General features: G+C 41.4%; 2 protein-coding genes and 4 long non-coding RNA genes across 9 annotated transcripts; 3 read left to right on the top strand and 3 right to left on the bottom strand.

The window, feature by feature from the left end:
• Positions 1–37,968: 37,968 nt before the first annotated feature.
• Positions 37,969–66,340, bottom strand: fbxo15 (F-box protein 15). 2 transcript variants are annotated; one of them, XM_042068619.1, is made up of 10 exons: positions 66,049–66,340; positions 65,879–65,953; positions 65,293–65,397; positions 64,756–64,992; positions 61,289–61,492; positions 59,979–60,108; positions 58,525–58,607; positions 57,596–57,741; positions 56,463–56,587; positions 37,969–38,163 (listed from the first exon to the last, which is right to left on the bottom strand). In XM_042068619.1, exons 1-10 carry the CDS (start codon positions 66,075–66,077, stop codon positions 38,110–38,112), a joined length of 1,188 nt encoding a protein of 395 aa, XP_041924553.1. In that variant the 5' UTR covers positions 66,078–66,340; the 3' UTR covers positions 37,969–38,109. The 2 variants fall into 2 exon arrangements, with proteins under 2 accessions (XP_041924553.1, XP_041924552.1); XM_042068618.1 differs by lacking the exon at positions 37,969–38,163 and adding an exon at positions 49,028–49,583 and having other exon boundaries at positions 66,049–66,337.
• Positions 66,341–68,288: 1,948 nt separating this feature from the next.
• Positions 68,289–71,216, top strand: cbln2b (cerebellin 2b precursor). The gene is made up of 4 exons (XM_042068620.1): positions 68,289–68,592; positions 68,966–69,493; positions 70,008–70,127; positions 70,240–71,216. Exons 2-4 carry the CDS (start codon positions 69,206–69,208, stop codon positions 70,435–70,437), a joined length of 606 nt encoding a protein of 201 aa, XP_041924554.1. The 5' UTR covers positions 68,289–68,592; positions 68,966–69,205; the 3' UTR covers positions 70,438–71,216.
• Positions 71,217–78,454: 7,238 nt separating this feature from the next.
• LOC121688353 lies at positions 78,455–80,837 on the bottom strand. 2 transcript variants are annotated; one of them, XR_006024562.1, is made up of 3 exons: positions 80,730–80,837; positions 78,995–79,161; positions 78,455–78,823 (listed from the first exon to the last, which is right to left on the bottom strand). It is a non-coding gene; the product is annotated as an uncharacterized LOC121688353 (long non-coding RNA). The 2 variants fall into 2 exon arrangements; XR_006024563.1 differs by having other exon boundaries at positions 78,455–78,715.
• Positions 80,838–110,596: 29,759 nt separating this feature from the next.
• On the bottom strand, positions 110,597–112,550 carry LOC121688388. The gene is made up of 2 exons (XR_006024572.1): positions 112,060–112,550; positions 110,597–110,876 (listed from the first exon to the last, which is right to left on the bottom strand). It is a non-coding gene; the product is annotated as an uncharacterized LOC121688388 (long non-coding RNA).
• Positions 112,551–129,684: 17,134 nt separating this feature from the next.
• LOC121688553 lies at positions 129,685–131,225 on the top strand. Its single transcript, XR_006024626.1, has 4 exons — positions 129,685–129,788; positions 129,879–129,937; positions 130,019–130,092; positions 130,224–131,225. It is a non-coding gene; the product is annotated as an uncharacterized LOC121688553 (long non-coding RNA).
• A 5,464-nt stretch (positions 131,226–136,689) lies between these two features.
• On the top strand, positions 136,690–137,769 carry LOC121688600. Of its 2 annotated transcripts, XR_006024638.1 has the most exons (4): positions 136,690–136,776; positions 136,853–136,927; positions 137,008–137,070; positions 137,657–137,769. It is a non-coding gene; the product is annotated as an uncharacterized LOC121688600 (long non-coding RNA). The 2 variants fall into 2 exon arrangements; XR_006024637.1 differs by having other exon boundaries at positions 137,008–137,760.
• The last annotated feature ends 6,410 nt before the right edge of the window (positions 137,770–144,179 follow it).

The following is a 144,179-nucleotide window of genomic DNA, read 5'->3' as shown; positions in this document are numbered from 1 at the left end:
TTGGGGGGGGGGGGGATGGGCATTGCAGGGATTTTAAAGGTTACAACTTGATCAATAGCACTCATGTCTGCAAAAAGTCAGCTTTTCCCTCTGTGAATCCATCCTAGATGAGTCACCATGCTGTTTCAGACATTGGAGCTTGTAGTTTGAGAGAGGGAGAAAAAATCCATTCTCATGTAGTGCAGGTTTTCAATCTAAATTATCTTTTCAGATTCCTCTCATCAATTTTTCATCAGGGTTGAGGTACATACATGTATCAGAACCATGCATGTACATGAACCGCCGTTCAAACGTTTGGACTCCAAACGTGTGTATATGTTTGTGTGTGTGTATGTGTTTGTATGTTTGCGTGGGGGGTAATGAAGTGTGTGTGAGGTGTGTTTGGGGAGGGGTGGTGTGTGGGTATGGTGTGTGTTTGGGGGATATGGTGTAATGTGTGTGAGTGTGTGTGTGTGTGTGTGTGTGTGTGTGGGGGGGGGGGGGGGGTATAATTGTGTGTAATTGTGTGCCAAATGAAACTTCCAGCAAATTTGGCCAGGTGAAAACATACCAAATTTCAAAATTGTAGCTTCTTCCAGAAATGTGGCAATTGCAGAGTAAATTTTGTAGCGTGCATGCAGCAAACAGTGTATTGGCCCTCAAAACAAGAATCAGGATTATGGAACGACTAATAGGCCTCTTGTTTCTTTTCTCTTTTTGAGCAGGAGTGGGGGGGGGGGGGGGGGGGGGTTGGTTAAGCCTGTATTTTAGCCTTCTCATTCACTTTAATATTTTAAATATCCCCTGTATTTCAACCTTTCAACACAACTGCCCCAGTAGAGTGGTTGACGCCTTTTGGGTGATGGGCATTGGTACTACAACTTTGTAAGAGGTTCACTGCATTATCTATTTGAGACTAAAAATTCACAAAAAATGAAATCATCAGATTAGTCATCAGTGTATATGAGCGCCTGAAAGTAAAATCATTTTGCTTGCTTGTTTTTTTTTGCCATGCTTCAAATTAGGGATGTCCAGATACCATTTTTTTTTTCAAACCGATACGAGTATTTACATTTGTGTACTTGCCGATACCGATATTTCTACCACAAAATAAGTAGCATAAAATTGCAATACATTTCCTAAACTAAATAATAATGAGTATCAAATAAAACATATAATTGCAGGCTATTTCAAACAAAATAAAAATACAATAAAAAACAATTCTGTCTAAAACAAGCCTCCACACTGGCACTGTGTCCATATCTTAATTAAAGACATTATTAACTAGATTATTTTGCACTGTCTCTCAGTAAAATCTGTCAGGACAACAAAACATGATCCCATGTGACCCTACTGTTAGTTCTAGAGACCTTTGTGTTGACAGAGTAGACACAACGACATGACTGACTTCCAACACACAGCAACGGCTGCGCTCACTCAAGGTGATTTATTGAATACACCAATCACATTACAGGTACACACCCACATTAACAGTCACAGGTGTCAGTGTTCAATCAATTCAATCAACTCAGGATAACGTCAAATAAACATCAATAAACAAAACAAAAACAAAACAAAACATACAAGTTGAGAGCACACATTTAACACTTTGTAAAATTGGTGTGGCTCCTTTAAGAATTTAGAGTGAGCGGCCACCTAGCCAGAGAGGGAAAGAGAGAAGATGCTTCTGCCATGATTGCTGCCAAAACAGAGTTAGTGAACAAGACTTATGCATTGTCTAAACTATTGGCCATTAAATAAAGTGGTGATTTTTCGCACATTTGCATCTGCCTGTTGCTCATGACTTCGGATACAGTAGAAGTGAATTGGGCACTGACTTTGGTCTTGGAGCATATAATTATAAATGATCTGACTAACGTGACGATCTAGGGGGGTTTTCCAAGTACGTGGTTTAATGATAAACCTAGGTAAGTTAACTCAGAGTAAGTGGTAAACCTCCTACAACAAGAGCCCTATGGTATTGTTTTGTTAGGAGAATGAAGCCATACAGCTCTTCTATTAGGAGGTTTACCACCTACTCTGAGTTAACTAACCCAGCTTTTGTCACTTACCACGTACTTGGAATACCCCCCTGGACTGAAATACAGGCAGGGAAGGTAACATTTCTCAGTGTAAATGACCAAAATGTGTGATAACAAAACACTATGCAAACAAATCACATTTATCTACTGAAACGGAAACCCCACAGAGTTTGTTTTATATGCTAGACTACTTATTCCCAACTAGCACAAAGTACAGGGGGGTATTCCAGAAAGCAGGTTTACTGGCTTAACTGGGTATGTTAACCCAGAGTTAGCGGTAAACCTGGGATTTCAGTTCCAGAACGCTCAAATATGATCAGGCTATGTAAGTAACTATGGTAACATAGGCTCTGAACTTAAACTGGTAGGGGGTAGGTTTTGTTCAGGTTATGTTCAATTTTGTTTTATTATTTTAGTGCATGTTCAACCAGGCCGCTATTTTTACACTTGTCACACAATGGTGTTTCATTTTGACGAAGGTCCGATTGACAAAGACGCACAAAATCATGTAATATTCATCCGTGCAATTCACTGTGAGAGGGCGGTAAGACCACGACATCACATGATAGCCTATCCATTGATTTCCAAACGAGTTTTTCAAGAACGCTAGAGTTTTTCAGCTGAATCCTAAATATAGGCTACTTGAAAAGCATTCTCCATCCCTACATTACTCATGGTGGATTAGAATAGAATAAAATAAATATTTAATGTAGGCTAGTTAGCCTACACCACAGTGGACATTTGTCTTTGGCTCACCAGACAGATGGACAAACAACATCTCAGACACATTGAAGATATATATAATATATATAATATGAAAAACGGCTCTGCTGTCTGTAACAGAAGCCTTAAAAGAAGCCAGGGCGACCGCTCGGTCATCAGTACTCATTCTGCTTGACTTATCGGCTGCCTTTGACACGGTTAATCACCGTATCCTTCTCTCTATACTCGCTGACATGGGAATCTCCGGTTCTGCTCTCTCCTGGTTTGAATCCTACCTCACAGGACGCTCGTTTAACGTATCTTGGCTTGGTCAGCTATCTGCACCTCACCATCTCACCACAGGGGTCCCCCAGGGCTCAGTGCTGGGCCCCCTCCTCTTTGCTATCTACACCACCTCCTTGGGACAGATTATCCATTCGCACGGCTTCTCATACCACTGCTATGCAGACGACACACAGCTCTATCTGTCCTTTCCACCTGATGACCCCCTGGTTTCAGCACGGATCTCGGATTGCCTTTCAGACATAGCTACATGGATGAAGGCACACCACCTCCAGCTGAACCTCTCAAAGACTGAACTGCTGGTCATCCCAGCTAAACCTACCATACACCACGACATCAACATCAAATCTGACTCCCTGTCTGTTTCACCGACCAGGACTGCAAGAAATCTAGGAGTTGTTCTCGACAACCAACTAAACTTCTCAGATCATGTTGCCTCAGTCGCCCGGTCATGCCGTTTCGCACTCTACAACATATGGAAAATCAGGACTTACTTGACTCAAGATGCTACCCAACTTCTGGTTCAGGCAATAGTCATCTCACGACTCGACTACTGCAATGCCCTCCTGACAGGTCTCCCAGCCTGCGCAGTGAAACCACTTCAGATGATCCTGAACGCGGCGGCGCGCCTGGTCTACAACCAACCCAAAAGGGCACATGTTACCCCGCTGCTCATCCAGCTACACTGGCTACCTATGGCGGCCCGCATCAAATTCAAGTCTCTAACGCGTGCCTACAAAGTAGTCTCCGGTTCTGCTCCCACCTACTTGAATGCCCTCATACAGACTTACACTACCTCCAGACCGCTGCGCTCCTCTGACGAACGACGTCTAGCTCTACCACCGGTACGCTCAAGCCAATCCAAACTTTTCTCATCTGTTGTTCCTCGTTGGTGGAACACACTGCCAGTTCCTACAAGGGCAGGGACATCCTTCTCCACTTTCAAAAAACTCCTGAAGACCCAGCTCTTTAGAGAACATCTACTCTCATAGCAACACTTACAACAAGTCTTACTGATCCTAGCACTCACCAGCCGTTTTAAACTGACAAGTAACTGTTAAAAACAGCACTCACCGACGCACTTATTCTTACTGTACTCTAATGTTTTTTAAACTGTCCTAAAATTGTGAGAATTGTTCTAAAACTTACTGTTTACCATGTTGTTAGTCGCTTTGGTTAAAAAAGCGTCAGCCAAATGTAATGTAATGTAATGTAATGTAATATAATTAAATTATATAATTTAATATAATTATATAATTAATAATAACTATAATTAAAACAAGAACAGTACAAAAAAAGGAAAACATATAGACAATTAATAAATAAGTTTAAATATAGACTACATAACAGCTCAGCCAGGTATGCATGTTGACACCAAGTTTGGTTAAGAATGCTGATGGCATTTGGGATAAAATGTTTTTTTAATAGGCTACACACGCTCTCCAACTGGGCGTTTTTGTAGTGTTGGAGACGCAGAGCATATCGGCAAGCTGTCGGTCGGTGCGTAAAGTTTGCATTGCGCTAAAGCAGTTCCTGCGCAACTTCATTAGTTTTCCTGGACACAAACCCAAGAGGATCATTAAAACACTTTAATTCTCATTTCCCGCCGGCGGGACGGTTATCCCCCTCCCCCCCTCCCCCCAACATTCTAAATCAATTGTATGCACCATATTGCTATGTAGCATAGTAATGTTATACACCATTTCAAAGCTTTGGCTCTTGGGAATCCAAAAATGACAACTTTTTTCATGTACAATCTGTATAGTGCTTTACATTTTCAGATTAATCTGATCCAAAATGCCCCCCTCCCCCTCCTCCGCTTTTGGTGCTACCCTGACTTACTGTATGGCTGCAGTGTAGCTGCAGCACCATAATGCAACATATTGGGTACTGAAATATTCACAAGAATCCATAGAAATCGAATCTTCATGTTGTATTATCCAATATTAGTTGTACAGATGTATAGTTTATCTTATACACACTCATTGAACCAACAAAGTAAATGCAAAAATATAGACATATTCCATGTAATTATTCCATATTTTGTGTAGTCAGTCTATATCAGAACACCTGACATACAGTACAATCTAAATAGTCCACAAGAAACCTCAAAATGTTACCTTTCATTTGAGACCAGGATTATGCTTCTACACAAAGGGGTTCATGTGCAGTAAGCATTTGAGAATCAGTATGCATTTTGGATAACAAAAAGTCCTATGGGGAGTTTCCATAGGCATTTTACAAAATGCATGAGCATACCTTGGCAAATAATGGTCTAAAGCACTCATATTTTCATTCATATATTGATCTACTTTTGCACACAGCCTCACAAGACCTGGTGCTAGGGCTCAGTTGTGTTTCTAAGGGATATCAAAACTATATATAAAACTATATTCTAGCCTCTGTAACTCTGTATGAGTACATCACACAGTTATTTTGACTGTTTCCTACGAAAACTACAGGTTTTCAGCTTTCTATAGAGGTCCAACATTTGATGGTAGGCCCCAAAAGAGGTGGGAACAATGCAAGGGCGTAGGTTTGGTCTCACCTTTGGTGGGGACACATCCACAACTCCTGTTGTCACGATACCAACATTATTGTTTCAATACCAATAGCAAGTGAAGAATCTTGATTTCAATACTATTGCGATTTAATATTTGATTTGGTTTGTATGATTTGTGAGATCATTCACATCAGTGGCAATCCTTGATTGACCCTCCACACACACACAGAGAGAGAGAGAGAGAGAGAAAGTGATGGTTGTCATAGGTTTCTTTTTCATATTTTGGAATTCATATAAACTATAAACTTATATTGTTGTAGTACTTATATAAACTTATATTGTAGTGCTTTGACACTCTCTGTGCGTGTAGCGTGCATGTCAGATAAATCCCCTTCCCCCTCCCCCTCTGTTTTTCAGCAAATCATATGACGTTTCTTGTAGCCTACTGTTGTGCTGGCTGTCGGTCGGAATGATCAGCAGCACAAATGAGTTTGCTAAAATATTGGTGGGGACAATTTTGTCATCTTAAAATATTGATTAGGAATAGTCCTTAGCGTCCCACCCTAAAACTACGCCCATGGAACAATGCCCTTGTAAATAGGCACAGTGCAATTAGGCAAAAACTTGACATTTGTATCGAGATCTATGTGTTACAGGCTTGTGCACAATTCAGAATTGAATTGAGAATGACTCCTAAATTCCCATTCAGTTTTGAATTTGAATTGAATTTGAATTAAGGTCAAAAACAGGATGTAGAATTACAATTCGAGCATTGAATTAAAGAAAGTAGAATTGAAATTCAATGAAATTCAAAGAAATTCATATACATAATTTAAGGGTAGTGTTTAACAATGAAGATGTGAGGGAAATTTCCCGTGAGGGTAATTTGGTCTCTGCATTTATCCCAATCCTTGAATTAGCACACTCAGCACACAGTGAACACACAGTGAGGTGAAGCACACACTAATCCCGGCGCAGTGAGCTGCCTGTATAACAACAGCGGCGCTCGGGGAGCAGTGAGGGGTTAGGTGCCTTGCTCAAGGGCACTTCAGCCGTGCCTACTGGTCAGGGTTCAAACCAGCAACCCTCCAGTTACAAGTCCGAAGCGTTAACCAGTAGGACACAGCTGCAACTTAGCAGAGAGAGAGTACCTGTACAGTATGTATGGTTTCCAGCTACAGATCTGTCTGTCTATAACTATCAGCACTAGTTCTACTCACAGGTTTGGTCTGTTTTGGATAGTCATTGATGGGGTGATGTATAAATATAAATCACATATCAATTACACAACAACATAGCCTTTAGTGTCACTGTCACTTTGTTATTGTAACTTAAGATTGAATTTCAGGAAAGATTAATATGTGATCCCTTTAACAATATGTAGGCCGCGTCTGTGGTATTCTGGAAATGCATTTTTGTCATATCAGTTAGCTGAACTGTGACATTAGTTAGGACAACTTCAATACACCTTTTGTGTTTAATAAACATACAGTATACTTTACTTGTAATTGTAATGACCAAGTTAGTTGAAATAGCAATTCTGTGTACTGTACTGTAAGTGCACTACACTCGTCAGGGAATCACTCGAGAGAGAAAGGCGAACAGGGAATTAGTTGCAAGGACCAGGCCTTTATTTGCACAGGGTTGACTAGGGTAGATCCACACAGAAGTCGTAGCAGTAGACCAGAGTTCAGAATCAAAGTCACAAAAGAATACAAAAATCCAAACGCACAGAAGATAATGTAGCAAAAAGCTCAGAGGAATCCCAAAGTACAAATAAAATGTCAAAACTCTCGAATAAACAAAGTGCAACAGAAATACAAAGTAACAACTCAATGATGAAAAACCTGAGAGCACTCAACTTAAATAGGGAGTAGTATCCACCAGAATCCAAGGAAAACTGAGAAACTTTCAAAATTGTCCAAGAAACCACAGGAAAAGGTTCACCAAGGAAAGGACTTGAGAAACCGCAGGAGCAGAGAAACTAGGAGCCACTTTCGACGACGCCCGGTGACCAACTGTGGCAGAGGGGATGTTTATATGGGAGTCCGCACAGGTGTGCCCAATTAGTACTCTGGGGAGTGAGAACGAGGAAGTGGAGGTTCATTAGGAACAGGGGGCGTGGTCACCGAGCAGCCAGGCAAGGACGTGACAACACTAAGTGAGCATTTGTTTGCAGAACTTGACATTACAGACAAATCTGGAATGGGAATTGCAAAGACAATCAGTTTGCATGCTTTTCTTAACAGGTTAACTAAGATTATAAACTAATTTTACAGTGTAGCACAAACTTCAGCAATTAAAGTATAGTTTACTTGATTGTTTACATTTCTACCTCAAAATGAAGTAACACTCGTTTTACGTAAGTAATCTCAACAAGAGACAAAACCTGAATTCTACTTACTAGAACATTTTAAGTAAGTAAAACTATTATGTTTTACAGTGTGGAAATATAATTTGTTACTGTTTTAAGTTGTGTGTTATCATATCTGCTATGCTATCATACCTGACATATACTGTGAGACTTCATTGTTAAACACTACCCTTAAATTATGTATATGAATTTCTTTGAATTTCATTGAATTTCAATTCTACTTCCTTTTATTCAAATTCGAATTGTAATTCTACATCCTGTTTTTGACCTTAATTCAAATTCAATTCAAATTCAAGAATTGAATGGGAATTTAGGAGTCATTCTCAATTAAATTCTGAATTGTGCAAAAGCCTGAGCCACAGGTTCAGACAACCCAGAGGTTAAGTTTTATCACAGTGTTTGTTAAAGCTCCTTTCTGGAATACCCCCAGAGCTACACCAAAGATTGTTGGCTACACTAGCGACGCACAACAACAACAACTGTAGGCTACACTCACTCATGCATAGTTTAGGTGAGCTATAGTTAAAACAGAAAACCATACCTGCATGGGTATTAGCTGCATTCAACGCAGATACATGAATCTAGCTTGTTGTATGTTCTTCAAGTGAGAGTGAAAGAGTGAAATACACTTCGCGAGTAGGCTTCATAAAAGTGTAGAGGCTACAGTACACTAATTTAGGGGAAACGTATGGGTGGGTGGTATCGGGGAATTTTCATGAGTAGGAGTAGGCCTACTAGTATATGGGCCCAGTATCGGCCTGATCCCCGATGCCAGTATCGGTATTCGGTATCAGGCCATCATTACCTCAAATCATGTGAAATTGCAGAATGGATGGTAGTTTTTTTGTTTGTAGGCTATATAACACAGCCCTTTCAGCAGGTGTAAAAAAAATGGAAATCAGGATGATTGAGCCCATGAGAGAGCTGTTCACATACATTAAAAATTGAAAATGAAAGTTTTTACCACACATCTTAAAACCTTCATGGCCATTCTGTGCTAACAAAAGACTCCAAATCAATGTCCTTTACTGTAGTGTTGCATATGGGGACAGTCACAGTGTAATTTAGACTGCCACTCTGCAGTCTTTGACATTAGGGTTAAATCACCCGTTTGATTGAGGATGGCCTAATTGGAAACGACTCCAATAATGTCTTTTGAAATTACAATTAGCAGCTGAGAGGGCTTTAGCACACTGGGCAGACTACTAGGAAGAGAGAAAGACCAACAGAGCGAGAGAGTGAGAGAGAGAGAGGGAGGAAAGGGTGAGTGGAAGAGCAAGAAGACGAGGTGGAAGAGCATGATGAAGATAAAAGAAGAAAAGAGAGAGAGAGAGAGAGAATAAAAATAACTACTGTAGGCTACCTGAACAAAGTTTTACTGAAAGCTGAAAGCATAAGCACTTGAGCAGTAAGTGAAGGCAGAGAACAAGTGGAAGAGACAGAAGAAGAGCTTATCTAACAGTAATGGCAAGCCAACCAGAAAGCACCTGAGCAGTTATAAGAGGATGAGGAAGAGAAAAAGGCTATGACAAAAAAGACGAGCAAAATGACAAAGAAGACGAGGAGTATGAATTAGGGCTGGGCGATATGGCTGAAAACTGTATCACGATATAAGTAGCCTATTTCATATCAGTCGATATCGATAATTATTGATTTTTTAAAAATCTATTTCAGACAAGGACCAGAAGGGAAAAAAGTTCAATTTAAACACTTTTATTTTAAACCTAACCTTTCTTCTGATTTTAATCACCTCAGTTATCAATCAAAGCAAACAGAGAAAAGAAATAGCAACACAATCATGAAAAACACTCAAATAAATACATGTGCACAATACATAGGCTAAGTCTGACTGAAAAGCAGCACTGGTTGAAGCCTGGAAATATTGTAAACAAAGTAGCTTTGCTAGTTAATCATAGTCTACTGGTTAGACTGTTCAGTTTCCCCACGTGTGTTTAAGTTTCAAATTAATACTTTTTCTCCTTGGGACAGGCCCGTTTGAGTCTTGGTAAATACTTTTCCATTTGCATCAGGATTGAGATGATTAGAACTTAGCAGTCAATTTGAATGCAACAGTTTTGAACAAATTCGTGCAGCGTGCTAATGATGCTAACCGGATTTAATAGCAATTTAGCCAGTCATCTCGCACGATTGTGAATGTTTGGATTACATGTGCATGCTGAGGAGGAATGCGCCTGTTGAGAGGGAGAGAGAGAGAGAGAGAGAGAGAGCGAGCACGGGACAAGGACTCAGAGTCTGTTGAGGTAGGTACTTCTATCGCCTACTAACTCTGGTAGAGTTGCACTAGCTACAATGCAAGATATATTTAGCCTATTTATTTATGCATAACGTAAAGCGGGAGGTGTGTGATTTTAATTATCGAATGTTCTATCGAACGTATTTTTTTATTGATATCGATTGCATGTCTATTGCGATACATAGGCTATTGCTATCGTTTTATCGCCCAGCCCAAGTATGAATACAAGGAAGATGATGAAGAAGATGGAAATATGATGTGGAAAAGGAAAAAGGAATAGAAGAAGCAGAAGAAGAATAAGAACTACAGTAGGCCTACTATCTAGCCCAGCTGAAAGCTATTGATCGGTTGAGCATGGGTGGTAAAAAACAGACATCTGCAGATCTCCAGACATACAGTGAACCAGCCTCTCCCTCTCCCCCTGGCTAACTAACCAGCATGATTGACAGGCCAGAGTTCAGGGCTGTAAAAAAAACAGAATACAGTGTGTGTGTGTGTGTGTGTATGTGTGTAGCCGTGTGTGTGTGTGTAGTTCGCCTGGGTGTGAGAGTGTGTATAAGAGTGTGCGTTTATGTGTGTCTCTCTGTGTGTGAGGGTGGAGCTTGCATTACTGAATACAGACTTCTCCTCCTTTTAACTACCCCTCTGTAACAGTGAGGCTAGAGCTGTCAATCAGAGTCTGGACATCTCTTTGCCTGCAGGGAACAAGCGTGTGCTGTACGTGGTCAGCTTGAAATATGCATTACTCTCTCTCCTTCCATCTATCTCTCCCTCACTCCCTCCCTCTCTCCCTCCATCTCTCTCTCTCTCTCTCTCTCTCCCTCCATCTCTCTCTCACTCCCTCCCTCCTCACGACAAACAAACAGGCCTTTGAATGAGTGCCGTGTGGACATCACCAGGCCTGACCTTTGCAGAGATCCTATCTCTCTGGCGTTCGCGGAGCCAACGAGTGTCCAGCAGCGCTGGGAATTTGAGGGGGATAACAAGCTGTCGTGTGCTAGTGTCATGTCTTCCCCGTGCCCATGGCTCTCCCAGGACACGAGTAATTGGCATGGTACTTACAGGGGACTGCGTGCGAAGACCACGTGCATCTCCTGCCAGTTGACACTGATTGATCTGACATCTCACAAGATCAATCCCGCACCACCTAAAAACGAACACTGTTTAATGATGAGCCATGGAACAGGCAGAGAGTAGGGTATGAGACTAAAAAATTTAATATTTTGCAAATATACATCAGTACTTTACAATATAATGAATACAGTATAGCATACTTTCCTTTATCCAAGCCCTCTTAATTGCAGCCCATAATAGGAAAGTGTGTTAGTAGAAGTATTCTGCATTATGTGGCAAGTAGGCTGTTTAGAATTAATGTAGTGTATTATAATATACGGTAGAAACCGTTTCTTACATCATACTTGTGTTATAGTTGCAAAACATGATGATTCTCTGAAAGAAGGCATGTTATAAAAAGAAAGTTAACGAATGCTTCTATAACTATATGTACCGCAGAGCGGTACAAAATATGACCGCCACCCAGTCCAGCACATTTTTTCCACAAAAAGAAATCACGCTGAAAGGCCTATATGATTCTGTACTGAACTGTCTCACTAAATTGCATTATCCACACTCAATTCTCACTGGTATCTGCTAGACAACAAGTACCAAAACATGATTAGTTCATAGATTTCACATGTAAAATTAATTTTATACAACCCCACCTCCATCTTGCCTGTTCATAATTCGGAGAAATTCTTGATTGTTTGTGTTATGTTTATGTTATGTGTGTGGGTGTGCGTGCTTGTGTGTTTGCCTGCGTATGTGTTTGTGCATGTGCATGCATGCGTACATGTCTACTGTGTGAGTATGTGTCATACGTATGATTACTGTGAATGTATGTGTGTGCGTGTGTATCTGTTTATGCACATGTGTGCACATGGAATGGGTTAACATGACCCCTGGAGGCAAACATACGGAAAAAAATGGTCATCCTAGGCCCTACAGTTCTCAAGATATTCACAGAGAACTGTGTCTGCCCTGCCCTCCTTTCGGGGGGTCCGGTCCAGCAGGGGGGCTACAGATCAAAATGAAAAATGACGGTTCCATGCTATCCATGTGGGGGTACATGCCCACCAAGAGGGTGTCATAATGATCCTACACTTCCAATTTCGTGCAGTTTTGACTATGTTAGGTCACAGATACCTTCAATTACAACACCTCATTTTTACTTTTTTGTGTTTAACTAGGTGGCGCTATACATGAAATGAGTGGTTATGGAATGGGTTGACATGGCCCCTTGAGATCAACATGCAAAAAAAATGGTCCTCCTAAACCCTACGGTTTTCGAGATATTCACAGAAAACTGTGTCTGCCCTACCCTCCTTTCGGGGGAGTCCAGTCCAGCGGGGGGGCTACAGATCAAAATGAAAAATGACGGTTCCATGCTATCCATGTGGGGGTACATGCCCACCACGTTTTGTGTACCCCGGTCTTTCAAAAAAAAAAAAAAAAAAAAAAAAAACATATGACTAAACCTATATGACCGCTTCGCTGCGCGGCAGTCATAAATAGTAGGGCTGTCAAAATAACTGATTAATTTCGATTAATTAATTTGAGAAAAAAATAACTGATTAAAAAAATTAGTGCAGATTAATCGATTCCGTATGACCTTTGACCCCGAGCCGTTCTAGTCAGTAAAAATTAGACTGTAAAATGAAGGAGAGAGAAGAAAACATGCTGCCTGGATCATTGATTGGAACATTTACTTTTAAAAAACAGCCTGTTGATAAAAATAAAGTGTTGAAAATAAAGTCCTTTGCAATGTCTGCAAGTGTTGACATTGAGGGGAGTGTTCATTTATTTTCATTGTGTCCCCTAGGTTATATCTGTGGCCTGAAATGCCTTTTATGTGAAAAAAAAAAAACTTCTTCCCGAAGCACTTTTGAATTTATTTCCTCAGCATATTAGGTCATATCATAGATTATTATGGCCATTATTTGAACAGTGAAAATAATAATAAAAGAGTTTTTGAACTTTAATGTCACTAATGCTGATTATTCAATGATTCATTTGAATTTAAATATTTAAAATACTTTCACAGCAAAAATTATATATGCGATTAATTTAGATTAATTAATCACAGAGTATGTAATGAATTAGATTAACTTTTTTAATCGATTGACAGCCCTAATAAATAGCTTTAAGTTACTGTTAGAAACCCTTCAGAAAGGTGCCATATAACCATGCATTCCTGAGCTTGACAAATGGCAATTCTATTTACAGTAGGTTTCCCCCTCTAATCATGGCCAATAGAAAACAATCCCCAACCTTCATCATCAGTATGGTCCATCCTTTATCTTCCTCCTCCCTGACACTTCCAATCAGAGCCCCCATGTTCTGATGCACTTGTTGTTGCGCTTTTGAGGAACGCCTGTTCTATCTGACACTTTCCATTAAAGTGCCATCTGAGCACCGGCTCACTCAGCAGGCTGTGGCATGGGAAGACAAATTAAACCAACGTCCCTTATTTATTTATTTATTTGATTGTTTTTTTTTTTTTTTAAAGAAATTGTCTGCCACTTGCATGTGCATTTCATCATTTTACTCTTTTTTCCTTCTGGTTTGTCATGTATGGCAGAGGGCATGAGTGTGTGTCTCTGTGTGTGTGTCTCTGTGAGTGTGTGTCTGTGAGAGTGTGTGTGTGTGTGTGTGAGAGAGAGAGAGAGAGAGAGAGAGAGAGAGTGTGTGTCTCTGTGTGTGTGTCTCTGTGAGTGTGTGTCTCTGTGTGTGTGTGTGTGTGTGTGTGTGTGTGAGAGAGAGAGAGAGAGAGAGAGAGTGAGTGTGTGTGCATATTGCATGGAAGTGTTTAAGGGGTTATGTGTGCCTACTAAAGGTTTGTCTATGAGACCATGCTGCCTTAAGTGACAGAGTACTTTTGTGTGTGCATGAGGGTACAGTATGTGTGTGGAATGGATGTGTTTTAATGCATCTTGTGAGTGAGTGCTTTGCTTTGTGCTGACAACACACATTAATCACCTTGCATGCGTGTTTTGCTTTGGGTTGATAGGGTGGCATTCCAATCAATCAGAGGTGAGAATATGATTCCTGAACAAAATTTCACACTTACAAGAAACCAATTACAATAACAAGCCTTTCATTCTCCTGAGACTGCAGGAGGTCAACATCCTCCAAGCAACCACACACAACTGAGACGTGGCTCGTACCAACAACAACGTCACTATGCTATGTAGGCCTATGAAGTCAAAACACACAAAAACATAAAAATGTATTTACAAACATGACAACAACAATTCAGTGTAGAAAATGCAATAATATATAAAGGCATGTGCTACAAAAGCACAAAGTAAACTCATAAAGACCTCATGAAGAATTATTCTCCTTTGTTCGTTTGGCAAATGGCTCAGGCATTGCAGTGCCTGGAGAAGAAGCTAAGTTAACGCTTTACTACCCATGTAATAATAAATGGCTTCATGTGGCAAATTAATTGCCTTCACCGTATAAAAGAATCATGTCTACGCGCTAGCTAGCTAATTCTGAGAAGAAATGGATTTGTTGTTTGTGGGGAAGCTGTGTATGTAGGGGTGTGTGAGTGTGACCTGCGTACCAAAGAGCCTCACATTCAGCTGCACATTTCCAGTTTACACTCCAGAGAGAGTGAAAGGAAGAGTGAGAGTGGGAGGGGGGCAGGGAAACAGAGAGACGGGGAGAGGGGAGAGAGACAAGGAGGAGATAGTATACAGGAAGAGGGAGAGAGAAGGAGGAAGAGAGGGGAGGAAGAAAAAGAGAAAGAAAGATTGAGAAAGAACGAAAGAGGGAGATAACGATGGAAGGAAAAATAATGACAGAGTGAGTGAGATGGAGAGAGAAAGAAAGAGGAAAATAAAAAGAGTGAAAGAGGGAGAAAAGAGTGAGAGAAAGAGAGGGGGTAGCGCTGGCAAGAGAGAAAGATGAAAAGAAGTAGGGAGGGAAAGACAGACACAGGGAGGGAGACAAGGATGAAGAGAGTAAGAGGAAAAAATAAGTGAAAGTAAGATAAAGAAGGAGTGAAACTGTGAGAGAAAGAGAGAATGAGAAGTTGGACAAGAGAGAGAAAGAGAATCCTCCCGTCGTCCTCCCCACCTGGCGAGAGTGTCCTGTGTCCCCCTGTGATCCCCGCTCTCCTGGTCCGCACACCTGCGTCTGCTGGTCTCATTAGAGGAGCACTGGGGTGTCCCAGTCCAGGCATGGTGTCTGTCCACTCCTCCCACCCACACCGCCACTGCCTGGGGGAGAGCCAAAGAAACAGAGTCCCTGGCACAGTGTCCACTCCTCCCAGGCATGGTGCTCACTGCTTCCTTTTAAGCTGGAGACGGAAAATGTCTGGTTGCTAATGTTACGGTCTAATTGACCTTCACCAGAGCATTACAACATAAAGTAGAACTTTGGAAGATAGGGCCTTAGTTTAAATCATGGGCAAAGAGCAAAGTCATTCATTCAATTCAATTCAAGTTTATTTATATAGCACATTTCATATGGCATACACAGACTAAATGCGCTTTTTAGAAAAACATTATCAAATAGACATTAAAACACATTGATAGTAATAAAATAAAAATAAAAAAGTAAAATGGTAATAGAAATAAAAGTTTTTGATAAAAGTAATAAAAATGAAAGTCGCCACACCAACTTGGAAAGACCTTAAATTTTAACCAAAAGCTGAGGCAAATAAATATGTTTTCAGTCTGTTTTTAAAAGAATTCACTGATTGAGAAGATCTCAGTTCAGAAGGTAGGGAGTTCTAGAGTGTAGGGGCAAAGTGACTAAAAGCACCATGAGCGGAACTAGTATTTATTCTCGGGATTAAGAGGAGACCTTTGCTTGAGGACCGTAGGCATCTGGCTGGAGTATATGCAGTTAACATATCAGAGATATATGATAATTTAAAAACAATAAGAAGTATTTTTAAATCAATTCTTTGTTTTACTGGGAGCCAGTGTAGTGATTTTAGTACTGGCGATATGTGATTATATCTTCTAGTTCCAGATAGTACTCTGGCAGCTGCATTTTGAATTAGCTGGAGTTTGTATAGTGTTTGCTTTGTTAGTCCAGCAAAAAGAGCATTACAGTAGTCTAATCGACTTGAGATGAAAGCATGTACTAATTTTTCTGAGTCATGTTGAGAAAGGAGGCATCTAACCGAAATGACTCTAAGGTAGTAAAAGGCAGTCTTTGAGATGCTTGAGATATGCTTCTGGAAGTTGAGTTCAGCATCTAAAGTTACCTCTAGATTTCTGACATCCTCACAAGAATTTACTGACAGGGAGGTTAACAGAGGATGAAACTTTTGTCTCAGGGCCGACTAATAAGATCTCAGTCTTATTGTCGTTGAGTTTTAAAAAGTTCTGGACCATCCAAGTTTTAATATCCGAGATACATTGGGTAAGATAATTTAAAGGGCTAAGATCATCTGAGGAAATAGAAATGTATAATTGTGTATCATCAGCATATGAGTGATAGGAGATGTTGTACTGCTGAATGATAGACCCAAGTGGAATATATATATATATATATATATATATATATATATAAAAATTAAAGAACAGAGGACCAAGAATTGATCCCTGAGGTACCCCATATAAAATATTAATGATATTGGAAGAAATGTTTTCAATAGAGACAGAGAATGTCCTCTCATTTAGATAGGATGCGATCCAATTAAGAACTGCACCTTTAAGACCAACCAAATGTTCAAGACGATGTAAAAGGATAACATGATCAACAGTATCAAACGCTGCACTGAGGTTTAAGAGGACTAGAACTGAAACTTGGTGATTGTCTGTGGCGATTTTAAGATCATTAACAACTCTGACGAGAGCTGTTTCTGTGCTGTGGTTCGCCTTAAAATCTGACTGATAGATGTCGAAAAGATTGTTTAGAGACAGAATCCTGAGAAGTTGTTTATATGCAACCTTCTCAAGTATTTTGCCTAAAAATGGTAAGTTTGAGATTGGCCTATACTGTAGCTTTCACAGACAGAAGGATCAAGGTTAGTTTTTTTCAGTAGTGGGGTAACAATAGCATGCTTTAGACTGCTGGGGAAGATTCCAGACTGTAGTGAGGCTTTAACAATACCTAGGATGTCAGCAGCCATGCAGCTGAAGACCTTTTTAAAAAGCGTAGTTGGTACGGGGTCAAGAGCACAAGTAGCTGAACTAAGTTGTTGTACAGTTTCTTCCAGCTCACTCAGGTATATAGGAGTAAAACTGCACAGAGTGCCAGTGGGCCTTAATTCACTGGGAGATGTATTGCTAAAATCAACAGATGTTATATCATCCCTAATAGTCATCTAACTAAAGCTAATTTAACTAGATGTACCGCAGAGCGGTACAAAATATGACCGCTGCCCAGTCCAGCACATTTTTTCCACAAAAATAAATCACGCTGAAAGGCCTATATGATTCTAACTGTCTCAAATTGCATTATCCACACTCAATTCTCACTGGTATCTGCTAGACAACAAGTACCAAAACATGATTAGTTCATAGATTTCACATGTAAAATTCCCACCCCTATCTTGCCTGTTCATAATTCTGAGAAATTCTTGAATTGTGTGCATGTGTGCGTGTACACGTTTATGTTTATGTGTATGTGTGTGGGTGTGTGTGTGTGTGTGTGTGCGTGCTTGTGTGTTTGCCTGCGTATGTGTGTTTGTGCATGTGCATGCATGCGTACATATGTCTATGTCATATGTGTGAGTATGTGTCATACGTATGATTACTGTGAATGTATGTGTGTGCGTGTGTATCTGTTTATGCACATGTGTGCACATGGAATGGGTTAACATGACCCCTGGAGGCAAACATACATAAAAAATTGGTCATCCTAGGCCCTACGGTTCTCAAGATATTCACAGAAAACTGTGTCTGCCCTACCCTCCTTTCGGGGGGTCCAGTCCAGCGGGGGGGCTACAGATCAAAACGAAAAACGATGGTTCCATGCTATCCATGTGGGGTTACATGCCCAACAAGTTTCGTGTACCCCGGTCTTTCAGTGTCCCGGGAATCCTTGTTGGTGTACGGTCACTAAATGTACAGATAAATTATTTTATTGTAAGGCCCCCCATGAACGAAAGTTCACAAAACTTGGCATGGATTCGGAGGGTGTCATAATGATCCTTCACTTTCAATTTCGTGCAGTTTTGACCATGTCAGCCAGAGATATTGTGATGAAAACACCTAATGTTTTGCTTTTTAATTTTTAACTAGGTGGCGCTATACATGAAATAAGTGGTAATGGGATGGGTTGACATGCCCCCTTAAGACCAACATACAAAAAAAAGGTGGACCTCCTAGGCCCTACGGTTCTCGAGATATTCACAGAAAACTGTCTCCGGCCACCTACAGGCCAGTTAGTGTATAGTAACATAAATTAATTTATTGTGTGGCCCCCCATGAACGGAATTCCACGAAACTTGGCGTGCATTCAGAGGGTGTCATAATGATCCTACACTTCCAATTTCGTGCAGTTAGGTCACAGATACCTGCGATTACAACACCTCATTTTTACTTTTTTGTGTTTAACTAGGTGGCGCTATACATGAAATGAGTGGTTATGGAATGGGTTGACATGGCCCCTTGAGATCAACATAAAAAACAAAACAAAAATGGTCCTCCTAAACCTTACGGTTCTCGAGATATTCACAGAAAACTGTGTCTGCCCTACCCTCCTTTCGGGGGGTGCAGTCCAGCGGGGGGGCTACAGATCAAAACGAAAAATGATGGTTCCATGCTATCCATATGGGGTTACATGCCCACCAAGTTTCGTCTACCCCGGTCTTTCAGTGTCCCGGGAATCCTTGACGGAAATTTGGACATGCGAAAAAGAAAAAAAAGAAAAAGAAAAAAAAAAAACCTGACTAAACTTCGCTGCGCGGCGGTCATAATAATGAGGCAAAATCAATTGTCTAATTCAAAACCATGGGCAAGAACACAACATTGATAGATCAGTTCAGTGTTCCCACATGCCATAGCTGCAATTCATGAAGAACTTTACTTGTTGATAGAATTTATTCTGCGCTCACCTTTTAAATTACAGTCCATGGTGTGACAAAAAAATAATTTCTTCACACTTCATTTTCTTGACAAAATATGGTCTAGAAGTGAAGATAAATCTCCATGGATGAGTGTTCGAGGGTACAAATGAGGCATACTGTAGGCCAATGGGCCTGCTTCTAACTCACACTCAAAACAACACACATAATACACCTAATCACAGTCGTAACCACCTGTTTGTGTGTGTGTGTTCGCTGCACGTCTACTGGCAGTATATGGGGTAGGGTTTTTTACACAGTTGCCATTGCAACTTCAAGTGTGTGTGTCTATTTGTGTGTGCGCGTGTATATGCATGGACAATTTTCACACCATGTGCAGTCATTATGACTGACAGACAAACTAGCACCCCCTGCTATCAAAATGCCAGGGTTCATAAAGCAACGTGCCTAACACTTCCAAGCTCTCTCACTCACTACTTACCCAGCTCACAGCCGCGCGGAAAAGCAGTGATTTTCCCCAATGCTGAAGAGGCAAATGTGTGCTGGGAGATGAATGCAGCAGGAGAGGGTGGGAAAAGGGAAAAAAAATGTGTATTGATTGGAGCCATCTTGAGAGACCCTTCCTCTGAGAATTATTGAGCGGGGCAATTGGAGAGGATCGGGAATAGCCGTTAAAGGCCAGGACTGGGTCGTATAAGAGCGGCTCTCTGCCCTACAGCACGGTGGCCAATGGAGAGATGTCGAGGCTTGCGCGGGCATGGTGGATTAGAATATACGCGTGACAGAGGAGGCCCTATACGGAGGTTAAATGACTGTGGAGAAATAATTAGATGGAAGCCGGATTGACGCAGGCCGCTGCGATTTATTTTCTTTCTACCTGCCAAGCAAAGCTGAGTATTAGGGTTAATGCCTGTTCAATGGGCCCTTTTCTTCAGACTGACGGAGAGAAAGAGGGAGGGAGGGATAGACAGAAGGAGAGTAAAATGAAAGAGAGAGAAAGAGGAAGTGAGACATAAATGAAAGGAAGAATGAAACAGTGGGTAGGTATATGAGAGAGTAGCAGAGGGGGATATAGTAGAAGAGAGGATAAAGAAAGGGAAAGAGAGAGGGAGAGGTAGAGATAGAGGGAGAGAGAGAGGAAGGAGAGATAGCAGGTCTGTTCACTCTTGCTAGCTTGATACATAATTCATAGGAGGAGTGTCAGTAGTACCGATGGTGACAATAGGTTTGTTTCCCGCAAACAAAACCTCTCTGACAGAGTAAATAATCAGCCGCATTTGCCGGGACGCCAAGGTTAATGGAATGGATCCCCCCTTAGCCCCAAACTCACAAACTGTCCCGAGACCTTGTGTCCTCCCGCTCCAGCATCGCCACGGCAATTGTGTGACAAGTAGGCTGCACTCCTCTCCTGCAGGCTGAGCTGTCTTGGGTCTGCCATTTTTAATGTTGTGTGGGAGCACATAATGACTTTGCAATTACCTATCTGGCCTGGTGAGCACTTGCATACCTGGGAGAGAAACCAAAATAGATCTGACCAAGAGGTGCTGGCCATTTGCCACCTTAACAGGCAGGTGGCAAATCTGATTTGTTTTCAATTTAAAACAAACATGTATCTGGAATGGTATTAAAACAACTCCAAAATACAGACACAAGCAGAATGGTATTAAAAAGTGTAGTCACATTGAGGATAAATCTTTTTCACAAGAGCACTGGTCTGTCTTGTGTGTTCACCAGTGACCAACAGATATATTAGTATGTATAGCATGGTTCAATGTTGTTTTCCTGAAGGTGAAGGTATGGCCTCTCTGGAGCCTTCAGGACTCTCGGCACGATAATGACCTAATGATTGCCAAATCCAAAATCCGTCTCCCATGCAGAAGGGGAATGACCTTTTGAATTCTGGTTCGATCGAACTTTTGATCCCGTAAGATCTCTCTCAAGTACAGTACACGGCTCCACTGCCCTCATGCAGAAAATGCCTGATCAAGTGAATCCTTTTAGTCTTGCTCAGCAAATACCACCGACAAATGATGAGAGTGCTTCCAATCATTCATTCATTACTGATCATTAGACCATTATTGGGAAAACATTGCATAGTGTCATACAAAACATCAAAACAATGGTCAAGATCTTTTTGTGTTATAATCATTTTAATGTTATTAAATGTATTAACTAAATGCTCCAAAAATATAGCCAGTCCACACATTTCTGCTTCCTTGTTTGTTCTGCATTAGTTGGTTGCTACATGCAGGTAGGTTATTGTAACATCCTAACAGAGGGGTGCTTCAAACAAAGTGAAGTGCTTGAAAGCTTTGAGCAATAAAGCCTTTAAATATGTGTAACACATTTTTGTCTGCATCCGCTTTAATGTTTACAGCGTCAGGGTCTGTCTGTGATGCCTCAAAGTGGATGAGCCTGGGTCAAAAAAAAAAAAAAAAAATCTCAAAAGTTATTTCCTGCATTAAAGGCTGTATCAGCGATTTCAGGCCCAAACATAAATGATCACATTCATCTAATCTTTCCTAACGATCCGCTAGCTGCCTGCCCCATAAGCAGGCCGTCAAAAAGACGTGTCTCTGTAGCCAACCTAGGCTCCGAGATCTGTACACAACAACAATTGCTACCAACAAGGGTTGGCACCCCCTCAAAAGCAAAATAAAGTGTTTTAACCAATAACCGACGAGATGCGCGTTTAGGAGAGTTTTAATTGCACAGGACGGAGGGGGAGGGAGTAGCGAGCTAGCTCTATGTTTTGTTTAAACATCAGTAGAAGTGACGTATCCCTGCTATCGCTGATACAACCTTTAAGTTGTGGTACTGGGTATTAGTTTATTTTGCTTGTTTGTAGTGCTTGGCATTTGTTTATGTTTTTCTGTTTGCTTTGCAACTTTTGAGCACTTTCATTGTGTCAAGATGTGTAAAGAATAACCAGCCAACGTGATACTAGATTAATCTGCATACAACACATTGTGCTGTAATTCACACCACAAAACAGACAGCAAAAATTACACTACGACAATAATACATATCTCAGAAAATGTAATACTTCCAAACACTATTTAGCCATTAGTTATTTTGGCAGATATAAGTGAGAAGCCAATAGAGATTTCTCAGCCATGTAGGTTAGGTATGTCTGGATGAGAACAAAGTACCATAGTATGGTAACTGGGTTGCAGCTGAATGCTGTGATCAAAATTAATTCCGAGAGTCGTTCTCATCCAATTTCAAGGATTAATCACCAGATATATGACTGCGATAACGCTGGGCAGAAGCCTTGAAATGAATGCCTGTGCAGTCGGAATACAAAGCTTTCAACCCTTCCAGGATTTCACACTGGAAGATTATATAGGATCATTATTCAGTTATTACTCATTAAGCTCAGGCAGAGCAAACACTTGTGTAAATATGGGGGACAGATATTTCTCTGCCACTGACAACGGAAGGTTTTGGGAGCTTTGCCTGTCTTAAAGTTAATGCATTATTGGGAAGCATCTGAGGTAATTAATACTGTTAATATGCAAAACATGTTTTCCTGTAGCAGAAGCTTTCCTTGCTATCACTTTTTTTTTGGAAATTTTGCATGTTAGCCAAGTCTTGAGGAGCTTCATTGGACCGATTCTGGTTTTTGTTCTATTTCAGTCAAGTTAATAAGAGGACTTTAATGGTTCTCTTAGCATGAAAATTTCCAACAAAAAAGTGTGTCTATCTCACATTGTGTGTGTGTGTGTGCAGGAGACCAAAGAACAAGAGCAGATTATGACGTGTTTAAGTACTGCAGTTGGTTGCTGAAAATACTTCCTCTTGGTCAGCAAAGATTGTCTATTTTAAAAGAATCTATAAGGCCAAAAAGTGAATGGTGTGTTATAAGATTAAACCACTTAGCATCTGAACTTTCAGTGAACTATAAGCACACTTATGAAAATGAACTTCTGCTCAGAAGATAATTGTAGCAATGTGTCAATGTATGGAACATGAACTATCTTAGTATCATCTTCTTATCAGTAGACTTACAACAACACATTGCATTTATATAGCACTTTTCTCCACACTAAAAGCGCTTCACAGTGAAGGAGGAACCTCCACCACCAATGTGTGGCACCCACCTGGCTCTGACAGCACATAGTAAACAAAAAAAAGAAAAATGTAAACTTATGCTTTGTTTTATTTATTATGTATTACCATATAATAACACATATTAGAAAACAACTAATAGATCATTTTAGAAATCAAATAACATATCTTATATTCCGTGGTTTATGGTGCCAATGCTCCAACATATCATAAATAAATAAATAAATAAATAAAGTTTCATACAGAAAGTTGTGACATTTCAGCACTCATTTTTAGAATCGCCTAATGAGTTGGAAATTAGCTGTTGGCAGCATGTACTCCCATTTAGATGGCCCAGTTTTTTAACCCATCCCAAAGACTTCAGGTTTGGCCCTGAGAAGGACAAACCCACCTTGTTAGGGAGCAACTTCTCTTAATGGATGTTCACTTTTTTGAGGACTTTGGTCACACCGGTTTCCTGGTCACTTCAAGTCCTTTTCTAGGAATTAACATACACTATCACCTTTGGATTATGAAACATAGTGCTTTAAGTTTCTAATTGTGTTGGATGAAATGAGTTAACCTGCAATTACAGTTGGCTGTAGAATCAGCCAGATCTGTGGCACATCTGTTCCATATTGCAGCCATTCAAATTGCTTCCGGTTGTGTTCTTGTTTTCATGGCATACTTTACTCTGGCAACCCAAGTGCACATTGAACATGTTTCAATGTGAGCAGGGACCCCATTACCTACCGACATGCCACACTTGTCCCAAAAATAGTGCGGCTGATTTATCTAGAAGTTTCCACTGGTGATATTGCAAGCTGTCAAATTAAAATGGATAGACTATCTAATGGTGTGTCAGGGAAAAAAACGCTGACTTGTTTAAATACTCGACAGAATTGGCTCTCCAGAGGGATTCTGGGAAACACCTGTTAAAACCGTCAGCCATCTTGTCAATTACTTCTAGAATATCCATCTCTGTGGAGAGATTTGGGAACAGTTATTTCCGCCCACTTCTGTTTGTCTTAAATAATCAAACAACATTTTTGTATTTTGAAATGACAGACACAAACAAACACAAACACGACAGCACAACATGACAGATTAAGAATGGCTATACGCAGCGCATGTTTGAAGCTCTAACTGAAGACATGACATTGAAGCCTTTGAAGCTGGATTTCATGTACAAGCATCTGTCTTTAGTAATTTCAGTGTACATGTAGGCTTGAAAAGCCGCCTGTAGCAGGTGCTTTCTCTGCTGTTGCTCTTTGTATTAGAGACATTGACATGGCTTGAATCCTCCTCAGGAACTGCTTGGAAAGATAGGGGCAAAGAGACTGCGGGACATGGTTTTTCAATGTACAGCAAAGGCATGTTTAATGGTGCGATCTCAGTTATAGTGCTTGGAAATTGTGCACTGTAACTAGTAAGGATATGACCGAGAGTCCTTGAATATGATCTTGTACACTTTTCATTAAATTCAGAAAAACTGTCCTCATGGTCCTATAGCTTTCTCTCCTGCATGTCCACTCTTAGAACTCTAGTTTTAACACACAGTAGTTCTGGCTCTGTAAATGTGAATCAAATTGGCTCAGACCAAGGCACACACTATTCCAGCAGATTAAAGTTGCAGTTTTGATCATATTCACTGAAACCGACACTATGCTCCGACAGAACAACATAAAAACCGAACTTTTACCTCCACCTAGAGCCTGCTATTTGTTTTGCAAAAATCCACAGCTCCCAGTTCTTCTGGTCCAATCAGAGCAGGGCTGTGTGAGATCTGACTGTCAATCACAGTCTGGTGCGCACTGACGAGCACGAACTCGATGAGAGGGTGCTCGGTGGTAGTTGGGGAGGGGCATAAGAGTTGTAAACATTCAACATTTTGGCTAAGTCCCCTCAATCTGTCAGACTTGCCAACTGCAGCTTTAAGGTTTGCTCAAGCTCCCACATTGGTTCCGAAGCACAGAAGGGAGGGGTAAAGGTCACTTCGTCTCTTCCCCTCCACTCCTACTCTCCACTACCTCCACTGTGGGATGCTGCTGCAGACTTTCCACCTGATCCACTTGCAAAAACTCTGAGCTTCAGCTTCCCAGAGACTCTGGTGTATTTGCATTTAACATATGAGAAAGAGTTGAATGAAAACCTGTGTGTGTTGTACATGCATAAATCCTTAGTAGGGATTTGCTCGACATAATGTCCCGTTTCTACCCCTCATGTATAATGTATATTTGCCGTGTATGTATGCTAATGCATTCTCCTGATGTCTGTATGTGACTTCATCTGCCGGTGTCTGACTCTCTCTTCTTCTTCCTCCTCTCCTCCCTCTCTCTCTTCCTGGCCCCACAGCCCCTCTCTATCTCTAGCTGCAAGCACATGGGTCTCCTTTATGAGCTGGGATCTCAGAATTTCCCCACCCATAGTCATCAGAAGTTCAGGCTCAGAGTTCTGTAAACCATCAAACCTGTACACTATTTTGATTGTTACTGGCACTCTATAAATACATTTGAATTGAGCTAAATTGAATTGGATTGCCTGCAAATCAACAACCTGTCATCAAAATCGATGAATACACCTTTAAGTCAATACATGACATGTCTGTGTTTCATTCACAATATAGATGGAGGTGGGGTGACACTTGAAGGGTGGTGCTGAGACATTGTCGAGCACCATCATACTGCAAGCACATACAACAAACAACAACAACCACAAGCTGTGCTATCACTCAAGTCTTTCTCATATTTTAAGCTCATTTATGCAAATTCGACTATTAAAAGTTTATGCGTTATTTCTACCCATTGTGTTTTGCCTATTGAACATAATCAAGGGAAGAGTTGTGAACAGCTGTGGGTTCAAAGGGGCAGCTTTAATGGAAACGTGTAAAATGAGCTCAACAAATACGATTTAATGCTAATAAACCCGTTTCCATATACTTGAGTCACATTATACCAAAGGGCGAATGGGAAGTTAATCCACCCCCTCAAGCGAATTAATTTCTTATTCGACTTGGAGGATTTCATACATTTCCACTCAAGATTCCCTCTTCAAAATCCACATTTCAAAAATTGCCACATGCAGTTACACTATCATGACATGTGGGCCTCAGCATGACTGGTCCTGGCACCTATGTCAGCCCCCACAAACTGGACAGCTAATGCCCAGCCAGGACAAAAACACCACAGCATGGTAAAGACTGAGGCCCCTATTTTCCACCCTGGCGCATGGTAGAAAACCCATTTTACACCGGGCGCAAACTGTATTATGGTTTTTTACACGTCTCATTTTTAAACAATGCGCCAGGAGGTGTGGCGATGAACAACCTAGGGAGTGGTCCGGGGCGTTGTCTAAAAATCGATATCTACACTACCTTAAACGCATTGTGCCACTGACCAAGAGAAACCTGGTCAGAAGTCCATGGCGAGTTGTTTATATGTTATTTTAAGAGCGCATTGTCAACAGTCATATTGGCGGGTGCACAACACCATCCTGCTATCATCCCCCAAACACACCCATGACTGATTAAGAAACCTAGGAACGCCTTCCGCCCGACGTTTGCTAACGAAAACACTCCCAATGTGACTGTACATCCTAATAAATTTGAATAAGCTTTTAACTAGTGACCATGCGCTTTAGACTGTCATGATAGGGCCCTGAGACTCACTGAGCAATTGAATATTAGCGAATAATGTATTCTGACCTGTTCAATGAGACTGACTTACAGAACTCTATCTTGGGTACCCCTGTCTAGAGTACCTTCAAGTGCATTTCAAACAAAGGAATTAAACCATACCAAGAAAAAATGCACAAAAGGATTGTAAAATAAAACTGATACCATGAAACTGACACCAGAATGACTTTGGAAAATAGTTAGTGTCATTTTTTGTCATTCAAATTCACATTTATTTATGTATTTGTTTTTTGGAATCAATAGTGTATTCACCAATTATGTTACCAAATTCATATTTCACAATGTACTGGTTTGTGGAATTGTTGGAATAGATAGGAATGGTTTGTGTTCTCTCCCCACTGGGCACCTCCCCAGGGCTGTATAGGCATGACGGTAAGTATTACTTACTGACATTCATAGTTCTTGTTCTTAATTAATGAATTCTTAATTAATGCAGAGTCACTGAGTCTCCTGTGAACCTAGGTCTCGCAGATCACCTGAACAGTGAGATTCCAATCTTCTGTTGAAAAGGCTTAGCAGTGGTTGAGTTTTGGGATTTTAGCATGGAATCTAATGAGGAAAGTGGCTAATGCTGTCTGTAACCCCTATTATGTGAAACCACTCTGCTCCATACCAGCCGTGGCCTACTGGTTAGTGCTTCGGACTTGTAACCGAAGGGTTGCCGGTTCAAACCCTGACCAGTAGGAACGGCTGAAGTGCCCTTGTCATCAGATAATTTGTTTCATTGTGATACATGTGACCCAAGCTAACGCTAGTTGGCCGTCAGGTTTTTGTCAATGGGGAAACTACTAAGATTACTCCCTTTCCAAGAAAATCTGTGTGCACAAGCCAGTCAGTCAGCAGTGTCAGACATGATGCCATGTGTTACCTGGTTTTATATTAGCGTAATAAAGTGCAGATCTGCACGGGCGAGCGGTGTGATGTATAGCCCATTAAATAGTTATAGGCCTTGCCATTTACACATAATTGCATAAATGTTCTCACACTTCCACTGCATGCCACAGAAGCAGAGTAATGTGTGCTTTTATTGTACTCTGGTGGACATTGGTCACTGTCTGTGGTCAGTGCATGCATCAGGCATCTGTGATCCAGGCATCAGAGAATCAACCTTAATTCACTAGCCAGTGCATTTCCTGAGACAGAAACTAATAGCTCAATTCTTAGGAGCATACCCTTTGAGGCCACTGCATATTTTAAAGCTTCTGCTGGATGCTGGAAACTGCTTATGAAAATATTCATGTTGATATTAAAGAGTTTAATATAACTTTCTGATGTGAGACAGGGCACTGTCAGTCAAACAAGGATAATTGGAAACCACCGTCTAGAGTTTATGAGAAAAAAAAGCTCTATATTCATGCAGGACTGGTTATGACTGTGACAGCCTGTGTCAGCAGACCATGGGTCAGAACCTGTGGAGGCCAAATGTATTCACTTCCGTCAAGGTTAGACTGTTTGTCTGAGAGAAATCAAAAAGAGAGACAGCCAATGGGTACTGAAACTGACTCTCGACTGAGGCAATTTTCTGCTCCTTGGTGCCGAGTCCATGGAAATGCTACTGTCACACAGAAAGTTGCTCGCATGTGAAAACATTGTGTTGCCATACCAATATTCACAGATAACAGCAACTGTGTTTCATTCTCTCCTCTGTAAATTTACCATGCAGGTCTTTCAGCACTCCCACTCCCCTCCCCCCGTCAACACCAAGAAAGAAGAGGAATACACACACGTAAGGCATATGTCGATTTCAAAGGATAATCTTGTACCTGCAGCACATGTTAACTTAATGTTTGGTACCAAAAGCTTACTGCTTATTCAGAACAAGACTTCATACAAGACACCAATGTATTACATTGCAGAGCTAAATGCATTTATAATGTTCATTCACAGCTTCACCCCATAATGGAGGTAATGCATTTAGCACAGTACAGCTCAGTCTGTGGCCTACAAAGGAAACATGGGGAAAGTGTCCGGGCTAAATCTTATTAATAATTTGGCTTAAGGGGAGAGAGAAGAAGAAGAAACTTCGAGAGGGAATATATTCCACATTTCAAAGAGTAACCCTTTTATGGATTCAATTAATACCCTTCGCCTAAAATAATGGGCCGCGTGCTGTGGGAGATAACAGAAACATTTGTGCGGGACCATGTAAAACCACTACAAAAGTGAGATTACATAATCCTTGACCAAACGTAGGGCTATGCACAGACATTTGCGGAAGCAGGTGTTCTAAAGTAAAAAAGGGCATAACCAACAGTCTCATATATTTAATGAATTAATTTAATGTTTCAAGGAGGCGTACGAGCTAGTCTGTCACACCATTAATAATAACCCACAATCTTTGAAGATGTTGACCAAGCTTATCTTTTGTCCTTTCACATCAGAGCATTGCTGTAGCTACATCTACAATAGGCTGACATCCAAATACAGTATGATTTTCATTAATGAGTCACTACTAGATTGATTGTTGTGCTCTACAAAGGAAAGGGACATCTCTGGTATGATTATATAGAAATGTGTTAACATTATTTAAATGTATTTATTTAATAAATTAACATTTATTATTGTAAGCTGTCTGATATCAAAACAAGTGGGACTCACTTGTTTGCACTGATGAAGCCAAGACGGGTTTGCTTCTTGTTAAGCTTAATGGTGGGATATTAGTGGGGTACTTGGCCCATTGCAGGCTTCATCAAAATGTTTTAATAATTGCTTCACAGAAGTGGTTAAGAGTGCAGAGACTTAGGATGAAGTGTTGTTATGGTTACCTGCCTGTCACCAGTGTAGGCGGATCAGGGAGACATAAAGTACAGTAGAGGGTGTGGAGGGTTCTGGATTTACATCAGTTAACTGCTGTTTTTGCAGCTGAATGGAAGTTGGCAGGCGTGGTTACAGCATACTTGTATTAACTGATAATTGAGGCCATGAACTAAAATGGTTAAAAATACTCATACCAGTCAAACGTTTTGGGTCACTTAAAAATGTTCATTCCACTCCATTATAGACAGAATACCAGCTGAGATAAGTTGCATTGTTTTTTTTAATCAGGGCAGCAGTTTTCAGATTACATTATGTGCAAAAGGGTTCTCCAATGTTTTTTCAGTTAGCCTTTTAAAATGATATCAAATTAGTAAACAGAATGTGCCTTTGGAACATTGGATGAATGGTTGCTGATAATGGGCAATGTAGATATTATATTAAAGATCAGCCATTTCTTTCTACAACAGTCGAGAACCCTTCATTTGGCATTTTATGTACACATTATGAGTGGAATGGAGGAATGGAAATTTCTAAGTGACCCCAAACTTTTGACCGGTAGTGTATATATAAAATTAGAAACAGAAAAACATACTTACAAGTCAAAGGGAACAGGATCCCTGCTGTGTGAATTCTCCCATCCCTGAAACGTAAGGGAGGGGGAAAAGCTAACATTGAAATTCACATAGAATTCAGATCACATTTTTGGCTGTAATCCCGATCTCAACTGTTAGTAATTTATAACAGCGCTCAATAGCCCTCTCTACTGTTTCCAATTTGTAGGGTGTTAGACTGTTATTATCTACATATCACACTACACAAAATAATGAATTGTTCAGTGCAGTATTAGCTAGTCTTTTCTCTCATGCTACAGTACTTTCAATTATGCAATATGCTGCACATACACATTGTCATATGTAATTTTATCGACTTGAACAGTGAGAGGGTCTGCGTCAATATGCAGCCTCAGGTTTGGAGTTCATGGGATTCTCAAGGTCACCTGTAGGCTATGTGGAGTTTTCTGTGTTAAAGTGTAACATGCATTTCCCAATGAGAGCCAACCTTATCTTTGTACCCCCCCCCCCCCGGCAACACACACTCACACACACACTCACTCCACCCCCAAATAAACAAAAATAAAACATCACCATAAGGCTCGCTTATACTTTCTTTCTCTCAACACCTTAAATTTAAGTGAGATTGCACCCACGTGTCTGGGAATTTGTGTGGACTGGAGTCCTCTACAAGCCGTACACAATCAAGCTCAAACTCATTATCATAGATCAAACTCACTGCGGCATTTTTGACGAGAGCCTCTCGATGCATGAGGGGGCCGCAGTCTGGTGATTCACGACCTGACAAATCTTTTGTGCACCGGCGACTCCGCAATGTCTCAACGCATATTTCTTCATGTCTGCTGAGCTGATATCTTTGTTTACCTCCACGCTGACAAAGTGCAGCAATATCTTAATAGTTAAACCTTATCTGTGTGGAAACCCATGCCGGACTATCAATATGCTTCACAGGTGTTGTGTTGTAGACTGAAGTTGATTTATGTCAGCACATTTCAAAGCAAACTGCTGATTGTTTCCAATGCGTATAGCCTATAAGAAAACATACTTTGTGAATAATAACTGGAACAACAGAGCAAAAAAACTATCTTTTTTCAAGGAAAACATTCAAATAAGGATGTTATAGGATGTTCTGTATGGCTCCATGACCATCTACAATAGAATAAAAACCATGCACGGCATTTGTCTCAGAGAAGCTACTAGCATCATATGTAGGCTTATCGTTCATAAAGCAATATAAGATTGCAGCCGACACAAATACTGTTTTTTGAAAGCTGCAGCATGGTTATGTTCACCATCATGCTCTGTGTAAAGTGACTATTATTGCACTACAATGGAGAATTGACTGGCTGCTGTGTTTTGGAAAGGCCTCACTAAGGTCCTCTGAGAGAGGATCGAGGGCAAATGGTCTCAAATAATGCTGAAGGGCTACAACAATGGCAGTAATAACCAGTGTCAGTGTGCTGTAACAACACTGAGATAAAACTAAAGGGGAAAGTTGCCCTTTTGGGACACTTTTCTGCGTTGTTCATGCTAAACGCAAGCGACTCCTTCCCTAATCCTCACTAAGCAGAATTTAGTCGCTTAATTAAAATAAACATAGAAAAGAAATCATCTCTATAAGCTCCGTGTTCTGAAGCCCATTAAAGACATTTTACCTTGTCCTGACACGATGTTAGCGTAGTCTATGATGCGTGGAATCAATTTGCAGCAGAAGGCTACAGCAGAGGGAAAAAGACACTCGTCAGCATCGGCCAGACAAGGGCTGCAGAGCATGGGCTCAGAATCGCACATGGGAGATGGGGAACTAGGCTACAGCCTTGCGGCGCCGACCCAACCCGACGTGCCAACTGGTGACTTCAGGACAGAATAGTTCATTTTGAGAAGGCCTTCAGCTGAGTAGGTGAGAATGAAACCCAATCAGTGCATTGATCACCATGGCAAATGCAGCGCATACAGTACATCACCATGTCAAATAAAACGGCCGTGGTGACTCGAGTGGGCAGATAACATGGTTGCATGCGGGACACTGAATAGCCACTAACTCTGACAGTTATTAAAAGGGATCTGGGCAGCATCGGCTGCGCAGGAGCGCTTGATAAATGGTGCTTGATTGCGCCAATCATTTGATGGCCTCTCCTAGGCTACATCCACAGTTGCAACACAGGCAGTGAATGAGACAGAGTAGAGAAACTGTTTACTTGCACTGTGCACAGTTTAATATTAAATTAGGATTAAATGACAAAACAGAGACACTAATGACATTCTTATCATCCCTGCAAAGGCAAGTGAGTTATACTGCAGCAAGAAGTCTATGAGGTGTGCAGATTTTCACAATGACTCAATCTAAATTAACACTAGACAGCCCTATTAAGACATGCATTTCTTAATTCCCTGTTCTTATCAACCTTTCTGCAAAGAGGTCCATGGGGCAATATGATGATAAGGTCACACTGGTAGGAAATGGCAATACGGAGGCAATGTGCCTATGAAATAATCTCTGCAGGGAAACATGCAAAAAATGCATAATGACATCTTGAAAAGTTTTGGGCTTCTCTTGGCAAGGGACCAGGGAGAATGGCATAAAAAAAAGTCCTCAGTAGTCCTAAAGATGACATGGCTTTGATATCTGGGACAGGTCGCACCTTAATCTGATATGAAAACAAAGCCTGTCAAAACAACTGATAGTGGCAGTCCCCAGATTCTCTGCAGCAAAGATTTCTTGAAAAAAAAAAAAAGAATGTCAAAAAGCTGCACACAAAAAAAGTCCTCAACGTAGAGAAGGCTGGATTTGAGACACCTGTTTTAGATTTATTCAGTGAATGGAAAGCTCCGCTCACAGAGGTCAGTCCTCTTCTTTCCATTCACCTCCCTCCTCCACCTACTCTTTCATTCATTCATGCAGCATCCAAGGCCCCTGTAGTCGTATGAAAGGACGGCCAATACTGGCAATATATGGCAACAGTGAAGCAATCAGACACGCGCAAACACACACACACACACACACACACACACACACACAAGGACACACATACACTGCCACGTCTAATTAGTTTAAATAATGCATTTACATCATCATTACTCTGCAGCAGATGTAATGGAATATTTAGTGTATATCCAATGAATTGGGCGGTAAATCTTAATGGATTTAGGCTGACATTTGACAAGCTTGAGCCAAGCACACAGCCTCTGTGGTGAAGGAGATTGAGCACAGTCTGACAGAATCCTTTCAAAGTATGCATTCCTCTGCCAGGCTACCAACAGCGTTTTCTTTAGTGTAAAGTCATTGGTATGGACGCACTAAGTGTGCACTGCAGTGAAGTTGTGGACTGTGGAGCAGTATGACCTCTCCAGCATGCTCCAATAGGGGAAATTAATGACAACGCGAGAGAGATTTGACCTCACTCGGTCGTAACGGAGCCAGCGGCAGCCTCTGCCGTTACATGCGTTTCTGTCCCCCGCTCGCCAGATGTTGCTGAGTGTGAAATTGAGGCTTTGAATAATACCCTTTGTCTTCATTACCGCCTGTCACTCTTGATTTAGACTCAGAACAAATGGCCCTCAGTCTCCACCTCGGACTGGCACTTAACATCACTCACGTGAGCCATGAATAGACCTCTTTCTCCGAATCCACCGGCACTGCTATAATGTCTCATAGTGGTGTAATTATGCACCAAAGGGGAGCTCACTGGAAAAGCCTTTCAGTAATTTGTGAGGTCCACTTCTTCAGAGGTTATTTAACAAAATCTCCAATATAATGATACAACATAACTAAAAATCACACTGGACAGAATATTAAATATATATTTATATACAGTATATATACGAAAAAGCAACTATATTGACTCTGTGTGCGGATTTACTTTGGCACCAAAAGAGAATGCAGCAGAACACAAGTCACATTCAGTGCCAGTGTTGGAGCAAACCCATTTTCAAGGCCCCTTGGCATTGCTGTTGGCAAGCGTGGCGACTTGGCATATTAAGGAATGCTTCTCGCTGTCTCTAGGCCCCGTCGTCAGGACAGGTATGTGCACTTTGATTACGAAGCCCCACACTTGGGACAGATGGGACAGGCATTGCATTGATTTCTGCGATCACTTTGGGGTAATTATGCAGAGATAAAGCTGAATAGGCTCCGGCGGGACCTCCTTGAAATGCTTTCAGTTGTGCTGCCGTATGATCGCAATTCCCCCGGCGAGGAGAGTGCTCTGCAACACTGCGCACACCGCCACTGGAGAGGAAAGGAGGAGGACAAAAACATGGTGAGTCAGAAGGCTCTGCGCGTTATTAAATATGTGCGTATAGGGGGAACGCCTTGGAATGCAAAGGAGTCAGAGTTACATTCCGCCGCATCGATACCTTGCAAAGTTTTAGGTTGTGTCTTTGGCAAGAGGCCAGAGGGTACGGAGACAAACCCCCTCGTGGCCCAAAAGACGGTGTTGGCTTTTCGACTATGAAAACAAAGCCTGTAAGAGCAGCTGATACCAGCCATCCCTGAATACTCAGACGAAAAGGGAAAAATATCAACATAAAAACAAACAGGCAGCACAAATACACTAACACAACTAAAATGGCTTCATGTGTGATTTCTTGTAAAAAAAAATCAAAATAGGTGTCTCCTTGTGTGTGTGATTGTCCTGAAATGGTCTGGTTCAACGCAGTAGACTGACGCGTGTGTGTGTGTGTGTGTGCGTGTGCGTGTGTGTGCATTTGTGTGTGTGTGCTCCCTCTACTCCTTTTTAGTTTAAGGGGAATCAATCAATACGCTTGGAGGGACGTGGGATTGCCGCATTGTGAGTGTCGTGTGGGAACGGCTTCCGAGGCGCATGCGGCAGCAGCAGCTGTGGCGGTGGTGTCGGTGGAGCGTCGGCACTGAGGAGGAAGAAAGCCGTCGTGCTACGCTGAACCTGTCACGGCGAGCCTGATGAGGTCTGTCTTGCTGACAACAGCCCAGATTACCTTTGGTCAACCTTCAGTGTGCTTACTGAGATGTCACCAGAGGCAATTTGCTGTTACCAGCCATAAAGGTGACAGCGAAGCTTGGGGATGAACACACCAGAGACTGCATCTTCCTTGCTCTACCAGCAGATGTTGTATAATATACAAACAGCAACAAACAAACACTTCGAGAGAATAGCGTGTTTATTCCTAGTTATAAGGTATCAGTACTTATGTATACTTCCATTGGCATTTACACGCCAATGACTGTTCATTGGAAACTCGCATGCTGGTAAATTGTATATTTTTCCTTCAAAGTACTTGGATGAAAGCATTTTGTGAATATACAATGCAATATATAACTGCAAATCAGCAGAACTTCTTGCAGTTAACAACCTTGCTGTAATTGAGTTAACACCCAATTAGATTGCATGGCAGTACTCCTTGGGGAACATGCATCTGAACATATGGAAGCAGACAAACTATATGTGACGTTCAATCACATTGGGGGCGAGTGTGCAAGTTGCAGTATGTGTAGCAGCACCAAAAAAAGACCAGAGAGGCTTTCTGCTATAGAGAGACACGTTTAGTAAAGACTCAAAAGCGATTCTGAGATGTGGATGCATTAGTAGCTGCCTTACTCTCTATGATGTCCAGCAGAAACTTGAGAGCTGATCTACTGGACTCAGAGACTGAGCAGATTTGCGCTCTGTTCCCCCTGTCTTGTTTGAGCCGTAAATGGCTGTGAAATGCACACGGATGCTGGATGTCGTCCTGCTGTTCCTCTACATCTTTCATGTTCCCCTACAAGCCTGTCCGTGTCCGTGAGACTCTTAAGGCCTGATTTGCATACGCTCCGAGGCTGCCATGCATATTTTAGTCATACTTGTGTTCTCTCTCTGTAGTTTATCATCTACAAAACACATTTTTAAATGTCTGCTGTCCAACCAGTCGATGTGTACAAGTCAAATGATGCAGAAGACATACATCAGTAAGGTAATGTCAACACCCGAGGCATTCATTAATTGTTGGTAATATATAAGAATATGGATGAACCTGATTGGTGCCATTTTGGATGCTTCTATACATCTGCCTCTCAAGGAGAGAGAGTGTGTGTGTGTGAATGTGTGGAATAAATTGCATTACCAGACTTTTGGCTGCTGTGCGTAGGTTCCACATGGCTGGGAGCGATGGCAGTGCAGCACTTATCCTCGAGAGTTTTGTTAGAAGGTCGTCGCTGTCCAAGCTTCGCATCACAGCTGGGCATGGGTCAGCCTGAGGGGGGGAAAGGGGTCGTGGGCGGGTTGGGTGTGCCTCTGATGCACTGAGGAAGATTATGTTTACCCATTAATTAACACACAAAATTAGTGCTGGTCACTGTTAGTCTCCATCTCTCTCCGCTTCGCCCAGGTCAGGGCTGCATAGGGGTTGCATGTTTGTTACCATATATATTATGGTTTGGCACTCTGTGTAATATAGTTTCACTATTATTAATTTCACATTTGTTTTGATTGCACTATATACAATATGTTGCATATATACAGATTAACACATCTGTCGGACCATCTAGCAAACTCAAGATATCAGTGTGTTACTGGTTTTCATATGTCGACTTAAACACTGTCCAATGATAATCATAGTGTTGGACATTACCATTAAGCAAATAGTTGGATATGAAAATGGTGTACTGTTGCATTAATTCATTAATGCTTTGTGGTGAGAACACGTACACATTATATCATGCTCTACAGGGGCGCAGCTACCCATTTTTTGAAGGGTATGCAACAACAATATTGCCCGCCCCCCCCCCCCCCCAAAAAAAAAAAAAAAACACAAACAACTAAAGCAAAACAAAAGGCCAATAATTTACACTATTACTGTGCATTAGTATGTATTGAATATGTTTTTAAAGAAATGCTGCCAATTTTATGTTTAACTTGATGTTATACTGGATATACTGATAAATGAAGTATTGATAAATGGTGCATTGTCACTTTAAGAGAGTCTAAACGGTTCTCATAACGTCCTTTTGTCAGCAGGCTGATAGGCCTACTCTAGCCTTGTTTGTTTGCACCACATTGACAACACAACACAATATTAAGTTATTACAAGGAGCCTTAAGTGTTAGGATATGGAAACATGTAATGAGTTGCTGCTAGCGTGACATTTCTGTTTGCAGTTGGCCATTAAAAGTGCAGTATGAGAATGGTAGCCACCTAACTATCTGAATGGAATAGGCTATGTTTCAATCGGCATTATGCTTAACAAACGCTAGTTAGTCTGTTAACATTCATATTTGCAAGCCTCCAAGCACAGACGTCATCACTTTAAATCCTACCTGTTGCCTTTCACCGTCCACTTATTTAACTGCTGTTGCATCCCTTGACATGCCATCTCCTTTTCCCTCTTTCTTTTTCTATTTTTAGCCGCCAACAGCTTTTTTTGCTGTATCCATCTTTTTCCATAGACGGCAACTCAGTACTCGTAGGCCTATCTGCTCGTTCAGCGCTCACGGCGCCCCGACTCCCTCTTCTATGTCAACATTCTATGATGGAATCTTATGAGATATAGGCGCTTACTCTAGCCTGTTAGTCCTCTAAAATGTTATAGAACATTGAGAAAATGTTGAAATGATTTAGACACGGACAGCAGTAGCTACATATAGAAAATACCAAATATATTATTTTATTTTTTTTACCATCGCTTTGGCGCCTCCATGGTGCTGCACCCCTATGCGCCGCATATATACCCACTTTTTGCGCCACTGATGCTCTATGATATCATGCTATCTGGAACAACACCAATAACACTGGAGGGCATTTGGCGCAACAGTGGTGAAGGTGAACCTGAAATGATGCAGTTGGTCCATCAGTCGGAGTTTTTCTATGGACCATGCTAAACCTTTCCACCAATCTGCATGGAAATTGGGCCTGTATTTTTTGAGTAATCCTGCACACAGACAGAAGGACAGACAAATCACACGAAAAAACACTAAATGCCAAGATGTTAGCATGACTTCAGTGACTACTGTGCAATGGTGCATGGATCCCGCATGCCTTGTAGGCAGACAGCCCCCAATATTATAATAAAATGGTTGCTTTATTTTGTCTTTCAGCTGTCAACCAGTATATTCTTTCACAAATCACATGTTTGCCAGCAGCACACAAATCTACTGAAATTATTTTTCTCTTCAGAAGGGGATAGTTGTAGTGCCCTTAGGCCATAAATAGCCTACCAGCTGGATAAGAGCTAGGCAGTCCCAAAAGACCTTTAAAGTCGTCTGTTTGTCCACTGAGTGGCTGGGAGAATGAAGAGCAGCGGACAGGTAAAGTCTGGACAGCACAGTGCGAGAGTGGGTGAGATGCAGCTGACCTGGCACAATCCTCCCCACTGACGTTGATGAATGTTGCCCAGCGAGTGGCGGCTGATATTCCCTAATGAGACGCATTTTGTACTTAGCTGCACCAAGGTTGGGGCACTGAGAGAAGAGACAGAGAGAGAGGGGGGAAATGAGAAGAAAGAAGAAACAAACTGCACAAGGCCACAGTGGAGAAAGAGAAAGAAAGACACACGCACACACAGAGAGGATGGAAATCTGACCTCCAGAGCACAGCAGCAGACCAAGTCAGAAAAAAGGAGGAGGAGGAAGAGGCCTTGGTTACCTTGGGAGATGTGTTAAGTGGTCACTACATTTGATTCCATTATTAGTCTACCCACACCTTCCATACACCCATCCACACACACACACACAATATATTGTCTAAACTTTCCAAACAGCTGTTTTATGGATTAGCAGCATTTTATGAAATCAAAGGTTTCTTGGGATAGATCATCTCCAAACAAGCTCCTGTGGCATGATCACTCTGAGTCAGAGACTTTCTAATGGGAGAGACAGCACTCTCTAGAAATGCATGGGGTTAGTTTGTAACGCCAGTTGTCTACACTTATTACACGGCTCTTCACATGACAAGTAGAGCGCTCCATTGGCTTGAATGGGATTTCCCAAAGTTGTACGGTAAAATATATTCATGTAATTACCGCTGCAAACATATAATTACCGCTGTCAATGGCAACGAGTTTTGTGCTTCTGATACGTCTTTCATATCACTACGCAAGAACTGGAACTTCATTCAAAAGTGAAAGCAGACGGTTGATCAGCGGTGTTCTAAAGAATGTTTGATTCAAATTCAGCGTGTGTTGATGCGAACTATTTGTGTCTCAGCAAATGCCACGATGAACGGTAACAAATAGGCTAGGCTATGTAGGCTAAAGTCATACTGTGGGGAGTTTATTATTTCGTTTTGGCAAGTAGCCGTGTAATAAGCGGGATAATGTATGGAACGCTGGTCATTACTGGGAAAATAAGTCCCTTCAGGGCGGAACAAGACCCCTCCGCTGCGCGTCGGGGTCCGGTTCGCCTTGTCGGGACTTATTTTCCCAGTAATGACCGGCGTTCTATACATTATCCCTTACATATCCCACCCCTTCCGCAGCAAAACGTCGACATATGAATACATTGAGCCAAGCATGTGTTGTGTTGTGAATACATTGAGCCAATCATGTGTTGTGATCTCGCCGCTGGAGCAAGTTGGTGCTGTGAAGCCTTGCGCACACCCATTTCTGCCGAAATAGATGCCCGATAAGTGCCCAAAAAGCGTTGCAATATGGCCGCTCAGTGGAGGGACTTGCCTGAAAGGACTTTGTCTGAGTTGGCAAATCTATAGTATAAGATAAGTGCACTTTGTTTTTATATTGAGGTTTTTATTTATTTGATGTTCTGGTTATACATGATTAAAACCTGGGATGTAAAATGTAGTCAATTATTAATTTTCCCATTATGCTCAGATATGGCCTTCAAAACACCAACTAATCCGACTCCTGCATAGACACACAAAGCTGAGGGAATCAGATGGTCCTTCAATGCCTTCTTGTGGCCATTCCTCATATCATTCCCTCCGTGGGTTCCTGCACTATAAACCAGGATGCCCCTTAATGCAGAGTGCTTTTCTGCCATATATGTCATGTACTGTTCTACAGTATGTAGTATGTTCGTGTCATGTATTGTTTTGTGTAGTAGACACTGTTTAGTATACTTAAGGTATTCTGTGTGCACCTGTTTAACTAGTGCAATTCAATGAAGAATGATAATATTCCATGTACTAGTATACTAGTGTGTCATGTATTTTCAGTGAAGCACATCCAAGCTCACTTTGAGTTTGCGCTCAACACACAAACTACACACAATCACACTATTACTCTCTCTATAGAGAAGGATTCATGACAGATTCATTCAGCAGTTACATATTGCTTGCAGGTACGGCTCATAGACTTGCAGGTTAAAAGAAAATGACCCCTCAAGTGGCATAACTAGCAGTCATTCATCATGTGTGCACAAAAGCCACACAATCAGCAGGTGTGCAGAAAGGACAGTGGCCTGGGCCTACAGTATGCATATGCTTGAATCAATCTGTATCATTAGTGGGATATCCTCCTCATCACACACACACACACACACACACACACACACACACACACACACACACACACACACACACACACACACACACTGCATGCCATTTGATGGTCGGAAAATGAGTTCCTTCGCAGATAGCCACCATTGCTTGACCGCCGGCGTGAAATGCCAGTGCCTCAGTTAAGTGCTTCACGCTCTACATTCTTTCAAACAGTGGAAAAAATAACATGAATCAAAATACAATGATAAATCACCAGATGCCTGCAATCAGGAAAATAGTCTCTCTCTCTCTCTCTCTCTCTCTATCTCTCTCACACGCACACTTTTCGTTGGTATCTGTATGTTCATGAGTGTTTTAAAAAATGCAATTAAAAATGCATTTGAGTTTTCTGATTGATTCACTAGCTATGCTGCCAGTGGCTCTGGAGAAAAGCACACTAACTAACTAACTAAAACAGAATGGGGGATGGTGAAATACACCATTAAACCTCAGTCTACTGGTTTACTGAGAATTTAATAACACCACTGGTCGATGAGAATCAGGGTCAATATTAAAACGTTGTTGGAATGTATTGCGCCAAAGTGCATTCAACCTCCCCATCCCCCATTTCCTCCTCCTCCTCACCATCATCATCTGTAAGGTGCGGAGAGTGCTGATGGTTAGTGCAGGTCAGACTTTGAGTCAGAGTTAGAGGCTGACAGCACAGCAAAAAAAATCACTGCAGAGAAAGGAAAAGGCATCAGTTCAAAAAGAAGGAAGCTGAAAAGCACCGTTATTACCTAGTCTCCCACTGGTCAAAGCACCACATAAAGCTTCAACAGAAAAATGTATTCATCTTTAATGTTGATCAGAAAGCTGGTGTCTAGGGGTCATGATATGGACTACTGGCTGGATGCATAGAAGGATAAAAGCTGGTAGTGAACTAAGAGAGGTTGACGAATGTTCAAAAGATGTTAAAGGGAAAAAAACAGAAAAGCGGCTTCAGCATCATGCCCCCTCTTCTTCCTGCTTCCTGTTTGCACTCATGCATTTCAGATCTCAGTTCACATTACTCTCACGCACTTACGTTTGTCCTCTTTAATTCTGGTTATGGCCATTGAGCCAGGCCATAACATTTGTTATGGCATTTCTCCTTATGACTGGGGTAACTATTAGAGCGACATATGCCAATGTAAGTATGGCTCTATTGTGTATTGCAGAGTCACATTATGGACATAAGCAATTGCCATGACAACACTGTCAATGTGTTTCAGCGGGGATATACTGGACGCACAACTGAAATGTGCCGTTAGCGGAGCGCAACAATTAGCTTCCACCATAATCAATGAAACTGGCAACATCAGACATGAGTGTGCAGCGCATATTTTGGAAAAATGAATGTTAGACCTTATTTTTATTCTGCCAAAGCAACGCATCAGTCCCTCAGTGTAGCCTGGCTGTTTCAAAAGGGGACAAAGATAGATGGCAGCATTCTCATTAGTTTTCATCATTAACCTCAGACCCTGCAGTGAGTCATGTTTTTTGTTTCATATCACCGGACAGTGTCTCTTTGATTTAGGCCAGCTAATGTATCAAAGCTAGGAGGTGCCAAGCTGTCAGGTTAGTGCTATGATGGGTGCACGCAAGTGGAAATTTGACCAGACTGTCGTAATTTCAGTCAACTTTGATGTGAGTCACAGCTGACCAGTGCAGGTGGCCCAGCGGCTGATATTCTTTCCTTTTTATCTATTTATTTTGTGTCTTTGCTAAAATGTCACAAGTGTTCAATTCCATTGTCATTAAAAAATACCAGTTGCTGGATTTGCATGTGATGGTAAATACACCGAGTTTAAAAATATAGTCAAGGGATATTGGCCACGATAACTCTTGAAAATAAAACCACACAGCCCATGGCTAGAAATTATGAGCCCCTTGACATATTCCAACCTCTATAGAGTTTAAATCTGAACTAATCTTTACTTCTATACGGCCTGACCTGTCAGAGAACTGCTCTAAAGCCCTCTCAATATATTACCCTTCTCTCTTTTTCAAAACACACACACACGCACACACTTGCCATACCTCTGTGGAAATCACAAGCATCCCTGTAGTGCAACTCCAAAAGATCTGAAAACCTGTAATAGATTTCCTTGAGCTGCTGGACCCACCAGGAGGCCCGGCGAGGCTAAACTGCATTTCCCACTCCTCAAACACAGCACTGACACCACTGTATATCCTCTCTTATTTATCGAGTCCATGAATCAGTCAGGGGATGTGTGTAAAATAGAGCATTATGTTTTAGGAGGAGAGTGATGCAGAGGATCAGAGCTCGAGAGGTGCCAAATATTTTATTGCCCTAAGCATAAGTAAACAGTGGCGTGTTCCAGGCCGTAATGCTTCGCAAGGAAATGCGACATGAGATAAAGAAACAAGCACTACTTGCTGCTCTGTGTGTGTGTGTGTGTGTGTGTGTGTATGGCACAGCCAAACCCACTCCAGATATTATTCCTCGTAAATCCCACAGCAGCCACACTTCACATATAATGAGGCTTGTTTGCACAGGGTGTCTGAGCTGCCGCTTCCTTCAAGTCTCTCTCTCTCCATGTCTTTCACTATCTCTCTCTCTCTTTCTCCCCCTCTCTCTCTCCTCCTCTCTCTCTGTACTCCTGCAGATCAATGGATCTCGCCTAGGGCACAGGCCTTTACGCTAAAAACAATTGCTCGGTGAGTTCTCCTCGATGAGAATTCCCCCAGCAGCCACAGCTCTCTCGCTCTCTCTCATTCTCCCCTTCACCAAAATAAATCAGCGGTGCAATCCTCAAAATCAAAAGAGCGCATCATTACCTCCATGAGCTGCCGGCATTTGTTGCCTGTTGACCATGTGTCCTCACATCTCCCATGTCGGCTTTCCAATTTTAAACATGCAGTTGACACTCACACACTCTCTCACATACACACACATTTATACAGAAACACAAACACAATGCCATCATTGTGCTGTCAAAAGCAAAGTATGCCGAAGTATGCTCTCTCTCTCTCTCTCTCTCTCTCTCTCTCTCTCACACACACACACACACACACACACACACACACACACACACACATCAAATAGAATTAACCAGTCTCTTTATTTCTAAGCACAATTCAATCAGAACAACAGGTTCTGCTGTTTTAAAAGGTTTAAAAGAAAAGGACCTAACAACACACACACGCTCCCACCTAAGAGTCGATCAGGAAATTGATTAGTGCATGCTTAGGAAAGGGCTCTGATGTGTTAGACTCGGGGGAACCGTTTAGTATGCAGCACCTGCTGTGCGTACTGACTCCGGCACGTTTGTTCTGGTGTGCTGGCTTATCAGCGCGCCACGCACTGGAGCACACCAGCGACCAGCTAAAGGATTTCGCCAAAGGCCTGGAGCGCACAGTGGTGGTGGTGGTGGAGGCAGGGACATTTACAAGCGACGCGCCCAGGTTTACAAACACACAAGTGTGTGTCTGTGAATGAGTGATTGTATGCAAGGCACTGACTTAGCAAAGCAGCCCATTTACCATTGATGTACAAATGAAAGAAGGTAGCAACCTAGTCAGTGAGCATGCAGCAGATGGGGGTAAGTGGAGGTTGTAGATTGAATTGGTCGGAGATGCCATATGGTGAAAGACCCCAAAACTGATGGGACTATACAATCCAACAGGACAGTATGCTGAAAGAATTGACCCAGTAGAAATGAGCTCAAATAACCTCAGTAGTGTCAAGGTTTCAACCAATAACCGACGAAATGCGTGTTTAGGGGAGTTTTATTTGCACGGGAGGGAGGGGAAGGGAGTAGCGAGCTAGCATTCTGTTTTGTTTGAACATCAACAGAAGTGACGTATCTATCGCTGATACAACCTTTAAGATAGACATGCCAGCACCATACGTAATATACCAGCAACGAGCCCAGCAGCCATAGGTTGGGATACTTCCTGAAATTTAATGAGATTTCGCCTCGTCGTGTGGTCTGATGAGCTCTTTCAAGTTTGGAGTAAAAATCAGAGCCCTTGCTGAGCATAATAAGCCTATTACAATACAGTCTCCCAGGAGGCTCCACAACAGCCTGATCTTCCCCGAGCAGCGGGACTGGGATTTGGGGAGTCGGGGGGGTAGATGGGCTGACTCTCCAGACTTGGGTTCAATGAAGAGGCCTTCAGGCGCTCTCTTAGGCTACCCGTCGCGCCACTTTCCGCCTGTCAGCCGACCCCAGACGTTTGTACGGGCATGCCCTCTGTCTGCACCAACGTCCAGTCAGAGGAGAAATGGATCGCTTCAGTGCTTCTGACGCTTACACTCCCGAGCACGTTGCGGTACTTGGCACGCTCGGAAGCCGGCTTTTAGCGCCATAGAGATTAACCTGTGACAATTAGCCGTGGGCTTGTCTCGGCCCGACTGAGGTCACCTCCCGGCCCCTCCTTCTGCAAATGGATGGCACAACACGCAGCAGGGCGACAGACGGCAAAGGCCTCACCCTCATTACCACGCCTGCGGAATCGGCAATAGCAGACATTTAATTGCTGGAACAAGGTCCAGATGGAGTGGATGGATAACTCTTAATTAGTCCGCTGAGGTACAACAGTTTCAAGTTTCTGCAGAATGTCAGACAGCCTGGCCTCTGCCATTGTCACTAATACAGATGTCTAAAGCTACAGGAAGTAGTTTTCAGTGAAAAAGGTAGTGAGCTACAGGAAAAGCTTGCCAATAGAGGCTTACCAGCAAGCTAATTGTCTTCTGTTGATATAGTTGATGCAATGTCCTGAGGTAAAAGCTTTTACTATTCTCAAGGGTAGTCTGTACTGCACCACGGAACATCAAGCCTGGCTTGGGTGCTTTGGGGATGGGGGTCAGGTGTGTTACCATTAAGACTTGTTTATAAAAACATGCTGATGCTTTATTGTGTGGTCTCATGAAATACAAGCTTTCTGAAAAATATCATGAGGGGCTCTTTCTCCTCCATACATAAATAATTGAAAACAGTGATCTTTGACAATTGCCACTCAACAAAGTTTCTAGATTATTTGTAATATAAAAATAAGAAATAAGTCCATAGTCCATAGTACAAGTGGTTGACTCAACATTACCAAAGAATTCCTGTCAAACTATGAATTATAAACAAATAACTGAACTTCTATGAACATTATTATAGCTTGCATGGTAAATCTTTAAAAAGACCTGCAGTGAGTGCATTATATATAATTCTCAAGCTGGATGGAGGCCAAATTTTTTTCTGCATTAAACACTTCTGGTCTTGTGTCTGTGTTTCTTCATAGCAAGTGTGTGTGTGTGTGTGTGCGTGACTCTACACCATCATCTGCGTCACTCTGTGTGTGTGTTTGTGAGTCATACAGTAAAACTTTATCGCTTCTGAGCAAAAGAAATCTGTGGAAAACAGTGGTGCCTTTTTTCTGCTTCCTTTCCATTTCTCCAGTTTGAATGATGGCTGTAGGTATAACACTACTCAGCTGAGTGCTTGCACCAAGAACATGTTAGGAAAATGCACGGAGGCTGTGTGAAGACCAGTTCTTGGGACAACTGATGTGTTTACTACCTGTGAGAGCGCGACCGAGCATAAACAATACTTTAAGAGGCTGATTAGGCTCGAAGCCAGCTGGTCACTCACAAGGGAGGACATTTGCATCAGCAAGCTAAAAACAGAAGCAATTTCCATCCTAAACGAGTCTATAGAGAACCCACCAAAAAAGGACCCCCGTAATTGAACCTCTTACTGTTAACAATTTACACTGAATGGGGGAAAATATTACACAAAACTCTTGAGATAAAGCTTGCTTGGATACACATTATTCTAGATGTTTCTATATGTGTATAAAAGCATAGCAAATGCCAGTGCTTTGCCACACATAGTGCTACTTGACAAGCTATAGCGCTGCCACATGGAGATAGAGAAAAAGGATATCAGAGCACCATAGCAACCAAACCCTTCTCTGGCAATTAGGCTCCATACAGACCTGTGGCTGCAAGGGTGCTGCACATAAAGGTTGGATGTTATAGTCTCACATTGTGTGCTTTGCTTTGACGATCGAACACTCATTGGTTTACTTAGTCTATTTCCGATCAGATCAGTTTTGGATTAAATGGGAAGGAAGAACAGAATTGACAGATGCCTTCCCACTCCAAATTTGGTTCAGCTTAAGAACACAAACCATGCCACCTAGTGGAGAAGAACAAGCAAAACAACCTACATTCTAGTCAAATCCAGCCAAGAGAGTGGAGGCAAGACTGAATTCACAAGAAAATTACATTGTTTGAAATATTTATGGCTTTAATATGTTGATAGCACCTAGCTGTCCTCTTCAGATCCAAGCCCTTTGTCAAGGACACGCCATCAATAGTAAACAACAGCAGTCTGCATCCACAGAGGTCCTAGCCTGCATTGAGTCATGCAGCCATTACCATCAGCTACGAGCGAGTCCACACACACAGCTCCCTCGTCATTAACCTGACCCAGTGACTTTGAAGCAGATAAGTGGTCTTAAGAGGCCATCAGGACTGCAAGGCCCCCAAGGCCGCTTGATCGGTCATAAATGTCTGCTGTGAGGAATTGTCTGTGCATTGTTTTTGAGGGCTGTTCAGCGTGTTAGGAGTCTAGTGAGGCAATGTAGCGGGATGAAGCTTTTGTTAGAGGATTAGAAAAGTAAAAGCCCTTGGTGTGTTTTGGTCCAATTCATTTCCTAAGATTGCTTATTTCATATCACTCTTGGGCTTTGGAAGTCGACATTAGCAAAGCCAACAGTGTAGTGCCAGTGAGACGGTTCATCAACCATAAGGTCTTTGGAAACGCTACAATACGGAAAGCAGTAATTTACCCTGCTGAATTTGAAAGTTTTACTCCTGAAAATTGGATATGGCCAGATGCACTCTCATAATCACCCCTGGAGGCCCCATCTCAAGCCCTCTCATCTCTGAACAACCTGTTAGGAAGCACAGCCGTACATGGAGCATTTGTGCACTTCAGCCTGGGAACAACACAGCAGTAGATTATTAGGTGTGTGAAGGACGGTGACTTGAGTGACTGGTGTATTGAATTCCGAGGCAACATATGGCGCTTTTCACCTTCAAGAGTTTTCTCTCTCTCAGTAATCTACCACAGAAGCCGCCCCAACAGGCTTGGTATAAGCTAAGGCTTGAGCCTAAAATGACATGAGAACAACCACACTCAAGGTATTCAACCATTCAGTTTCTTTTAGTGACTGACTAGGAGCTCTGTGATGTACATTTTACAACAAAGCAAAATAAATAAATAAATAAATTGCATGCACAGTATTGTATGGGCTCAGGTGTGCAAAATGCTACCACAAGTATTTCCCCTCACCCTTATGAACACACATACACACACACACGCATACTCCCCCATCACAGCAGATTTGATCCAGTGTTTTATAAAAAAGTGATAGTGTTTTATAAAAAAAGTGTTGAAAATAGCATTTCCTGCATAGTCAGCTTGACCTTGGGAGGAGAAAAGACAGCTGGGAAATACATTAAGGCATTATCCGGCGTCTTGTTTCAGCTTGCCCATCAACGGAACTGCCACAAGCGGCTTGTTCCAGCAAACGATCTGAGCCAAATGCTCTTTTAACTATGAATCAGTGTCACGGTGTCACCATTCAAGCCCATTTTCATTTGGAAGGAGTCGGATATCTGCTGCTACTGTATGTCACAGTCTCCACCATTAGACCCATGTTATGGAGTACTGAAAGCTTTACAAAGTGTAACTACATCCTTAAATGTGTTTTTAAGCTGTCAACCTCATAGGACTGAACTGTGACGAAACACACAAATGCAGGTGTCAAGTAGAGGTTCACACACAGTGGGAAACCCTACAGTTTGGGCCTTCAGGGAGCAGGAGCAGGAGCCCCCCCCCCACACCAAGCTTAATTCAAGCCACACTAGCTATCCTTTTATACTTTTTGTGGGTTGGTAAAACAAGTGTGAGCTTTTGTTGTTGTTGGGATTCATATCCTTAACTTTTGTGAATTATTATTTTTTATTTATTTTTGCTTATGAACTACTATAAGTAAAACATAAATTCTCCAGAAAACATTTCCATTCTTGTTCTGGGTCCTGGACTGTAGTAGTGGCTAGCCTAGTGTCCACCGAGCATAGGGAGATCGTATGATGATCAAACTAGAAAACTAGCCTACCTGAACACACACACAGATCAAATCCCCAAATTATACGGACTCACTTGTGAATGTTGACCGTGTACTGTATGTGCAAGTTTTAAGTAGGGAGACCTGTGGGTCTCCAGCTTTTTACAACCACCATCCATACAGATAACCAGCCTACTGAAGAATAGAACAGAACTGCAAAAGAGATTAACTATTGCTTTAATCCACAGAAACAAATTGTCATTGCTTTAAGCCAACATAAATTAGTAAGATGCATTGAAGCCTTGTCCAATTGAATATTTACAAATTAAATGAAACACTGCCTATTATCTCCTAGAAGCAACATGTTTTAGTCATTACAAATTTAACACTAACATTATGCAAGCAATTCCAACGCACCATACACAGAAAAAAACTGTTAACCACCAATAGAAAACTATTCTTTCATAATCCAATACATGCAAACAAAACTTAAACATGCTATTCTTAGTACCTCTTACCGAAGTACCTATTGATTTTCGTAACAGGTAGGTAAATATTAAACATCACCAGGAAGTACTGGCCCAACTCTTCCATCCAGATGAGGTCCAAGGAGATTTTGCCCTCCGGGCTCCTGTAGCGGATAACATAGGACTCGCCCCTATAGTCGTAGTCCCTGGAGTCCAACCCTCTGGACAGCATGATGGGGACCGGAGAGCATATGCACCAGAAGGGAGTCTGAGACTCGTCCAGCACCGTGACACTCATCACACAGCAATGCTACCCACAAACACGCACAGACAAACACACATGTACACATGTTCAGACAGAAACAGACAGGCAGGCAGACAGACAGACAGACAGACAACACATACACACACAATCACACAAAAAGGGTTAAAGGTGCCATGTGTAATGTCTGCCGAAAAATTATTTCATACTCCACATTTCATAAAAAATGGAGGCAGTATACCTCCAGAAAGTAAGATGGTCTACCCTAGAGTAACAACCGGGAAACGTGTCTTGCAGTTTGGCTGGCGGTTATGTTGCCCGCATACTGCCTCCCATGGCCGAAACTGGTATTATGACACCTGTCGGGCTGTGGCTAGTAATTTAGCATGCTAATTCAGGTTGATATATCTGCAGCACTATACCTTGTCATTTTTTTAATGACATCATCGCCCTTATTTCTTCTCATTCTTTTGATGCGTGTAGCTCATTTTTTGGATATTTTTACCTCAATTCTTACACATGGCACCTTTAAAACAGGGCTTTGTTAAGTACTGTGTGCCGAAAGTAAATTGGCAAATTTACACATTTGTTTATGATTCCAAAACATATAGCAATTAAAAGATGTGGCAACTAGTATCCCACAATATTAATTGCCACTTGACACTAACAACTAAGACCAAAATGACCAGATGTACAGTATGTGAGGTACAGAACTTTCACTAGTTCGCCCAGCAGAATGCTTGATTTTGAGCACTGATAATGAGCGTGTTTGGCTAAGTAGCTGTCCATGGTCCTGAAACGTCTGTAGCGGAGACAGTGAGGGGAATGGAGAGGAGGTGGGATACTTTGCTGGACTGTAGTACGTGTGGACAGGTAAAAAGGGTTTAAAGAAAGCCAAGGTCCATGGGTTTGTCTCAAACGCAGTTTAAAGCAGCACTAAAGAACATTTGCTATCGGAGTCCCTCTACAGTTGAGAAGCGCAATAATAAATGGATTAAATGTGTGTCTATGCAACAAACAATAAATATAACTCTGATACAATATAGAGGGGATGCACCAACAGCAGCCTATAGAAAGAGAACTTTGAATTCCTGTAAGTAGCAGCTCTTTTCCATTTCGATTTCAGATTCACCTCAAACACATTGCCAAACTTAGAGGTCTAATGTCAAAACATGATCTAGAAAAACATATTCATGCATTCATCTCCAGTAAGGTTGATTACTGCAATGGGCTTTTCACAGGCCTTCCTAAAAAGACTATCAAACAGCTTCAGATGGTACAAAATGCAGCGGCTAGGGTTCTCACGGAAACTAAAATAACTGACCACATTACTCCAACACTTAAAGGTGCTGTGGGTAACACTTTACGGTAAGGGTACATGAATTATCATGAATTCATGTATGAATTAATTCATGATTTATGCATTACTTCATTCCTTTATATCTTGTCTTGTGAATCATCAGGAATTGACATGAGTTCATATTCTCTCATTCCTGACCTCATACATGAACAACACATTATCTAGGCTAATGCATATGCCGGAGGCTGTTTGGGTCTTAGGCTGCCTACCGTTTGAGCAGAACGAAAATAGAACCGTTTCAACTATTTGTAATAATATGAGCATCTAAATAGACAGAGGCAGCTCGCTCAAAGGCTGATGCTTAGCCTATATGTTTCGTATTAAAAGTCGAAACGTATATGAAGAGTCTTAGGACAAAAGTTACAAACATTACAAATGTTTCCCATTACCAATGTCTCGGAGACAGCTAGGCAGGCTACTTTTAGGTTTTTGCACCAGGTGAAACATATTCATAAACTACAGGCGCAGATGCCGCCGTGCCATCGTCTTAACATGAGCATGGCAACAACTGATTTAGCTACAGCTTGGCAGAGGGGGTAATCCGTGCGTCGAAGTTAGATGCCAAGGGTTCTAACCATGCCTCCACATTTGACGAGTTCAATTTGACACTTGACCATCATTGAACTTTCTCACCCAATAAAAGCTTACTATATATTGCTACTGTAAGACTGCCAATGCAATCACTTTAGACCAACCTTCTTAGTGTAGGCTAGGTATTGAAATTACATAGAACACTGTCCACTCCTCACTCAACAGGTGCTTCTGTGGAAACTGTGTTCGCATGTCCATAGAGAGAGGAAATGTAGTGTGCTGCCGGGAAATACAACCAGTGCTAACACTTTATACAATTCCATACAGATGTACAAATACATCTGTACTTACCAAAGTTTAAGTATGGCCTATCTATCTAGTGGGAATCCGATTAAAAATTAACAGCATCTCGTGCATTTCTTTCAGTAATGAAAAGTTACACTCCTGAATCAGAAAAATAAGCCTTTTTATCTTTTTTAATAATAATAATAATAATAAGTTTATTTTATATAAACTTAGCACAAAAAGTAACGAAATTTGTGTTTGGTAGATTATTTCTTTGTGGTAACAATTATTGTTGGCAATACATCTTATACCGTTGGAAAGCCTGTTTAGTTCCCTTTCAAATGGTGCCCCATTTGTAAGGAACATGCACTTGTGGGATGAGCAGCAGAGCTGAGTATGAGGGCTTGCGCCCATGAAAAATTTGCCAAATCTTCAAATGAGAAAATTTGGACTCTCTTGGAAAATATATGTTCATTTTGAATTTGATGCCAACAACATGTCTCAAAAAAAGTTGGGACAGGGAATGTTTATCACTGTGCTGCTTCACTTCATCACTTCATTTAACAACATTCTGTAAACATTTAGGAACTGTGGAGACCACAGGGTTTCCCGCAGCACTTTGCAGTCAAGGCCTTGGCAAAACAAGCCTGCTGCCTTAACTACGTTGTCAAAAAAAGTGTTACTTTGTCCTGTTTTCTCCCTTTCATTCCAAACCGTGACCAACGCCAATCTCCCTTCTCCGCAGAACGCATTAAAAAATAAGAAGAAACGTGTCATGAATCGAAAAATAATCAGATTTTATAATCTTTACATGTGATATGCCTCCGAAACAGAGCTACTGAGCGGTGCAAATGTCTCGCTCCTCGTTCTCAAGAATCAGTCAAATCGCGAACAGCCACAGCTCCGTTTAATTGTCAGGTGTGATGAAATGCGTTCATATTCCACTTTTTATGTCAGTGGTCCCCAAACTTTTTCTACCGAGGGCCAGCTTACTATGCCTGGCTGTAAGAGAGGGCCAGAGACTCGGAGTATATCAGTAACCATAAATAGCTTAGTGCTGTGAACAACAGCAGTCTACCTTAGTTGAATATTCCATTACATTTAATCTATAGGCTATTGCAATTTAATAGCATTGTTAGCTGTGTTTATATTGCCATCATGTGTAAAATGTAACTCAAATGAAATAATACTAATAAAAAGACTTTTGCATTCCCAAAAGTATTAGCAGGTAGTCCCAAAAGTATATTTCATTAAAAATGTGTGAACTCTGAACTCTAAAGTGGTCTGAAATGACCACCATTCTAACTTTCACTCACCTGAACTTGTGAACATTGTATGAACATTTGAACAAATAAAAATAATTATCCCAGAAAGTCCCAGAAATATGACTTGAATATAAGTTAGTTAGTTATTAACAATTTATTGATAAACTTTTAGAATACTTTGAGCACTGATGCAGTCAGCATAGGCCTCTTACATTGTTTGCAGGTAGGACTACATTTCATTCCGTTTTTGATGGCAAACGCAAAACAGCGCCAAAACAACCTCAAAAAAAACCCCTAGTGGACAAAAAGAGTATTACATGTGTACTGTTAAGACTCGCCATAGAGAATGAATGGGGGAAATTGCGGAGGTTATAGTTTGACGATGTCGTACTCCCGTGCGGGCCGGTTGCTATATACCACAGACATGTTTTGGGGGGCCACCCAAAATGAGGTGGCGGGCCGTAGTTTGGGGACCACTGTTTTATGTCATAAACGTTGCAGGCCTATGGAAAGGTTTAGTGGTAGGGTTGTCCAATGATCAAGTTGTTGCTTCAATCTGTGTTTTAATTTATGCGACGCACCGATGCTGGGTTCATCCGTTTGGCGCAAGTTTAAAATGTTTAAGTGGCAATTAATCCTGACTGATCCCTTTAGTTAACGTTGCCAAGCTTGTTTGTTGTTGCACTATCAGTGTTGCAGTCTTTTAAAACCGGGGAGCTAAATTGACCTGACGCGAATTTGACCGGAGAAGCGGCCGAGTAAACAGCCACCTGCTCTCAGCACAGTGTTGACTGACAATAGACGGGCCTAGGCCCGTCCAGACCCATCCGTGCCTACGCGTATGCTTTCTAAATTATTTAGCTAACTCCATCCCCATCAACGAACTTAGGCTATATGGCCAATATCTTTGAAATTTAACAGTCTTGGTTTTATTAGGAAGACAGTTGGGCATGCCTCAGACCCGTGGTGTGAGCGGTATGGGAGCGGAACAGAGCGGCCACTCCGGCCTCTAAATTAAAAAGCGCTCCGCACTCAAATGCCATCCATATTACACAAAACTATAAAATGATCTAAACTTCATTCACTCTCGGTGTATAGATCAGGACAGACTTGCGGAACAGGCTGCAGGTCAACAGTCTGACAGCCTGCATGAAGATAAGCATTAATGGTCCAATAGTAAAACAGTGCAATTACCAAAGGGCCCTTGAAATTATCTTTTTAAAGCCAGGGAGGATTGCTTGTAACGATGCTAGTTGTCAGCTCTGCCATAAGTAGTGACTGATCACATTTGCACATTTTGTTGTTTTGCACTTTCTTTTGCACTTGTTCTATAGTTTGTAATAGTCTTTGTTAAAATTGCACAAATTACACAAATATTTTGAAATATTTGTATACTGTTGTCCTACTGGGGCCTACGACCTACCACCTTGACTAACACATTTCCTGCGGGAAACCCTGGACCAGTTGCCAGAGTTTTGAGAATGAAATGTTGTCTCATTCCTGCCCAATATAGGATTGAAGTTGCTCAACAGTATGGGGTATTCATGTTTTTCATTCCATGATGCACTGGTCTTTCTAGGTCTTCCCTGAAAGAGACACTGCCTGTATGGCATTGTTGTATATGTGCTCAAAACCTGTATACATCATTCAGAATTGATTGTGCCTTGCCAGATGCACATGCTGTATGCACAAATGCACCTCCACACCGTCATAGATGTTGGGTTTCAAACTGAGCACTAAAACAAGTTGGATAGGCTGGATACTTGGATAGGCCCTCTCCTCTTTAGCCCAGATGAGTCCATGATTTCCAAAAAGAATTGTTAATTTTGATTGATCTAACCACAGGACCTTTTTCCATGTTACCTCAGTCCATTTTAAACAAGATCAGGCCCAGATAAGACGGTGGTATCAGTGTTTCCCATACATTGACTTACAGTATTTGTGGAAGCCCACCACAATATCAGCATTGACCACCACCACGATCAAGAGCGCGCATGCGAGACGGCGTGTGAGTGTAGAGCGCACACGACGGGAGAGAGAGAAGGGTGGTTTGTGTGTGCCTGAGCGCATCCAAGACAGTGAGCATCCTGATTGGCCTGTTTCGCTAAATCAACCAATCGGTTCAGTGTAGACGGGCTTTTATCTCTTTTCTCCCGAACTTAATTAATCAGTTCAGTGTATAGGAACAGGAGCGTCATGGCAGTCAGTGCCTCAAAAAAAGGAAAATGTAAGACCCATTTCAAAGTGTAGGCTACCCTTGTCTCATAAGAGTAAAAAATAATGATAGGCCTAGTCTTGCACGCTGCACTGTTTGTAACAGTGACTTTAGCATTGCCCATTGCGGGTTAAATGATTACAAAAGACATGTTGAGGTGAGTTTAACAAGTGTCAGTTCATGTGCATATTATTCAGATGCCTATAGATGGCTAGTTGCCAAGGCTACATGAAAAGACCAAACTACTAAAATCTGCATATTTTATTTTCACAATTTCTATCTAGGCCTTCCTTATTTGGTGTACTGACTAGACATTATTGAACATATTAATCTGTATTTAGGCTAAAGTTTTTTTTTTTTTTTTTTTTTTGCCCCTGCCCCAACTTTTTTTGAAACATGTTGGTGGTATCAAATTCAAAATTAACATATTTTTCATGAAATAGTCAAATTGGTCATTTTCAACATTTGATACAATATGTTGTCTGTGTCCTTTTTGGAACTAAATATGAGTTTGAGATTTGTAGATTATTACAATTTGTTTTATTCACATTTTACACAACGTCCCAACTTTTTCTGATTTGGGGTTGTACTCTTCTTGGGCATTAACTACTCTTATCGGGACTATTGGGCCCTATCAGTCAGTCATGTTGGCCCTGAAAGAAAACATATGTGTGCACACATAAGTGGGACTACTTCAAGAATCTCCATTAAGAGTGCTACTTTTCACTGGGTGGTTGATCACAGATTATCATTTTATGTATTTTAATTATTACTTTTTAAACATCTTTAAGATATTACTCTTTATTGCTTTTATGTACTATTACCTTGTGTGTTTTATGTTTTCTTATTTATTCTTTTCAAACTATTATTTTCTTTATGTAAAGCACACTGAATGACCTCTGTCAGGGTATCTGCACATTTTCCAAGTGCAGTATTATTACCGTTTTCACATCTTTAACCACACCCATGAAAAATATCTTCACTCTGCAACCACTACATTTCCTCCCGTAGTCACTTGCGCAATTGCGTTTTAAATACACGAAACGGGATGGAGACATTTCACTCACTCTCTTGCACTCGCTGGCGGTCCCATGCGCAAATTGAATACCTCCCTTACGGAAATTCAAGACATCCCAGACAATTTCAGACTTTTTTAGGCCTTAAAACATGAAAGTTGTATTTAAGACTTTTTAAGGATCCGCGGGAACCCTGTTCTGTGTATGAAATCCTATATAAATAAACTTTAAAAAACATCATTACAGCGGCCATACCTCCACAGACCCTTCCAGTCCCTCTGATCTCCACTTCAAGCTGAACTTGTCAGCGAAGGCCGTGTGCTGTGACCTCTTCTCCCTTGAGATGGCCTCCAGGACTACATAATTATCCTTTATGTCTTCTACCAGGAAACAAAACATAGAGAGAATGTCATGTCCAGGTCTCAGGAGACACAGCACCTTTCATACCGCTCTCTAGAAACAAACTGTGAGAACAATGTAAGAATATAGCACCCTCTACTGTCAAAATGGTTTACTACAAGCCTACATTTATTAATTGCATTTAGATTTTCAATTGATACAATGTCATTCATGTTAAAGCCATCTTATCTAAACAGAGACATATTTTTATATTATATATATTATTTAAACTAAAGGGTAAGTCCTATATGAAACAATGAACACAAATATTTAAATTAAATGGAGTTAAATCTGCCAAACCCACTTTAAGTAGCTTTGATCTTCTGGAGAAGGCTTGAAAAAAGTAGGGACAAGCAGCTAAAATGCTGACATGCATAAAGAAACAACAAACTGTTGTACGTAGGCACATGTATAATATATTTTCAACAACACCCTGAAGCTGGCACTTACCAGAGCTCACTTGTTAATCACAAACAAAAACACACAATGGTACTCAATATTAGCCTAGAAATCTAGACGCACACTAGCGGCAGAAAATGTAATTTGCAGCCAGGGTAGTCTAGCAACTCTCCGTTGGCTTGCGAGCTGGAAAAATGAAACTTCTATCAGGCCAATCACATCGTGTATAGAGTCTTTAGAATTTCCTGCTACTTGAAAACAAAGAAGATGGATGCTGCTACTGGCGAACAGCGGTCTTTGAATCGCGACTCGATTTAAGCTTTTTTTAAATTGGCAAAAGTTTGATCAACTAGCAAACTAGCATCCATTTAGGAAAATGCATGGGACTATTGCGTGCATCCCGCCCCTCAGATTGAGCACTGCCAATGGTGAGTTCCCAGACCCTACATCTTGATGTGGGTCTGGCTCGTCAGGCTAACTCAATATACAAACATACAACACATTTCTAATATCAAAACTACCCTTTTAGTAGTCATGATCAATAAACTAATTTTCAAAGCCACCCAACACTTCCTGATCTCAACGCTCACCTCTCCGGCAGAAGAGCCCACTGAACTGGCCAGACATAATGAGCTTTGTCATGTCATGGAGCTCGATATGCACCTTGTATCCATGGAGACCGTATTCGGGGTCGACATCATCAAACAGAGGCTTGTGCTCTGGCATAGAGTAGGGGCTGGCAGGGGAAGAGGACAAAGATCAGAAGTCAGAATAGAAGAGAGTGAGAAAAAACACACAGATAAGAAAGAAAAAAACAGAGATGAAAAAAAAGCATTTGGTGGTGGTGGTGGCGGCTTGGCCCTCAGCTATTTTGGTTGAAGAGACAGGGGCCAGCCACAAATCTGACCTGACAGAGCTGGCTATTTGTGTTTGTGTGTGTGTGCACATTTTTGCATGTATGCGTGTGTGAGTATGTATTCGTGTGTGTATGTATGTGTGTATGTATATATGTGTGTGTATGCGTGTGTCTGTATGTATGCATATGTGTGTGTGTGTGTGTGTGTGTGTGTATGTATGCGTGTGTCTGTATGTATGCATATGTGTGTGTGTGTGTGTATGCGTGTGTCTGTATGTATGCATAGTGTGTGTGTCTGTGTATGTATGCGTGTGTGTGTATGTATGCGTGTGTCTGTATGTATGGGTGTGTATGTATGTATGCATGCGTGTGTGTGTCTGTATGTGTGTGCATTGTGCTAATGTGTATGTGTGTACTTGGCAGCTGAGGAAGAGCGAGAGTGAAGTCCACAGTCTGTGGTGTGGCCAGAAGATGGAGATGTCACCCACAAAACCAGAGACAGGAGTGGACAGACCATCTGCTGCCTTCTACAAACACATGCGTTGCTCCTACAACTACACTATACTCTCTGGCAGTCACACACCTGTGTGTACACTGATCCCCCCCCCCCTTTCTCTCTCTGTGTCTGTGTATCTATGCAGTTATGAAACATAGCGTACATACACAGTAATTGATCCAAGAAGGCATTTCTCTACGAGCTTGTGAAGATGCAAGTTCGCCTTGACAAACACCACGTCCTCATTGTCCTGGAATACAAACGTGAGATAACCATCTTTCTTTTCAAAAACATCAGGCTATACATAACCATCAATACTATGTATGAATATACCAGTCTGATCAAATTCAATGTGAATGAATGAAATGTGAATATACCAGTCTAATTCTATTCAACTTGATACAACAATGCTGAAATAATTAGAGGATATACACAGGCAAAATGTTTTACACCATACTTCCATAAGAGACTAGCTGGTTTTCCATTAAACTTTTTAAATGCCTTTTAAAGGTCCAGTATGTAGGAAATAATGGAAAATAAACTGTAACCATTCCAAAAATGATCACCATATGTTGTCAGAGAGTAAGGAAACACGATGAATTGAAGTAATGGCTTATTTGACAACATTACTCTAACCCGTAAAACCCCGTAAAACCCATGAAAAAAAATGAGTTACGGGGCGAAATGTCTTGGAATTTTCGTTTATGTTTTGAACGATTCATTCTACTATAGCGTATTAATAATGGGCTAGCACGTCCTCCTATTTGGGTTGCCAAATTAGCAAAGGCCAACTGTCAACAGCTGTCAGTTGTAGTCATGAACGCCTACGAGAGGCAGGCAAATTTCCAAAATTTAAACAAGAAACAAATTAAGTGGACATCGGAGGAGCTTCCTGAGATGGTGACGTCTTCGTCAAACGAAGAATATCAAGTCTGACGCAGAGCTGGCCATATTTCTCCACAACAGGTAGCCTAGGCTAAACTTCATCTGCATCGCTAACTTCAGCTAAATATGTTACGTTGGTTAGAGAGGTATTTTTTGTTTTCACTGTTTCCGTAATGTGTAGCTGGGTCATGGTTGGAGAAACGTTAAAGCATCTGCAGGTCAACTAACGTTAGCTAAGTCTTCATTACATCTGGCAACCCAGAAGAGGCTCGCGTCTGGTAGTCTTGAGAACGTTCACCAGTGTTTTGATTTTGGCCTGCAGAACGTTCGGTAACAATCCTACAAATCGCACCTTTAACTAGCCCTGGGAATGAGAAACTCGGCCACAATCTTTTAGTGCCCATACAATGCTATTTGCTAAAGGAGGGTTGATTAGGGAGAGAAGTATACATATATGAGCCAGCAAGATATACTTCCAGCACATGAATAAGGGACTAACTTTACGAATGGTAAAAAGTACCTTGCAAGTCAGTGCCTGAACAACAGAAACATTTGTTTATGTCCACAGGTTAGAGCTGTAGCTAAAATGAGCTGGCTTTCGCTAATATCCAAACATTATGTGAATGAGAAAACAACAATAACAACAACAAGTTGTAACAAGTTATAAGACAAACACAGAAATAAACATCTAAATAAATAGATAGATAAATAAATAAAAACAATAGTGACTCCATACCCTCCAGATCCCCATGACGAGGCCAGGGAAGCTGACACAGTGTCTCGCCCTCACCAGCATGCAGGAGCCAAAGAAGCGCCAGTTGTACTTGCTCATATCCACCTCAAAGATCAGAGAACGCCAGGCTGGTCTGCGCACAAGGACACACACGCCCATACAAACACAGGAGGGACAGCTATAGGGCTTAGACAACAACACAACTGCATAAAGGGCCTTAATCCAAGTGGCAGGAAAAGCGCATGTTCATTTTCAGTGTGCAGTCCTACCCGGAATACTGTATGACCATATAGACCAACCATCAGAATGAATTGGAAGATTATACCATATGCGTAATAAATGCATACCTCAATAGGCGACAAGTGCTTTATAACACCATGAGCAAGATTCTGAGCACGGAGCATGGAGGTGCAATTATGCACCAATTATGATCCTAGTGAATGGCTTAAAAGAGCGATTTGCTTTAAAGTAGCAAAGCTGTCCCCAATGGCTATGCTATATGCAATTTGTACATTCCATTTTTACTGAAAATTGCACCGATTACGTCGCTTTGGTGACAAGCAAAATGTATGACTAGATGCAATCTAAAAACAGGCCCCAGGTTGAAGAATACTGAACTTCTCCTTTAATTGAAACTTTGAAAACCTTACAAGGCACATTTTTCATGAGATAAGTCTCTTGTGCCAAATAAGTTTCTAGTGTCTAATTCTAGCACATCCAAAGCTGAGTGCTTGAAAAAGCACATGTCTATGATTAGCAAAGGTAACAAATCCTTCACCTCAAGACATTGAAATAACCGATCACAGTAGCATGATGTAGTCGTTGATATATACAGTTGGATTTCCTTCTCTAAATGTAAGCATTCCTTTGTTTTGCAGTGCTTGTTGAGCCACCAACAAAAATAATCAGAGTGGATCTGAACTAAAAAAGCATAAGAGGCCAAATAAATCCTTTTAATGTACACCAACGGTCAAAAGTTTGGGGTCACATGGGGTTTGCCGCTGCTGCTTGCCGCTGGCTGATGTGATCCCTGCCTAAAGATCAGCCGCCCATTTCTTTCTACAACAGTCGAGAACCCTTTTGCAATTATGTAAGCACATTATGTAATCTGAAAACTGCTGCCCTGATTAAAAAACAATGCAACTGATCTCAGCTGGTATTCTGTCTATAATGGAGGGGGAATGGAAATTTCTAAGTTACCCCAAACTTCTGACCGGTAGTTTACATGAGCCCAAACATGCAGCTATCTTTTTTTTTGTCAGGCATCCTTCTGGGACATCTTGCACTTGTGCAAAGGCGAGACCCCCTATTACCTGCAAGAGGCCGCGCCCCGGTCTAAGGTCAGGGGAACCACACTGTGGAGCTGCACCGACTTAATCCACAAGTACTGGATGGTACCCAGGCCAATCCAGGTCAGGTTCAGGGAGCACTCAGAGAAGAATGTGTGCGAGTGCTTAAAGGTTCTCTGATGTCCGTATGCATCCGTCACCGTCAACTCCCACGTCACGCCCAAGCTCCTGCCAGCCAAAAGAGAGAGACCAGACACAAACCCATTCTGACATGTTGGTTTCAGAGAAGATTTAGGGGGAATTTAGATGAGACTATAAAGAAATAGGAAGATAAATAAATAAATAAATAAGTAAAAAAAACCAAATCAGGCTCATATTTTATGTATATGACATTCAGCTTCTGGCCATGATAATTGAAGACAGTATAATTACCCTCTTCACAACCATCCTGTAATGAATCTCTATGACAAATCAAAATAATGCAGAGTAGGCCTGTGCAATTTATCAATATTGAATTTCAATTTCAATTCTGACTTCCAACAATTATGAAAACATAATCAAGATTCAACGATTATTTTGTAATATTCTGTTTTGCAGCGATGCAGAGTTTAGTTATAGATCCAGCAAACCAGCTCTTATTTATACTGGTAACTGTTATACTCTTGCATATTTACATTTGTACAAAAAAATATTTTTCAGTTTAATTTCTTGAAATGGATGGTGTTTTCCAAAATCATTGCATAATTGTGTCAAGTAATCATGATCTCAATATTGACCAATGAAATTATGATTGATTTTTGCCATAATCAAGCTGCCTTAGCAGAGAGCATGTAATTTCAAGATGCACTGTTTAAAAGGTACACTATGCAGGTTTAGGTATTTTTGGCGACTGTAAAGCTCCCTCTAGAGTCGCAATACATTTATATTTTACTCTGCTGTTGTAAATAGCAAACTTCTCGTGACTTATCCCCCTGTACACAATGTTGTGGAGGTGAAGGATTAACAACAGGCAAAAACTATCTCCAAAGGGCTATATCTATGGACAAAGTAATGTTTCACGATTCTCGCGAGATTTGTCGGGCCGCGGTTCTCGAAGTTGCATGGCTGGTTCAGTGTTGTGTTGTGTGTGGCAAACTATTTGCTTCTCAGCAGAAGCCAAGAAACAGTAAAAGGCCAACAAATCGATTTAAAAGACAATTTATGAAGTTGTTTTTTTCCCTCGTTTTGGCTTCACGCCAGGTTTGCCCTGTCGGGATTTTCCGGCTAATGATAGTCTCATGATCCTGCTGATATTGACTGACTACTAGTTTTCATAGTTTTGCCCACAAAGCCTGTTTAAGCGTAGGCCTACTACTGTAAATACAGTAGTTTAACACATTGCCATTTTACATTTGTCCAGCCCTTCACCTCCGTGAACCAGGCGCCCCATATCATCCAAAAAATATTTCGGGAGGGCCTTCAATATCACCGTGAGAAAATGTATGGTGACAGTGCTAAGAGTTAAAAAAAAAAAAAAAAAACTTTGGCATGCTCGGTAAACATCAGTCTTGCATCAGTAACATTGAGCTGAATTTTTGTGAAAACATAGCCTAGGGCCTAGGCCTACTGTAGCATTGTGCTGTGATATCAAAAGTTGCATATTTAAAGGGACACCAGGCAAGCCTGATGCTTTTTCTCTACGAAACTCCCGCTCGCTCGGTCTGAAGCTCTTTTCCTTTTCTTTGCGTCTTCAGTCAAGGGTTTTCGTTGCTTCTTCGCCGGCTCTGCCATTATACACACGTTTGCAACAATCTCTAGCGTTTCGTTAGCCTGCCTCTGTGCTGTAAACTGATCCTGCTTCGGTCAGCGGGTAGGATACACCGAACTTGCAAGTGGGATATTCTTCCTACAGGCAGTAGGGGCGGGCGAGAGAGCCTTCATTCGCCCCGTAATGAGTCATTTAACCATATACCGACTTACGAAGATGATTAATTAACAAAAACGTTGCCTGGTGTCACTTTAGTCTTTAGTCTGCATTTTAATCTTAGTTCTCCTTTTAGTGTGTGCGCTTGTAAAACTAGTGATGTAGCCTACACAATCCTGGCGCAGTATAACAGTTTGAATGAAAACAATAAATCTTACTCAAAACTGTAGTTGAGTAGTATTTAACTATATTTAATTTGTTACGTTTCTTTTAAATTGTATGTCTAATGCAAGATGGGAAAAGTAACTATATATTGCGAATCATTTTTTGAATCAAGAATCGTTTTTGAATTGAAAATCGATTTTGGATCGAAAATCGATTTTGAATCAAATCTTGAGCCTAAAAAACTTTATTGAATCGAATCATGACATTTTCTGAATCGTGCAGCCCTAGCTCATTTGAAACTATACAACTTAATGACCGTGTTTGAGAATGCTCATAGAAACTATGGCTTTGGAAATCCCCTGTATCGCCTCACAATGCATCGGACTACGCAAGTGGCACCTCCAGAGTTCAAACTATGGTTTTGGGAAACAATGGTCGCTACTAGCATATGTTTCAATGGCTATGTACTTTGCATCACTAAAAACCCAGGGTGAACCCTGAAGTGACCTCCCTAACCAACCCACTAACTCTGCCTCGTAGTATACCCCTCTGGTGTGCTGGGGCACAGACACTCTCACACACACACACTAAGTATTTGGGGCCCTAATTGCACGGGCCCAAGTGGTGACCGGTGCTTTGAAAGACACACCATTCTCCTGTTCACCACCAAGCGTTCACACAGGCCTAATTCCTCCAAGGGCTATGAAGTAGAGTTCTCAACGGGCCTGAAAATTACAACCCGACCCAACCCGGCCCGTGGCTTTTAAAGCCCGGACCCGATGTAACCCGACACATCAACATGAATTACCTGCCCGAACCGACGCGCCCCCCCCCCCCTTTTTTTTTCACCTCATCGCCAGGAACTTCGTCATTGATTGCTGCTGCGAATGTTTAAATGCCCACAGTTTAATGTATGGCGGCTCAGGCTGGACGACCCTGTTTTTTTGCTGTCATATTTCATCAGCACCTTGCATTTTGAGCATTGCACATAACCTGTAGAATTTCCATCAGAATCCAGCACCACTCCAAACACTTTCCAGACCTCTGATTTTCCCACTCCTGTAGTAGTGACGGTGAATTCACCTGCGGCAAGTTTACTTTTCACCAACTCCATCTTCTTCTCCAGGCTAAAGGCGTGCACGCAGCGGCGTTAGGTCTGCCCCCGCCCCTCTCCATGATGCACGTTGCACGCAAAAGCCAGACTTTCTTTACGGTGAACAGCAGCGATGATTAATAAATGTTTTTTTTCTTTCACTGAGAGGAAAAGATTAAGCCTGAGGTCCGAACCGACCCGAGTCATTTGCTTATATTTTTGACCAGAACCCGCGGATCCCGTGGGGTTTGTCGGGCCGACCCGACCCGTTGAGAACTCTACTGTGAAGATAGTTGTCTCTATGAGAAACGGGAGTGAGGGGACTCTGACCTGAGGACATGTACCGTCTGCTTTGGCAGCCCTGTGTAGGGGCTGACGACTTTGAGCTGGCTGATCCACTTGCTCTGGTTGAAGCCCACCATCTTCCTGAAGAGGAGCCTCTTCCAGTGACCCTTGGGCTTCTCGTGTATGGTTGCGAGGGTAAGCCTATCGGCCACCTCGTCCCCAAGCTTGGCCTTGAGCTTCTGCTTTGTACACTCTCGAACATATAGCCTGTACCACAGAGCACTGGAGGACGATAGGTGTGAATGTATGTTAAACATGGGAGCATAACACAAGACGTAGACAACATTTAATGATCATCCATTACTTTATAGGGACTAAAAGTAACCATGGTAACTGGTGGAGCTGTACTGTCAAGGAACAGTAAGCAGCTTTGAACAAAAGGGAGGTTTTTCACTCATCTGATTATTGATGTCCAGTCACATCATTATTATTTATGGATGAAACAGGTTCTCAACATTTAGCCAAGTTAATGTCTAATCCAGACATGTCAGGTAAGATCTAAGATTTCAACCGGCAACTCACTTGTTGTTGGCAAGCTCATGAAGCTGTTTGTTAACATAGCCAATAGAGTACAGAGATGACGCATCCAAAAAGGATAGGATCTTCAACAGGACCTCAGGAGGGAGCCTAGTAAAAAATGAATCAACCAATTAATCAATGGATGATAGTAGTATTCCGTGGATCTGCCCAAGGTTTCTTCCTTGGTAAGGGAGTTTTTCCTTCCCCCTGTTGCCCCCCCCCATAAATGCACAAATAGGCTGGCATAATTTCACTGCATTTCTTACTTCCAGTAACTATATGCATGTGACAATAAACGTCCTTGTATCCTTGTATTGTGTTTCTACGGTGAGTAAGAGATCTTTATTTCACTCATAAATGCGCAGACCCCCAGGTGTGCGCAATATTTTTCTACTTCCAACTACTTTGGTGCCCTAGCGTTCTCCTAACGCACGTGGTAGCTAGCCAGTATGAGTATCATTGCAGTTTGATAGACAAGTATCCCAAGCAAATTAAGTTTAGGTAAGATAAGAGTATACTAAAATAATACTGTAATTGAGAGGCATTAAAGGGGCAGTCTTTGCAAACATAGGCAAGATATCGGACTTACGTCTCAATGTGATTTTTGAGACTACGGGGCCGACTTGAAGACCGACCGCGTGGATTTTTCTTCTTGGGGTTTCGCCTGCAATTCAAAGACATTAACCGTAAAATGAATGTAAAGCCAGTTTCAGTTGTTACAAAATGCAAATGCAGTCTCTTATCATTAATTAACGTTACCCTTTTTTCTTGAGAAATTCGGTTGGCATAATTTGAGACAGCTCCAGGACCTTCGCTACTGTAATATTATGTCGTAGACGAGAAGTCCTCACCGCGTCCTGTAGCTATGGCAACAGAACAAAAGCTTCAGCTGAGAGCCTTTGTTGAATGCTGCTGAATGTTTTCAAGTAGCCTAGGCCTAGGCCTAAAAACAACGTGGTTGCTTTTACTCCGGCTACGCACTGCTCTCGCATGGAATCCAGATTAGAACATAGAATCTAAACTCTGATAAGAAAACGTTAACATTCCACAACGTCTACCAACAGGTGCGCAGATCCACTAACAGAGTTCTGCATGCATCCCCCCTTAGACACTTTAGAAACGCATACTGACACCTTCTGGTTTGGCGAGGTACGTTTACCATTAGAGGGCACGAACATTAGCCGAATCTGGCTCACTCAAATATGCATGATTAGGCTAACCTAAAGCTTTCCTGCTCAAGGTAACAAATTAGCCAGTATATCATTTATCACAATCGAATATGAGCTTTTTGAACACATTTCCTCTTGCCACCTTAATCAGGCTACATAAAAAAAGAAGTGGCTCCTCCATCACCTTTCATTTCACTCCAGCAACAAAGTGATCACACTCCCAAGAGCTAGGATACTGTGCTCTGCTGCCTGTCAAAGTAAATAGCTGTAACATTCATAATATTATATGTCACTTCGCATGGTTGACTAGCAGCTTGTTCAGAGGGGACTGCTGTTGCCTCAGGTATCTTAATGCAGGCTCTGTTGACTGCATTCACAACTTGACATTTCATCTCTCTCTCTCTCTCTCTCTCTCTCTCTGTGTGTGTGTGTGTGTGCGTGTGTGTGCAAGCATGTCTTGCTCTACATGTCCTTGATGCCTAGGGTCAGTTACTAGTTGCAGGTCACTTTAAGTCAGCCATTCCTTGCTTGTCTGTCAATGCTGACTGTGTGGGTTTTCTTCTGGGAGAAGAGGCAAGAATGAGACTTATCAGTCAAGAGCATAAAAGGAAGGCACTGTGATAATTAAGATCAATAGCCTAGCTGGCTCTGATACGTTTGCCCCATGTCAGAACCAGACCTGTTACATTTCAGCTGCTTTTTGTGTAATCACTTCAGCTGTGTCTGATTATCACACCCATTTACGAGTCTTACTTTTTAAAGCCTTATGGACACATGCTGCAATTGAATTATTTCAGTTGTGAAATATGTGTAAAGTCAACTTAAATGATTTAAAATTGTATGGATGGCCAGAACAATCCCAAATGTATTTTGAATTAAGTATGGTATCATTGCACTGATATAGATTTTATAGCCTAATTTCACCTGCACATTTCCACACAAACACTAGAGATTTCCTCTCATTAGTGGTAATGTATCATTTCTGAAACTAACTGAAGCCCACTATCTTCCTGGGCTTTGGGGAGAACAAAGTCATTTGAGCACATCGGTGTGATCAGGCTGTATAATATTCCCAATTAGCTTTTTTGGAGAATGGAGTCTGACAGTTCATTAGAAGCCTTCTCTGCAGCTTGACTGTTTCAAAACCTCACGGTTTTAAAACGCACTCCTTTAAGACCCGTGGAGCAATGAGGTCGCTCTCAGCGTGCTGTGCTTTGGCTCTGCGGGTCAGACTTGAAACTTGAGGCAGATCATAAGAAAATAAGGACTTCTGTTACAGTGTGTCTAGCCTGCCAGATGCCCACACTTACACAGCAGAATGACTCTGCCGTACCTTGATCTTACAAAGAGGGCATGGACGAAGAGAATTATTACTACCTGTTCTACATTGACAAATTGTACATGTATACGACTTTGTTTCTCGTGTAATGTGTAGCTTATGTGTTAAAAAAAACATTTTTTTCCTCTCATCAACCATTTTATTATTATTATTATTATTATTATTATTATTATTATTATTATTATTTGCTATGCACAAGAGATACACTATATTAACTAATCCCTGAGATAATATAAAACTTTGAGAAACGAGAGGATATTGAATCTCAACAAATATGGACCTAAAACTATAACATGTTTCATCCACTGGATGGAGCAAAAGTATCTAGTGTGTCCTCCAGTTACTGTCACTGCAACATTCAAATTAGTAGCATGCACCCTCAATTACCCGAACAAGGAGAAAACCCTATCAGATGTTCCACTCCCATCTATTCTGATTAATCTCCACATAACACTGCACCATATCAACAGGAAAAACATTCTCGCCCTCTAACAGGTGAACATGCTGTCCCGGGGGATTTCGCTTACAAATCAACTTTGATTCAACTGGTTATGCAAACAGTGTCATTAATCTAGACGGGTGGCCAGTCAGCGGCGTGGAGTGTGGAGTGCTTCTCCTACCAGCGTGTAAAATTACACTGTACTTGAATATAAAGGATGGGCGGGAGTCATTCTCCAGAGGGCACGGAGGGGCGATTCTTTTTCTCTCGTCAGACCGCAACCTTCGCTCACTTACTCTCAGGACTGCCGTGCATGCAGAGAGGACGGTCCCAGAAGAGCGCTATGGATTGAACAGGTAAAATATGGGACATATAACATATTGCGGGGAAATGCACATTAACATGAAAAAGTGTATTTGAGGCACGTTGTTCTAGTGATAAAGTCGATCTTAAACGCGAGTCTGACATTCAAAGTTGACTAAGAACATTTTAAGAGAGGCATGGGTGAACAAAGACCATCACAATTACTCGAAAATCATTACAAATTGTCTATTTGTCATATCATGCGTGTGCGTAAAATGATAGCCAAGCTGTTCAGTGCGTTTTCATAGCCATGTGTTTTGATTGAGAATTTTGCTAATGATCACAATTGATTTAAATGTATTTTAATCTGTTCATCATTTCCTCCTGCTTTCCAAAACATTTTGTTTCTTTCTCTCTAATTATCAGGAACCATCACACCAGCAGTTTGAAGATCTTCCTGACATCTGCTAAGGCGCATAGGAGGGAGAGAGCTAGAGAGGAAGAGAGAGAGAGTAAGGGAGTGTGAGAGCGTGTGTCAGTGTATGTGTGTGTGTGAGGGATAGAGACGGGGAGAGAGGGGTTAGGTTGGACCAGGTGATAGAGCCATAACAAACCTCCAAGGAGCTGATCGTTAAGATCAGTGTGCACAGGATTCCTGCTCCGATCATGGTGCCAGCACGCTGCCCCGGACCCCGTGCCATGCTGGCACTTACTCTCCTCTTGGGATGTGGCATTGGGCTATGCCACGGCCAGAATGAAACGGAGCCCATCGTTTTGGAGGGAAAGTGTCTGGTGGTGTGTGATTCGAACCCTTCCTCCGACGGAGGTGTCACCTCTTCGCTGGGAATATCTGTCCGGTCTGGGAGCGCTAAAGTAGCTTTCTCCGCTGTCAGAGCAACAAACCATGAACCATCAGAAATGAGCAACACTTCAATGACGATCTACTTCGACCAGGTGAGAAACCTTAACTGAAAAGTAGATAGTAGTAGATAGAAGTATATAATGCTATATATATATATATATATATATATATATATATATATATATATTAATAGGTACTATTGTTCGAAAACGTTGCTGAGATATTTCAAATTAATATTAATATACATTGGCAAACGATATGTGTATTATATACCCCAGACGAAGCGCTATGGATGAAAAGAGACGCGTCTGGTCAGTATACGTCTGTAGTAGCCCGATTTGAACGAGCCGCATAGTGTTTTTGCAATCACTGTTGAAAATACAGGGGGAAAACAGATGATTTTACAGATCGGAGTGAGGAAGTCCATGGGTTTAGTAAATAAAGCTGGTTTATGTTTCCTTTGCCGTTCAATCCCAACACAGGGACCAGAGTTTGAAATCGTTGGGACAATCCTCACAATTTTCTTTTCCAACGGGACTGTTTTAATGGGTCCGTTTTCGTTCACAGGTGTCATTTATTGCGTATGCTTTGTTGTTGTTGTTTCAGGCTTTAGTGAACATCGGTAATCATTTTGACCTTAAAGCCAGCGTATTTACGGCGCCAAGAAGAGGAATTTACAGTTTCAGCTTCCATGTGGTTAAGGTGTACAACAGACAAACCATACAGGTGAGCATTGACTAAATGCGCACGGGCGTTTTCCCGTAAGCGCTGCCTGTTGAAGTGAATAGACAATCAATGACTGCTTTAGTGAAAATGCACAATGTCTTTTATTACTTAGGTCAACCTGATGCAAAATGAATATCCAGTCATCTCCGCGTTTGCTGGGGACCAGGACGTTACGCGAGAAGCGGCGAGTAACGGAGTTCTACTGATGGTGGAGCGAGAGGATCGTCTCTATCTCAAACTGGAGAGAGGGAATCTCATGGGCGGATGGAAGTACTCCACGTTTTCTGGGTTTTTGGTATTTCCTCTATAATAACCTTGCCAAGGCGCACCGCGAGTGACTCCTCTGTGGATGGATGGGGAACCACGCAAAGGTCAGTTGTTCGAACATGTCACCGAAGTGGACAAATAGCTTACACGTTTAAAATATTCTTCAACGGACGAATCTATGGAGTTCATATTTCCAACCCATTGGCCAATGCAATCCCGTGGATAAAGGAATCGATCGGTCTGTGTGCTTCTACCCAAGACGGGCTACTGGATTTTTATTGTTGGGGGGAAACCAACTTTTGCCAAAAGACTTGAAGAGTGGTCTAAAAGAGAAGATATATGAGAAGAATAAGTCCCGAACCACATGTATTTATTAATGCTTTATTTTGTGTTTGTATAGCCTTAAGAAATCTGGCCTCAGTCAAATGAGATATATGGAGTGACGGACGTACATGTGTCAAGAAGTGCTTTTTCGCCCAAAGCATTTTTGCACGAATGGGAGATCATGTTTTTTGTGCTGTCCATGGTGTTTCGTTTGGATGCTGAACATATTGAAAATATGCGAAATGTAGGCCGCCTACTATATTACAACAAAAGTCATATAACAGCCAATGGAGACATTTTAATAAAAAGAAAAAAACTTTTACTAAACATTTACCTAATTTATAAAATACATATTCACATTATGGTGTGTTCTACATTCCGGATCTGCGTAGCTTTGACTGATTTAGTGTTCAGTGACGTTGCTCACAACTGTATATTGTGAAATAACAAAAGAAAAAATCCCTATATGTCCCGCCTAATAAAAAATATTGTATTGTACTTCTATCTATTTATTTTTTCACGAGCTACAGTGTCATTTAAACGTTTTAATGGGAACATATTTACCAAACAACCATAACATCTGTCAGTACTAGTTTACGTATTAGCCATGGATATCAAAATCAATTTGCATTTATGTAACGCTACTAAGTAAAAAAAAACAATTCAATTCATCCTGAATCGGAGTATTTTGGCTGACATTTTGGTAGAGGATGTCCTATCCGTTTCAGTATGGTCTCGTATAAGGCCCGTTGACGGGCCTTGTCCATGGTGCTGAATCAAAGGCCTCCATGACTGGACTGACTTCATCTCAACATTTGAAATTCCAACAAATGTACTTCCTTTGTCATATAGAATGATTTCACCCTGTTTTGAAAGACAAATAAATATTACAGTATTTCCTTATGTTTAACATAGTAGTATTTTCAGAAAAACTCAAGCATATTAATACACCAACATGCATGGACACATTTTTACACAAGAACACACACACACACACACACTAGGTAGACTAGATTTCCATGTTGTTTTTAATATCCTTTTTTCAGTTCAGCCTTTATTTATCTGGACAGCTAAATTGGAAATTTCCATGGCTGAAAAAAGTATGATTGTATATATGTCTTTCTGGAGACAGAGAAGGACAAGCAAAGCAGCCAATTATCTGTGCATTACAGAGGTTACTAATAACTTCAATTTTAGGAAACAAGACACACATTTAGACAAACTCTCCACACCAAACTATTTGATTTTCTAAATATTAACCATTGATTGGGCCACAGATCACAAATCAAGTCAGGTGTGTGTATAGATATATCATGCTATATCATATGGGAGATGACTCTGGTAAGTGTTGTCAAGTACATCTTAATTTTTAACAGAGTGAGTTAAACACCTGCAGATAATTTAAAGCACCCAAACCCAGACGTCTCAGCTGACTAACTCAGAATAAATCAGTGGACAGAGTAGACCCCCACGGTACTCATGCGCCATGTCTAATGAGTGCATTAGAATCTGTGCACTCTTGTGCAAAGTGTAGTTTTGTCTAAATATGTGCAGAGAACACAACCTTTTCTAAAGCTGAGGATAATAACTACTACTACGCTCAATAAGAAAGACTGGCCTCAAACATAACAGAGCGTAGTGTGTTTCATAAGTGAAGTACAGCGGTAGTAAGGGGGTATCAGTAGACTTTATGTCACTGATGTCTGAATTCTTGAATTGTGTGTGAGACAGACGTGTAAGTGTTTAACTGTATAGGTATTGTATGTTTGTTTATGTGTGCTGGATAGCATGTCAGGTGCCGTGAGTGCCTTAAGTTGTCAAGTATGGGGGGCATACTGTAAAATAAGGTTAAATACTCCTCTCAGACCTCATCAGGCCATTTACAAGATGGATGAGGACACTTTTTGAGGGTTTCTAGTCAGATTCCTCGGAGAAGGTAACCTGCATTTGCCAAGAGCCTGAGAGAGGATTGACATAATTATGGACCTAAAACACCTGAAATTGAATTGATCGCAAGTGCACACTATGCCACACAAGTGTGTGTATATACCTACAATTTCTTTGTTCCTTGTTTTCCATGAAAACGTGAAAATCAGTTTGAATAGGGGATACAGGAGAATTACAGTAGTAGGTGATATAGTCATTGAACTTATTTTGATTAAAACAATAAGTGTGTCCTTCAGAAATCTTTAAAAAGCAAGGAAATTCAGAAAATTCCAGAAATTTCCAGAAATTTCAGAACTTTCCAAAGGTAGTGTACAATTATTTTAATTAAAATCAGAAGTGCTCAACTGCTATACCAAGGTGCCAATGACAACCAGGCCAATGGGATCAGTTCCTCCTGGAACATGCATACTAGTACATACCTACCTTTCCTGGAAGGGGCTTTATCTAAAAGCTTGTAAATGTTTGTGTTTTAGACTAATGTAAAAGCAAATAAGACAAAAAGGAGGAGTAAGGAATTCAATATTTTAAGCAACAGGCAAACACTCCTTTGGGGGTAATAGCAAAGCCATAAGACTGGCTACAGTATCCATGGGATTGAATGTCATTCAATACTATAATAAGCCTTCAGACTGAGTCATTGATCAGTTCTTTATCCAAAAGTACATTTGCAATTTATTTATTCACAAATCAAAGCATGTACAGACATTTCAAAAGGTCTGTCCATATATTATATTGAGTGTTTTATTTGAGTCACATTGTTTTAGATTATTTTGCATTACACACTATTTTTCAGGAGACCATCATAACTGGGTTTATGAATGGAAATAATAAACTTCAGCATTCTTACATCCCGGATGTTACAGAGTCCACAGATTTAATTGCCTTTGGCAAACCCAAAATAGTGCTCTGACAATGAACCTCTCGTAATGCAACTCTTCACAATAAGCAAGCAGACAGTCTCAGCCATACTGATAGTCGTATTTCCCTTGACTGCCATAAATCAAAGTTGCTCAGACATAAAAGAAACATGAAAACCACCACCACAAAACAAAACAAAAATGTTGTAAATCCTTGCATATAAAAACTCTTTTATTGCTGCACAGATGTCAACACAATGTGCTTTGCAGACATTATTTAAATAACTATACTTTCTATGTCTGCAAAAAATAGCACATCCTCTTAATAGTTTTGGATTAGATGAGCATCTTTTCTTCTAAATTTGGGGATGTCTTGATTCAGTCTCCTCCAGCCAGACTCATTGTGGGCTAATTTGAATGCTTCTGTTTCACCCATGCAGCTGTGGAAGCACAGCAGGGTCCCACACCACAGAGTGGTCTCCCAGCAAGACACAGCGCAATACTTCATGCATTAGTGTCGAAATTGCACATTAAAGCAATGCGAATGACATTATCTTTGGGTGTTAGGATTCATAAGTGGTGTCGGTAGCAGTTATTCATTAATCTGTGCGATCACATGTCTTGAGCACTGGCACTGCAGGGCTTCCCCCTACAGAGACGCACAGCTGTAATTTCTGCTCAGCCAGGCTTGAACAAACTCCCCTACACACAGCAAGTCTTTTTATTCCGTCTTTTCTCTTTGACGAGATTCATTCGATTAGATTAGACTCCACTGGCAGCATTACGCCTCAGTGTTGTCATACGAGAAGCAGTGCTGCTTTCAGCTCCTCAAATTAGAGGCTCTTTGCTTCTTGCTTTGGTTTTGTTATGTGTTGGATACTCTGTGATTGTTTTCCTGACTAAGAAAAAAAAGTTCTGAATGCCTTGTTTATAAAATGATTTTTATTGTATCAGGACTAGCTTTTCTTTCAGGATCAGAAGCTACTTGGGCTGTTCTGACATGCTTCTCACACAGAATGTAGGAGAATGGAATCAGGAGGTATAGAACCAAAGAATTAAAAACCGAACTGGAATTCTATGGCTAGATATATACTATGGTAGCCCTAGTACTCAGTATAATTGTTCCTGTTGGATGGCTGAAACCTATTGAGCAGTTTGTGCCTTGTTTGTGTTTTAAACCATTTGAAAAGTCTCATCCTGTAATACAGGTGCCTAGTGAGGACCCTAAGACAGGAAATCACCAAGCATGAAGCCATTACCAGACCAGGGCCCATCATTTCAGAGGCTGATCAGGCTGGCGCGTTGAGGGAATTACTTTCACTTCCTCCTGAGCCTTTGTTTTTCCCCACCAGAGAATAGAACACACACTCACCGTGACTTCTGGATGTGACACACACACACACACACACACACACACACACACACACACACACACACACACACACACACACACATACAAAAATCTCAAATAGCTTTACATAAAATAAAAACAATTTAGAAAACCATTTTAGAATGTCTTTTAGAATGTCTGTCAGAACAACAGAACAAGTTACATCTATAAATAAATGGACTATCTTTAAACGAATACCTGTATAGTATAAAGTATAATTTAGACATGATCATGGTGGTGAGGCATATCCCCTTATACATTACCAAAAAAAATCTATCAATAACTGTGTTTGCATTTGAAATATATCATTGGAATTCTGATTGCCTGACCTGATAGCCTCTAATCACCTAACCAACACACTGCCCTCTTTAATGCTCATTGGTGTGATTTGAAGGGCTTCTTCTCTGACATCTCTCTGCCTGAATATCATTAAAATACTTAATTGCACAGCCATCTTTCATATCAGTTTCGACCGCCTTTTCCAAAGGTTTCTGTGCAAAATGTGCCCTCTTTACTGCAAGGGACTTTGCGAGGAGAATATTAACGGCAAACATCAAACCTCCTTGGCAATTCAACATGTGCACCCAGCAGATCTCTCTTTCCAATGAAATAGATAACTACTGAAAGCCGTATGTTAGCATGATAGGTAAACAGCCATTTTATCTTAAACACATCAGACTTGATACTAGAGTGAAAACAAGAGCGGGAGAGTAGGAGTGATGGGTCTGATAAGAATGATGAGAGAAAGAGAGAGTGAGGGAGAGAGAGAGAGGGAGAGAGAAAAACATATTAGACCAGCAGGGAGGGGGGATAGACCAGCAGGGAGGGGGGATATTACAATGCACAACACATTTAAAAGTGTGCAAACACCGGCACTCTAAGAACATCAATCAAGGGGTGTTTCTTTGAGAAGGGCCCATGTCACTTGACTGTGGGAAAAGAGGAGAAGATAAGAAGGGAGGAGAGGAGAGGAGGTGTGGAGGGGAAGGGAGGTGTGTTTACTTCTCTGCATGGCAACTTGTCATGAGACAATACCATTCTGCTGAGACAGCCGATTCCCCATAGACAGAATAATAAAATAAAAAGGGGGAGAAAAACTCCTACTTATGCTGCAAACATGCACAGCAAGGCATTCCAGCCTTCCTGGGAGGCCTCTGTTATGTAAATACCACACACACACACACACACAGAGACACACACACTCACTGTCTGCTCGCAGGTTGTATTTGGGTCTGCTTGTTCTAGGGCTGGAGGAGGGGTGGGGGTGGGGGGGGGTAGTAAGGGGGGCAGATACGGTGTGAATAGATTGTGCTCACTGAATCTAAATGTATCTATTTTGCCCCATTAATTCATATACATTTGTCTCCTCAACTTGACATATAGTGCAGAAGCACCATTGCACTGAATGGTCACGCTGTGCCCAGAGTTTGGGCACCAGACCATGCAGCCCCTGTCCGGTGTCTTATTGTGACATCCGCTGTTCCTCCTCTGCCATTAAGTGGCACTTTATTTGTTAAGATCTGAGGCCTGACAATTACAGTGTCACACCCCACTGGCTACAGCACCGTAATGAGCCTGAGGCGTTTTCTTCGCTTGACATGTCTTTGTTTTGCAAGCCGTCAGCCACTAAACACAGACCGGCACAAACAATGGGCATCGAGGGCTCCGTGCATAAGCCCATGAGTAATTCACTTACACTGGAGATTATTTGCCATGTCTCAAACAGGTGAGGTTTACACATAATTGTGGAAATTGATACAATTTGTTATTGTTATTGATCAATAACTAATTGATTAAGTCTTGGTCTGACACAACAAGCCATAGTTTGTAAATTATTGAATGCTTTATAAGCATGAATAACATACAACACAATCACACCAGTATCTTAATAGACAACATTTCATATTTATTCTATATATGGTAATGCAAAAATCTCCATCCAATTGGTAGTTTCAAACAAAAATAACATCATCTTGCTGGCACACGTTTATGGATTGCACAATCTGCAAAAATATCTATACCAAAGTAAAAGTTTTTCGCTATTTGGATTCCCACGATCACTAAAGGGATCAGGAAGAGCTCTAAAGTAGGTGCTCCTGGCAAAGACATTATATACCACCATATGGATAAAACCTTTGGCAAAAAGATCAAGTTAGACCCATGGTTACTGGAGTGGTTTCTGCCTCCAGCATTAAAATGAACCTTGAGGAGTGCTGCAGGCGTGTTTAAAACCCAGGCACTCATCTACGCCCAGCTCAACTGCAGCCACAATCAATCCAAACCACAGAGACCAATAGAGAGTGAGACAGAGAGAGAGGGGGGGGGGGGGAGAGAACAAAAAATATAATTTTTTACCTCCTCTGTTTGAATTACACTCAGCTGTTCCTTTAGCTCAAACAACCACTAAGCTACGACACAGTGGATATTGTGGATATTTTCCGATATTGTGGATATTTAAAAAAAAAAAAATGCTTTATTAAACCATGAATATAACAACCCCCACTCACCTAATTGCATGACTCCTTTCCTACCATATAATATAAAATAAGATAAAATAAAACGAAAAAAAAAAAAATCAAAGGTTGCATGCTAATAACGCAGAGGCAGGTGCTGCCAGAGGCGCTGTGATAACAGCAGGGCTGTGCAAAACGGCGGCCCAGTCTTGGGAGTTCCTGCGAGCTCTAATGAAACGCCAACGAGTGCCGGCACCATTAGCACGGCCCCTGCAGGACTCTGGCGCGGAGCGGAGGCAGCGCTGCTCTGTACTGCGCTGCACTGCACTGCACAGGGCTGGAGAGTCCCGAGCCTTTTGAAGTGCCAGGGTTGGGGCTGGGGGTTGGAGGGAGTCGAGCTCCAGTTTAGGGAATCAAGACAAACCTTCATCCTGTGCGGCCCCCTATGGGCATGAGGTGTGTATACTAGTGTGTGTGTGAGAGAGAGAGAGAGAGAGAGAGAGAGAGTGAGTGAGTGTGTGAGAGTGTCTGTGTGTGTTGGACGGCGGGCAACCACAGATTCGTGCACTGATTCCGTGAACAGCATTGCAATTCAGGCTGGTTTGTACGCAGGAGGCCCCACATCCTTTGGTCCAGTGGTGTCGGACCTGCCCTGGTCAGGGTTCTCGTTGAAGCCTCTCTGCAGGTTATGGTGTAAAACACTTCAGCTTTTTACATTGGGACTTAATCAAACACTTCTCCACCCTCTAGCCATTGCTTTCTCTGTTCCAGCCTAACAACCCCACTCACCAGTGGACCTCTAAACATGGGACCAATTATACATTATGCTGCGCTGTGTATGTCCTGGAGAGAGAGATTTCTGCACCTGAGTATTTAACTGGTTTTCTCTAGCTTGTTATTCAGAGACTCTGGAATATGAACGCTGCATAACGCAGCATGAATGCTTGGCTAATTGAATGACTCAGCATAGCCATGAATAAACTGCTAGCCATGACCCCCCAGGTAGTGTCTATTGGGAGGATTTCAAAGATGCTTATTCTCTCTGTCCGAACACATAGTCAAACTATGGTTCAGGAAAAAGGTGTTTTTTTTATTTATTTACTTCTGGAGTTTGTTGACGCAGGCTGAGAGAGGTGTTGGATGGGAGAGCCATTCTGCCTTCGTCAGTCAGAAGACTGCCATATTTTCCTAATCAAAGTCCATCCATGTTGGCCCAGTTCAGGGTGAGCCTCCCATCTGGTTTGACAATCTGTTTTGGTAGAAATCCGTTGTTTTTGCCCGTGCTCTCATCGTTGCTCTGTGGTGCCGCTTCATGTCTCAGATTTCTCCTGCTCAGAGGACGAGCTGAGACTGGGGAGTGATCACAGTCCTCAAACATCAACACACAAACACACACACACACACACACACACACACACATGCAAGTCACACTCATCCAGGCAGACACTCTCATACATACTAGTGTGTACAGATACACACACACATACACACACACACACACACACACACATACACACACACACACAAACACACAGAAATATAAGAATGTACACACACACAGACACACAGGCACACACATTCTCACAAGCACAGACACACACACTCTCACAAGCAAAGACAAACACATACCCTTATCCACAAGCGCTCTTTAGAAAGAGGCTGAAACTGGGGAGAGATCACAGTTTCCCAACATCAACACAACTCTTGGCATCTCCAGGGATCGTGCCACACATGAGAGGCAGTTTGCACACGGAGACAAGAAGAAACGTGGGCCCAGCTCCAACAGGCACCTAGTCCTACCAAATTGTCAAAAGCATACAAAATGTGATTTGTACTCATGTATAATTTACCTAGAAATATGTATTAATATGTATTAATATGTATTAATAGGGCAATAAATATCTCTGAGAAGGCACTGCACTTAAGCTATCCTGCCTTCCCTAGCAGAGAAAAAATGCTTTCAGTGGTTGGGTTTAAAACATTCACGGGGATCAGGCACTGCTAGTCGTGCCCCGGTCTTTGGCTTTGAGTTATTCTCCCCCAAATTCCTCTAGAATAGTTTCTTCATGTGCATTTGAGAAGTAAAATGAGAATTTTGGAGCCGCAACCATAAATGTCATAATTATTTTTGAGGGATGAGCCGAGCCCCTCCCCTTTCCAGGCTTGCATACAGACGAGGCCACTCTGGCAAAGTCACACTCCCTGTGTGTGTGTGTGTGTTTGGGGGTGGGGGAGGGGGAACATGTTGAGCAGAAGTTCACTCCTCTCTCTGAGGAATATGAGTGGCAGTCTGCATCGTTTCTGTCAGCAACTATGCTACTGGCATTTGATGTAGAAGCTTCTCCCACTACTCTTCAGCTCACTGCGAAGCGAGCAGTGTGTTTGTGTGTGTGTGTTTGTGTGTGTCTTTTTCTCTTTGTCTTCGGGAGCATTGTGAATATTTCTTTTGTGTTCTGGGATGCAGGCTCGCTTTTTTACATGAGAGTGTTGGGTGTTGTGGTGTGTTTGTATGTGCGTTTTAAATGCAAAGATGGTGAGGATTTGTGGATTTCACCCCACTGAGAGAGTGCATGTGAGGGAAAGAGAGCAAAGGGGGTAGGGAGAGAGAGAGTCATGAAAGATAGATAGATAGAGAAAGAGGGACAGAGAGATAGAGAGAGAGAGTGATAAGGAGAGATAGGTTGAGAAAGAGAATATAAAAGAAAGGGAGAGATAAAGAAACAGAAAGAGAGAGGAGTCTCTCCCACTCTTTCATCACTCATTCTCCAGATATCTACATATTAACTCCCCACTTTCTTCCTATTCCATTTTTTCTGCACACTTTCCTGTCCCTGACTCTTGACAGAACTTTGGGAAAACAGACTATTTTCCCCTCTCTCTACTCATGTGAGTGCACACTGAATGGGCACACTGAACTAGGCCTCCATGTGCTGAAGAAGTTAACAGGTACTCTGTGCTATGCTAAACCACACTCAAACACACACACACATGCACGCACACGCACACACACACACACACACACTTCCACGCATGCATTCAGACACACACAGACACACCCACACCCAAACACACTCTCCCACAGAGACACAAAAAGAATTTAGATGCAAACCCTTCTAAATCCATCTGACTACTTTTCTTTTTAGCATTTTTTGAGTATTTTTTAGCAGAGTCTTATAGTTTTTTGCCTATAAATCGACCAGGAATAGGGTGGTATTTATTTTTGATTAATGTATACTATGTGTGGAGAGCATTCACTCACCATTGTTATCTCATTTTTGACAGAGGTGGCATTTACAGGATTTTGCGTCGGAACTGTTCACATACTCAAACACGCAGCTCTTGAATATTCCTCTCCGTAACTTACCTCTCTTGTGAAAAACAGACCCTTTATCTATGCCTTCATTCAGACAGATTGTTTGAGAGAGCTCAGTGTTTGACTGGCTCTGTCATGAACAATTTGTTCCGGCCTGCGAAAAAGTTCCGGATGGCGTAATAATGATGTTCCAATCTCGCTTTTAGTGTTTATCATAGAATCCTGGCATCGTTGCTATGGTTGCTATAAGTGCTCGGCTCACGGATGACAGAAGTTGCATTTACCTTCAGAGTTTCAGAGCTTCAGAGATCAGCTGCCATCGAAACAAACAGTGCAACTACTACTGAATTTTCAGTTGTTTTCCATTTGTATATACCAGTGTACAAGGAAAGCATGGTTTCTGTTAATGACATTGTGTTTTATCTTTCAGATAAGGACAAGTACAGAGAGGAATTTACATAGTCAACCAAAAGAGGCATCAGAAAGGCAGCCAAGAGCTACTGTCTTTAAGGCAAACAGTATTTATTTACGTTACTAACAGTTAACATTAAATGACATGTTTCACTGTAATTGTGTTCTGTTAAATAACCTATCCTAAACGCCAAAGTGGCTTAATTAGGACTGTTGTGAACAGCTAACTTAAGCTTCTGGAAGATTTAACGTTACCTCAGAACCTGGCGACATTTTCCTCAATCAATCCCAGTCTGTGTGAAGATGCATGGCCATGTTAAAATCATGACAGTATGATTGCTGTTCAATGTAAACATATCTGTTTACATATCTAAGGTTCCCATCCTGCCATCTCGCTCTCTCTCTCTCTATTTTCAACTGTATCCCTTGCTCACCATTTCTGCAGTGATTTAATAATGTACAAGGGACAGGAAAGACAGGCCTCGTCTAGGCTCCCGATCGCCTCGGGCGCCTGATATTTTACAGCCATTACCATTCTTTTTAATATGGAATCTAATCCGCCTTCTCCATGCAGAACGCAACTAACAACTCTCCCCACTGAATCAAATCAGTAGAATGGAAGAACATGCAAACAGTCCAAATTGGCTTCCAGGAGTGGTAAAATCAATCTAAAATGAAAATTGCAAAGAGAAGAGCCTTGGGTTATTTGGTAAAAAACGTAAACCAAGGCTGTCGAGTGGGTAAAGCAGAGATGATGTGAAGTGCCATTGAGAAGTCTCTCTTCATGACTGACAAATGATTCAAATGTATGCCAGGGTGGGAATTAATGACCCAAACACCGGCTCACCCCGGTGCAGATGCAGTCCCTTGCTGGCACAGATGTTGCATGTTCAGGTCAGATTAGGCGTAGCATGAAAGGGAATGGTACTCGGTAATGTTGCTGACCAATGTTGTGTTTGAGCTATATCACAGATATTTGACCACAAAATCTGAAGAACTTAAATCTTCATCACTTATCGTGATCATCCAGTCAGAACATGGTTCAGGTCAGGTTTATAGGCCAAGTATACTTGTGTATACAAGAAATTTGGTCTCTGCATTTCTCCCATCCGTGAATTAGTGAACACACAGAGCACACGGTGAACACACAGTGAGGTGAAGCACACAATGAGCACACAGTGAGGTGAAGCACACACTAACCCAGAGCAGTGAGCTACCTTGCTACAGCGGCGCTCCGGGGAGCAATGAGGGGTTAGGTGCCTTGCTCAAGGGCACTTCAGCCATAGATGGGCATGGGAGAGCAGTGTTCAACCCCCACCAAACACACACCCTTCGGTTTCAAACCGGCAACCCTTCGGTCTCAGACCGGCGACAACCCTTCAGTTTCAGACCGGCGGCAACCCTTCAGTTTCAGACCGGCGGCAACCCTTCGGTTTCAGAACATACTGTAGAAAAGTATCATGCCCGACAACATTGCTCAAAAAGTTGCCCTGTGTGTCTTCCTCATCAGAATATAATTATTAGCAAAACATGCAGCGATTAAACTTCAGGCACCATTTTAAAATTACATTGTTTTCTATACTCTTTACTAGACATTAAGGGACCTTATGCAGTATTGGCAATTTCTTCACTGTTTTCTTGCCTTTTGCTCGCAGTTTTCTCTACAGAGATCCCCCTACTGCTTCAGAGTATATATTTTACAACACTGCTCACTCGGTCAGTCTGCTGTTTCCTCTTGTCCTGTTCCTCCAACAGCGGTTTACTCACTTTCTGCTTCTTTTCGCTGACTCTGCCACAACTAATGTCTGCGAAACTCCATCGCTACCTTGTTCGAGCTGGTGCCTGGCGTGTATGTGTGTAGTGCCGCAAAGCAATTTGTTACATCGCGAGACCGCGAGACTTTCTGACTCTGAGGCCGGAGGCTCGTTCAAACAAGGAAAAGAACACCGGGCAAATCAAGCAACTTACAAACATTAGGGAAGGACATGGATAAATGGAGGGAAATGGAGGGAAACAAAGAAAGGAAATGAAACGTGACATTTGAGGGGTAGAGCCAAGAACACAAGCAGAAAAAAAAATACAATACACACATTGGCCAGCAGGGCAGCCAACAGGGCAAGTTCAGGCAGGACCCTGACAACATATTTGCCATCCCAAAATATCCGCTTTATTGGTCAAATAGCTAAATGACCAGGCAAGATGCGTCTGAGATGAGGGGTGTAGAGCAGAGAAAGGAAGGAAGGCTAAATAGTATTAGCATGCAAGCAGCACTACTGAGCAAGGGTTTACCAACTCCAAGGTCAGGGTCTCACTCCTCAGGGACCACACACACACACACACACACACACACACACACACACGTACACACACACACACACAGGTGAAAAAATCTGCCAGATAAACACATGCAAACATAACATAACAAGGAGCAGTATCTGGAGCAATTGTGCACCAACCAGCACATCTGCCCTGTGACTTGATGGCGTCCTCGACCTTTGGTAATAACCCCTCAAGGATTGTGCAAGGAAAAGGAACAAACATCCACTTGTTTGACCTTGGCCAGTCGCAAACAGAACACTGCTTAGTTAAGACTGGGTGGTGGAGAGCCTCTGGTGATTAAAACCCAAAGCGTGCCAGGCAAACTCTGGCAAGGGCTTAAGATGAGCCGTTACCATTTTCCCAGCCCTCCGGCGTCCAAAGAAAGTTTTTTTTTCTGTCTTTCTCAGGTAGCTTTCTTTCTCTCTTTCTCTCTCTCCTTCTTTGTTGGGCTAAGTGACGGGGCATGGCAGGGTTGATGGGCTCACAGTAGTGCCACATCATTAGGAGGAGTTCAGAAAGCCCTCTTTGCCTCTGGGGAAGAGATGACAGTTCATCAGAGCCCTTTGGGGTTACCTCCCTTTTAAAATATGGAAATCAAAAGGGCTCACAGAATTTGAATAAAATAAGATGAAATGCTCCTCTACCTCTTTGAAAAATAATTATCAGCCGATCATCCATTTTCTGTCCATTCTGAACCTGAGATGATTAATCAGTGTGCCCGAGCCTTTCACTACAGGAGCTTAAATACAAACACAAAAAAATGAGAATTGAAATTAATTGGTACATCATGATGTGAAGGGTGGAAATAGTCGCAAGCAAGATCTGGTGGGAAGCAATGCCATAGGAATTGCCCCTAATCTGGAACCGCTCGGTTCACATTCAGCACTTTGGGGAGTGAGGCCTGGCTATGTTCATCTGTTGATCAGGTTTTAACATATTAAAGGAGAATTCAATTCAATATTGAATTGAAGTGTGTTGAAACATGATACCAAGTGTGAACGTATGTCTCATAGCCCATCTCGGCTTGTCCCCTGCACTCCAAAATCTGGCGCTAGTTAGCCGATGCTACCAACAGCTTTTTCAATGGTGGTGCTTCGGCATCGGGCTAGCCATGCAAATAAATCACTGTTTTACACCATTTACGAGGCTCAATGTATCTCCACACTTCATTGGTAGACTTCCGAGGGCCCTGACATTTAAAACGAGACATTGAGAACTTTGAAAAAGCACTGGTAGTTTACTTACAAGACGATTTATACAGACAGTATCTTCACGAAGTTTAGCGTTTGCAGCCATCTTGAATTTAGTCACGATAAGTCGAGCGACGAGTAAGAATGAACAGGTATGATAAGGGATCAGATTCCAAAAATAATTCCTTGGAAATGCATGGATTCCAGTTGCTGCTACTGGAAGAAACTGGAATCCATGCATTTCCACTGAATTATTTTTGGAATCTGATCCCTTTATCATACCTGTTCATTCTTACTTGTCGCTCGACTTATCGTGACTAAATTCAAGATGGCTGCAAACGCTAAACTTCGTGAAGATACTGTCCGCATAAATCGTCTTGTAAGTAAACTACCAGTGCTTTTTCAAAGTTCTCAATGTCTCGTTTAAAATGTCAGGGCCCTCGGAAGTCTACCAATGAAGTGTGGAGATACATTGAGCCTCGTAAATGGTTTAAAACAGTGATTTATTTGCATGGCTAGCCCGATGCCGAAGCACCACCATTGAAAAAGCTGTTGGTAGCATCGGCTAACTAGCGCCAGATTTTGGAGTGCAGGGGACAAGCCGAGATGGGCTATGAGACATACGTTCACACTCGGTATCATGTTTCAACACACTTTAGGTCAATATCACACCGGAATTCTCCTTTAAAGTGGAAAGATATGTAGTAGATGCCTTAGTACATCCAGATTGACACAGGCTCACAGCAGTGGGTTCAGGATTGAAACCTGGGCCAATCTCAAACCACTGCTCCACTACACCCCATTCATATTAAAATGGGTTCATCAGAATACAACATACTTATTATTCTTGCTGTAAATGACTGTTTACTATGTTAGTATTACTGAGGATGCAGCATCAGTGCACAGAACATAAATGAATACATTACAATCGATTCAACATGCTTTCATTTTCTACTATTTTTCTACTAAACGATATTTCAAACACATTAACCTGCGGTCGGTTGCAGATGCTGGGCTGATATGTCGTTTTTCCACCATACATGTAAGAATCTGATTGTCATTGAAATTGTGGCTGAAATGGGTAGGAATGGGAAAGTGATTCATGTAATAGCAGCCTTTCAGGTCCTTGCCTATGAATGAAACCTCTCTTAGTCTTGAGTGGAGCTCCTCAAATGAAATAACTAAAGGATAGATAGAGAAAGAGAGAGAGAGAGAATGGAGAGACAGCAGAGGGAAAAAGGTGGGGGGAGAAAAGAAAAGAGAAAACTAATGTCTATTCTCTGTCTCTGTTCTTTCACTTTCTCACTTTCTCTTTCTCTCTCTCTTTTCTCCCTCTCTTTCACACATGCTCACTCTCACATAAAACACAAGTCGAGGTCTCATATGGATGACAGAGTGTAGAAACACAGCACTGGAATCTATTTAGATGCTCGACTCTCTTGGCTTGGGTATATGTAAAGCACAGACAAAACGGAGAGAGATAAAAAGAGAGAGATAGAGAGGGAGAGAGGGAGGGAGAGATAGAGAGAGAGAAAGAAAGAAAGAAAAAAAGAAAGAGGAGAAAAAAACAAAAACCAAGAGCGGTACTGGCACATGAAGTGAAAATATGGCGCCTAGGCGGAGCGTAGGGAATACTCATGGGAGTCTTTGTCAATGCTAATTGGCCCACCAACCCATCAGTGAAGTGGAACAAGACTTTCCAGCGTACAGAACACTTGTTAGCCACCAAATCCTCTGCTGCTGATCCAGTGCTGAACAGTACTAAGAGAGGGAAGGGGAGGAGGGAGAGAGAGAGAGAGGAAAGAGAGTGAAAAAGAGGAAGAGGGGGAAAGATGGAGAGAGAGAGGCAAGAGGGAGAGAGACAGAGAGATGTAGAGGAGAGCAGATAGAGGGAGAAAGAGAGAAGGGAAAAGAAAAAGTAGGAACAGAAGCAGAAGGAGCTAAAGAGAAGAACAGGGAGGAGATTCAGTGGAACAAAATCAATGTGTTATAGCCGGAGCCCTAGAGACATTAGAAAAATCATCTGGTAATATTCCACGATCATAAACAATCCTGCAGCTACGGCTTCAGCCCTTTCCCCCCCGACTCCTCATCCTGGATATCACCCCAGGCAATTAATGCACTGTCATAACCACGCAGTATTCACCACTGCCATAACACATCCAGTATGTCATACATAATGGCACATCAATGCAGGAAGAAAAAACCTGGCAGTAAAATTGGTTGTCAGAGGCAGTTCAGACATTATTAGTAATAATTATTTGAATAAGGGTTGGGCTCTCATTATACAAAATAGGGCAGACCTTGGAGTTGATTGACGTTAAACCATGTGGTGTATAACCTGTATGATGCCATTAGTATAGGGGACACATACACACACACAGCTCCACAGGCTGTGGGTATCTCCTGGTACATGTATTACCATTATATGGCATTTTGCCATATTCTGTTGTCTTGTTCCTTATTAAAATGCACTTAAATTCCCTTTGTTCTCTGAAGTGCTCATTAAAGAATACTGTGTCTTCTGATGTCTATAGTTTACATAATTAGAACCCAAGAGGGTTTTTGGCACTAAAGTTCTCAGTTTGCTTTATTCTGCATTAAAGGAACAATTTGTTTAATTTCTCAAGAGTTTAACCTTGCTGACAGTTATGGAAGGGTTGTGGAAAATTAAAACAAATAAACAAAAAAAAAATGCTCAATGAGGCTGACGTGCACAAAATGAAGAAATTGAGAAAACAATTCATCCACCCTCATGGATATTTTTGCTTTCCAGAATGTGATTATTGGAACGATTTCACCTCATTAAAATGGGAGATTTTGCAAAACCCTAATGAAATAAAAATCAGTGAAGTTCTTTGCGAGACTGTGTTACTACTCATTGCAAGTGCATATGCAAATCTGCTCCTACGTTGTCTGTTTTAACATTATATGATAGGTTACCTACTAAAAAACATAGGACTGATCTATCACCAGATTATAGTCTTGTTGTACATGCTAGCTAAATTCATTATGTTACCCAAAACACCTCAAGGGGTTTACCCTTGTAAATTGTATGACTATACAGTCATATCACTATCATAAGAAACACATTGAAGGCCTTGCCTATACATGTCATGAGGCAAACGCTGATCCACAAAGGCCGTGCATCAGACAGATTCTCCATGGGCCATTGTGGCACACAGACAAATTCCACTGCATCTTGACTTGATGCAACTCCGTCTGCTGCTTGTCAGAGGATGGGGTCACTGGACTGGCATGCTCAAACCCCCAGCCACCACCCCAGCCCCCAGCACACATGCAAACCCTGGTGCACTGCACTGACTTCAATCCACACCCATCCCCAGACTCCCTGACATGGAGCGCTGTTTACAGTCTGTGAGCCAAAGCACAAGAGAGAACGGGAAAGAGAGGGAGGGGGAGAGAAAGGAAGAGAGAGAGAGAGTAGAGGGGTGAGAGAGAGAGATGGATGTAGAGAGAGCAGGAGAGAGAGAAAGAGGGAAGGAAAGAGTGAGGGAGAGAGAGAGAGAAAGAGATGGAGAGAGTAAAGGGCTGAGAGAGATGGATGTAGAGAGCAGGAGAGAGAGAGGGAAGGAGAGAAATGGAGAGAGAGATAGATGTAGAGGGGGAGAGAGAGAGAGATGGAGAGAGTGAAAGACTTTCCCTTTGCCAGATCTACCCAGTTGAAGAGACTTGGTCGATTTAACCCCAGGGAGGTCCTCTCTTCCTCAGCCAACATCCAAACCCAGTCCCCTGGCACACTTCATGGCAGGCACACATATACTCTCCCATTTGTGTGTGTGTGTGCTTGTGTGTGTGTGTGTGTGTGTGTGTGTGTGTGTCCCTCTTATTGCTGGCACTCCCACACAGTACCACAGAGGGCCCATGCAGCTCTCTGAAGCTCCTCTCTTCCTCTCCTCCGTCCCCTCCACACTAGAGAGGAGGGCGAGGCACCTCCACCAGCCAGCTCCCTGCGCCTCCCCTGCCTTCTGCCTGACTCCCTCTCCTCCTCTCACCCTGCTGCCTGCCTCTAAGTCTCTCATCCACCTCCATCTCCCTCTACCTCAGCGTCTGTTTCTCAACCCCGTTTCTCCCTTTCAGCTTACTCCCACCGCCTCCCTCTCTCTCTTCCTCCATCTCCTCTCTCTCTTTCTTTCTCTCACCACCTTCCTCCTCTCCTCTCCTCTCCCAGCTTATTCATTTGCTTGACTTTCCTTCCTTCCCTCTGTTTACATCTCTTCTTATCCTTCCCCATCCTTCTCTTCTCCTCCTCTCTCCTCCTGCATCTCAGCCTCTATCATCAGCTCTCTCTCTCTCTCTCTCTCTTTCTCTCTCTTCTCTCTCTCTCTCAGCATGATCCCCCTGCCTCTCAGAACCTCCCTCCCTCTCGATCTTTCTGTCTACATCTCTGAGCTTTCTTTCTCTCTCTCCCTCTCTCTGCTTCTCCTCCCTCTTTCTCTCTCTGCTTCTTCTCCCTCCCTCTCTTCTCCCCCCCCCCCCCCCCCCCCCCCCACCCCCAATGTCACACATCTCATGACGCGGCAGAGCCTGTGGCTGCACAGAGGAATTCCAAAGAACAACATCGGTGGGGAGGGCTGGAGTGTGTGTGTGTGTGTGTGTGTGTGTGTGTCTGTGTGTGTGTGTGGGTGGGGGGGTTGGTAAGACAGTAAAACACAAATGACAGGAACAGATGGTCTTCTTTATTGTTCCCCTGGAATGCAAACACTGAATATCTTTACCGGGAGGGATGGAGGGAGGGTTCATTGTTCCCTCATAGTTTTTTGGTTATGGCCTCCAATTGACAGCCACCTGGCGTTATGAATGTGCTCACTTGACAAATGTCATGGAACTGGGAAATAACGAAAGGTTAGCCAGGACCTTGTGTTTACATACAAGAGATATGTGGTGACAAAAGCACATTCATTCATTTACATCAGATGTAATTCCCTCTCAATATAATGCACCTGAGCATCCACTATTAGAGCACTTCAGCTAGATGTACGTGCATCATCAAGCTAGTTATTGGTTTAAAATCACATCTTTAAATAGGCATACCTTCATTTTCATTTATGTTACACCAACATTTTTCATACAGAAGTATAGAAAATCACAAAGCATCACATTTCAAAGGGCCACAAGACAAAATCTCTAAGGCAAAGCACTTGGCATTGTTTGTCGCTGGGATCTTTCACAGCTCTCCTCATCCTTCCAACCCATCTCTTTCTCTACCTCCCACACACTTTCTCTCCTTCTCTCTCTCTCTTTCTTTCTCTCTCAAACTCTGCCCAGTCTTTCTCTTTCTTTCTTTCTCTCTAACTCATTCTCTCTCTCTAACTCATTCCCTCTCTCTTTCCCACCTCTCTCTCTTTAGCAATTGTGCTATCCTCACCATAATATTTCCTGGCCAGTTTTGCCTGAGCTCATTGCTCTTCTCCTCTCTCTGATAATTCCCCGGTATTAACTGGCTGCGGTTATTACCCTCTCTATGAGATGTCTCTGTTGAGAGTGCTTTATGAGATTCTGCTCCCACCAGGGAGCGAGACGGGGGCCGTGGCCGCCGCCTGTCATCCGCGGCTTTATAATAGCTTCAGCTGGGAAATACACAATGCCATGGATTATTGATAGAGCCATATCTGTAGTTTTGCTGACAAATTTGAGGCCCTCATAGACAGCCACGTATAATCCTGAAAAATATCTCTGCTAATATGTTTGTTCCATACACTTCTCGATTCTGTGTGCGTGTGTGCGTGTGTGTGTGTGTGTGTGTGTGTGTGTGTGCTAAGGTATAGCTGTGTGTGTGTGTGTGTGTGTGTGTGTGTGTGTGTATATTTTATTGTGCTGGTTGTGGATGCATGCTGGGCGGGTGGGTCTTTTGCACTTCCTCTCTGATGACAAATGAACAGTCACAAGGTGATTGCTCTGCTGCACACATGATTGTCTGCAAAGGAAACACTTGAATTTCTCCTTGACATTTTTGGAAACAGACTTATCTTGAGGCTTTCAGCCTTGAGCATAAACATTCTGAATAAACTGCTAACTTTGTCCAATACAGGAAATAATTCTGTCCTTTTATGCTGAAAGCGAATGTGCAGTTATAAAATCTAAAGTGAAGGAACATGGGGCATTTGGACCCATATGTGGTCGAGATGCTACCACTTGCACAACAGCTCCTGTTAGCTGGAAATATCACCTGGGTCGAAAAGTAAATTCAGCTAACAGTCAATGGGCAAACTTTCCAGGTTTATTTTTGATGCAAACTGTAAGGCAAGTGAATAACACAGTTTTTGGGTCTATAGTTGTATAAATGTAAGTGTGTATGACATCGTGTTGAGTTAGCTATGGTCCTGAACAAGATGTATGTATAATCGATAACCTGACATGTCAGCAAATATGCTTCATTCTTTCACATATTAGTCCATGTCCCCTAAAGAAAGGAAAGGTGTAATATGGCGATAGGTGTGAAAAGGCAGTATCGGGCTGATGGGGTCTAGAGTGACCATGTACTCACTCTTAGCCTGATGCCATAGTGACATGGCAAGTGAAGATGTTTCAGTATATTTGTTTCCATGGCTCACTGCCTAACAAGAGTACAAATTGCATAGTGGATGCTGGTGAATTCGTCAGTATCAGTTTCACTGTAGATCTAGTTGGACGGCTGCCTAATTGGTTTCGTTTAGGCCAATTCTACTTGATTTCTTCTATGTTTTTGCTGCCGCTGCCTTGCGTCTGTGCAAGAAAGCACAGTAATGACCTAGATTTTATCGTTTATGCATAGCCACATCTTCCTCTTCTTCTTCTTTCTTTTTCTTTCTTCTTTCTTTCAGAAGACATATCAAACAAATCAAATGGTGTGATATATTAAATACACCCCTGTGTGTCGGTCGCGCGTCTGTTCTCATTGAGCTCTCCTCTCTCTGTCCACTCTGGCTTGCTGAAGAGAGAAAGCCCAACAATTTAGCACAACTGAAGTCCAGGCTGTTTCTTAGGGTGACCACCTGCTAATAAGCCCAAGGGGGGACCAGGGGTATGTTTCTGAGGGACAATGTGGGACACTGCCTGGCGCAGCGGTGCCCCCACCTCACAGGCAGACTCACTGATAGTGGTTTACCCATTTCTAGCACATACCACCTTACATGGTATATTAATAATGCCCTATTCCCCTAAAAATGTGTAATTGCTGATGTATGCTCATGAATAGGCCAACCAATGTGTATTTTTTTTTATAAATAATCATAATTGAACATTCAATGAATTGACAGATGCACTTCCACTTACGATTTACTTTAGCTATTTAATTTTATTTATTTTTCATTACAATTTATTCACTTTAAATAAATTATAATTTAAAATTGTAGTATTAACAGGGACCAACAGGAATTGTAGTTGCTCAACACAGGAGCAGTTGAAAAAAAAAAAAAGTCTCCAGAGGTTCTCGGAACGAGAAGGGGGAGGAAGGATGGTGAACTTGCATGTTAGTAAAGGCATGCGCAGGGGAAAAAAAACTGTTCAGTGTTCTGGGTAACGTTAATGTTCGCTATAATGTATGATAAAGCCACATTTAGGTTTGACTTCCTCCGCATTTACGTTGTTGTATGGAATAAAATAATACTGTATTTGTAAATAACAGACTTTATTTTGTTGTAGCCTATATGTGCTTTGGGGATATTTCAGCCACCACTTGGCCTAACGTAGGCTACCGCAGTGGATAACTAACGTTAACGTTAACACTTTCAAATATGGCTAATGAAATCTCTGATAACAACTCAATCCACAGCAATGAAATGTATGCTTTGTGTGGTAATGATAGGTAGATGGTTGGTAGCCTATGTGTAGGCTACTGCTAGGTCCATATGATTTCCAGTGAATACAAACATCATCAATACAAACATCAACACTGCTCAAGTAAATTAAATGTGTGTAGGCCTAATCAGTCGCGTATGTAACTCTTCTCGACTTATACTTCGTTAAATTAAAAACACAGTCTCAATTTGCGGGATGCATGAATTGGGATTCAAACGCTGTGCGCGCACGCGCTACGCGGACGGGTGGTTACCCTACTGTTTCTATTTATGGCCGTTAGCAAAGCACAACGCAACGGCTGTCCCCGGTAAGGTAACGGGGGTTAGGAAAGGAACACCAAGCCACATATAATTTGCAGCCTCTGCTGCTGTCAGCTGAGAAGTTCATGATTCACAGATCTGATGGGGGGCACTTCTGAAGTGCTTATTAGTCATGGCGTGTGGACCTCTCTGCCCAGCATAGCTGAAGCTAATGCAAGTGACTAAAGTCATAAACTGTGCCCCCTTCTGCTGTAAGGGTGCAGTCTGGTGTATCACGTTAGATGTGTGTTGTGTGTGTGTGTGTGTGTGTGTGTGTGTGCGCATGTATGTAGAGGTGTTGATTGGGGGGGGGGGGGGGGGGGCTTTATTTTTAGCCCTCTCTTTGTGTAGTCTTGTGTAGGCCTATAAAGGCTACTTTGTTCTTGTTGTGTTTTCTTATGAAATATATTTATTTTTTTATTAATTTATCAATTTGTTTTCACATAATTCACCATGTAAGCATTTTTTAGGTTATTTTCTCAATTTTTGAAAAAATCTCAAAATTGCTAGCGGTGCTTCTGCCTATTTTGTCTATGTCATGTCTACACACTCATCTGTGTTTGCCTCTGTGTGTGCGTGTTTCTCTACATCTGTTAATGTTTACATCTGTTTTTGTGTCACTCTGTCTGTATCTGTGTTTATGTCTATGGCTCTTTGTAGGAATGTGTGTGTGTGTGTGTGTGTGTGGGAGAGAGAAAGAGACAAAAAGTGGGGGAGTGTGATGAGTGTGTGTGAGAGAAAGAGAGAGAGAGCGAGAGAGAGAGAGAGAGAGAGAGTGTGCGTAGTGAGCAGAGGCGGACAGAGTACACAGCTTCATTACTTGAATAAAAGTACAGATACCCTTTGCTAAATTTTACTCAAGTACAAGTAAAAGTACAACAGTCAGATGTCTACTTAAGTAAAAGTACTGAAGTACTTGTTTTTAAAAGTACTTGAGTATCAAGAGTACAAGAGTAGCCTACATTTTCTAAATATTGCATTACTACTGCCACAGTGCATTTATGTACAGAAACGGCCTACATGGAGTTATGAAAAATGTTAATACCTTGGAGAATGTAAAAGGAATTGAAAGTAAAATCAAGTCATTTTCATCTTTTTACCATGTTGCCAGGGATGGGCAGTATTTCTAATATATGTATATAAAATACGTATTTCAAATACAAAATACTATTTTGTAATTGAAACACTCGAAGCGAAAACTGGAAGCACATTCCATGGAGTTGACTTTGGCGGAAAGCTGAAGGTGATTGCTGATAGGCTGTCCGAATCAGTGGCGCCTGCACAATCCAATCACGTTTGAGAGGGAAACAACAAAATCCGAGATTTTTCCTTTTTTTTAGAAGAAGTAACGGGTACTCACGGTTATGGATAGAAATTTAGTGGAGTAAAGAGTACAATATTTGCCTCTCAAATGTACTTGAGTAAAGTCATAAGTACTCCCCAAAAATGATACTCGAGTAAAGTACAGATCCCTCAAAATTGTACTCAAGTACTGTACTCAGGTAAATGTACTCCGTTACTGTCCGGCTCTGGTAGTGAGTGTGTGTGTGTGGTGTGTGTGTGTGTGTGTGTGTGTGTGTGTGGTGTGTGCATGCGTGCGTGCGTGCCTGCATGTGTGGGTGTGTTGCTCCTCATTGCACTCATTGTACTGTATTACAATACCGAGCCATGATGAGCCGCAGCGTTCAGGGTCTTCCCACAGTCCTCCCACTACAGTGGAGACAAGAGGCTGGGGGGCTGCAGAGATGCTGGGGGTGCACACCAAGTGGAAGTAATTGGCGGGAGCATTAACTCGCCTTCTGTTGTACAGGAGGGGAACGTACACGCGTTGCTGCACGTGCCGGTCAATGTGCGGCGGGCCCATCTCCGGCACTGGCAAGCGCACCGGCAGCCGCGCCTCCGAATTAGCTTACACCGGTAGAATTCCTCCCCACCTGGGAATAGTGTGCAAGCTTCATCCTAGCTAAAGCAGAGAGTGTAATTACAAACAGCCAGTTGTCACCATGGGCACAATTAAAAACTTTGCAGACTACATTGTTTGATTGCAAATTGAATAAGCTACCAAGGGGTGGGGGAGCTGTTATTTTGTTAATTACTGAGACAGACATGCTAAACAAGTATTAACGGGGCCATTTGCTTACAAAGACCATATTACCGTTGTTGCCCCAGAGGAGCTGAGGATTCCTGTTCTAAATATAACATTGCAACAGTACAATATAATCTACATTGATGAAGAAAGTGTTCACGCGGTGAGTGTCACATGATATGAAATGTACGGTCACTGAGCCTATTTATTACTTTGCAAAATAGTGCAGGTTAAACAGTATGAATACTTATTAAAGTCTTACATTCAAGCCACAATAAAACCTGTTCTGTTCTATTTTATGAGCCTCTTACTTTGTAAATATAATACTTTGTGATATTTTGTCCAAAATACTGTGTAAAAACCAATGTATAATACATTTATAATAAGTCATTACTTTCACCTATGAATAGGATGGGGATAGGAGTAATGATTTGGGGTTTTAATGCACAGATTATCAGTGTTGTTAGTCATACACAATGTGGGCTATCATGCACTACAGGCTATTGTTACAGTCTATCATGGCACAGGTTTTGCTACAAATACTACAAATTAACTCGTTCTCAAGCCAAGGCATGAGGCTTTACAAAAGCTTGACATTTCAGTGACAATAAACGCTAAAAATAGATACACTACCAGTCAAAAGTGTGGAGACACTTTTATAGACATTCCACTCCATTATAGACAGAATACCAGCTGAGATCATTTGCATTGTTTTTTTTAACTCAGGGCAGCAGTTTTCAGATTACATTATGTGCTTACATAATTCCAAAAAGGTTCTCCAATGTTTTCTCAGTTAGCCTTTTAAAATTATCAGATTAGTAAACATTATGTGCCTTTGGAACCTTGGATGAATGGTTACCAGTGTTGGGAAAGTTGACTTTCTACATGAACTACTTCAAAGTTCAGTTCACACATTTTAAAATGAATTAGTTCAGTTCTAACCTGACCCTCGCCAGATGAATTTCGTTCCGCTTAGCTCCGCCTAGCTTCACTCACATCCATCTGGGACCTCTTCCATTGAGAGTGATTTCTGCAACCGACTTTATGGTTCAGCCAATCAGGACGCAGGGCGGGAGTTTCATAGATGTAACGTAGTGGAGAAGCGACCGTGAGACTGTTATCAGCGTCACGGGTTGGCTTCGATGTGAGTGGTTGAAGTAGCACGTCAATAGATGACGGACAAGTGGCTTATTCAATCATATGCAAGCATTTTTTGATTAGGCCCAGCCTTCTAAAACACCATTCCAATGGATCGGTTCCAGATGGATGAGTGGAGCTAGGCGGAGCGAAATTCATCTGGCGAGGGTCAGGTTAGTTCAGTTCATAGTTCATAATTCAAAATTTCACAGTTCCAAAAATGAACTAGTTCATAGTTCTTTTTTTCCATATGTTGCTGCGAGCTATTATTTTTCGGCTGTGATTGGCTTAAAGGTGAAAGCTGGGCTTTCCACTTTACTTGAAAGTCCTGCATCCTGATAAAGTTCCCTTGGCCTTTAGAAATTAAGCCCCACATCATCACTAATTGATGAATTGAAACTAAGAGATTGGCATCAGTTTATTTCAGTTAGCCTAATAGCTGGTTTGATTTGCATTGAGAGATGATCTTATGGAAAGTACACCATGCCAATCTCTAGGTATGATGAAGGGCTATTTTAATGCCAAAGGCCAAGAGAACTTTATCAGGATGCATAGTATCCTGGATCCATGAAATAACTGGCCTTTAAAAATAAAAAATCCTGCCTGCCTCTATGGGAATTTAACATAGGGGTGTGTATACTTATCTCCAAAAGATGATTCCCCCCTCTTTTTAGTCAACATTAGCATGGGTTCACATACTTTTTCTAGCCACTGTACCTTGAAAGGCTAGCTGGGTGCTTCAGTTCAATTTTCTTTTTGAAAGCTGACGGGCAAAGTTTGCACAGAAATGTAAGATTGTTCTCATCCTTACCGATCTTGTCATAAAACTTGTTTAAATGATCATATGACGCCTCCTTGCTGCTTTGTCGCCTCCATTCTGCCATGCTGCCTTTTGTTTTGATGACGCATGCGGTGATGCGACACTGGTGGCTGGTGTTGCCAGATTGGGTGTTTTTTCCGCTACATACCTGTTTACGGTGTGTTTTAGCCGGTTTTTTCGCCTGGAAGGCTCTAGAGAAATCTGGCACCCTATTGAACGAAGTTAAGCTGAGAGAGCGTGCTGATCACAGACACCCGAATGAATGAGTTCACAGTAACATTCTTCAGGCAGTAATACAGTACGTTCAGTTCACGTTCGCCCAAAATACTATCGTTCAATGAACGCACTCAGGCACAACACTGATGGTTACTGATAATGGGCAATGTAGATATTGCATTAAAGATCAGCCATTTCTTTCTACAACAGTCGAGAACCCTTCGAGAACCCTTCAACAGTCGAGAACAGTCGAGAACCCAGCAAAAAAAACTGCTGCCCTGATTAAAAAAAACAATGCAAATGATCTCAGCTGGTATTCTGTCTATAATGGAGTGGAATGGACATTTCTAAGTGTCTCCAAACTTTTGACTAGTAGTGTATATTGTGTCATATTGATTATGTTATGTTATATTATGATACATGACTGATCCTTTAACTGAATTTAAATCCGTTTTCTCAATTATTCAACACTACCTCTAATTTGACCCATGAACTTGTCAATTGTAATATTACATACTCAGACAGCACAGTGAATCACACACACACACACACACACACACACTCACACTCACACACACACTAAGAAGGGAAGTCACTGCCATGAAAAAAAAACGACAGAAGAAAGACAGAAAAGGAGATTTAATAAAAAAAACAGTGTGAGTTGACTTCAGGTGGTGTTTGGCCGTGGTGGTCTTAGTCAGTGCCCTGACCACAGCAGCCCGTGTCTTACTCAGGCCCTGAGCTCGCTCGCCTGAGCGGACCACAAGAGTATTCTGACTGAGCCTGACTCGGGCTTGATTAAAGCAAGGCCAGAGGCTAGGAGCTGTCCACATCTTTTTATGAACCGCCGTTTCTTGACCTTTCTGCTTAGCAAAGACTCCTGAGAAGCAGGACTTTACACAACTCGACATGTTGCCAGGTCACTAAACACAGCGTTTGGGGAACAGACGGGGGGAGATGTGGGAGCACCTCAAAACATTTCCCCGTCAGCGAGAGGAGTACCTTCCTTTTATTTTCTCACGAGCCACGACTGTTTGTTTGTTATTGTTTTATTTGTTCCACAGTGCAGAAGTCTTTTGTTCTACATGAAACAGACGTGGCAGAATATATAGATGAGAGTGTTCTAGAAACACAGAGATTCTTTTGAATTGCAAAATAAAAAAATAAAAAAATAATCATGATGTTGAGTTCTGACACTTCGGTACTATGTAATTAGCTTTTTTGCAAACTTTTTAGTTTGATTCCTATTTTTACAGTTTCCATTTAATGGCGTGAATCTTTCTGCTCAAAGAAAACGTGATATATGTGAACAACAAGCAGATTGTTTTGTAACAATAAAACAGTTAAGACTTTTGATCAGTTGAGAAATGGTTTGGCTAGCTTTGCATTTGCCACAAATATAAAGAGGACGTGCTTCACTCACAAGGCAATTATATTGAAGAAATAGAGATAAATATATAAATTCTAAAAATACCTCAATTAAATCATCCTCACCCAGTGCTTATATTTATGCAGGCATCTAAGCACCTTCTGCCAGGAGAGGGACATTAAAACAGAGTTTGGAGCAACTGTCTGGCATTGTTCTCAGAAGAGCCTCCACATGCCAAGTCCAGCGTGCAGTCACAGATGCCACCCGTTCATGCCAATCCAGCCATGCCCACCTGAAACCCTCCATCTCGCCGTCTCATCACTGCCACCATCGGCCACTTGGCCCAGATTTAATAGAGATTCTTTTTATGGCTTTCTCAAACCTGCCACCAACACCACCTCCATAACCAGCACTGACACACACACACACACATGCATGTGCACACACACACACACACACACACACCACCTCTATAACCAGCACTGACACACATACACACACGCACGTACAGTACGCACACACACACCACATCTCCAGCACTGATAATGTGATGACAGCTGTTAATGACTGTCTTAAGGCTAGAGAAACACGCGTGCACACACACACACACACACTAGTTCTGGAAAAACAGCACTGCCATCACGCTGTGTGATGAGTGACGTCACCGGCTTTCATTTAGACCTTTTTAGAAGAAATACCAACAATGGTACAAGCTACAAGCAACAATGCTCTCTCCACTCAAGGATGTAAAAACAAGCAGATTCCTCACAGTCTGTTGTAGTAAAATCCTTTTTAAGGTATTTATAAAAAAACATACTTTGGTTCAGCAATCCAGTTAGCTATGTGTAGTTACACTCCGATCTTGCTACACAGATTTACTGGACTCTGATGCACCACCTGAGAGGACATTCTGTGTTGCAGATATTTGTCACCATAAGCTTATATATTAGTTCATAGTACCAAACACAGACTGAAACTATATCAAAATCAGAACAAACATACGGCTGACATAGAAAACAGCCTCACATACGTGATAAGCCCCTTTCCAGTTCCTTTGGGTGATTTTTAGTGAAGCACTAAAAAATCAATACACCACGAGCACTACACTTGCTCAGATAATTGCTACAGAATGCAGGAGGCTTGCATTCCTTCATTCATGGCACAGACGGCTTGTCATTCCAAGAAAAAAAAAACAGAAAAAAGGATCCGTAATCCCTCGACCCTGGGACTCTCCTTAGTGAAACGGAGAGAAGGCCCGGGGATGATGAAGGGTCTGAGATGTTCAGAGGCTTTGTGTTATGCTTCAGCACTGCAACATATAGAATGAGGCATTTCTAGAAAAATACCTAGATTAACATATCCTGTCCTTGACAGGATGGATAGATAGATAGATAGATAGATAGATAGATACATACATACATACATACATACATACATACATACATACATATATACAGTAGTATCAGTATCTTGCATGTCAATAGAGTGTCTACTTTTTACATACCGTACACACCTCTGATGTAGTCATCAAATGCAATGTGACAAACGCACTAACCCAAGCCTCACAGTATATGAGTGTATACCAGGCACAGAATGTGTGTGTGTGTGTGTGTGTGTGTGCGTGTGCATATGGTGGGTGGGGTGGCTAATAGCAGGGGGACAGTCATGTGCCAAGTTAGTGTTATTTTCCTAACATCTTCATGGGAATCATTCCTATGGCTAGAACTGGCATGAGGCATGGAAAATAGCTTCGCGCTTTTGACAAGTCTTTTACTCATATCACACTAAACAGTTTTCCCCATTGTAGTAATACTAGTAAATTACAGTGTAAAACACCAACTTTCACTGTGTGACATTAATTGATGAAGCTTCATTAGAATGATGCAGCATATCAGCATCATCAGAGTATGAACACACACACATACACACACACACACACACACACAAAAGACCAGACTATGAAGTTGCTAACATACACAGACACAGGACAAATCCTGAACCATCGCTAACACACACACACACACACACACAGAGGCAGACAGTAGCTTTGGCCAGCGTTAATGAACAGTTTCCCACTGCTCCCATTATGCACATAAAGTATAACTCATGGACCCTCCCCGGGTCTCTGTAATTTGCAAACAGCTGTTGTTGAGAAACACACTCCCCTGGTTTCCTCGGCTTTGTTTCCTTGGTGTGTCCCCGGAGATACTCACATAATATTTTGTTGGGGAAGCTGGGGAATGAGAAGACAAAATGGGGCAGTGTCCGTGTGTGTGTGTGTGCGTGCATGTGTGTGTGTGTGTGTGTGTGTGTGTGTGTCCACACTTGTGTGCAGGTGTGACCGTGCGGGTGTGGGTGGGTTGGGGGTCTTTGTTTTCACAATCAAAACATTTGAAACAATAAAAAAAAAACAGACAAGTTCTGGTCTTGGTCACGGTGTGTGTGTGCACAGAGACACTCATCTGAGGCCTGCCGGTGTGCATCCTCACATTTGGGGAAATCAGGTAGTTAACAGCAGCACTGTTGTCTTGAGTACCTGGCCGCGTCTATTGTGCCGCGTCTGCTGTGGTGTGGATTTCTCTGATGCATTAGGGCCAAATTGGTTTGAAAATCTCCAGAACTGTCAGATGAAATTGCACAAGAAATATTACCTGACCCAAAATTGTGTCAATATCTTTCATTTTGTTTGCACAGTGAACTCACATGTATTAGGACTTGTATAATGTCCTTTGGCCTCTTTGAACAGTCAGGGTATGTTCAGACTAAGCATCATATTCACAGCTGCCGGCGTTTTACATTATAATCCTGTGGACCATGTTTTCAAAAAAGGCTTCGTTTTTTTTTTTTAAACGTGATCACGGCTGTCTTTTTCTGCAGCTCAGAGCTGTTTTAAAAGTTGATAAATATTCAACTTCTAACGGAGAAACGCCATACGTCACGCTGATTACCGAGACCTGTGGTTTCCCATGACAACAAGTAAAAAATGGAGAAGGTGACAGAACACCGTTTGAACCGTCAGAACACATTTTGTAACCACACATAACGTCGCTTCCGGCTGCATTTTGGAACAAAACGATGGCATATATTTTTTTTTCAAACTGAAAAAGTGGTCTGCAAAACTTCTTTTGTCAGAAGTCTCCCTTAGTACCCTTAGTTTTGCTTTTTTTTACTAGAGCACAAGTGGACTGTCCTTCGAAGAACTGAATAATAGTAAGAGATTATAAATAGTATTACTTAAATGCCCTGTACTTCTCAGTCTGGTCCACAAAAGTGGATGATTCAACTGCCATTTTGGATTATGCTGAAGTAGTTAGTTGTTTAGGCTTGAATGGGAAATGGCTTATGGAGTGAAGTTGTGGTTTCTGTTGTGTACATGTAACCTGCGTTGTAGACAAGCTCAGTCCTGTACCTGAATCGGATTTGAGGCAGGCGAGCTAGAAAGGAGATTAAAACCCATGGGTGCCAGCATCTCTCGCTAGCATGCATCTCTTAAAGTGTTGGGGAGTGTATCACTGTATCTACTGACCACATTCAAATATAATTACACATTGTTCAGAGTATGGCAGCATGATAATCCATACACAGATGTTGGTTACACTTTACTTGACAGTATCTACATAAGAGTGACTTGTAACCCACCAATGTAATAACTTCCCACCAACGTAATAAACCACAAACGTAATAAAAATCAGCACAAAATCAGCACGTTTCAAACAGAAAGAAACCCACAGTTCGCAGGACATCAGTATCCCTGTTGTTGAGGAAAGTTCTAGCACTGAGGCAGAAAGAGAGGCCAGTCAGCCAAGGAGGGAGAAGATTAATGGTCATAGGCCTGGGGTTAGATGGCCAGGCGCAGCAGAATGTAGAATGTGGGAAGATGTTCAATGTGGTAATATGGTGGCAGCATGGAGGGGAGTGTCTCCAGGACGCTGGTTTCACTGTTAAGGTGTCGTGGGCCTAACTTAACGAAACATCGGTGAATGAGGGTGCCCACTTGATAACCCCAATGACATGCCGCATACTATATACTGCTGTTGGATGGGCCATTTGTCTTGTGCTTGTGACCATTTGTTGGCGGATTTGCGGGTAGTGTGCTTTTTAAAGTTAAACTTGAGCAGGGGCTTCTGAATGTGTTTTTACCTTGGATTTTACCCTGGATTTTGGCACAAGGGATTTTAACATCTAATCCTGTGTATTAATGTAATGCTGAAGCTAGCGTAGGCTAGTGACTGCTGTGAATAGGGCAGCTGGCAACTAGGGAAAGCCCTTGTGACAGCACGGAAAGACGGCTGACAGGAGGAAATAGACCCCGCCGGGGCTACAATGGGTTAGCAGCTCATTGTGGCAGTAGCCCAGGCTTTACTAAGCTATGGGCTGCACCCTACCAAGCTACAGTACGACATAATGAAAAAATACCCCTAGAGTCAGCGAGAGCAGGGGCGGAAGATGACTCACTTGTGATAGATATGGTTACTGACCCTGGAACGAATTTGATTATGAGTAAGGAAAACATGTTTGTGGAAGCCACTAGTTCAGAGAAAACTGAGAAAAAGCTGCAGATGTGTGTGTGTGGTTGGCAGAAGGTCTAAAGAGCCTGAAAATTCATCAAGGGAAAAAGAAGCGCTTGGTAGAGGGAACACAGGGTCCCCGCATTGATAGCTATTTCTTAAGAAGTGCATCAAGTCAGTCGGTTGAAGTTCAGCGACAGGAAGAAACCCACAGTTCGCAGGACATCAGTACCCCTGTTGTTGAGGAAAGTTCTAGCACTAGCTGGCTTCTTGCGGGTAGTGTGCCATCATGGGACTGCAATGGGACAAAAACCTGCCGATTAAAGTACAACCAAACAAAGCTACAGCGACGGCGCAAGTCATTAAAAACGTTAAAGGAAGCTGTGCCCATGCAATGGTCTGGTACAGTTGACACAGAGCATTTTAGTCCAAGAAGATTTTACCCAACCCAAAACTAATTGCAACAGAAAATTTTTTGAAATCCATGTGGTGGAACATTGTCAAAATTGGCATCACTTGTGCATCTAGGTCAAAGGCCAAAAATGTTATTTATGGCAGTTATACTAAACTTATTGTACATTGTGATATGCTAATTATGTCATTTTTTCCATAAAAGGATGTATCTTGGTACACTTGTACAGTTTGGATTTTCAGATATAAATCCATTTTCAAAAACCCTAAAGGTCGCTGAAGTAACCAGGGACGTATACAGTTGAAAATAGCGAGCACCCCCCACCCCCCCATAGTGATAATTGCACTAATGGACATTAGAGGGTGAAGGGAATGTGGGGTTGGCTATGGCCTCCAGATTTCTTGCTGAGATGGTTGGACAATGTGGGAGTCAGCAAAAGAGCTTTGAATGGCAGGCAGCATTGAAAATATGTTTCTGCAGTGGTCTTTGACTTGTATTATTATGACCGCCGCGCTAACAAAGTGGCGGTCATATAGGTTTAGTCAGATTTTTTTTTCTTTCGGATTTTTTTTTTCCTTCAATGAATTTCTGTCAACGATTTCCAGGACACTTTGATCCGTTGCCCACCTGCTGCACTGGGGCCCCCAAAAGGAGGTAGGCCAGACACAGTTTTCTGTGAATATCTTGAGAATTTCTCCAGTGTAACTTGCTCTATACCAGACCTAATGCAAAACATAAAAACATTTCTACATAAATAGCAGTCACATACCCTGAAAATTAACGTTATTATGACCGCCGCGCAGCGAAGCGGCGGTCATATAGGTTTAGTCAGATTTTGTTTTTTTTTTTGTTTTTTTTTTTGTTTTTTTCTTTTTCGCATGCCCAAATTTCCGTCAATGATTCCCGGGACACTGAAAGACCGGGGTACACGAAACTTGGTGGACATGTAACCCCACATGGATAGCATGGAACCATCGTTTTTCGTTTTGATCTGTAGCCCCCCCGCTGGACTGGACCCCCCAAAAGGAGGGTAGGGCAGACACTGTTTTCTGTGAATATCTCGAAAACCGTAGGGTTTAGGACGACCATTTTTTTTTTTGTATGTTGATCTCAAGGGGCCATGTCAACCCATTCCATAACCACTCATTTCATGTATAGCGCCACCTAGTTAAACACAAAAAAGTAAAAATGAGGTGGTGTAATTGAAGGTATCTGTGACTTAACATAGTCAAAACTGCACAAAATTGGAAGTGTAGGATCATTATGACACCCTCTGTATGCATGCCAAGTTTTGTGGAATTCCGTTCATGGGGGGCCACACAATAAATTAATTTATGTTATTATACACCAACTGGCCTGTAGGTGGCCGGAGACAGTTTTCTGTGAATATCTCGAGAACCGTAGGGCCTAGGAGGTCCACCTTTTTTTTGTATGTTGGTCTTAAGGGGGCATGTCAACCCATCCCATTACCACTTATTTCATGTATAGCGCCACCTAGTTAAAAATTAAAAAGCAAAAAATTAGGTGTTTTCATCACAATATCTCTGGCTGACAAGGTCAAAACTGCACGAAATTAAAAGTGTAGGATCATTATGACACCCTCCGAATGCATGCCAAGTTTTGTGTACTTTCGGTCAATGGGGGCCCTACAATAAAATAACTTATGTGTACATTTAGTGACGTACACCAACAAGGATTCCCGGGACACTGAAAGACCGGGGTACACAAAACTTGGTGGGCATGTACCCCCACATGGATAGCATGGAACCGTCATTTTTCGTTTTGATCTGCAGCCCCCCCGCTGGACTGGACCCCCCGAAAGGAGGGTAGGGCAGACACAGTTCTCTGTGGGCAGACACAGTTCTCTTTTATGGTATGTTGGTCTCAAGGGCCCACATCAACCTGGCTCATAATCACTCATTTGTGATTTGCACCCCCCCCCCCCCCGGTAAAAAATGAAAATGCAATATTATTCTGCTTTAATCGCCCCTATCTTCAGTTAAGATGTTCAGAACAGCACCAGATTTTATGTGTATGATTGACCTGGCATTCTCTGGGGGTATGCCAAGTTTCGTAGAATTTCATCCATGGGGGGGGTCTAAAAAAATTAGGTTATGTGTACATTTAGTGACTGTACACTCATTGGCCTGTAAATGGCAGTGCACACATATAAACATGCACACACACAGGCACCCACATACTATCGGTATTAGAACGGCCGATACATAATTACAAATTCAGTAGGATCAAAAGAAAGCCAAAATAAATATTCATCATCATCATCATGGCTGCATTTTCAGTATTGGCGATAAGTAGTCGTTTGTCCACTAGATGGCGCATCGTTGCAGTGAGACGTAATTTTGTTGGAAGTTAAAAGTGGGTTGGGGAAAAACAATGGACACTTCCTACAAGGACTGTAATTTACCGCAGCGAACATCTAATAAGGACAGGACGATGTTCACATGAAGTGTAATTCCCATTTCTTCTTGAAGCCGAAATAAATCTGAGGATGTTTATCGGACATGCTTGGTTTTTACTGCAGGTACGTTAATCTTGTAATATCAATAAGGACCTAGGTAATGTTGCCGTTAGCGTTGGTTGAGTGATGGAGACCCATTTGATTGATTGCATTTGTAGAAAACTATAAATGCGGTTATACCAAACAAATTGATAGCAGCACTGTTTGTATCTTTCGACTGTCATTTATTGCACGTGCTACAAAATCATTCTGTGCAATGGAAGATTTACCAACGTTACACCGGTCTGATACAGTTTTGCCTATACATGCGTGAGACTGAGACGCCTGTTTATTTTGTTTTAAGTGCGTGCAGGGTGTGAGAGGGGAATCGATGTGCTTTGATTCCAGCTTGGTAGTTGTAGTCTGTGAAATTAAAAAGCATGTGTGTGTGAAGTATCCAAACAATGACACCTTCATTTCATTATGGCTGCTTTTAGCAACACACCTACTAGCTACTGTGTAGTGGGTCCCATTTAGAAGTGGCTACTTCATTCGCGCTTTCCTTGACTCATGGAGCTGCGTGAATGTTATTACAACTTTTCGCCACGATATGGCAGTTTAAGTCCGCTTGATACTGTAAGTCGTAAGCCATTGGTTTCCAAAGGAGATTTTATTTGTGTCGCCAGCATAGCCTATTGACAATTTATGTTGTAAATAGGCCTACCTTATAATCCTACCTGTAGCTTAGGGAAGCTAACAGCTTTGTATTAGGATCTAGTTTGTTAGTTACAGTTTTGTCATAACTCCCTAATGCATTTTTGCATTTAGAATAGCCAGAGCGTGTATATCTCAATCTGAAAATTAAACAATATCGGGTGCCTATGGACTAGGCTGGGTGAACCCAGCCTGATCTGCCCGCTATTTATTTTTTGATTTCTTAAAAGATTGAGCTTGGTCTGATGAAAGCCAGACTAGCCATGGACCTCAGTTACACAATGCAAGGGAACATGAATCAGCCTATATTTGCACGAACAATAACGGACAAAAGCTCTTCAACTTTGACCCGTTAAAATGTGTATGAACAGTCTAGCGACGCATTTCATCAAGGCCCATTTGGACATGTCAGTTATTTGCACCACTGGTTAGATGTAAAACAGCATTTCGTTTCAGACTACTGTTACTTAATTTGTGCATTAACAATAACGTTTCAGACTACTGTTACTTAATTTGTGCATTGACAATAAAGTATTACATGAACTAAAGATGACTAAAATCTTATGTAGAAGAAGAAACATTCACAAAAAATCCATCCATCCAAAAATGACCTTTGTTTTTGATAGCTGTTGAAAACGGCATGGAACTGACAGAGATGTTTTTGTTTATAAATACATAATAAATAAATAAATAAATAACATTATGCTGATACCTTTTGCTTTTCCCAAATACAATGTAGCCTACAGGTGTAAGTGACCTTTCATCAATCCAGTTGCAATGGATGAACTGTGATGAACTGCCCTACTTGTGATTGTTTAGAGATTTTAAAGGTTTTATAACAATGCTACATCTTCTTTGGCTATTCTACAATCTATTCACCTTTTCAGCACCAGTAGGCTACTTTCTGTGCAGCCGCACACACACACTCAGGCATGCCAAACAAGCATACACAAAAGTTTCAAGAGTGGGAGATGGAGTAAAATATAGAGACAAATTGAAGTGTGATTTATTTTCGCGGAATGGATGTACAGGACTGAGCGGCGGTCATATTTTGTACCGCTATGCGGTACATCTAGTTTATATTCCCTTTGCATATGTTAGGGTAGACTTCAAACGTTTTTGAATTTGAGCTTACAGTTCTGTCACTATTCTGTGTCCGTGATACCTCGAAATTAGGCTGCTGTCTGTTAGGCAATTTATTGTAGTCTGCTAACCCATATGCACAAAACATAATTTCTGAAATGATTTCTATATTTATAACATGAGATATGTCTCCATGTAGGGTAGTGTCAAATAGTGAAGTGATAGCAGGTAGATCATGTAGGCCTACATGTCACATGAGCCACACATGTGAGGGGCGCTGCTTCTTCTGTCCCCCCCAAACTGCATTAAAATGGTGTGTTTAGCAATCAGAATTTCAAATATTTTTCGGGGGAGACACTCCCGGACACCAATATAGTCCGCACCCCTCTCAGAAAATACTTACAACGTCCCTGTAGGGAGTTATTTATAATTTGGCCAGATTGTTTCATTTTCCTATCCCACAACCCCCACACTTTTAAAAAGCTTGATACGCCTCTGACCATCACAGCGCCATCGACTGGCCTGGCATATGCACTACAGGGCTTTCTGTTGGTTTCACCTCTTCATGTGGATGCAAGTCTTTTTTTTGCCAGTGTTATTAAAGGTGTCAAAGCAGTAAGAAAAAATATACCTGTTGGTTTCGTGTGGACGTAGCCTAAATGTGTAAGTTGATTTTGTTGTTGGATGCGAACATACAATGACTAACATAAAAAGAAAAACTTGTGAAAAAGATGTGGTCATGAAGATATAGCCTACAGCTGGAAACAGTGGTTGTGGATATGTATCCAAAACAAGAGCCTATGATGTTAAAGGAGTGGAAGCAATAACTTCTAACACAGTAGGCTAATATGTTCGTGCAGCACAATCACATGAAAATCAACACAATCAACCCAATTACCCTATGGATCATAATACTATGCAATAGCCTAGCTGACCGGGCTACAGTGTAGCCTACTGCCACAGCTCTGCAGGGTCCAAATGTAAAACCAAACAGAAGTCGCAGCATGCTTGCCGAAAACACAGTTGTGCAAACTATCTGTTTAAAAAGATGTCTTTATCATTACACAACTTTTCCAGCCTTTTGTTGCCCTTGTCCCAAATTTGTTGAAACGTGTTGCTGGCATCAAATTCAAAATGGGCTAATATTTTCGATAAAATAGTCAAATTTCTCTCCTTCAACAAATGATATGTTGTCTTTGAACTATTCTCAATTAAATATAGTGTTGATATGAGTTGTAAATCATAGCATTCTTTTTTATTCCCAATTAATTATGTCCCAACTTTTTTGGAATTCAGGTTGTATAGACCCTTTCAACAATAAAAACAAAAACAATGCTTGAACGTTCTATTTGGGCCCCAATCTACTTCCTCTGCATTAAGATAACATATGGAATGTTAAAAAGGAAGTCTTGTGGGGCCAACTATGATGCTGATAATGGAACTCTCTTGAAAGGGTCCATATGTGCGAATGGGTTAGCACAAACTTAGCTGTTGGTGAACGGAGATGCAGATCACTAATTCATTTCTTTCAGATCAGATTCCAAAAATAATTCAGTGGAAATGCATGGATTCCAGTTGCTGCTACTGGAAGAAACTGGAATCCATGCATTTCCACTGAATTATTTTTGGAATCTGATCCCTTATCATACCTGTTCATTCTTACTCATTGCTCGACTTATCGTGACTAAATTCAAGATGGCTGCAAACGTTAAACTTCGTGAAGATACTGTCTGTATAAATCGTCTTGTAAGTAAACTACCAGTGCTTTTTCAAAGTTCTCAATGTCTCGTTTTAAATGTCAGGGCCCTAGGAAGTCTACCAATGAAGTGTGGAGATACATTGAGCCTCGTAAATGGGTGTAAAACAGTGATTTATTTGCATGGCTAGCCCAATGCCGAAGCACCACTACTGAAAAAGTTGTTGGTAGCATCGGCTAACTAGCGCCAGATTTTGGAGTGCAGGGGACAAGTCGAGATGGGCTATGAGACATACGTTCACACTCGGTATCATGTTTCGATACACTTTAGGTCAATATCACACCGGAATTCTCCTTTAAACTTTGTTAATTGATTCAGTTGAGCTAAAAGAACCATTACATGTAGCTTCTTTGCATGTTGTATGTTAAAAAAAATGCATCCAATTGTTTACAACTATTGACGATGGCTGTTAAATAAAATTCCCAAAAGTGACATTTTCCTCTTATCTTTTCTTAAGCTGTGTATTTACATGTTTTGGTGTAGGCTTAGAATTCATTTTGCAGGTTTATAAGTAAATTTTACATTATAACTTGATTATTAAAACATAAAAATATAGCATATTATGAATAGATTTTATGTATAATATACAGAACAACTCCATTTAAAATGCAAAGTTTTACTGTTGCACTACCATTTTAAACTATTTCTTTGTTTGATATTTCCCTGTAAATTTGATCATTTATTGATGCACAATAAGCAATTATCACATGTGAAAAATACAGGGAATGGTCTATTTATATACATCACAGTTATGCGAAATTAACAAAAAAACATTGTAGACTTAACAGTTTTTAATGGGATTCATCCGTTCATTCATTCATTGTAAATCAATTTACATATTTTGTCAGTAAAGTTATTTACTGTGCTGCTGTATTTTTTACAGGAATACTCTGGTAACCACAGCTGCCAGCATTTTCCTGTAAAAACTACAGGTTTTTTTTTACAGTGTACACATATTGTTTTTAAATTCATTAGTAGGCCCACATGCATATTTTACTAATCCCCAGACAGCATGTGTGTAACTTAAATCATAAGACATTTGTCATGGTGCACATGGCTTATGGTGGAGCAATGGGGAGACCACACCAAAAGTGAATTTGAACAAAAAGTAATTTATTACATACATTTGGTGGAAAAAGTTACAAAGTAAGAGGGAAACCAAGTATGTAGTGCAAGTCAGCATTTGTAGAAAAAAATGAGAGCCACTGCAACACTGTCCACTCTGTTTCTCATGTGTCAAAGTGAATGAATAATTGCCATTAGCAACTTACTGCCAATGCAATTACAACATATTTATAAAATACACATTTTAATAAACATAATAATAATTAGGCAAGAATTACTCAAATGTGTGGTCTTTTTATTTCACAAAATAAAACCACAATTGATGTCTGGGCCAGGAGGTTCCTCTTTTTGCTGGCATTGGTGAGCAGGTTCAATGCATATCCTCTCCTCCAAGCTGGCTTGGTTGTGCAGGTGTTTCAGTCCAGTCCTCTTCTCAGGCATCTTCTTTCTGTAGCCTGTAACTGCCTATACAGGTATTTCTTTTCGATGGCCATCCCTTCATGGTCCTTGCTTCATGGTCAAGGCTGTGATTACTCATTCTTCTCTCTCTCCTTCTAAAATAATGAAGATTAGATTAGATTCAACTTTATTGTCATTGTGTAGAGTACAAATACAGGGACAACGAAATGCAGTTTGCGTCTAACCAGAAGTGCAAAAAAGCAGAAAAGTGCAATGTGACACACAGTATAGACAGGTGGTGCAGTATAAGCAGTAGAAGACATATAGTGCAGTGTAGACAGTAGTATACAGTTAAGAAAGTGGTATGGTTTACAGTAATATAAATTAAATATAAATATGTGCAATGTATTAGCAGTAGCCTTATAAGAGCAGGATAGATATGGATATGCAGTGTGAACAGTGTATGAATATCATGTACAGACATGTGCAGTGTAGTCGCAGTAACATTATAAGGCTAACAAAAATAATACAATATAGATATACAGTATGCAGTATATTAACAGTAATATTATAAGAATATATATACAGAATATAACAGAATAAATTTGGATATTCAGTATGAACCGTAGACAGATATGTGCAGTATAGTAACAGTCAACATTATAAGTAAGTGTATGCACATTAAGAACAGTAAAGAGCTGTAGAATATAGATGTATAAGTGTAATTGCACTATGCATATTTTTACGTATAAATAGAATACTATGGATGGTATAGGGTAGTGTAATTGAAGATAAAAACATGTTAATAAATCATAGGGCTTAATTATACCACATATAATATTCTTATAATATATTCCACATCCACATAATCTTTATTTACACCATGCTCACTGGAGGACTGAAGGCATGAGCTCACTTGTAGCAAGTGTGTAATAAAAAACCTAAGATTAAACGTAAGGCATAGGCTACCAGCTTGCCAGCCAGCATTGATTATGGGCAGTCTGGATGGATGGATTGATAGACAAATACTTTATTCATCCTGAGGGAATTTTAACTAGGCTATTTCATTCAAAACCAAGACATATTTGCCCTTTCTTGTTTGTCAAATAGTCTAACACGAACTAAGAAACTATATTTCTAATTCAAACAGTTTAGATTGTCCTAAAAACATTAAGCTATCTGCTAATGTCAACACGACTAGCAAACAACAAAAGTCACCAAATAACAAGCATTGCAAATGTTACGGTCATGCACACATTGTGGAATTGCTGATAGGCCTAATAACGCCGTAATAACCAGAATAATTTGCAATTGCAACAAATAAAATGACTTTATTACCTGAGCTGATCCACGAGCTTCTGGTGTGGTAGTTCTGCTGCTCCGCATCCAGATCCAGATGTAACGTTACGTTAGCAAGTTGAGTGAGTCGATCTTCCGTAGTAAAACAAAAAAATACGTTTAAAACCTACCAACCAAACCACTGTAAAGCCTATATGTAATGTCTATGAGAAAATGTTCAAATATAAAATCGGTGCCTGAACGGCAGAAGTATTACACTGAACGTAGGTTGGTAGGCCTATTCCTGTAACGCAAAGCGTGCCGTCAAGCAAGCCATCAACCCCTTGTTGCTGAAGGACTCCTTCGCACGTTTACCGCAGTAGGATTCGGTGGTCACAAAGCATAGACGTCACAAAGGGGTAAATGGATCGTCCAGCGACAGCAACAGTCATAGCAACGACGCCAACATTCTATGAGAAACATTTTAATGTGAGATCGGAACGTGATTATTACATCATCCGGAACTTTTTCGCAAGCCGGAACAAATTGTTCATGACAGGTCCATAAAAATGTTGGCAACTAAATATTCCATTTGATGTCATAATGCACTTAAGCAGACATACCAGAGCCCTAGAGAGACTTCGCCAAACATGCTATTATGTCTTTATGCACATTTCTGAATGTGAACAAGTGAAACATAAGTTAGAAGGGTAGAAACAGTGCAGCTTTACTGCTTGTCCTCCAGTAAGAAAAGGTAGAAACACTATGGGCGCATTCACATCTGCTTGGCCTCCAGTAAGAGAAGGTAGAAACACTATGGGTGCATTCACAACTGTGTGGCCCCCAGTAAAAAGGTGATGAAAATAACAAAAGGTAGAAAAACAATTATTGCCTATGCAGTAATCTTCTTGGCCCCCACTAAAGGTGTTAAACTACAGTATAAAAAACTACAATATAAAAAAAATATTTTTGCCATGGCGAGATTAAACTCGACATGTTGACTTTAAAGTCGCCACGTCGACATTAAACTCGACATTTCGAGAATAAAGTTGAAATGTAATGTCGACTTTAATCTCGACGTGTCGACTTTAAAGTCGACATGCTGACATTAAACTCGCAATAGGCCCTACTCTTTAAACATAGCCTACACAGTTTAAGCTACGTAGCCTACACTAATACACAATATGTTACATAAAAGAAAAATGGGCTTCAAATAGGTGTTATTTCAGATTGCTAGATTGCAGATATTCAGATAGATTGCGTCTTGTCTGTTAACTACTCATTGCCGTCATCGTGAAGTGCTGTCTCGCGGTTATGGAAATACCATGCACTATGCCGTTTAGGATAAATAGCTAGACAAATATATGTATCCAATGATATAATGTTTCTATACAAAATGTTATTTCACTCTGTTTTACGTGGTTAAGGCCACTGCACATGCAAATAATTGCCCTTCATGACCCACAGGCCGTCACTCTCCAGGATAACATGGCAAAACTCATTTTTCTAAAACTGCTTTTCCATGTCTCACCTGCAGTACGTATATGAGGCTAGAAACACATAGCCTAAGCATATATACTATTTTGATCCCGTGAGAGAATATATGTGCATGCACTTTATTTATGCACTTTGTGTGCATATGTGTGCATGTAGGCTACTAGCCTACATGGGGTGGTCGGGAGGACAGCTTCATTCGTCCCTCCATAGACATTCAGCAATAGGCTGTTTTGCATCCATTACAAACAAGCAACGTGAAAGTCTAGGATTGGGGAGAGCGCCTAGTATGCCTCTAGTGCATAAGCATGAAGTTGAACCTTTAGATGAAAAACAACACTTTAATAATAGGCCTACAATAATAAACCGCTATGACGTTTAGGCTACTTTTGACCATCGCATTTATCGCCTGTAACTCCGTGATAAGGACCTAACAACTCCGTGATAAGGACCTAACAGCAAAGTATTTGGTTGAGCAACGTAGGTTAATATGTTCTATGTTTTGTCCACATATGATATAGGCCTATGTCTAATCATTGTTGCACTCGAACACTCTGAATCATTGCTGCACTTGTTGCATTGTTTCATTCGTCCTCCCTTTCAATCGCCCCGAGCGGTCGTTCTCTCTCCAAACTAACTTTATTCTCAAAATTATGAGTTTAATGTCGACACGTCGAGATTAAAGTCTACATGATATTTCAACTTTATTCTCGAAATGTTGAGTTTAATGTCGACGTAGCGACATTAAAGTCGATACGTCGAGATTAAAGTCGATATTACATTTCAACTTTATTCTCGAAATGTCGAGTTTAATGTTGACATGGTGACTTTAAAGTCGACATGTCGAGTTTAATCTCGTCATGGCAAAAATATTTTTTCCTTCATGTGTGGCCCTAATACTCCGTCGTATAAAACAGATATAATATCACTAAATCAGTGATTTATTACATTGGTGGGAAGTTAATGTTATAATTTTCAATTGTTAGGGTTAGGGTTAGGGTTAGAGGATAGGATTAAGGTTAGGGTTAATGTTTCATGACAGTGGCATGTGTTCATGACAGTGTCATGTCACTCTTATGTAGATACTGTCAAGTAAAGTGTTACCCAGATGTCTGTACATATTAGTCAATTAATCAGTCATTTGTCAATGCTATTGTACATGAAAGAGGGCAAATGAGGTGTTTTTACACACTTCCTGTTACGTTACCTTATAAAAAGAACATATACATTTTACTGACCTGTCCCTTTGGGAGCCGTTACGCCAAGCAGTGTTGGTTGTCAAGATGAGGTTTTAGTGTGTGAGCATTTGCTGTGAAAACATGTGGCAAGTTTGGAAAGCAGTTACACTCACTCAAGTGTCAGTTGCTAGTCAATCATGTCATTTTAAGTTTAGCTTACATAAGTTACTGAGAATAAAGTTTACGTTTATCTTACACATTTCACCCTCTGACACCCCGCCCCTCTCTCTAATTCCCTTTCTCTCTCTGTCTCTGTCAAAACCTTTTTTTCTAACAGTATCAAGCACTTAAAGCTTTTCTCTGTCAAATGACTGTGCATTTGACTGTTCTTATTATTCCCACCTTGTACACCCAGTTGCTCAGTGGAAATGATGGCTCATAAATAGCTAAAAAGATTATTAGCACAAACGGAAATTCTGTCAAAATGAAACTCTCCCTCATTGTTTATTTAATCTCATTGCTGATAAGTTTGCAATCACATTTTAATGCAAACATTTCACAAACTACGAGCACTCATTATGCTCACAGCAAGTTTTATTAGCTATCTTCCTAACATGATGATATGAGGCCGAAATGAGAGAATCCTCAGGCTTGTAAAAATGCTCAGCATCTCCCGCTCTTTTGAACCCATTAGCATGTACTGTATAGAGAGAAAAACTGTGTACACCACAGATTGAACATATCATAAATCCAGGTTTATGAGAATAAACCGTTTCCCTCTCTCTAAATAAGTCATTCTGGATTTGGCTGCGAGAATATGTTTATTGCCATTGTCTGGAATATGAAAGCTACTGCTTTTTTAATAGCCTGCCCGCTACCTTCTCATCAATCATCCGCAGAGGGCTCCCCCTACCCTCTCCGCTTGAGCGCTAACCAAGTTAGCAGGGCTCAGAAAAGTAACTCCGAGTTCTGAATGTGATAAAAGTAATCACATTTCCCGAGTCAGGATCCTTACGGATGTGAATCGATGACATTAATTACAGCATCTTATTATGCTGCAAATATGGTTTACTGGTTTTTTATTTATGGAGTTGGGGAGACAATCTACCAGGGGGTGCTGGAGCAGGGGGGATGGCAAAGGCACGCGCCCGCCAGCACCCACTCCCCAACACTCATCAGTATGCAAGAAATGGGGCAAAAACGTATGTGTGTGTGTGTGTGTTTGTGTGCATGTATATTTGGGCTCATGCATTTTGGTGAGTGTGTGAATGTAAATGCTCCTCTCTGTGTTTGTATGTGTGTGTGTGTGTGTGTGTGTGTGTGTGTGTGTGCGTAGCGCGTGTGTGTGCATATTTGTGTTCATGCATGTTGGTGAGTGTGAGCATGTGTGCTCATGTCCATGTGTAAGTGTGCCGGTTTGTGTGTGTATCTCTCTATGTGTGTGTGTGTGTGTGTGTGTGTTTGTAGCTCATATGTGTGGGTATCTCTGCTGTTGTAACAACAATTATCATTATTTTCTATTGGGAATAGATGTGCCTGCCGTCACTCCCTTTACCTTTGTGGAGACCTTATATACGCTGTACATCTCCCCTCCCACAGCCAAATGCATGTTGCACTGCAGAACTCACTATTAAGACCCTCTGGTTGTCTTGCCCTATATGTGTTTATACATAGGGCTCCACAAATACATACTGACTCTTAAGGGCACTTTATGATACGGCCCTAAACTTCATTTAATTCTGAGTCTTCTTCAATTAAATACTGCTATGTCATATTAAGTGGTGTGTGTGTGTGTGTGTGCAATTTAAGATGATATTGTTTCACACACACACACACACACAGTCAGTGTGAAAGCATTCTTAGCCTGAAGAGATTTCTAAACTGATGGGACTGTCTGTGCTCAATGATAGTAGTTGTCTCTGTGAAACAGTCGTGTGCGCACACAGATGACAGTAGCACTAACTAAGACAAAGTGCTTCCCCTCTGTGGCCTGACATTATTGTACGCGCTGAGGCACGACTAAAACCTCATAATTGTTTGGGTTTCCTTTATCAGCCAGCCTTTCCTCACGAGCAAGCCGTACGGAAGGGAAATTAGAGAGTGCTGCACGACAGGACGGGAAATAGAGAAATGTGTTTGCAATGACAACGCTGTCCATTAAGCCATTTAGACGAGACATGGTTTGGGGAGGGAACTCAGAAGACACAGAGAAGGAGACAGAGAGAGAGAGAGAGAGAGAGAGAGAGAGTTCTTCTGGGATTGCATGCTTTGAAGAAAGTTTCACAAACAAGTGTTTCACCTATGCTGCTGTTCACTCAAACAAACACACACACACACACAGACACACTGGTACAGAAATACAGACATACACACACACACACACACACAAAATTCAGGCATCCCTGCACACACTCTCATGTCCATACACTTCCACATACATAAAAAGGAGGAGAGACAAACACATATGCACACAACACACACAGTGAGTGTGTGTGAGAGAGAGAGAAAGAGAGATGTTGTAGAGACAGTGAGACATGAAATTGCTAACTTTAGCTTTTCTTCATAATTCCTGCCAGACTTAGAAACTGCAGGCTCCCACACACTCTGCTGAATATACTGTGCACACTCACCGTCACGGTTCAGGGCAGGGATCCACGGATCTTTACTGTCAAAATATCTATCTCAGGCATATCATGTCTGATCATATCATATAGGTCATCAGGATATCACATTAATTATGTAGCAGAGCCAGGGCTAATCTCTCTTTGTATGATTCTCTTCACTTTGTCACTCACATACTTGCTCCACACTCAGAAATGTAGCACCAGAACTAAACCAACATGTCCTGAAGTCACACTGCAATCAAAACTCTGGTTCACGCAAGCCTGCACATCTTCAGCTGCGGCTAACGGCTGCTCGGGGTCAGAGCTCCAACACACTCGCAGTCTCCGAACCCGACGGCCACGGGGGCTCTTCATGTGTCATTAGTCACCACGACGACGAGGAATTCTTGATTTGATCTGGCCCAAAGACATCATCTGCATAACCAGATGTACGCTACGCCAGTGTGGCTTCACTAGAAAGACTATTGACGAGAGCGGAGGAGAGGTCTATGACAGAGGCCACTGCTAGGTTAGAATAACAATCCTAAGCATCTGCCGTAATGTCACAGCACCCAATCTGACCCCTATATGATTGCAGTCATAGTGTCATTTACACTGTTGTGATTACTTGTTAACAGTGATAATGATATATTTATTAGTTAATTCATAATTGCTGGCAACACATTAATGTACCATGCCTAATGTATGAGCACAATTTGCCAAGAGGTGCATACTGGGCAGGCTTTCCCATTGGAAAAGAGAGAGAGAGAGAGAGAGATGTTATGAAGAAAGAGAGAAAGATAAAGAGATAGGGGGAGAGAGGGATGAAATGGAGGATCTTTGCATAGCATTAATATGAGGTGCATAGATGAGCTTGGGGATGGAGGTGACTCAACACGTGCTTTCTGCTGATGGGGCCGCTGTAATTGAATTAATGGAAAAGGGAAATCCAGTGAGAGAGCCCGAAATCAAATTACCAGTCCAGTGTGCAAATGAATTAGTTTCAAGTCAAAGTTGTAATTGATAGCAATACAGGACAAGGCATTGAATCAGACGATATGATCTAGCATGCATTCCTGCTAATGCCATTTGTTAGCCAGTTGCCTTGATTAAATATTAAGGAGGACAACCTCCCTTTTGGTACATGTATCTAGTGGACGGAGTCGACTTGTCAACTTTGAGGACGCAAAGAGAACTGATGTGCCCTCGGGCTCTGGAGTAAATTGCAGAAGGGTTTGTCCCTTGGCAAATGTGCAACAAAGACGTTTTTGGTTGTCATAATAGTCTCTGTCACTGTACTACACATCTCATGGATCTAGAGGAAACAATCTCTTGTCTGCTGCAAATGCAGCAGATAAGTTAAAGGAAATTCCGGTATTTAGCACTTTGAGTCCCTTTTCTGGTTTGTTTTGGATGAACTAGAGTGGTGGACACTGAAATTTTGACGATTGGTCCTGTCTCGACTTTTCTGACTTGTTTTGAATCGCCTTTGACTAGTCAGAGTGGCTGCCTACAGGCATGCTCAAACATGTCCTAAAACAACCTTTAACGTTCATTTTCAAAACTGTGCAACTCACCGAGTGGTTAGTGGTGTTCGTTGATGTTCAAAAACAAGTAGCGTAGCGAAATACAGTTTCTGTCGTGTTTTATTTGCCATTTTGTAAAATCCCATTGATTTCTGTTGGAAGACTCATTGCACGTTGATATTACTGCGCCACCGTCTATGCTTCAGGCTCAAATATTGAGAGGAAGTTTATACGCGGTTGTGAGGTGTCTGAAAAAATAGTTCCACAATAGCAAATAAGATGGCTGGAAATCATACATTGTGCCGATATATTTGACTTTAATAATCAACGAACACCACTAACCACTCGGTGAGTTGCACAGTTTTGAAAACGAACGTTAAAGGACAAGTTCGGTATTTTACACTTAAAGCCCTGTTTTCAGATAGTTTATGATTAAATAGAACGTTTAAGATTGAAATTTGGACACATGCTGCTGTCCTGAGAATCCCCCCCCCCCCCACCTCCACAACGGCAACATAGGTACACTGGAACAATCCTTCCTAAAACGCATTAAAGGCACACTATGCAGGTTTTTTAGCTTAATATGGAAGTTTTTTAGCTTAATTTACCTTCATTTAACAGCTTCAGAGTCATTGGAATGGTTATATGACTTTTTTCGGGTTGAATGGTGGCTGCCTCGTTTCCCCCTAGCACCTGTGAGCGGAAAAAACACACTTGCAACTGTGGGCCGGCGGGCCGACGGTCTCAGTGTCAGAAAGTATAACGTAACAAATTGCTTTACTGCATTCAAATCAACCTGGTCTCATTGCACGGAAGTTACTCTGTCAACGTTTTTGCAGACCTGCCCATACGTGAACCAGTCCACGTTTTGAGAGGGGAAATCTCCTCTAGGGGTGCTAAAGAGAGACTTGTTTGCAATTCATCAAAATAGGCCTAAATTAATCATAGAAAAAGCTTTTATCGCTGGTTGCGGTAAGTAATTAGAATGATTTATTAGTCAATGTGGAACAGGGTGGGAGTGTGCCTTTTTCTGTGATATTACCCAAATCAAATAATGCACAATTGCTTGTTTAATTTTTTCAGCATCCACAACCGCGATTGGTGTGAATCCGCTTAGCCATCCAGCGGTTTGCCTGCGCTGAAAACTGTGGTTTCAGGCGATTGTTTTTGTTCTACAAAAGTGTATTTTGCAGTAGCGTGCGTGCTGCTGTTACAATCCTTGACCGGTGACCATACATTTTCGTGGGGCAGAAACCCTTGTCTGAATCGCTACCACAACTTTTTTTTAAATATACTGTAGGCTATCATTTTAGGCTACATTAAAATGACACAGGATTGCATATTTGCTGTAGCCTTAAACCATGCCTTAATTACAGTGCATGAAAATGCACTGTTCTGTTATCCGAAGTCTTCTTCTTCTTCTTCTTCTTCTTATTCTTCCCACCAAATTTCTGCGTCTAATTCAGCTTTAACCGCTTAACGTAGAAACTTCGTTCAAACTTTGTAACGTAGGTTTTGAAAAGGACACGTGGGGAATGTATTTTTCACTTTTGTAAACTTTATACTTTTTGAGATATTAATAAAAAACAAGCTTATTTTTCCCCATAGACTTAACATGGGCTGATGACATCACAATGGGCTAATTAACTTGATTTGCACCTGTATCAACTTCCAGCTGCTCACTACTAGGACCCATCAAAGGGCTAGTTAAACTGATTGCACCTGTATCAACTGCTTTCTGCTTAACTAGGCCAACTCTCTCTGTGTCTCTCCATTCTACAAGGATATAAGGCACATTCCATCCAACTTTCTATCCATTCATCCTCTTCAAACCATTCACTCATCCACCCATTAAACTATCCACCAACATCCATTAAACAATCTGCCTATCAACATCCATTCAACTTTCTGTCTATCAACATCCATTACACTATTTAAATTCAACTTTTAAACTATATACTGTACTCTGTCTCAGGCTTTAAGCATACAATCTGGCTCTCTTAAGACTACAGATTCTGTTCCTATTTCCTCTGCCCACAACTGTTTCAAAATAAATGTTCTCACTACAATAATTCACTATTAAATAATTTAACTATTTAAACTACTCAACTATTTAACTGTTTAGGCATTTCAACTGTCAGTTGTTATCAACTATGACTCCTGCCAACTGTTTCCAAATAAAAGTTTGTTTTGCATTTTATGTTAATATACAGTATGTTTATATTTTCATGCACTGGTAATTTCCTCGAAATTACATTTTCTAGTTTAGGTGTGATATTTTATAATTGTCGATGGTATTTAAATGTACAATGGTTAACGAGCCTACTTTGCCTATTTTTACTTGGTTGTGTCTGCAACGTTCTCATCCATTTAAACCAGGCGCATATAGCAACTGTTGCTATGGGTAAACAAAACCAGGACTCTGTCCTAGAATTCTGTATTCTGTCTGGTCAAATTTGCTTACTTCTCTAATATTTTTTTTTATGTAGTTGGGTTTTGTAACTGCAACTCAAAACAGCTGGGTGTCATACATAATTGTCTGACCACTCATCATCACTGCCTTTTACAACCAACCCGATCTCATAAACAATGCGTATTTTGGCGCAGGTTGGCGCACTCAACCCAAAAGACGGAAGTGACGTGTGTTTTACGTGCCTACGTTTACATCAAATACAAAATGATTGGTCCATGATTGAGCAGAAACGTGAATCACGCTGCATAGAGCCATGCGGAGAAAGGTAGGAAACGTCAATTCCCCCAAATAAAATAATAGTTCGACCAAAATATGCTTATATTGATGGTCAACGCCTAGAAAGGCCGAATTGTAGCTCAATTTCATTTTAAAGTAAAATGACGTAAGTTTAAGTAGGCTACCCAACAGTCTGGTAATTAGCTGAATAGTGCCCTGCATGCTACAATTCAAGCTAAGCATTTTACAATTGTCTTATGTTTGAAATTAAATTGCCTATTTTCAGCTGGTCAGTCTTATAGCCTATTTGTTTATAATTTGGGTCTTCCTGTACAAAAAATAACTGCATTCACAGGACAAAAAGTACTGTATAGGCCTACTGCCATTTTTCTGAAGTAGGGTCATTCCACGTCAGTTCAACCAGGGCCCACGTACTTAGGTCTCAAAAAATTCTGAAAAAATTACCAGGTGTACCTATGTTACCCAGGAGACACACTGTAAAATTACTCTTATGTAAGATCAATACTTTCCAAGATACAGCCAGTTTTACAGGGGGAGGGGGGTGTCGATTTTGTTCGGCCTCTTTTTTTTGTCAAAGTTCACAAGCCCACAGCGCAAGAACTAAACCATGTAGGAGGCTCAAATTTTGCATGCTGGTACATAAATAGGAATAGTATGTAGCAAAATCGTCACGTTTGGTCTGGATAATCCTGCATGGTCATAGCTGTCCCTCAAAGTTGATACAAATTTTATTGGAGTTTTTGGCTGGGCTCTGTTTAAGCCTTCAGAAGACATATTTGTACTCAACATAGGCTCTTGATTTGTTTTCCTTACTGAGATAAGTAGAAACACTCTCACAAAAAGCAATAAACAGAAAATAAATCCCTTCAGGGTCTGAACAGCAGACCTCACAAGTCTGAAAAATAATTTTGGTTATCATTTTCAGAGCACCCAAACACCTTGTGGGAATATACAAAGATTTTTTAAATATGTTTTTATTTATTCTCCATGATCCCTTCTTTTTGAAAACACCAATTTGACTTGTCTTATGCAAATCTTTCTTTTTTATTTTCCACCCTGAACATGGGCAAAATGCCCCATTGACATCAATATGTTTTATATAGTCACCACACTGCCACCTGTGGTTGTATAGAGTAACCTGTGGTAGCTCTGTACAAAACATATTGATGTCAATGGTGATAGAAATTTTTGGACACTGAAATGTACTTCAGAAAAATGGCAGTAGGCCTTACAGTATACAGTACTTTTTGTCCTGTGAATGCAGTTATTTTTTGTACAGGAAGACCCAAATTATAAACAAATAGGCTATAAGACTGACCAGCTGAAAATAGGCAATTTAATTTCAAACATAAGACAATTGTAAAATGCTTAGCTTGAATTGTAGCATGCAGGGCACTATTCAGCTAATTACCAGACTGTTGGGTAGCCTACTTAAACTTACGTTATTTTACTTTAAAATGAAATTGAGCTACAATTCGGCCTTTCTAGGCGTTGACCATCAATATAAGCATATTTTGGTCAAACTATTATTTTATTTGGGGGAAATTGACGTTTCTCCACATGGATCTTTCAAAAAATTATGAACGGGAGTTAATGGAGAGATAACAATTATTTTTTGGTCCAGTTTGAATTGTGCCACAAATTTCACATATGCTGTGTGTGAATTTAAAAGATAATTTTTCACGTCAAGAAAGTACTGTTGTTCGATAGACTTCAAAAGTTATGTTGGTTTTGTGCGAATCCACTCAGTGGACTACATCTCTCGTCTCGAACGATGTACGTCACCAACGTAATGAAACGATAAGAGCTGTTATGGACGAATACAACTTACCTGATGTGTTTAATCCTCTGACTCATGGTATTTTCTTCAGCAAGGAAAGCCCAATTAAGACCTGTTGCTGGTATGCTGATACAATCTAGTGTGGCTGTGAATGAGCTAACGTCACTAGCGCGACTGATGGGTTTGTAGTCGTTGGAATTACGATCTTTCACAATGTTGTAATTCAATAGTTACGAAACAAACTGCAAATGTCTTTACATGAAAAATTGTCTTTAAAATTGACAAACATCATATGGGTAATTCAAGGCACAAGTCAACCGGGACCAGAAAATAATTTCTTTTTCGCCATAGACTGCCGTTCAAATTTTTTTGAAAGATAGGTCCCATGGAGGCAAACGGAAGGGGCGGGACTTCACCACTCTATTCACGTTTCTGCTCAATCATGGACCAATCATTTTGTATTTGACGTAAACGTAGGCACGTAAAACACACGTCGCTTCCGTCTTTTGGTTTGAGTGCGCCAACCTACACCAAAATACGCATTGTTTATGAGATCGGGTTGGTTTTAAAAGGCAGTGATGATGAGTGGTCAGACAATTATGTATGACACCCAGCTGTTTTGAGTTGCAGTTACAAAACCCAACTACGTAAAAAAAATATTAGAGAAGTAAGCAAATTGGACCAGACAGAATACAGAATTCTAGGACAGAGTCCTGGTTTTGTTTACCCATAGCAACAGTTGCTATATGCGCCTGGTTTAAATGGATGAGAACGTTGCAGACACAACCAAGTAAAAATAGGCAAAGTAGGCTCGTTAACCATTGTACATTTAAATACCATCGACAATTATAAAATATCACAACTAAACTAGAAAATGTAATTTCCAGGAAATTACCAGTGCATGAAAATATAAACATACTGTATATTAACATAAAACGCAAAACAAACTTTTATTTGGAAACAGTTGGCAGGAGTCATGATAACAACTGACAGTTGAAATGTCTAAACAGTTAAATAGTGAATTATTGTAGTGAGAACATTTATTTTGAAACAGTTGTGGGTAGAGGAAATAGGAACAGAATCTGTAGTCTTAAGAGAGCCAGATTGTATGCTTAAAGCAAATCAAGTTAATTAGCCCATTGTGATGTCATCAGCCCATGTTAAGTCTATGGGGAAAAATAAGCTTGTTTTTTTTATTAATATCTCAAAAAGTATAAAGTTTACAAAAGTGAAAAATACATTGCCCACGTGTCCTTTTCAAGACCTACGTTACAAAGTTTGAACGAAGTTTCTACGTTAAACGATTAAAGCTGAATTAGACGCAGAAATTTGGTGAGAAGAAGAAGAAGAAGAAGACTTCGGATAACAGAGCAGTGCATTTTCATGCACTGTAATTAAGGCATGGTTTAAGGCTACAGCAAATATGCAATCCTGTGTCATTTTAATGTAGCCTAAAATGATATTAATATCATTTAATCATTAAAATACCTATATTTTAAAAAAAGTCGTGGTAGCGATTCAGACAAGGGTTTCTGCCCCACGAAAATGTATGGTCACCGGTCAAGGATTGTAACAGCAGCACGCACGCTACTGCAAAATACACTTTTGTAGAACAAAACCAACCACAGTTTTCAGCGCAGGCAAACCGCTGGATGGCTAAGCAGATTCACACCAATCGCGGTTGTGGATGCTGAAAAAATTAAACAAGCAATTGTGCATTATTTGCTTTGGGTAATATCACAGAAAAAGGCACACTCCCACCCTGTTCCACATTGACTAATAAATCATTCTAATTACTTACCGCAACCAGCGATAAAAGCTTTTTCTATGATTAATTTAAGCCTATTTTGATGAATTGCAAACAAGTCTCTCTTTAGCGCCCCTAGAGGAGATTTCCCCCCTCAAAACGTGGACTGGTTCACGTATGGGCAGTTCTGCAAAAACGTTGACAGAGTAACTTCCGTGCAATGAGACCAGGTTGATTCAAATACACATACACGCCAGGCACCGGCTAGAAAAAGGTAGCGATGAAGTTTCTCAGACATTCATCATGACAGAGCCAGCGAAAAAGAAGCAAAAACTGAGAAAACAGTAAGGAAATTGCCAATACTACATAGTTTACCTTTAAACTTTCGTTTACAAAGACGTGAAACTTACCGAGTGGTCAGGGGTGTTCACTGATATGCTCAGGTGCGATAATGCACCTTTGCGTACACTTGCCAATACAAGCAAACCAGTGGCATTTCATTGAATACACAGAAGAAGCAGAAGATCGCTGTCTTGAAGTATTTTGCAGTTAAAAATGGGGCGATTTTGTGCAGTTCCGTATTGTGGGAAAATTCGTGGCAAAAAAAGTTGTCACAGACTTCCCTTTAACGATCCAGAAAGGCTAAAGTTGTGGCTGGAATTTCTGGGGTTGGATGTGAGTACACCTGTTGAGGATCTGCAGAAAGCTGATCACCTCTGCGGTCTGCATTTTACTAATGAGGACTTCGCTGGACATTTTGTAACGTTACGTTTGTAACAGGCGGAAAATGAATTATTTGTTATGTCCATAACCTGTCATGTTTACATCATATTACCACTCGGTGAGTTTCACGTCTTTGTAAACGAAAGTTTAACGCGTTTTAGAAAGATTGTTCCAGTGCACCTATGCAGCCTTTGTGGAGGTGGGGGGGTGCTACCACAGAAACCAAAAATTCTCAGGACAGCAGCATGTGTCCAAATTTCTATCTTAAACCTTCTATTTAATCATAAACTATCTGAAAACAGGGCTTTAAGTGTAAAATACCGAACTTGTCCTTTAAGAGTTGTTTTAGGACATGTTTGAGCATGCCTGTAGGCAGCCACTCTGACTAGTCAAAAGAGTCAGAAAAGTCGAGACAGAACCAATCGTCAAAATTTCGGTGTCCACCACTCTAGTTAATCCAAAACAAACCAGAAAAGGGACGCAAAGTGCTAAATACCGGAATTTTCCTTTAATGGGACATAAAATATATGTTTACAGTAAGTAAGAATGGTACATCTTTAAACTGCTCATATTAGTGTTGTTTTTAATATATCTACAGTAATGTGGCATGCATGTTCTTCATCTAAGTGAAGAACCTTTTGACTACAGGATTTCATAGTAGCTGAGGGGTGATATATGATGGGGGTAATGAAACTATAATGATCCGATGAACCTGCCTGAAATCATATACACTCATGTGGCTCTGCAGATTGAATATCTCAAGGCTTCCCTTGGCTGCATAAGAGATGAGATGTCTTTTAAAATGGTGAAAAACCTTCAGACCTTCAGTAACATCAAATCAAAGCTCAAAGTCAAAGGCTTTGTGTGTGTGTGTGTGTGTGTGTGTGACTTTTGTGCATAACCTATGAGAGTGCCAAACTATATCATTTGAGGAGAGCCTCATGGGTTTTTGAATAAATGTAAAAGAGCAGCTGAAAAAACAGAATGCTTCCTGAGTGCATGCATATGTAATTGAAGTACAAGGTGTAGTTCATTATGTATGGTTTTGTATCGACATATGTGAAATGGTAGAAACATCTAAATTATTGTCTCTCATAGGGCCCAAATTTGCTAGCAGCGCCCCTGATGAGGACACTTGGGCTCGCACACGTTTGGGATGCTACACTGGAACCACAGTTCCCCCCCACTCCTATCTTTCTTTTTTATCTTTAATAAAAATGGCTATTGTAATTCATTATGTTGAAGTTTTGCCAACGCAACACTGCATGGAGATCAGCTGCTATTTTCCTCCAGTAAACTAAAGACAAATTACCACCACAGCATTTTGCCTCAGTGAGATGTTTACTTGTGGATATGATTCGATTTTAGTGCTGCGTTATTTGTTTCTGCTGATTATAGCTCACAGTAGCAAAAGGTTTCATTCTCCCAGATTTGGTGAGATTTATTCACACACACACACACACACACACACACACACACAGAGAGAGAGAGAGAGAGAGAGAGAGAGAGAGAGAGAGAGAGAGAGAGAGCGGGCAGACAGAGAGAGAAATTGATAATGTGTATCTATGGTGCATGCCCACTGCGGATAAAACAAACAGCCTGACCTGCTCTCAAGGCTGCATTGTTTGGCCGCTGGAGGGTTCCCTGAGATCTGACATTACCGAATGAAGTTGTTCTTTCAGTGGGTGTCAGTCTCCCCGCTGGTGTCCGACCGCGCGCAGCACGTCACTTCTGGTGAGCGCTGGCCGTTTGATGCCTGCGAAGCGAGCGCGTGAGCAGGGGGAGTGCACGCAGCTACCTATTCAGCTCACAGCTTACAGTGGGAGCATAGTGGCGGGGCCTTTGAAGTCTGTTTACTGCACAGGATCCATGCTGGGAGCAGGAGAATGGCAATCTGCGACTCCAGTGACACCTGGCATGTAAACATCTATAATAATTCTATCTTCAAATGTCATGTGGATTTGCCCTTTCTTCTCTTTTGAGGCAGATGCATTTTCTGTTTTTTTTTAAGCCACCTCTGTGTGTGAACTGCCAATGCACCAGTGCTTTGCTCAGTGAGATTCGTATTTCCACATTCTTATTTTGCTTGTAAATGTATGCAGCAGACATTGTCCTTATCGGCTGTGTTTTCTTTACTCCATGAGAGAGGATCTGCACACAGCTGTTATGTGCCCCTGAGAGAGGCTTCCTAGAGGAATCTGAATTAGATTCATTGTCCAAGTCAACACACTCAAGGAATTCACAATATATAGATTATATCAAAGAAAAACAATATACATAAAGCGTATGTGTGTGTGTATGTGTGTGCAAATAACTATATATGTATCATGAGTCAGAATAAGAATTGTATTATGTAATTGTATTATTGTATTATATGAATATTTTTACGGTAAGGGTACATGAATTATCATGAATTCATGCATGAATCAACTAAAGCATTAGGTACGGTGGGTCCATCATTATGATTTATGATTTCTTAAGCATGATCATCATGATTACATGAATGTCAGGTTAATTCATGAATTCATCATGTTTGTGGCCTTTCAAAGTGTGAACAATGGCATGTATTTAGAGAACTGCACAAGTTGTGTTGAAATCAGAATTTGAGTAGTGATGACTACAAGAAATCATGATCATTTTTAATAAATCATCACAATGTGCCCACCATACTTAATGCTTTAGTTGATGTGTTGTTCATGTATGACAGACTATGAACTCTGTAAATTCCTGAAGATTCATGATATATTAAGGAATTAAGTAATACATAAATCATGAATTAATTCATGCATGAATTCATGATAATTCATGTACCCTTATCGTAAAGTGTTGCCGAGTATTTGTACCAAACTGTATTTAGAAGGAGAGTTTGATAACTGCTGAAGAAACAAGTCTGATGAAACTGCTCCTGTGTGGTTGTGGATCCTCTGACATGAATTCAGCCCTGATCATACCAGATCAAGGTTAGATCCCAATCCAAAGTCAGTTTCTATCAGGCTCGGTCATCATCAAGGCAGCATGATTCATTATGTCACTGCATGTTTATCTGTGTGCGTTTCGTTCCCCCTGAACTATACAGAGGAAACAGCAAGAGCCACAGAAACAACAACAATAACAACAGAACCACTCCACAACATCAGCAGCAGTGACTGAAGCAAGCTAAAGTGAGTCACATCCCAGAGCACTTAAGAAGTGATGACTTTGCGGAAACAAAGCTCTGCTTCAAGCGTCCCACTCCCCACCCCACTGGAGACCCTCGCAGAATCAGGCCGCTTCTGCCTTCAAACGCTTCCGTCTCATGAAACCGCTTCTGACGATTTTTAACGTGATTTGTGGTCGGCAAGCCGGGGCCTCATTAGCATATTATTAAGCTAGCATTGCGCTTGTTGTGACAGATAGCTTTCATAAGTCACCAGTAAAAAGCTTCCCCTGGACAGTTTGTGGTTTTACAGTCACCAAGCCTCCATCTGTTCTTTTTGGACCCAGTTTTATGTCGCACCATCACTCACCTCCTCGGAGCCATAAAGGCTTTCTTCATCTGGCACGACTTTTACACCATTTTAGAATAGCAAAGGATCCCTGCTAAACTGGCCTGCAGCAGGAGCCCAGGCAAGAGAGAGCGTGGTGTGCACACTGTGTCGTTAATCACTACCTGGGTAAGAAGCTCAAGCCAGCATACCTACCACTCATGGTCTCAGTTACTGCAGCCTTTAGATTTTCATTGCAATTATTAATCACAATAATATGGCTTGTTTCAAGAGATGAAAATACAGAAGGCTCTCAAGCTGCCTGGCCACTGCTATTGTAACAAGATTGTTACAGAAATGTCGCTATAGGTGTGACGGGTAGGAGTGGGGTAAGGCTAGGGGGTCACCTGATTCATTCACCTGACGTGTCATTCACGTGACCTGTTGTAGCAGATAGCTACCGGGTTGCAGGCCCTTTGTTTAAATTGAATGGCGCGGCAAACACAGTGGTGAGAGCACTGTTTTGCGTGTGGATTTTTGGCCGGCGGTGATTTAACAGAGCGGGTAAGGTGACGTTTATTTTAAAGCCGTTCACGCATATAGCCGTTTAAGATGCTCACCAGCATTTCGTATCCGTCTGATTTCTACTCACAGTACACTGCAGTCATCCTGCCCGTTTGCTTCCCTGGGCTTTTGTGCAACATTATCTGCAGGTAGTAAAACATTTTCATTGCCTTGTTTGTAACAAACAGTGTCTTACCAACGAAAGATTTTGTATGTATTTTAAACCGTAGTTCGCTTGGATTTGTTGGTTCCGAGCAAGAGGTCAGCCGACTAAATGCGTGCAGTTGCGGGGGATTTTAAAGAGGTAAATTAATTAAAGCTGCGGTACATTTTAATAAGGGGAATGTGTAACTGTTGTGTATTGACTGTGTAACCTATATATCATGTAAACCATGTAGTGGGCAGGAAACTGATGGTTTTGTTTGTGACTTTCAGGAACGACCTGTAGCCACTGTTTTTCCCACCACCATTGATTGTGTAGCCTATCATGTATTGTGATGCCTTACCTAAACCGACGATATAGTGGTAGCTCGTTTGTATAGGTATCCTAGCTCATATCGATAGTACTTTCATACTGGTAGCGTGTTTGATTTAAAGCTTGGTCATTCATACTGGTAGCGTACGTGATCCAAACCTATTGATAGTCCATTCATACTGGTAGCGTGCAGCCATATTAATAGCTTATCCACACGGGTAGTTTGCTTGGTGTCTTAAGCTAGAGTAGCAGCGGTCATACTGGAGCTGTGGCATTAGGCCTATTTACGTATGTGCGTACTTTGTCTGTGAAACCACCTCCAAGTTGTGTTTGTTTTCTTTATATTTTGGTGGTGAGGCTTATTCTTTTCTTTGTTTTCCTTTTTATCCTTGCCATGATTACTGTGTGTGTGCCCTATTTGGGGTTTGAAATATTTGCTTGAAGATTATGATTTCAATGGTTTGCATTTGTTTTGTAGTGGGTACCCTATACTGAATACGGCTTAATACTGCAACAGTATTGATTAGAGTACATCTATCTATTCATCCAGCTTTTATACCATGACAAACTACGTCAAAAAATAAAAGTGCTTTATTTTTGTACACAGTCTCCTACTCCATTCATTCAGTTGAATACACCCTAGTGGGGAATTCTGGGTAATCTAGACCTGTGGTTTAATGGTGACTAGGTAAGCTTAATCGTGTAGGAGTCACATAGGCTAGGTGTGACAACTGTGGTTGCACAGAGTGAAACCAAGTGTGTGTGTGTGTGTGTGTGTGTGTGTGTGTGTGATGGTGGCATATTGGTAACATTCTGTTTACCGATAGACAGACAGAAAGACATGCATATTAATCCTGAAGGAGATTTTGCATCTTTAAATAAATGACCTGTTGTAATAGTGTTCATGACAACCATATCTAACAGGAGATAAATAATATAACCGCAAGCGGTGATTTACGGGGTCCGAGCAAAACGAACATGAGGTAGCATAGCTTTTTAGTTTTACATATGCTTTGATTGTTTGGGCCCAATTGTTCAAAAGAAACGTGATCGGATTTCGGTTATCGGATTTCAGTTACCGGATTTCGGCTATCGGATTGGATCAAATCTTGAAAATGGCTTGTTCAAAGGGAAACAAGGATCCTGAAATTGGATTAGATCACATAATCTATTCTTGGTTTTGATCTGGATAAAACCTTCACTTTGTGTTGTTCAAAACTTTTGAGTTGGATTGGAATAAATTTGATGCATAAAATTAGGATTACCCTGTGCTGTAACGTTATAGTGTGCTAACCAGGGTGCGATTTGTGTAAAAACCAGAGGGGGGGGGGGGGGGGGGGATTTTGAATAAGTTTGTAACCCCCCCCCCCCCCCCCAAAAAAAAAAAAAAATGAGCGAACGATTCATAGCCTAGTAATGTCATGGCTAATAATAGCCTATATTAATTTTGCCACCTTTGTAACATTTTAGTTTTAGTTTACCGTGGTGTATGACTTTAAACAGCAAGTGTGTTTGGTATGATGATCAGCTCCTCTAATGCAGGGTAGGACTACATTTTGACAAGCATACAAATTCACCTTGTTCTTGCCCCATCTGAAATTACTCCTCTACTTTTGCTGCCTCCATCCTTTCTATAGTTGTTGTGCAAAAAAACATTGTATATGATGGCACTGAAGTCTTAAGTTAGTGAATTGGCTAACAGTGTTAGTTGCGTAGGCTACGTGCATTCTCTCTCCTGCTGATTTGCGTTCAGTAGCCAAGTGCGTAATATTGCAAAAGTTGAAAAAATAAATGTGTTTATTGTAGCCTACAGAAAATAAATAGCCTACTATCATACTGTCAGTTAATTGGCTACAGTGCAGTGAAGAGTTTGGAGAGTAAAGTTATAGGGCAACTTGAAGTTTTATGAAAATAATTTACGAACCAGAACATAAAGACCATGAAGGTTTTATTTCTTGCAGCTGTTAAAACACCCGCTAGATAGTTTAAATACCCACCAACATTCGTTTTTGCAGTACAGATTATTTCTGAAAGTTATTTGTCTACTAGGCCTAGCCTAGGCTACTGGCTAATTTATCAAACGAGTGCTTTCTCGTTCGTCCTCCGCAAACTACAGGTGTTTCGATAGAGAGCCATTGAATAAGCGATGCCAAGCAATTTCTGTAGCACTTTTTGTGACATTCAGCAAATATCTCCTCATTTAATGTAGGTCCCTTCGGACAATAGGCCTATACGTTCTACTCTACGTGCCGTTGTCCTCCATCTCAGTTGCATCAGTTTTCTAATTGGTTCTAAAATATGACTATATGCTTCACTGAATCCTTCTCGTATTCTTTCATTTGTCCAGCTAACTTTTCCATTGAAACTAGCCATTTATGATGGATTACACACTCGACATTCTGAAATGTCCTGCACGATCAAGGCCAAATTAAGTTATCACGCAGCCACTGTGTCAGCACAGCAGCATGAGTGCTGACGGTGACGGTGCGTTTCTGATGTCAGATTATTATGTAGGCTAGCCTACTAGACTGTTCTCACGTTGCAGCGCTTTACTTATATGAAGTAGCATTAATCAATATGAAGGGCAGAGGGGGATAAATGTTGTCCCCACCGGGGATACAAATCATTTTAATAAGCAGAGGTAGGGATAGGAAAACCAGAGGGGGGGAAATCCTCACCATCCCCCCCCCTACACACCCTGGTGCTAACCTCCACAACCTAATAGTATTCTAACAATACCCTATTCTAGTGTGCTAACCTCTACAACCCAACAGTATTCTAAAAGTAGTATTCTAGTGTGCTAATCTCCACAACTCAATAGTATTCTAACAATACTCTATTCTACAGGACTATGCATTTGTCATGGATAAGATGAAGGGTCTGATAATGGAAGGCAGTGTTTCCCACAGAATGGAATAGGTTTTACGGCATAACGCCAAGGGATCCTACTGAAATCCATAAAATAATTCACTTTTCTGTTTCAAAAACGTTTTAGCTATCTAAGATTGTTTGATTAACGTTAGCAAACGCCATTCAAGTGACAGCCTTTGTTGTGCTTGATTGCTTACTTACTTGCCAGCAGTGAACAAACTTCGTTATGTAGGTCAATTTTTATTGATATTACAGAAGTCTCTCGCTAGCAGGCTACTTCAGCCTCTTAAAAACGTTAAAAAATGTGATGCCTTACGCTAAATAATACATTACTGCTGTGTAGGCTTATGTCATTATTCTGTGGCTAACAGCACAGGTAGTCGCAAAGTAGCAAAGTGACGCATGCGCGACTCACATCCGGTAGCGACTCACATCGGGGAGTGACACCCTCCCTACACTGACAGACTTTGGAAAGATTTGCAAAGATTTGGAAAAGATTTTTGAAAGACTACAGTCTCAGACACTCTCACATCTAAAGACAAGTAGTAGAGTTTTAAGTCACAGACTATGATTTTGCAATGACTAGGGATCTTGCAGGGTCACTATTTACAAGACTGCAACATGATTCCTTTAAATCATTACCCATCGTGCAATACATAAACAGGAACTGAAAATTATAGCCTACTAAACTCAGTCGTATTTTCGTGTTTCTGCAGCATTGTTTCATGCGTGACATCCTTAACCGATATAGAGTTGTTCTGTCAAGTGGAAGAGCCGACTAAATATGTATAAGAAATGACAAATATTATAAGAATAACAAATAATTATAGGCTACAGCTGTGTCGGAATCAATAAGATAAACAGCCTATAATTATACAGTTATACTTGCCTTGCACTACAAGTCCATATTGACAAGTAGCCATGTAGACACCCTCGCCTCATTTTTTACAAACAAAGTGGCGGCAATCAGCAGTCAATTCTCTACATGCCCACTCAACGCATCTGACTCAGATACCGCACTCCTACAACCTCTAGGGACTGCTGGAACATCTTTTTCGGCATTCACGCCTCTCTCCGAGACTCCTGACATGCAGCCGTCCTACCACATGCTCGCTGGACCCTATACCTACGAGCCTACTTCAGTCCATCAGCCCGACCATCGCTCCAGCTATCACACATGTGATCAATGCCTCGCTAACCTCCGGCACATTTCCAACAGCGTTCAAAATGGCCCGGGTAACACCGTTACTTAAGAAAGCTTCTCTCAACCCTGCTCAAGTCGAGAACTACCGCCCTGTCTCACTCCTGCCTTTCCTATCCAAAGGCATTGAACGAGCAGTCTCCAAACAGGTCTCTGACTTCCTTTCACAGAACAACCTTCTGGATCCAAATCAGTCTGGGTTCAAAAGCGGCCACTCTACCGAAACGGCTCTGCTGTCTGTAACAGAAGCCTTAAAAGAAGCCAGGGCGACCGCTCGGTCATCAGTACTCATTCTGCTTGACTTATCGGCTGCCTTTGACACGGTTAATCACCGCATCCTTCTCTCTATACTCGCTAACATGGGAATCTCCGGTTCTGCTCTCTCCTGGTTTGAATCCTACCTCACAGGATGCTCGTTTAACGTATCATGGCTTGGTCAGCTATCTGCATCTCACCATCTCACCACAGGGGTCCCCCAGGGCTCAGTGCTGGGCCCCCTTCTCTTTGCTATCTACACCACCTCCTTGGGACAGATTATCCGTTCGCATGGCTTCTCATACCACTGCTATGCAGACGACACACAGCTCTATCTGTCCTTTCCACCTGATGACCCCTTGGTTTCAGCACGGATCTCGGATTGCCTCTCAGACATAGCTACATGGATGAAGGAACACCACCTCCAGCTGAACCTCTCAAAGACTGAACTGCTGGTCCTCCCAGCTAAACCTACCATACACCACGACATCAACATCAAATTTGACTCCCTGTCTGTTTCACCTACCAGGACTGCAAGAAATCTAGGAGTTGTTCTCGACAACCAACTAAACTTCTCAGATCATGTTGCCTCAGTCGCCCGGTCATGCCGTTTCGCACTCTACAACATACGGAAAATCAGGACTTACTTGACTCAAGATGCTACCCAACTTCTGGTTCAGGCAATAGTCATCTCACGACTCGACTACTGCAATGCCTTCCTGACAGGTCTCCCAGCCTGCGCAGTGAAACCACTTCAGATCCAGAACGAGGCGGCGCGCCTGGTCTACAACCAACCCAAAAGGGCACATGTTACCCCGCTGCTCATCCAGCTACACTGGCTACCTATGGCGGCCCGCATCAAATTCAAGGCTCTAACGCTTGCCTACAAAGTAGTCTCCGGTTCTGCTCCCACCTACTTGAATGCCCTCATACAGACATACGCTACCTCCAGACCGCTGCGCTCCTCAGACTAACGACGTCTAGCTCTACCACCGGTACGCTCAAGCCAATCCAAACTTTTCTCATCTGTTGTTCCTCGTTGGTGGAACACACTGCCAGTTCCTACAAGGGCAGGGACATCCTTCTCCATTTTCAAAAAACTCCTGAAGACCCAGCTCTTTAGAGAACATCTCCTCTCATAGCAACACTTACAACAAGTCTTACTGATCCTAGCACTCACCAGCCGTCTTAAACTGACAAGTAACTGTTAAAAACAGCACTCACTGATGCACTTATTCTTACTGTACTCTAATGTTTTTAAATTGTCCTAAAATTGTTGAGAATTGCTCTAAAACTTAAACTGTTTACCAAATTTACCATGTTAGTCGCTTTGGCTAAAAAAGCAAATGTAATGTAGCTGTAATGTTATAGTGTGCTAACCTCCACAACCATACAGCATTCTATTGTAGTATGCTAACATCCACAACCCAACAGTTTTCTAACACTAATGCTTCAAGTGGAATTTGAACTCTCAACTTAAGGATCACCAGTACAAGGCATTATCCCACTGAGCCACTGTCAACCCTACATGTCGGCCAGTCACATTCACATAGTAATAATGTGTATTGGTAAACACACAACAAGAAAAACTCCAAGCATACATTTGACAATAAAATGAAGGGCTTCCCTAAAAGAGTACACCTGAGAACTTTTTGAAATTCTGGGGCAATTAGACATTTGTAGAGATGAACACTAATGGATGAAATATAAATATGATAGACTTAATGATGAAGGAAAAATAGTAAACAAAGAAGTTCCCCTAAATGTAATAGATAGTCCCGGCATTCTGATTCTTGGCAACTGATGAGTGTGAATGTTGATTGGCTGATGTCATTCAGGTGCTGTTCAATGGTGTGAATCTTAAATGACATCCTAAAGCTCCAACAGGGATTTGAACACTCAACCTAAGAAACACCAGTACAAGGTATTATCCCACTGAGCCACTAACAATCATACACATTGGGCAGTCACATTCACATGGTGAAAATAAGTGTTGGTAAACACACAAGAAAAACTCCAAGCATATGTAGCCGGGGGCTACGCCCCCAACTAGATTACACAGCACTGTTCAATCAAAGCAATGCACTTCCGCATTTAAGCTTGACTTTAAATAGCACCCATTGCCGGCCGCTTTGCGGCCTGACTTCTTGGAGTGTACCTCCCTATAGATCACTGGTGGTTGACAGGTAAGCTTGGGTTTTTGGCCATATGATATGGGTCCTTATTTAGCAGAATGTAATGTTTCATTGATTTATGTAATAGGTTCCTATTGTCGGCGCTGAACCCCAGGCAAACATTCCGCCACTTCCCCGTTTAAGCCTTGGTTGTCCTGATCAGGTGCGTTTTTATCTTACATGCACGCACTGCTTTCTTGTGTTTTGATGGTTTTAGTATTTTAATCTGCCGGTCGTTAACAGGAAGGCTTGGTGCGACGATGACTGGGTGAAAGCCAAGCTTTCTTAGAGTTGGTAGCCTACAAGGTAATATTCACCCATTGTTATGAAACGCACTGAATGCCTGTTCTATGTATTTACTGCATGTGATGTTAATATAGGCTCCGTTTGCTTTTAGGAAGAACTTATGTTAATGCCACTGCTGTTTTGCCATATGTATGGTTTTCTGTGATTGGTGTAACTTGTTTGTGTTGTCTGCTATAGACTGGCTGCCTGGTTAACGCTGTCGCTAGTTAGGCTACACGGCTGGTGTAGGCTACGCTTGGCTTGTCCTGTCGCCTATGAATGTTTGTCCGTGTCCTTGGTCTTTTTTTTGATACGTGTGCTGTTTCTTTTGTTTTGTTTGCCAAACCAACTGTGTTCGTTCAATCCCCCCTAAAAATTGTATTTAACAACAGTCTCTTTCCCTCGTAGCTTATTAGTCCTGTTGCTGGAGAGTTTATACGCATCAGGCCCACGGATGGTGCAAGCCCTTTTTCTTCCTCCCCTATGTTCACTGCATGCTTAGCGAGGCTTTCTGGTGTTCACCCATAAATGTGTGCCTGCACTATTTGCTGGCTGTGAGTGTGGATAACCGTGTGTTTGGTTTGTGTTAATATTTTCTCTTGCACAGGTGAGGGGTGTCTTGGGGTCCTCCTTCGCCCTCCAGTGGCGCACCTGATGCTCTCTCTCTCCACAGCGGTATTGACTAGAACATACATATCGATAACTAAGCTATCTAGTTTTTCAGACTGCAATTATTAGGTGTGATTGATATGATGGCAGTAGCTCCATTTATTGGACCTGTAATAAAATATATATATTTTTACTAATTGGCTTCCTTCCCCAGCTTATTATCCCACTAAAGGTCAATAAAATACTGAACATGAGAATCTGATCTCTGCTCTCTTCTGTGTTACTTACGAACTTGTTAAACTAGCTTAGAACTGTCAGGTGGGATTTCCTCCCCTCCTTTTGTCCCTCTGGGTGGCGTAGTCGGGTCTTTGTAATTTCGGGGCTGGTGTTGGCCCCGGTCACACATACATTTGACAATAAAATTAAGGGCTTTCCTGAAAGAGTACACCTGAAATCTTTTTGAAATTCTTGGGCAATTAGACATTTGTAGAGAAGAACACTAATGGATGAAATATAAATATGATAGACTTAATGATGAAGGAAAAATAGTAAACAAAGAAGTTCCCCTAAATGTCAGAGTAGGGGTGTACTACGAATCTCGATTAGTGGGTTAGCGAGGTATGTTGCGCTCAAAGCCGAAAGTGGATCTGTTTTAGTGTCGCTATATCACCATGGTATCTTATGCTGTCAACCAAACCTGGTCGGGAGGAGGTTATGTGCTAAGTTATAGCTCAAATCGTGCAATCTACCGTACACTATCTCACGTGTAGGATTCTGTCATATATCTTACAGGTGGAGCTCCGCCTCTACTAACATTTTGGAGCTCGAATGCGCTTTAATAGTGCTGTGCGTGCAAATATCCCACTATGGACGTGCATACCATACAACAACTGATGACTATTGATTTATTTAATGTTAAAGGTTAGACACAAAAAAATGACCGCAGTGTAGATTAAGCTATCGCTCATGAATGCGGAAGTAATGGTTTTTAAATAGAGGCGGTCTTGTGCGTCTCCACGTTACACGATTGGCCAAAGTCATCCCAACACCGAGAACGCGCACAGATCTGAGCTGAAAGCCTAGTTTGACAAATATATCACATAACAGTATGACTTTTACAGAATTTTGGCCAAAAATGAATGGTTAAAAAATGAATGAATAGTTAATAATAATTACGTTTGCCCATTCTTTTTAATGGTCAACTACTCTCCTGTGACATCATTAGGGGTCCGAGCAGCGTAGCTTTGGCCATTTTTGGCCAAAATTCTGTAAAAGTCATTTTACCCTTCATTTTATTGTCAAATGTATGCGTGGAGTTTTTCTTGTTGTGTGTTTACCAATACACATTATTACTATGTGAATGTGACTGCCATGTGACTGGCCAACATGTAGGGTTGACAGTGGCTCAGTGGGATAATGCCTTGTACTGGTCATCCTTAGGTTGAGAGTTCAAATCCCACTTGAAGCATTAGTATTAGAATACTGTTGGGTTGTGGATGTTAGCATACTACAATAGAATGCTGTACGGTTGTGGAGGTTAGCACACTATAACATTACGGCTACTTGTCAATATGGACTTGTAGTGCAAGGCAAGTATAACTGTATAATTATAGGCTGTTTATCTTATCACTTTAATGACCCTCACTATGACTTTTGTGATGTTTATCAGTTTGTAGAGTAGCTCTGCCATCATGTGTAAAGTTAAGGTCTTTGTTTGTTGGTTTGGTGTGTTGGAGTCCCATGTGAGAGATGATTAGGTGATGTTGGTTGACTTGGGATGTCAAGTATTGTTTAGTTGTACCTTATATAGCCATATGATTTCAGTTTATTGTTCAAATGTCAATTGGTTTGTTTGTGAGTTGGGATCTGTACTGATTTACCCCATTTCACTGATTACTTCATTTTCTGTTTGTTTCCTCTTTGATGCAGCACACATACAAGTAAAGAACAGATGAATTGAAACTCAAATAAAATTCACTTGTGTTGCACCGAAACCTGCCATCTCCGTGTCATCACTCCATACCATTGAGCCTTCTGACCGAGGCTCTGCCTGCTCGCCACACACTCACTCTACCTCGACCCACATCGCCCCCTACAGTTCCTTCAGTTGGGTTGTGGAGGTTAGCATACTATAGAATAGAATACTGTTGGGTTGTGGAGGTTAGCACACTATAACGTTACAGCTACTTGTCAGGACTTGTCGTGCAAGGCAAGTATAACTGCATAATTATAGGCTGTTCATCTTATTGACTCCAACACAGAACCCACCCCCACCCCCCTTCACCTACCACCACAAATACAATTCCATTCTGTGGGAAATACTGCCTTCCATTATCAGACCCTTCATCTTATCCATGACAAATGCATAGTCCTGTAGAATAGAGTATTGTTAGAATACTATTGAGTTGTGGAGATTAGCGCACTAGAATACTACTGTTAGAATACTGTTGGGTTGTGGAGGTTAGCACACTAGAATAGGGTATTGTTAGAATACTATTATGTTGTGGAGGTTAGCACACTATAACGTTACAGCACAGGGTAATCCTAATTTTATGCATCAAATTTATTCCAATCCAACTCAAAAGTTTTGAACAACACAAAGTGAAGGTTTTATCCAGATCAAAACCAAGAATAGATTATGTGATCTAATCCAATTTCAGGATCCTTGTTTCCCTTTGAACAAGCCATTTTCAAGATTTGATCCAATCCGGTAACTGAAATCCGATAACCGAAATCCGATCACGTTTCTTTTGAACAATTGGGCCCAAACAATCAAAGCCTATGTAAAACTAAAAAGCTATGCTACCTCATGTTCGTTTTGCTCGGATCCCGTAAATCACCGCTTGCGGTTATATTTGTGTATTGTCATAGTTATATCACGCCCATTTGCATGCCTAACTTAGCTGATTTAGTCTATCACTATTTCTATGTATCTCTCTCTTTCTCTCTGTTAAGTGGTTTTGTTCAGGTCAGTGCTTGTAGTCTCATAAGCCCTATACTTGCCAGTACTGTTGAAGTGAATCAAATGTCTGACATGGGCCATTACTATCCACCATTATCACCCTGAAAATAAGGGCCAGTGCAATCAGAACAATACTCCATTCTTATGGTTGTTTTTGAACTGCATAAAACAGGCCCTTTGACAAATCCAGGCAGAGGTATGATACTGGCAAGAGACTGTGTGTCACATTTATCAAGCAGAAGCTTGCAGGCTAACCCACAGCAGATGTTATGAATGAGATAAGATTGTTTCAAATCAAAACAAATGGGTCACCAAAGGTTCCTCTTGCGCTGCATCGAAATGTGTCTGGGTCCTGGGTTGGGTATAAAAAGCCACAAACAGCCTGCATAACCCAATCTAGTCACTACAGAAACCATTCACATAATGGATTGCTGGTGATTAAGAAATTGTTGAAAGGCCATGCATCAAAGTAATATATTTTTTATTTTTTTTATTGCGAAGAACATAGAATTGTTTGAAAAATTGTCTATACTGTGTATGAGGATCTTCATGGAGGATGAAGGTAGTAGAGAAATTGACATTGTCATTTTGATAATTATGTTAATCAAAAGCTTTGAAATCTACATACTGATCATGTGACCACATATTTTTTTGCATTATTATTGTTAGATTAGATTATTGTGTTATTGCTTTGAAGTATGTCCCCTTTTGGTTGCCATTTTTATTGACACACTTTAAAATGCTTGCCCATGTTAGTTATAACAAATATTTCAAATACTTCAGCCTTGCTGTAAAACTGAAGAAATTACCTCCTAACAATACACTTTCACAACACACTAACAGTGCTGAAATAGTGCACAAGTCATTCCAACAAAATCAATCACCAAACTTAAAGGTGCCTGTCTGCATCACTGCTTCACTTTGATACCCTGTCATTGCTTCCATTTGAAACCAAGACGAAGCCCCACAACATTGGTAGCACGGCAGGAATGAATCATACCTACAGCTCATATATCCAAGCAATACATCAGTCAGAGGCAACAAAGACCTTTCAACAGGAGCAAAGCAACTTCAAACTTCCGGTGTAAGAAAGGAAGTCTACAAAAGTTTAAGTAATTTGTGGGTAAAGTTTAGGCATTAGAGTGGAGGCCTAGTTTCCACTAGTTCAATGAGCAGAATAACAGGGTCATACCAGCAACAGACTATGGGTCCATGAGACAATGTAAGTGTGTGTGTGTGTGTTTACTTAAGGTGTAAAGTAAGGGAGCCGTGGCCGACTGGTTAGGGCTTTGGATTTGTAACCGGAGGTTTGCCGATTCGAACCCCGACCAGTAGGAATGGCTGAAGTGCCCTTGAGCAAGGCACCTAACCCCTTACTGCTCCCTGAGTGCCGCTGTAGCAGGCATCTACAAGGAATCATTAATGCTGGAATTACAGTATAAGAAAAAACAGAATGAGAAAGATTTTCAGAAAGTGGAACTGAATGGGACAGAATGAACGAGTTGTATACAGTATGTCTTGAAAAGGCAGTATCTGCCACTTACACACGTCCAGTTAATGTAAAGTTATTGCACTAGTCAATTGTTATTAAAAAAGGTAAAGAGAAAAAAATCCCCACTGGTCAAACATTTCAGTCAGGTAACTTTTTCTTTTCCTAGTGACTAATAAAGGCATTTACCTGTGTTACCATCTATGCCCAGAGGGGAAAAACCCTGTATTTTCCTTGTCTTAAATCAGCTCTTATTCAAAGTTACTGAATTCTGACCTGTCTGTCTTATACCCCCTTTGGGAGAAATAATGAGCAAAAGAAGAACATTACAATTTAGGATCTTAAGTTGAACTTAAAATTGGACTTGGGCTGAGCCAAGAATAGAGCTATTCTTCTTGGGAGTTGAAGTGACAAAATGGTCAATCGTTCATGGATATAACATTGAGCTCAATTATATCTAGGAGGTATGGGTTAGACAAAGGAGAGATTTTGATTTGAATTTTTCTTTCCTCTGGGCATTTCCCACAATGCTTAGAATCTCTACCACATTAGCCTCATGTCTTAAGGCAGATAAACAATCAAAAATAGATTTAGAAAAATAGACACCAAACATCCAATGAGCCCTTAAAATGAATACCTAGATATCTGCTAATTCCAGACTCATTTTACAACCACTGTGTCTTTGTGCACATTCCAATTTAAGCTAAGCCAGCTAAACATGCAAATAATATGATAAAGCATTGGAACACCATGGAATTAAGTAAGTATTAGACAGAATAAAAAAAGGATGAAGAATTGTGAAGATAAATTTGGTTCACAGCCCAATGGAGGCACAGTATTAGCACACGCCAATAAAGTGCTTAGAGAATGGACATCTGCTGAAGACATAGTGGCACAGAGAACTGGCATCTGTCATGGAGATTGTGACTCAGGGTGTGCTGGCTGGAGCGGGTGAGGGAGGAAGGCATGCGAAGGTTCCTGAACTATGGATCAAAGACGGGTTCATCTCATGTCTCTATTTGCATGCTACCTCTCTCCTCGGTCCTCTGGCTTGTGCCCCAGAAATCGTTTTAAGCTTGATCTTATCTAGGATGTTTCATTTGTCTTCTTGTTACCAGGGGACATGAGAACTGAGAGAGAGGAACGATATGCAAGGAAGCAGAGATGCATCCTACGTGGAAGTGTTATAACGAGTGATCATTGGGCCAAGTTGAAAATTCCCCTCCCATTCCTTCACGTCTATCAACCTTCAATTTTAAACAAGTTCTCATCGACCAAGAAATAATAATTAATTTGCTGGAATTATCATCAACCATGTCAACTTTAACAAAAAGTCAATGCTTGTTTTGCCAATGGGTCTTGTTTTAATAACAATTCACTACAGCCAAATATCACCTCATTAGCAGGGTCATTAAAAGAGGAGTTTGTGTTCATAGGATATTTTTAGGCTCCTGTATAGGTCAATATTCTCTGCAATTTCCACAGATTAGGAGCCTAATTTAATTCAGAGCTCAGTAGAAAGAATTGAAACTTCTTTGGTTCAACATACAAATTCCATCCATTATTTTAACCAAACTGATTATGCACAATAATCAGCTTTGATGACTGGTCTTAAAGCTGCAGTTGGCAAGTCTGACAGATTGAGGGGACTTGGCCAACATTTTGAACGTTTACAACTCTCATGCCCCTCCCCCACCACCGAGCATCCCCTCATCGAGTTTGTGCTCATCAGTGCCTACCAGACTGTGATTGACAGTCAGATCTCACACAGCCCTGCTCTGATTGGACCAGAAGAACCGGGAGCTGTGGATTTTTGCAAAACATGTGTATGACAAGAGGTGATGCTGCCACATAGTCAGTGATTGATGTCTCTTCAAGATGACCTAAAATGAGTGAACGGGAGTATTTTACCTTGCACTTGGTCTGTCAAAAAACATGTTCAGATGCTACTTTAACAGCCCATTTACAAGCCTATAATTAGGCCAGGGAGATATCTAGCGCGCCCTCATGCTTATCTGGCACCCACATGAATAATTAGGTGAGCATTACGATTGGCTGCCAATGACCGCT

This window comes from Alosa sapidissima, chromosome 17, assembly GCF_018492685.1.
Source record: "Alosa sapidissima isolate fAloSap1 chromosome 17, fAloSap1.pri, whole genome shotgun sequence".
Classification (NCBI taxonomy): domain Eukaryota; kingdom Metazoa; phylum Chordata; class Actinopteri; order Clupeiformes; family Clupeidae; genus Alosa; species Alosa sapidissima.
This window is presented reverse-complemented; position numbering and strand designations above follow the sequence as displayed.

What these genes read in the sequence shown, in the direction of transcription:
- fbxo15 (XM_042068618.1), bottom strand. Translation starts at nt 66,077, where the DNA reads ATGCCAACCGAATTTCTCAAGAAAAAAGG. An exon ending in CTCAAAAATCACATTGAGAC is followed by an intron (nt 65,398 to 65,878) that starts GTAAGTCCGATA and finishes ATTTTTTACTAG; the next exon opens with GCTCCCTCCTGAGGTCCTGT. An exon ending in CTTCTTGGATCAATTACTGT is followed by an intron (nt 57,742 to 58,524) that starts GTATGTACGCTA and finishes TTCCCCTGCCAG; the next exon opens with CCCCTACTCTATGCCAGAGC.
- cbln2b (XM_042068620.1), top strand. Translation starts at nt 69,206, where the DNA reads ATGGTGCCAGCACGCTGCCCCGGACCCCGTGCCATGCTGGCACTTACT. An exon ending in TGACGATCTACTTCGACCAG is followed by an intron (nt 69,494 to 70,007) that starts GTGAGAAACCTT and finishes TTGTTGTTTCAG; the next exon opens with GCTTTAGTGAACATCGGTAA. An exon ending in ACAACAGACAAACCATACAG is followed by an intron (nt 70,128 to 70,239) that starts GTGAGCATTGAC and finishes TTTATTACTTAG; the next exon opens with GTCAACCTGATGCAAAATGA.